The sequence below is a fragment of the Budorcas taxicolor genome, chromosome 25, assembly GCF_023091745.1.
Source record: "Budorcas taxicolor isolate Tak-1 chromosome 25, Takin1.1, whole genome shotgun sequence".
In the NCBI taxonomy this organism is placed as follows: domain Eukaryota; kingdom Metazoa; phylum Chordata; class Mammalia; order Artiodactyla; family Bovidae; genus Budorcas; species Budorcas taxicolor.
This window is the reverse complement of record NC_068934.1, coordinates 10,066,637-10,196,069: the sequence shown is the minus strand read 5'-3', so window position 1 is coordinate 10,196,069 and position 129,433 is coordinate 10,066,637. Positions and strand designations below refer to the sequence as shown.

General features: G+C 37.8%; 1 protein-coding gene across 10 annotated transcripts; it reads right to left on the bottom strand.

The window, feature by feature from the left end:
- Positions 1–24,431: 24,431 nt before the first annotated feature.
- On the bottom strand, positions 24,432–119,637 carry PICALM (phosphatidylinositol binding clathrin assembly protein). Of its 10 annotated transcripts, none has more exons than XM_052662315.1 (23): positions 119,438–119,637; positions 87,357–87,499; positions 84,032–84,107; positions 80,324–80,426; positions 73,811–73,904; positions 70,652–70,763; positions 69,036–69,142; positions 66,983–67,024; positions 62,764–62,849; positions 60,894–61,017; positions 60,483–60,619; positions 57,959–58,062; positions 52,725–52,874; positions 49,848–49,928; positions 46,925–47,032; positions 45,162–45,293; positions 45,036–45,066; positions 44,757–44,856; positions 41,579–41,602; positions 40,170–40,229; positions 38,567–38,671; positions 25,817–25,919; positions 24,436–24,574 (listed from the first exon to the last, which is right to left on the bottom strand). In XM_052662315.1, the coding sequence occupies exons 1-22, from the start codon at positions 119,565–119,567 to the stop codon at positions 25,827–25,829; spliced, it is 2,142 nt and encodes a 713-aa protein (XP_052518275.1). In that variant the 5' UTR covers positions 119,568–119,637; the 3' UTR covers positions 24,436–24,574; positions 25,817–25,826. The 10 variants fall into 10 exon arrangements, with proteins under 10 accessions (XP_052518268.1, XP_052518275.1, XP_052518276.1 ...); XM_052662316.1 differs by having other exon boundaries at positions 45,162–45,278; XM_052662317.1 differs by having other exon boundaries at positions 52,725–52,853.
- Positions 119,638–129,433: the final 9,796 nt, after the last annotated feature.

Below are 129,433 nucleotides of genomic sequence, written 5' to 3'. Positions count from 1 at the left end.
CTATGTATATTTTACCAAAATAAAAAACCAAAAGAGGCAGAAACAAATTCCAAGTTAAGCTTGAAGATCTTATCACACCTCTCTCAGTAACTAATAGACAAAAACAAAACAAAATAAAAAACACCCAAATCATGAAGGATTTAAAAATGTGAACAACTGTAGAATACACATATTTTTCAAATATACACAAAATATTTACAAAAATAGACTGTATCCTGAGCCATAAAAAGTGGCAACAAATATTCAAAAAGCTGAAATGCGTGAACAGTTCTCTGACCACAGCAGAAAATAACTAACACAACAACAATAACAAAAAACTATAATTTTCAAGTAAGCAAGATACTTCTGAAAAAGCTATAGGTGAAAGAAGAAATCACAAGGAAAAATACTTTTCATTATAGTGAAAAATATGACATCAAAACTTGTAACTCCAGGTAAATGTTGTTTAAAGGGAAATTTATAACCTTAGTTCAGTTCAGTCGCTCCGTCACGTCTGACTCTTTGCGACCCCATGGACTGCAGCTCACCAGGCTTCCCTGTCTATCACCAACTCCCGGAGCTTAAGTTTATATATTAAAAATAAGAAAGGCTGAAAGTTCAATCATCTGTTCCTTTTCAAAAATCTTAAAAAAGAAAGCAGCAAAAATAAGCCTAAAGAAAGTAGAAGAAAGGAAATAAAGGGCAGAAATTAATTATATAGAAAGTAGATGTATAAAAGAGAAAATCAATAAAGCCAAAAGGGTTAATTAAAAGTGATAACCACCAGTAAGACTAGCCAAAAAAGAGAGAAAATAAATGAAAAAAAAAAGAGACATCACTACAGGATTACAGACATTATTAAAAAGTCAAGAAGAAATTAAGGGGGAAAAAAAAAACTTTCCCAATAAATTTGACAATTTACATTAAATGGAAACATTTCTTGAAAAACAGGATGAAATAAAAATTCTGAGTAGGCCTTGATCTGTTTTAACAAATCAAATCTATATTTTAAATTTTTTCAAACCCAGCTGGCTTGCTTTACTGGTGAATTTTCCCAAACATTTCAGAAAGACATAATATCAAACTTACATAAAATCTTTCAGAGAACAGAGAAAAAAGAAACACTTCCAAAGTACTCTATGGGGTCACTATAATCCTAATATCAAAAGCTGGTAATATCATTTCAGGAAAAGAAAATGAAAGGCCAATATCTCTCATGAATATAGATGCAAAATCATTCAAAAAATATTAGTTTATTGAATCTAGCAATATATAACAATAAATAATATTTCATGAATAAAGAAAGCAAGGTTGACTTAATATTCAAAAATCAGAGTGGAAACATGAACAAGATCAATGTCAGTCCCTTGGTTGTGACATTGTACTAAATTTTGAAAAAAATGCTTATTTGGAGGGAAAATGGAGAAAAACCCTGTGTGATCTGTTTGTATTATTTTCTACAATTGCATGTGAATCTACAGTTGTCTCAAAACAAAAAAATTAAGGGTATAATGAACAGAACATAGGTGGTAGCTCATATGATCATCTTAGTAGGTACAGCATTTGCTAAAATTCAAACTGTGATAAAAATTTATAGCAATATGATAAAGCTCTTAGCAAACAAGGAGTGTCTTTTTAAATAAACACCTATAGCTAATATTGTACTTAATAGTGAAATATTAAACATTTTCCTACTGAGGTCAGGAATAAGACATATATATCCATCATCATGCTTGTATTCAACAGTGTTGACTAGAACACTAAAGTGTTCTAACCCATCCAATAAAAGGCAAGGAAAAGAAATTAAAACTACAGAGATTAGAAATAAAGAAGCAAATTATCTTACTTACAGATATCAAGTTTTGTATATAGATAATGCAAAGTATTTTACAAACTATTAGAATTTACAAGTGAGTTTAGCAAGGTCACAGCATACAAGGTCAGTAGAGATCTAATGTATTTCTTTATACTAGCAACAAACAATTGGCAACAATAAAATACAATAGCATCAAAACATCAAATATCAAGGAATTCTTGTAATGAAATATAAGCCAAATTTCTATACTGAAGACAAATGTTGTTGAGATAAAAGAGTTAAATGGAATAAATATATACATGATTATCATGAAGTGGAAGATTCAAAATAGTTAAGAAGCCTGTTCTTTCCAACTTGATCTGCAGACTCAGTGAATCCAGATCAAAATTAAAGCATTTTTTATAGAAGTTAACAAGTTGTTTCTGACATTATTATGGAAATTTATAACATGGCAAAAGACCTACATTAGCCAAGACGATCTTGAAGAAAAGCAACAAACTGTAGCACTTAACAGTACCAAATTGCAAGACCTCATATAACATTTCATTAGTTAAGACAGCACCCCAGGGGTCCAAGGATGAAGAATAAGTCCAGTGGAACTAGAAACAAGTCCACACATTTACAGTCACTTGATTTCTGCAAAGATACCACTACAATTCAGTTAGGGGGTGTGGTCTTTTTAGTATTAATAATAAATCATGCTGAGGCAACTGTATGGCAAAAAATAAACCTTAACTCTTAGCTCCTGCCGTAAGTAAAAATCAGCTCAAAGTGGACCAGAGACCTAAATATGGAAGGTAAAACAATAAAGTTTTTAGTAGAAAATAAAAGAATATCTTCATGTCCCCCTGTGCACATCCAATGGATCCACAAAACCTATGCTTGAAATGTTAAATGACATTGGTACCTGGGTATATGTGGATTTAGCAATGTTCCGCGGGGTCCCATCAAGCCTACTGCTCCCTAAATCAACCACCTTTCTGGGAAAAATAGAAGTCATAATAGAAAATAACTCATCATAAAAAGATTGATAAATTGCATTTTATTATACAATTTTTACCTATGGCCAATTCATGTTGATGTTTGATAGGAAACAACAAAATTCTGTAAAGCAATTATATTTCAATTAAAAATAAATATTAAAAAATATCTTTTTCATTAAATGGCACTGTTAAGAGTCAAAAGGCAAGCCACATACTGGGAGAATATATTTCCTATACATATATCTAACAAAAAAATCATATCCAAAATATATAAAGAACTTGTACAAATCAATAGAAAAAAAGACTTGAACAGACACTTCACAGAAGAGTATATATCTAAATAACTAAAAAGGAGATTAACACGATTAGTAATGAGGGAAAAGCAAATTAAAACCACAATATTACACACCCACTAGAATGGCGAAAATTTTACTAAATTTTACTAAAGTTGAAATGAGTAAATATTGATAAGGGTACAGATTTGAACTCCTCATAGTTATCGATGCTTCCCAGGTGGCTCAGTGGCAAAGAATCCGCCTGCCAGTGCAGGAGATGCAGAAGATGTGGGTTTGATCCCTGGGTCGGGAAGATCCCCTGGAGGAGGGCATGGCGACCCACTCCAGTATTCTTGCCTGAAGAATCCCACGGACAGAGGAGCCAGGTGGGCCACAGTCCACGGGGTGGCAAAGAGTCAGACACGACTGAGCACTGCGACCGCCCAGTTTGTGATAGGAGCATAAGCTGGCACGAACACCTTGGAAGAACACATATGTGTGTGTATATATACACATACATACACACACATACAAGCACACATACACACACATTACAATCCAGCAATTTCACTCTTACCGTAACATGGAACAGGAACAAGTGCTTATGCTCACCAGGAGACATGAATAAGAACGTTCCTAACAGCTTTACTGATAATTGCCAAAAACTTGAATCAACCCAAATGACTATCAGCAGTAGGAGATGTAAGTAAATTGTGCTATATTCACTCAGTTGAGTAAATGGCAGTGACAGAATAAACTTCCATATGCAGCTATTACTATAGAGATCGATCTTATAGACATAACATCGAAGTGAAAGAAGGCAGATAGCAAAGAGCATATCCAGGATGACTTCATTTACACAACATTCAAAAACAGGACCAGCACGCTAACCTTGATGACAGAAGAGAGGTTACTTCTGTGGTGAGGAATGATGAAAAGGTACATAAAGGAGTTTTCTGCTCATTTTAATGAATGGCAGTTAACATGGATGTGTTCACTTTGCAAACATTCATCATGCAAGACACTTAAGATTTGTGTGCTAGACTGATATGTTGTATAATTCAAAAAGATTTTTTTAAAAAGGGACCCCCTAAATAACCATATTCCAATCTATTTCATGAACTGACAGAGTGAATGGCAGCAAGGGTTTCCTGACAGGAAGACAGAATTCTGTTAGGACAGTCTTTGAAAGGTCAAGAGAAACAGAAATGTCCTTGAAAAAGTTAATAACAATATGGAGTGAACTTGCCAATTTTCTTTTTGCGAAAAAAAGGTAAACTTTTTATAGATAAGATTTATCTTTACATTTCTCGAGGAGGAAAAAAAAAAACAAACTGACTGACCTTCCCCTGGGACAAACCAAAGAGCTTCCGGTAACTAACAAACATAGCCTGTGTGACAGCTCACTGGTTTCAGGAGGTCAGCAGAAACTGACGTTGTTTTTCTCTCCCACTTGGAAAGTTCAGACCATGAGATTATTAAAACAAGCCAGGCATAACATGGTAGGATTCCAGCATTAATTTCTTAGCTGTGGCAACTTCTTCACAATGTGAATTTGAATCAGAAGAAAATATCAAATGACTAAAACTCCTGTTTGCTGCCAAGATGCCAGAGTAGAAAAGACATTCTTTGGAAAAAGAAAGGGAAGAATGTTATTTTATTCTGTTAATATCATTTTTGTGTATCTGTTTAGACTTTGCAGATAGTGGTATCTCTAAAACACATCTGGATCTTCCTAACAACCCAGATTCTTAACAGCTTAATGTGGTAGCTTTCTTAGATGACTACATTACAAAGCAAATCTCAATAAAGTTGTGAATTCCTATCACTCTTAACTATTCAACAAGACATTTATTAAATGAGCCCTGCATCCAGGCACTGTGTGTATAGGACATTAGTGAAAGAAAGTGAAATGTTAGTTGCGCAGTCATGTTTGACTCTTTGTGACCCCATGGACTGTAGCCTGCCAGGCTCCTCTGTCCTTGGAATTCTCCAGGCAGGAATACTGGAGTGGGTTGCCATTCCCTTCGCCAAGGGATCTTCCCAACTCAGGGATCAAACCTGTGTCTCCCTCATTGCAGGCAGATACTTTACCACTAAGCCACCAAGGAAATTCCTGCATAGGACATTAGGGAGGCAAAATAAAATTGCCCCTTTCCTCAAGTTATTCATCATCCAGTAAAAGTGTCTGACAGGCAAAGGAGCCTCTCTGGGTTGGTACAAACTGCTCTCACTCTTGAACTCTAACCGCAGAGAATGAAGAAAGGAAAGTGGAAGATGGCAGAACAGGATATTGTAGGTGGTTGGGTGCTTATGTTTAACTCAAAATATTCAATTTTTAACACCTACAGCAGTAGGTTTGGAAAAGAAACAAGATGAGTTTTGGAGAATTTTTTGTAGGTTTCAGTAAACAAGCATGTGAGTTTTCTAAGTTGCCTTTCAAGATTGGGGAAGTAGGGACTGGGTGGTGGCAGCTTTAGCAACAGGCTGAGAAGCTACTTCTTGTGGCCCAGGAATGAGATAAGTTTGAAGAAATTAAGGTGTGAAGAGACAGTGGAGTATGGAACCAGGCTGGCTGCCTTGAACCTTGAGTAGTCACCTTCACTTCTTTCAAGCCTGGTGTCCTCATCGTATTACATGGAACCTCATTCCTGTATTGCAGGATTGATTCAAGGACTACAGAGAGTGCCTGTACCCTGCACACAGTAAAAATGCAATGCATGGCAGTTGAAATGATAACTGACATTTAATAGCAGTCTCTGGGAGGAAGGCTCAAGACACCGGCCAGTTGCAGCATATCCGCCCAAGGTGCAGAGAGAGTGCCTGTGTCTGATCCATCACATGCTGGAATGCACCAACAAAGCTCTGATGACAGCTGGGCCCTGAATGCTTGTAGCAAGGGGCTCCCTCTGTCCTGAGGTTGTTACTAAACCAAATTTGGGTCTGCTCACCTGGGTGCAGTAAAGCCAATCTGCTAACACTGGGCTGTGATGAAGTGAAGTACAGGGCCAAACAAGGAAGATGGGCAGCCAACGCTCAAGAGACTCAAATTCTCTGATAGCTTTCAGCAAAGGTTTTAAAAGAGAGGGCGAGGGACAGGGTTGCAGGGTTTGTGACCAGCTTGTGTACATTCTTCTGATGGGTTGTTGGGATGGTGATTGGGAATCAACATTATTAACCTTCTGGTTCCAGCCTGTCTGGGTTCTACATGCTTGTGGTCAACATGCAGTTAACTTCTTCCATCTGGGAGGACTTTCAGTACTGGCCAAACAGCTCAAAAATGTGGCTCAGAATATTATCTATAGCCCTTGAGAGGAGCTAAAGTTCCATGACTTTGTTTAACGCCTGACCAGTTATTATTTTGTCTTGCTTGACTGTTTCCCTTTGTTTCTGTGCTTTCTCACTTCCCCGTGCTCGTTGGGACTCCGGGAGGGCCTAGGAGGCTAGTTTTTCTACAAACAAGATGTAGGTGGAAGACATAGGAAGGATCTGTCATGGGAAGGCCTCATAGGATCCTGCTCAATTACAGTCTCCCCTTTTCTTTGAAACTCCTCTGTCTTGAGGGAGAACAAGTGCAGAATGAGAAAAGGAATACACAATAGTTGTGGACAGAGCTGATAACTAGAAATTCAGCAGAGGAACTCAGTTTTAGCAGGGAACTGGTTTCAGGGTGTCTGGAGAGAGGGACTTAGAGGCTCCCTGATGTGAGGTTTCCAAGAAGTCATACCCTGGATCTGATGATTTAATCAGACTTGTAGGGATAAATAGTAAACCCAGTTCCAAAATTCTTCTGAGTATGGGGGAGGGAGGGCATTCCACATTGTGGGTCAGTGGTAACATTTTGGTTTCTGAGTCCTAGAGTTGGACACTGGAGCAATTCAGGGTCAGGGAGATCAGGGGATTTTTGTGGCAATAAAGGGCTGTTTGTTTAAGGCCTGCTTGATCCATGCTTGCTTTACTAGATCTCAACAACAACAGCTCTGTATTTTTCTTGGAATAAAACTGGCTTTTGCACTAGACACAAGGAACTGTGCCCTCGAGCAGTGGAGGCTTTCTAAACATTAGTGACTTTAACTCGATTAAGTATTTCCATTTCCTACTCCTGTGACTTTGCGAGGCTCAAGTTCCCAGAAAAGCTGCTTTTTGGACCATGACTCTCTAGGTTGGTTACGTTTTAGTTCATTCTGTTCTTACAATCTGCGTAAGGGCGAAAACCCGTCAAGAGGGCGAAAACCCGTCAAGATACTCTTCAAAAATTCTTCATATGGAAATGTTCTCAGATTTCCAGCCAGCAAATGAGTTTCAAAGGACTGCAGATTCAGATACCCTCAAAGATTCTTAGTAAAAGCTTTTGTCAGCATTTCCTTCCTCAAATCCTGTACTCAGCTCACTGACCTCTTGCCTTCTTGGGTTAGGGCCATATTTTTGTATAGTCTCAGCTACAAAAATATGCTAGGCCTTGCAACATTCCCTTCCTAAGAGGAATGGAAATGAACTCTGTTGGATTCCCCTCGGCATGACTAAGAGGCCAGCAAGGCACTTTTACCTTCAAGCCCTCAGATACCAAATCAGAGGCATGGCGGGCTCTGGCCTCACTTGAGCTTCTGGTTTCAAGTGTGCAATTAACTTCAGATCTCTGATATTCTTTGACTGTTCCATGTCATTTTGCATGGGTCATTTTCTCCTAGCCACTTAAAGTGTCCTCTGTGGCTTTTGTGCTATTTATATAACAATGTCAACGTGGGATACAGCTGGGCCTAAACTCTGGTGAGAAGGTACACATTTCAACATGCCTTGTAACATTGGCTGAGCACAAGCAGTTTAGATTTGCTTATTTTTCCTTTTATAAGCTTTTATTATTATTATTTTTGCATTTAACTCCTTTGAAATATTTAAATTCTAAAGCTAGAAGCTAAATTCTCTTGAAGATATCTCAGATCTCAAGTTACAACATGTGACACGGCAGGGTTTTATAGTCATTGAGCAGAAAAGGTTCAAGAAATTGGGAGTTCTTTTAATAGCTAATGTGTGACTATGATAGCTGCCGCTGGTTTTCCTTCAAATCTATTATCCCCATGCTTCTATAATAATACATTTAGCTGTTTGAGTTGAGAATATGGTCACTCCAATTAAAGTCTTATTTGAATCACTGTCAGTGTGAACTTTTTATTACATACAGCCAAACCTAATCCAAAAACAGACTGACATGAATATTCACCTCACTGAAGTCAATGTTTTTGATAGCAAAGTGTAGTCTCCTGGACACTAAACAAGGCTTCAAGGTATCTTTTCTTATAAAATTTTATAAATTTATTGTTATAAATAGTATAAATGTCACAAATTTTAAAAAGGGCTCAAACTACTTTAAGGCTTCCCTGGTGACTCAGTAGTAAAAAAAATCCACTTGCCAGTGCAGGAGATGCAGGCTTGATCTCTGGGTTAGGAAGATTCCCTGGAAGTCAGGAAGAGACAGATCAGGAAGAATCCTGGCATGGCAACCCACTCCAGTATTCTTGCCTGGAGAATCCCAAGGACGGAGGAGCCTGGCAGGCCACAGTCCACGGGATCACAAAGAGTCAGACATGAGTGAAGCAATTGAACACACATGCACACAGATTACTGTAGAAAGTATTCTGCTTTATCTGAGGGCATCTGAAACTGCCAACCTAAGCAAACTTAGATTTGTGGGGCTTGGGGTTTTCAAAACAGTGTGGCTACCCCAAACTAAAGTATTGCTGAAGCTGCCTCAGAAACATTCAGAAAACTAAGATCATGGCATCTGGGTCCCATCAGTTCAGTTCAGTTCAGTCGCTCAGTCGTGTCTGACTCTTTGCGACCCCATGAATTGCAGCACGCCAGGCCTCCTTGTCCATCACCAACTCCCAGAGTTCACCCAAACTCGCGTGCATCGAGTCGGTGATGCCATCCAGCCATCTCATCCTCTGTTGTCCCCTTCTCCTCTTGCCCTCAATCCCTCCCAGCATCAGGGTCTTTTCCAAGAAGTCAGTTCTTCACATGAGGTGGCTAAAGTATTGGAGTTTCAGCCTCAGCATCAGTCCTTCCAATGAAATCCCAGGACTGGTCTCCTTTAGGATGGACTGGTTGGATCTCCTTGCAGTCCAAGGGACTCTCAAGAGTCTTCTCCAACACCACAGTTCAAAAGCATCAATTCTTCGGCACTCAGCTTGCTTCACAGTCCAACTTTCACATCCATACATGACCACTGGAAAAACCATAGCTTTGACTAGACAGACCTTTGTTGGCAAAGTAATATTTTTGCTTTCTAATATCACTTCATGGCAAATAGATAGGGAAACAATGGAAACAGTGACAATTTATTTTGGGGGGCTCCAAAACCACTGCAGATGGTGACTGCAGTCATGAAATTAAAAGATGCTTACTCCTTGGAAGAAAAGCTATAACCAACCTAGACAGCATATTAAAAAACAGAGACATTACTTTGCCAACAAAGGTCCATCTAGTCATAGCTATGGTTTTTCCATGTATGGATGTGTGAGTTGAACTATAGAGAAAGCTGAGTGCTGAAGAATTGATGCTTTTGAACTGTGGTGTTAGAGAAGACTCCTGAGAGTCCCTTGGACTGCAAGGAGATACAACCAGTCCATCCTAAAGGAAATCAGTCCTGAGTATTCACTGGAAGTGCTGTAGCTGAAACTCCAATACCTTGGCCACCTGATGTGAAGAACTGACTTCTTGGAAAAGACCCTGATGCTGAGAAAGATTGAAGGCAGGAGGAGAAGGGGACGACAGAGGATGAGATGGTTGGATGGCATCACCGACTCAATCGGCATGAGTTTGAGTAAACTCTGGGAGTTGGTGATGGACAGGGAGGCCTGGCATGCTGCAGTCCATGGGGTTGCAAAGAGTTGGACATGACTGAGTGACTGAACTGAACTGAACTGAACTGAAGCTGCCTCAGCACCAAAGGCTCCTTGCTTGAGGTCATGAGGAGTAAGGGGGTCAGGGTTCTACTCCAGAAGCAGCTCATGAGACCTCCACCAGCACTGGGCTGATATCAACTACGAAAACAAAGCAGGGTAGATAGATACAAACACTGATAGTTTCAAAGTTCTTTGGTAACACTAACAACAGCAAACTCTTAAATGCATTTAAATGCACTTTGCTTATATTAATCTAGTTGATCCTTCACATAATCCTATGAGGAAAGGTCTTCAATCATTCTCACTTCAGACATAAACGAAGAGGCAGAGGGAAGTTTAGTGACTTTCCCAAATTTCCACAAGTAGGGTCAGAGTTGGGATTTGATAGGGGTTTTGTCTCCAGAATCTAGCCTCTAAATCAGTCAGAAGCTATTCAGCATCCCAGTAAGAACAGTACTTATGGACTAAACATTTATCACATGCCAGGCTACTTTTAAATGCTTCCATTTATTGATTCATTGCACCATTATACTACCTGGTGGCTCAGTGGTAAAGAATCCATCTGCCAGTGCAGGATTCAATTGGGTTCGACCCCTGGGTTGGGAAGATCCCCTGCAGAAGGAAATGGCAACCCACTCCAGTATTCTTGCCTGGAAAATCCCATGGACCAAGGAGCCTGGCAGGGTACAGTCCATAGTGTCACAAGAGTCAGACACGTCTTAGGAACTAAACACCACCACCACAGATGAAGAAACTGAGGCACAGGGAGAGTATATAACTTATCCAAAGTTGAAAAAGGTTGAAAGTGTCAGTCGCTCACTTATGTCCGACTCTGTGACCCCATGGACTGTAGCCCACCAGGCTCCTTTGTCGATGGAATTCTCTACTTGTGTAGACTGGGGGTTAAACCCACAGCAAGGCTGCAGAGTCCACAGCTACTGCTATGCCTCATTTTCTCATCAAGCAGCCGGTGCTTCCCTCAATGATGGAGATGCTTTCAGAAGGGAAAGATGCTTTTCGAAAAAGACATTTTCTGCAAAGTGTCCTCTGTATGAGCCTGTACTCCAGGCTCTCTCCATTTGCCTTTCTTCCACCTCCACTCCTGACCACTCAGTTCTTCCCTTTCTCCTGTTGATTTTGCAGCTTATCTCCTCTTTTTTTAAACTTCCTTAACTCCTACTCCAAGTAATTAATGCTATTAGCACATTCTTTTTCAACTTTCTTGACATATAATTGACAAATAAAATTATAAGGTAATTACAGTGTATAGTATGATGATTTGACATATTACACACTGTGAAATTATTCCTACCATAAAGTTAACATATCCATCACCTCACATTCTTACCTTTTGGGAGGGGAAGGGTGAGAACATTTAGGTTCTACTTCCTTAGTAAATTTCAATTATACAATACAATATCATCAACTCTAGTTACCAGGTTACTCATTAGATCCACAGACCTTATTCTTCTTATAACTAAAACTTTGTACCCTTTTATTAACCTCTCCCGATTTCCCCCACCCTTCAGCCCCTGCAAATCAATTTTCTACTTCTCTGTTCTTATTATTTTTATTTTTTTTTGATTCTACATATAAGGGATAGTATACAGTAATTTTCTTTTTCTAGCTTATTTCACTTAGCAGAATGACCTAACAGTCTCATCTATATTGTCACAAATGACAGGATTTCCTTCTTTTTAAAGACAGAGTAATATTTTATTGTGTGTATATATTTATCACAATTCTTTCCTTGGTCAGTTCATCTGTTGACAGACACTGAGGTGGTTTCCATACCTTGGCTATAGAGAAGAATACTGCAGTGAACTTGAGAAGTTAGCTGTCTCTTGAAGATAATGGTTCTGTTTCCTTTGAATACATACCCAGAAGTAGAATTGCTGGATCATGTTCTATTTTTAATCTCCTGAGGAACTTCCACACTGTTTCCCAGAGTGGCTGTGCTAGTTTACATTCCAGCCAACAATGCACAAGGGTTGTCTTCTCTACACATTCTCACCACTATTTGTCATCTTTTGTCTTGTTGATAATAGCCATCCTAAGAGGTGTGAGGTGATGTCATTGTGATTTTGAGTTTGGTTTCCCTGATGATTGGTGATGCTGAGCACATTTTCATGTACCTGTCAGCCATTTGTATTTCTTATTTGAAAAAAACAACTATTCAGGTCTTCTGCCCATTTTAAAATTGCCTTTTTTTTTTTGATGTTCAGTGCATGGATGCTTTATATATTTTGGATATTAACCATTATCTAGTTTTAGTGTCAGGATAATGATAGCCTCAGAAAAAACGAGTTTGGAAGTATTTTCTACTCTTTTATTTTTTGGAAGTTTGAGAAGTGTTGGTATTCATTCTTTAAATGTTTGGCAGAATTCACCAGTGAAGCCATCTCTTGCACAGGAATCTTATAAGTTGAGGTGCTAAATGTGGGATGCAAACCCTTCGCCCCTCAGAGAAAATTTTGACTGTATGGTACTGTGCTGGCCAGGATGGAGCTGGTGAAATTGTGTCTCAGCCTCACCTCTCTGTTTTGATGTGGGTATTTCCTCATTTACCTGATGTGTAAAGTTGTTCAGAGGGCTTCTATGGTATCTCAGCGGTAAAGAATCCGCCTGCTACTGCAGGGGACGTGGGAGATGCAGGTTCGACCCCTGGGTCAGGGAGATCCCCTGAAGGAGGGAATGGTAACCCCCTCTAGTATTCTTGCTTAGAAAATTCCATGGACAGAGGAGCCTGGTGGGCTATAGTCCATGGAATTGCAGAGCCAGACACGACTCAGCACACGAGGGTTGCTCAGCTGTATCTAGATTCCTATAGAGGTACTTGCCCCGTGTTGCTGTACATTCGCTGTGCCTGTAGAAGGAGGGCTGTTCAGAAGTCTCCTGTCACCGTTGTTAACTTCCAGGACATTCTCCTTCTGCTCTTTGTGTCCTATCTTTGGCCAGCTCTTCCAGCTATACTACACAGCACCTAAGTTTTGCTCATGCTTTAGAGACTATTACGATTGTCTCCTGACTAATGATTTTCCATTTCCTTCTTTTGTCTCTCAATACACAACCACAGTGATCTTTTTGTCAACAAAAAGTCTTAAAGAATCCTCTGCTCAACGTTTGCAGCAGCAGCATCCCAGCTCAGAATGAAGTCTAAACGTCAGGGTGACCTAGAAAGCCGTGGCCCGCTGCCACCTCCCTGACCTCAGCTTCCACCATGTTCCCTCTCACCCACTCTGCTCAAGCCTTCCTGGTATCGTCGATGCTGCTCAGAGAAGCCAAGCACCACCTCCTTTAGGATCTTCGCTCTTTTCCTTTGCCTGTGTACGTGGAGAAGGCAGCCAGTCTCCACATCTTACCATCTTGCTTCCTCACGTCATGTATCTTGGTTCAAACGTCATGTATCTTGGTTCAAACGTCATCTCATCCAAGGTCTTCCTTGATAGCTTATAGAAAAGTATTACCATACTCTGTGCTACCTGTGGTGCTGGAGAAGACTCCTGCACAGATCAAACCAGTCAATCCTAATGAAAATCAACCCTGAGTAATCACTGGAAGGACTGATACAAAAACTGAAGCTCCAATCCTTTGTCCACATGATGCGAAGAGCCAACTCACTGGAAAAGACTCTGAGGCAGGGAAAGATTGAGGGCAGAAGGAAAAGGGGGTGACAGAGGATGAGATGGTTGGATGGCATCACCAACTCAATGGACATGAGTCTGAGCAAGTCCCGGGAGATAGTGAAGGACGGAGGAGACTGGCGTGCTGCAGTCCATGGGGCTGCAAAGAGTTGGACACAACTTAGTGACTGAATGCCAACCATACTATGATCACATCAATTATCTCATCACCTTTTTTCCTATAGTACTCTCACATCATAAAATTTGTCCAGTGACTATTCTCATAGGAAAATACATTCCATAAAAGCAAAACTTTTTTCCCCTGCTGCATGCACACTGTTTATTTGATGACAGGCAGGAAGTGGTGGCAAGCAGGGGCTGGGCAGGTCAGCACTGCTCCCCGCAATCCTGCTTTGATGGCCACCCAAGCTGTTGGTATCTGGGTCAGAAATTCTTTCCCTCCTCTCCTGAATTAAATAAAGAGCATTCTTCTCCCCATGAGACCTGGGGAGACTTGTGTGTGGAGCTGGGTGCCCCATCACAGCCCACAAACCCCTGAGTTTCTCACACTTCAAACTACATGCTCATAGAAGGCACTCAAGTGTCAAGTGCATGAACAAAGTAAATCTACCTTCATCTTAAAAGAAGACTCTTCCTCGGCCTGTATGCCTTCTGTATATTGTCCGCAGCCTCTTTTAGTCGGTAACCAAGCTTCTTGGTACTTCTACATTTTCCCCATCTCCTCAGTTCCACGCATTCTGGCTTCTGTCCCTGCCAAAGCCTGGATGTAGCTAGGGTAACCTTTATATTCCTACCTGCTCAGTCCAATGGGCAGGGTTGAGCTTTTCACTTGAGTGGATCATTCTTGACTTCATCTATATCCTTGACATCTCTTCCCTGGTTACTCTCTCAGTTCAGTTCAGTTCAGTTGCTCAGTCGTGTCCGACTCTTTGCAACCCCATGAATTGCAGCACGCCAGGCCTCCCTGTCCATCACCGACTCCCGGAATTCACTCAGACTTGTGCCCATCGAGTCCGTGATGCCATCCAGCCATCTCATCCTCGGTCGTCCCCTTCTCCTCCTGCCCCCAATCCCTCCCAGCATCAGAGTCTTTTCCAATGAGTCAACTCTTCGCATGAGGTGGCCAAAGTACTGGAGTTTCAGCTTTAGCATCATTCCTTCCAAAGAACACCCAGGGCTGATCTCCTTGCAGTCCAAGGGACTCACAAGTCTTCTCCAACACCACAGCACAAAAGCATCAATTCTTTGGCACTCAGCCTTCTTCACAGTCCAACTCTCACATCCATACATGACTACTGGAAAAACCATAGCCTTGACTAGACGGACCTTATTGGGCAAAGTAATGTCTCTGCTTTTGAATATGCTATCTAGGTTGGTCATAACTTTTCTTCCAAGGAGTAAGCGTCTTTTAATTTCATGGCTGCAATCACCATCTGCAGTGATTTTGGAGCCCAAAAAAATAAAGTCTGACACTGTTTCTACTGTTTCTCCATCTATTTCCCATGGAGTGATGGGACCGGATGCCATGATCTTCGTTTTCTGAATGTTGAGCTTTAAGCCAACTTTTTCACTCTCCTCTTTTACTTTCATCAAGAGGCTTTTTAGTTCCTCTTCACTTTCTGCCATAAGGGCGGTGTCATCTGCATATCTGAGGTTATTGATTTCTCCTGGCAATCTTGATTCCAGCTTGTGTTTCTTCCAGTCCAGCGTTTCTCATGATGTACTCTGCATATAAGTTAAATAAGCAGGGTGACAATATACAGCTTTGACGTACTCCTTTTCCTATTTGGAACCAGCCTGTTGTTCCATGTCCAGTTCTAACTGTTGCTTCCTGGCCTGCCTACAGATGCACTGGTCATAGCAAACACCCTCTTCCAACAACACAAGAGAAGACTCTACACTTGGACATCCCCAGATGGTCAACACCAAAATCAGATTGACTACACACTCTGCAGCCAAAGATGGAGAAGCTCCATACAGTCAACAAAAACAAGACCAGGAGCTGACTGTGGCTCAGATCATGAGCTCCTTATTACCAAATTCAGACTTAAATTGAAGAAAGCAGGGAAAACCACTAGACCATTCAGGTATGACCTAAATCAAATCCCTTATGATTATACAGTGGAAGTGAGAAATAGATTTAAGGGCCTAGATCTGACAGACAGAGTGCCCGATGAACTATGGAATGAGGTTCGTGACACTGTGACAGGCATCAAGACTAACCCCATGGAAAAGAAATGCAAAAAAGCAAAATGGCTGTCTGGGGAAGCCTTACAAATAGCTGTGAAAAGAAGAGCAGTGAAAAGCCAAGGAGAAAAGGAAAGATAGAAACATCTGAATGCAGAGTGCCAAAGAATAGCAAGAAGAGATAAGAAAGCCTTCTTCAGCGATCAATGCAAAGAAATAGAGGAAAACAACAGAATGGGAAAGGCTAGAGATCTCTTCAAGAAAATTAGAGATACCAAGGGAACATTTCATGCAAAGATGGGCTTGATAAAGGACAGAAATGGTATGGACCTAACAGAAACAGAACATATTAAGAAGAGATGGCAAGAATACACAGAAGAACTGTACAAAAAGGATCTTCATGACCCAGATAATCACGATGGTGTGATCACTCATCTAGAACCAGACATCTTGGAATGTGAAGTCAAGTGGGCCTTAGAAAGCATCACTACGAACAAAGCTAGTGGAGGTGATGGAATTCCAGTGGAGCTATTTCAAATCCTGAAAGATGATGCTGTGAAAGTGCTGCACTCAATATGCCAGCAAGTTTGGAAAACTCAGCAGTGGACACAGGACTGGAAAAGGTGTTTTCATTCCAATCCCAAAGAAAGGCAATGCCAAAGAATGCTCAAACTACTGCACAATTGCACTCATCTCACACGCTAGTAAAGTAATGCTCAAAATTCTCCAAGCCAGGCTTCAGCAATACGTGAACCGTGAACTTCCAGATGTTCAAGCTGGTTTTAGAGAAGGCAGAGGAACCAGAAATCAAATTGCCAACATCCGCTGGATCATGGAAAGAGCAAGAGTTCCAGAAAAAACATCTATTTCTGCTTTATTGACTATGCCAAAGCCTTTGACTGTGTGGATCACAATAAACTGTGGAAAATTCTGAAAGAGATGGGAATACCAGACCACCTAACCTGCCTCGAGAAATCTGTATGCAGGCCAGGTTACTCTCTAGTTGACTGGTTTTTCCTGGTCTCCATGAACTCTTTACTAACCTCTAACGGAAATATTCTTCAGGACTTGTCACTGACTATTCTTACTTCACACAGTTGTTCCTTTGGTAATCTCGATCACTGTATTCATTTGCATAAAGTATGTTCCACTCTGGGTTAATTTCTTTAGATGTCGAGAAGAGGGCTAACAGGGCAAAGGATACAAATACTTTAATGGCTTTCTGAAAGGGCTGCCTAATTTAGAAAGCCCCTAAAAATGATCAGAGTTGCTAGTTTTTCCTCCCAGGAGTGACAGAATTTGAACAGTCAAAATAGGTTAACCATATAAACGCAAAGGGGCAGAAAGCTCAGGTTCTATTCAGTGGAAAATCCTGAGAGGAAACATCAAGAACGGAAGCGTTGAGAAAGGTGGAAACTGACGTAGACTTTGAAAGCTTGGTGAGTGGTGAACCACACAGGCAGACTGAAGGATTCCAGCGGTTAATGTGCGGGATTGACGGGGAGAGGCTGGAGCCAACCGGACAGATGAATCCAGCACGTACTGGGTAAACTCCACCCATCTCTGGAAGCTACACATGGAGGAGAAAATTGTCAAGCGTGGAAACTTTATGAAACATGTACACTAAGGCTTGCAATCAAGAGACTATGCCTGAGAAGCTACTTGTTAAGTGTGAAACTGAAAATGCCTTGTGGGCCCTCTAGTTGCCCCTAACATAGGACAAGTTTCGGGGGGGGGGGTCCCCACTTACCTTCTAAATTTCTCATGAAAGTAGAATCCATGCTGATGAACGGAAGCCCCTCTTCTCTACTGGGTGATGGGTAAGGAATCTTGTTCTCCTAAGCATATCAGACCAGTATTCCTCGTATCTTCAGTGGAGACACCTGCCCTCTGCCTTGTTTTCAGCAGTCCAACCCTCCCGAGGGTTGAAACCCTCTCTTACCTTTGGTCGGCGGGCCTCGGAATTGGCAGAGCTTAGTGGTGTACAGTGGCTTCTAATCTGGAGCAATAACAGTTAAGGTCTGAGTCTCTAACTGTCCACTGTCTGCTGATGTGAGCCACGAGACTCAGGTTGCTGTGTGTTGCAAGAACCATCTGGGGTGGTGGGGTGGCTTCAGGGAGGAACGCAGTTCACTAATCTGACCTCTTAGTCTGTGATATGGACAATTCCTATTTTTAAACTTTTGTGGTACACAACAGTTGAGCACTTCCCAGATGGCGCTAGTGGTAAAGAATCCACCTGCCAATGCAGGAGACTTCAGAGACAAGGGTTCAATCCCTGGATCGGGAAGATCCCTTGGAGAAGGGAATGGCAACCCACTCCAGTATTCTTGCCTGGAGAATGCAATGGAGAGTCTGGTGGGCTACAGTCCATGGGGTCGCAGAGTTGGACATGACTGAAGCGACTTAGCACACACCCAAAACTGAAGTCACCCCACTAAAACCCCACCCCCAAATGATTTACCCAGATAGATTTTCTGAAAGTCTAATTACTTGGTGGAGGGTAAGATCTCAAGTGTTGACAACTTATCACAAATTTAAAAAAAAAAAGGCTGTACTGGTTTCACTTCACTCACTTCAACTCTGTACTCTTGCCCATGGTGTTACATAGACGCAGTCTGACAGGCAGGCATCTGCTATGAACGGGTCCACTGTGGCAGTATATTGTAGTGTACGGCACAGTGGTTACGGCAGCCCTGGAGCCAGACCCTACAGGCCAGGGACTGTGCCCAACCCCTGAGGTGTTAATGATCACATAGCAACTTACCCCCACAGGCCTGTACGTATCTGTAAAACAGGTGTAACAAAGACTGCCCCCTTCATAGACTTGATTAGATGAACAATATATACACATACATTCAGAACAGCTTTACACTTGGAAAACTGCTGTTTTCACTTGAATTTTTCAGTTACTACTAAACAGTTTCAGTTTTTCATCGGTTATTAGCATTTTATCTTTGGTGAACTGTTTATCATACCCTTCCCTTCTTCTACTTGACTGAGGTAAGTCACCATACCTCCTTACATTTCTATTTTTTAACTCATTTGGAATTTATGTTGGTACTAGGTTGGAGGCAATTCCACCCTCCTTACCCAAATAGATACGTGCTAGTAAAACTGACTTATATACTCCTTTGAAATGCTCTCTCAATCATGTAAACACCTTGGTTATTAGGCGTATTATTTGTAAAAGAGAAACTCTTGTGTCTCCTTTACTCTCACACAATATGACACCAGGTGTACAGGTTTTCCACACCAGTTAAGACACTGGCCAGGGCTCCTATGATTCTCATACTAACTACAGTTAGCAGACACCACGGGTTACAGGCTCAGTCCCGCAAGACTGCCTCTCCCCACCTTAGCTCAGAGGCCAATTATAAGTCCGGGTAGTCACCTGTACTTCCGATGAGCTATAAATCAGGGCTTCTGTGACCCTCTTTGTGGTCCTGACAATTTGTTAGAACGGCTCACAAAATGCAAGGAAACACTTACATTTTACCAATTTATTATTTTAAAAGGATACGATAAAGGATACAGAAGAGACAGATGAGGATTCACATAGGGCAAAGTCTTCTGGATGAGTCCCAAGTGCAGGAGCTTGTGTTTCCTGGCTTGTATGCTAGCTTCCTGGCACATGGATGTGTGTGTTCACAACCTGGAAGCTCTAAACTCCTTCATATTAGCATTTCTATGGAAGCTTCATGACATGGACAAGATTGATCCTTCAGTCTCTAGCCCCTCCCCTCGCCTCCCCTGGAGGATGAGGTTGGGGCTGTAATTTCCAAACTTCTAAACGTGGCTTTGTCTTTCTGATGACTGGCTCCATCTTGAAGCCATTTGGGAATCTACCAAGAGTTGCCCCATTAGAACAGAAGGCACACCCATCACCCAGGAAATGCCAAGGGATTTATAAACTTTGAGTCAGGAACTAGGCCAAAGACCAACTATTAGAACAAAAGATGCTCTTAGCGCTCTCCTATCACCTGGGAAATAACAGAGGTCTTAGAAGCTCTGTGGCAGGAACCAGGGACAGAGAGTATTATTGCTGCACGTATTTTCTGTCATTTCACATTATCCTATTTTGTTTGGCTTGCTTTTAAGTCAACATGACACTAACCTGCATTACCGCTTTCAAACGAGCCCGCCATTCCTTGCTTTGCACTTTGAACCCACAGTGCTCTAAGTTCTGTCCATCGTGAATTCCAAGTTCTACATACAGTATAGCTGTCAGAAGACTGGCTCCTCCCAAGAGCTGCTATGAGCACCAGTGGTGTGGCCATTCCTCACCTGCCTCTGACAACCCTGTGGTTGGGCTCCGGGGAATCTCTCAGAGTCTTATCCCTCCTACTGCGGTGCTTCTGCCTCTGGGTACTTCAAGTCTGCCATCGATGAGTAATTACATGGGAGTAGAGCTTTTCAGTTCCTACCCTACGTCAAGACAAAACACATGTACACCCATGGCTGACTCATGTCGATGTATGGCAAAAACTACAATACTGTAAAGTAATTAGCCTCCAATTAAATAAATTTATATTAAAAAAATTAGCCTCCAATTAAAATAAATAATTTAAAATTTTAAAAAAATGATGAGAAAGGCAGATTTCACCATGCCTTTTAAGATGGCCACTAGGCTAGGTGACAGTGCCAGAGCAGCGAGCCTGACGCTTCCCTTTAAAGTGTTCTTGAAATGTCAGGAACACTAACTGCAAGCTCTGCACACAACACTGCAGACCCTGGAGTCCGTGTGTGTGAAGGAGAGGGGGCTGCTTCCTTCCCTTTGGGCATCTCTTCGCCTACAGTCCCAGCTGCGGCACAACAGCCTGGTGCTCACTCATGGGGAGTGTACAAGACAGCTGCCAAGTGCCCGTGACCACGGCAGGCAGACAGGCGCCAGACTGAAGGAGCTCAGACAGGGTGACGTTTAGCTCCCCAGTGACTCTCATGCAGAGATTTCTACTTCAAAACCAACTCTGAAACCAGCTTTTATAGTAAAGGAAAAGGTCTTCTGAATGAGAACTTATTAGAAAGTGAAGTTTCCATAAAACATTAATTTTGCTTTTTGCTCCTTCTAGCTGAATGCCTACAACCAGCCTAGCCTACTCTGCCACAAAACCATCACATCTGCCCCAAAAATAACCACAGAAAGACCTTAACTTTTGACAATGTGGGGAGTTCTGTCCAGCATAAAAATGACACCTGCCTGCTACATCAGTAACAAATGGGGCATTTTCTAAGTGCTTTTAGCAAAACTAGACCAAAATACTAGCTAGAGACTGAGAAAACATTTCTGATTAGTGACACACTAAACAGAATGCCACTGCTCAGTAAAAGCAGGAGTAAGCTTGAGGTCTTCCGAGAGAGACTGCATGTTAGATAACACAGCAGCCTTTCCACTCAGTATATTCAGACTGCAGAATTCTAGGCCTAGTCAGATCCATGCGAGGTAGCAAATGTGACAGAACAAAAGATCGAAGACAGATGCAAAGGACTCATGGAAGATGTGAAGTCATCTTTTCTCAAGGAAAGGATGATTCACCTGGATGGCTGCTGGGGGCCTCTCCACAGACTGTGAGCCAACCACTGCTGCACACAGGAAGCACCCTCACCTTGACAAGACATTCTGGTTTCCTCCACGCAGTGCTGGAGAACAGGCTGCTGCTAGGCCACTTCAGTCGTGTCCGACTCTGTGCGACCCCACAGATGGCAGCCTACCAGGCTCCCCCATCCCTGGGATTCTCTAGGTAAGAATACTGGAGTGGGCTGCCATTTCCTTCTCCATGACATCAGTAATCTGAATTCTTAAGAATTTGGAAACATGCTTATTAGTGACGGTAAGCAAGAGAAAGTGGGGGGAAAAAGTGAAAGTCATTCAGTCATGTCTGACTCTTTGCAACCCCATGAACTGTAGCCTGCCAGGCTCCTCTGTCCATGGAATTCTTCAAGCAAAAATACTGCACTGGGTAGCCAATCCCTTCTCCAGTGGATCGTCCCAACCCATGGATCGAACCCAGGTCTCCAGCACTGCAGGCTGATTCTTTACCATCTAAACAACAGAAGCGCCTTGCAATTATTTTAGTCCAAGGAGAAATTTATCCCATAAAGTCCTATATTCTAGGAGTAATGTTTTGTCAGCTTGTGGAGAAGTAAACAATCCCTGCTCCAACATAATGCCTCTCCCTAAATATGGACTCTCATAGTCACTTATTAAGAAAAATATATCTTAAGAAAATACAATGAACAGTAATAACGAGATGTTAAAAGCATAAAGTTTTGAAAATGATTTGGGATGGGCTAGCTTCCCTCTGCTAACAATCTCTGCAGCCACTACCAACCTGCTACCTAGACAGTAAGATGGTGTGGACATATACAGGTTTATAACCTGATTCAGTTTTGTGTTGTTTTTTTACATATTCAACAGCTGATTTACCTCACTTGTTACATTCTGATTATAAAGCTAACATGGTTGTGTGGTTTGTGTTTTTCCTTGTCAATAACGCCTAGACATCAGAGCAGGAGGTGGGAAATGTGCTCCATCTGAGAATAAACAGCGGTCATCAGGCTAGACCACAGAAGGAAAACAATTCCCTTCTCAGTTCATGCAAGGCCTGACTCCAAGGTCTATTAGCTAATCGACCTGGGCAAGACCCTAATTCCAATCTGTGAACTGGGTATAATGGAGATAATACCAACCCAATAAGCCCCAAAGTTGGAACCATAAGATGGAAATGTTTATGAAGCATTTCACAAGCTTGAATATAGTGAGGAAAAAAAAAAAACAAAAAACACCACAGTACAAAAGGAACAAGCCATAGACCTCAACTGTAACATCCACTCGAACACCAGGAGAGAGAAATCAAAATCCGTCATAATGGTAAGGAAGTTAACTTACAAAAGTACATTTTCCAGTTTGTATGAAAATGGTTTAATAACAGTGAAACTTTAAAAAGTGGTAATATTCACAAAGTGTATTGGTTAAAGACTTATTTTTCCAACCATGGCAAATAGTATGCAGACACATTTATCAATGCAAAGCTTTTGGTCCCTCTACCATGTACTATGAATCCTACTTACTATTCACTATGAAACACGATACAGTCAGAGGCTTTTTTGGCAGACATATCACATGCATCAATACATCAAATTCACAGCATTTTCTCCCTTAAACTTACCTGACTGAAGGCATCTGATCAAAATGCAAAAATGAACAATTTTAATAAATAGTTCAGTGTATCAATGTCTAGAAGGTAACAAAAGTACAAAGATAAAGCTTTTTGGAAATTAAAACAGAAATAAATTTTACAATTTATTAAATCATCAAATATAATCACTGGGGTATACTTTTATTAGCCAAAAAATAATAATACCAATGATAAAGAAAAACAGAAAAAAGAAAATGCGCCTCAGACCAGAATACCATAACAAAAGTTTTGTGGAAGCTGCATTTTATTTGAAAATCCACCCATTTTTGCTAACATACATTTTAATATTGTAAACAAAAATAGAATCTGCAGAGACAATGCAACAAATATGCTTAAACTCATGTACAGAATTGCTTTCCTACAACAAACTGTCCTTCTTAAGGCCCCTCTCAACCCAAATGTTAAGATGTATTTACACAAAGCACCGATCAACAGTGCACTTTAATTCTTCGTTAACTAAACTCTTGGCTAGACATTAATTTTAAAGATACTATTTCCCCTTATTTAAAAGGTACATGATCATAACATGGCATGAGCCAAATAAAAGGTTCAAGGATTTTGTCCCCTCCCCTCCCCCCGTAACACCTCCTAGAGTTTTACTGAAAAGAAGGAAAGTCTTGAAGTGAAAGCAATTCCTCACATTCATTTTGGAAAGGCCCTAATGTCAAATGGAAAATAATGACATGCCAAGCACAAAGCAGTAAAGTTCCTTCCCAATGCACTAATGCTGAATTTAAAATGTAGTGCTTTTCCTAGTTCAGTGAACTGTTCCCTTGCAAAATCCTAGGCACAGAATTGACTATAAGGATTAATGCATTTATAATGCTTCCCTAAATCCCACAGAGACTGAAAATTCTTAAGCGATTCAGACCTATGGACTTGCCTTAAAATATTTAGTGCTCTGTATGTCAGCTGAGAAGCATTCTGAATCAGATTCATTCTTATGGATAACAATCACACATACCGTGTACATCCATACTCATTTTCATAAGGAGGTTTGATACAATATTAATGTTATGTAAATTGATAATCATAAATAAATACAAATACTTAAGGAATGTCTACTGCAAACTGAATATATAATTTTTTTTAAAAAAGAAAAGTTAATTTTAGTTACTGTTTCTCTATCTGTGAGGACTGGAGAAAAGAAAGATACTGCATAATGAAGAATTATGATTTGATCCCCCCAAAAGAGTCCTGGTGCATTAGCGTAAAGGACACAGCTCTTCTCTCCAGGCAGCTTTTCCAAATACAAATTTCACACTTTCCAAATAAGGGCTTTTCTTGGTAGGTTACTGATTATGGGTATTAATAGGAGTTGAAAGAACTGAAGGGTTAGTCACCAAAAAGACAGCTCTTAGTCTGAAATCATGGCAATTCTTGGCTTTATAAACTGTATTGATACGTTCTCCTATAGACTAGTCCCAGTTTCCTTCATGGGCCTTTACTGGGTTACTGTAGCATTCTAATGGAAGAAGAGAGTTTAAGAGACAGCAGTTTGGATTTTGCTGGAAGTAAGTATTTGCCGCTTGAGCACTTGTCTTTTTGGAATAATTCCATTCTCTTCCATCTAGTTACATAAACTGTATCTGGAAAAAAAGAAAAAAAGTGTGCGTTAATTCACTGCATTAAGAGATACCTTCTCATAAGTGAAAATGCTTTGTGCCTTTTACCATTCAACTTGCCTGGAAGTGTTCATAGCATGCCTATCACAAACCCTGATTACAAAACAAAGTCAGTTGTTATCAGCTTATCATGAGCCAGAACTCAGTATTTGAAGCAAAATTACAGGGCCTTCCAAGTTTCTAACTACTAAAAACCAAGGGGTATGGAAAGAAAGAAGATGAATGAACAATTTTTCCATGACAAGTTCAGAAAATCTCTCCATGAACACAAATATTTCACATAAAAATCTCATTCAGGCAACAAGCAAAATTTGAAATTTTACTTCTAAATATTATACCAAAATTAGAGATAATTAAGGGAGCAGTATGATGTTTGCTAAATATTTCTTTACTAATATAAATCAAAATCTGAAAGATCTACTTTCTATTCACTCCGGTTCTTCACTCATAATATCCTTTAAACTGCTCATCAAAAGAAATTACTGGAATAGATATGCTAGTGAACTGTTGTCAGATCAGAAGAGTACAAACTCGCAAAGATCCACAAGGTATATCTACACTGGGGGCTCCAGCATCAAGAAGAAAAATGACACTGCTTTCCAGGAAAAGAGGTGGTATGGATTAAAAGCAGAATCTTTCTATCAAAAAGGGTATTACGTATTCACTTGCCCTTACCTTAGAAAAATAATAATAAGCTGGTTTGGGGGGAGGGGGGAAATATTACCATTTTAAAGTGAATAGGCATATATAAAAAAAATAACCCTTTAAAGAAATTGTTAAAAATGAATTCTTCACAATGAATCCTGGCCATTACATTAAAACTACAGATGCTCCTTATTAAGCTTGAATCCAATGTATAAAACTGCTGTTGTTCTCTATAAATCTTTTAGACTGAATACAAACACCCAGGTTTTAATGGGTGGTGTTTGATCTCATCCATCTGCAGTGAGCAGTGGATGCTTATATGTACACATGTGAGACGGTCTTTTGGTTTCACACCTTCGGACAATGTTAAAGACCTTTTCCAAAAGCAGTTTGTCCTCTTGCCCTATTTGGATCTATTATTCTTCACCGCAAGAACATAGGAGGAGGAAGAGGGGGAACCTAGAGTCCTTTAGAAACAAAAGAGAAGAGCCATTCGTGCTTAATGTTTGGTAATTTTTAGAAGTTATTTCAGTCCCCGTCTCCCCCAACAAGCAGCAATACCTAAAGTGATTTATAAGAAATCCTCCAAAGAGAGCTCTGCAAAAGGGTCCTTTCCTGAAGCTCTGTGAGGACTGTGACTGGAGGGGCTGGAGGCTGCCGACAGCTGGGGGAAAGAGACAGAGAGAGGGAAAGAAAAAAGGTCTCAGAACGACAGAACATGAAGGCAGAAAATGTAATGAAAGAGGAGGTGGTTTTTGTTTGTCATCTTTAATAAATATATAATGGCAGCCTGTGCAGAAAGCAGAATCATTAAAACAAAAGTTTCAGTCACATGTCAAGTTAAAGGGTATCCAATGGCATGTGCTTTTCAGAAAACAAATTCTTGTTTCTGAATTCCAAAGGAATAAAGTCTTTTACCCAAAAAGGTCGAAATGAGCTGACCCATGGTTAAGACTTTTATTATATGTGTGAGTGGGAGTGGGGAAGAAGGGAGCCACAGTACAATTGTGAGCTGCAGATGGCGGCTTCCGGGGTAGAGGCTGTCTGTCAAATGGTGTGGAAAATCTGACCTCTGTCCAGAGCCAACACATCTAGCTGCAATACTCTTTCCTTCCTTCCTCATCAGAGGTGCAAAGTCCTGTCCTCGCTGTTCACACTTTGGACAAGGAGTTGTCTCCTGCCTGTTTATATGGAAAAGCTGCAGCTGATGCTCTTATACTCCGGAGGGAGAAATGAGCTCAGAGGTTATCTACCATAGCTGAACTACCCACACACTGCCCTGAATACAGGGAATACTTAAGATCCTTGATTCAGCTTCCTGTTAGAATACATTTACTTGATTCTTGGAATTTGCTCTTATTGTTTAAACATACAGTAAGGCAAATAGACTGCTGCAATCAATAAAATATTTTTAGTATTTCCTCAAGTAAAGACAACTCCTGAAGTACCATCCGTATCTCCTTCATCAAGTCTACTTTAAACCAAATATGAAGCTATTCTTTTCTCTCTCTTTTTAATCGCTAAGTCATGTCCTACTCTTGTGACCCCATGGACTGTAGTCTGCCAGGCTCCTCTGTCCATGGGATTCTCCAGGCAAGAATATTTTGGAAGAAACTTTTAATTTTTTTCCTCCACCTGCATTAGATTGCAGAGGCACACAGCACAGGAATGTTCAACTGAGCATTAAATCAGAGCTAAACAGAAACAGTTTCAATTCATACCTCAACATTCGAATTCATGTAAAGGATTTCAAGGCTCAAAATCTGTCTTTGCTGGCTCAAAGTGATCCCATTTCTGCCTTTTTCTTTAAGCACTACAGAGCATGAATAGCCAGTGAATTTTCAACAAATGTATCACACCTCAAGCATATGAAATTTGTTGTTTTGGGTGCCAAGATTAATTTACAGGTTTAGAAATCATTCTCAGTTATATTAGTGAAAGAAAGTGAAGTTGCTCAGTCATGTCTGACTCTTTCAGATCCCATGGACTGCAGTCTACCAGGCTTCTCTGTCCAAGGGATTTTCCAGGCAAGAGTACTGGAGTGGGTTGCCATTTCCTTTTCCAGGGGATCTTCCTGACCCAGGGATCGAACCCAGGTCTCCTGCATTGCAGGCAGACGCTTTACCCTCTAAGCCACCAGGGAAGGCCAGTTATATTAGTGGTTGAGTCATTTTCTTAATCCAGATCTTGTTCTCAGAAATAAATGTTCAAAGACAATGGGAAGAGACAATGGAAAAGTTGATGGAATTTACACAAGCAGCTACGGACAGCAAGACAGGACAGTAGGTCTGGGTTTGGAGAGTCAAGTATCATCCAGGCAGAGAAGCTTAACTGGAAAGACGCTTCTCCTCCACCTTTCATACCAACTAGGATGACCACTCAGCAGCAAAATGATTTTAAGTAAAGTAATCACTGAGCTGGGAATTAAAGATTAACTGGGTTTTTCTCCAAAACACGTTTTCTTTTTCATCTGATGTTAAAACAGAAGTCCCTGCTTACTGCAGAACGCCAATCATCCAAAATCTACAGTCCTGTATGAGAGCCTCTCACTAAAACATCTTCTTGTATCGCATTTTCATAAGGGCAGCAGTCTGAGAGGAAAATGCACTCTGAAGAATATGGGAAAATGGAACACCAGAACTCTTTTCTTTTCCATATGTGAGCACACTGCTAGAGAAAAGTCCTAGAGGCTTAATAATAATGTTGAAGAGCATCAATTTTCCTTGGGGGAAAAACTGCTAGTTTCTAACACTTCTACTATTTGTTAAATTGGCAAAATAAACACATACATAAGTCTTCAATACCTACTTAAAAAACATGTAGCTACATTAAAACATGAGAAAATAAGACTCAGTAGCCCCACAGTTAAGTTGCATATCAGCAACAACCATCTCAAGCAGACGGAACCTCGGCCCAGACTGGACAGGCAGCCTGCACAGGGTGCCAAGGGCTGAGCCGCGCAGCAGTCCTTCACCGCCTGTCCCACCCTTCCAGCACCCATACCAAAGGACACGCACATCACGCACTGCTGAGATAGTCGTCAGTTCAGAGAGCAAGTAAGGCAACTGAAGGAAAGGAAATACGCTGCAAGAGCCCAGTCACTGCTCAAGGAAAGAAGGAAGAACAGAGTGCACCAAAGGGCAACAGGATCCTGGTAGCTGAGAACCAGCAGGATTTAAAGAGCCTGAGAAAGTCACCCAAAACTACAAGGGTTGGCTCTCCTTTACTTATCATTCTTGAGAGTATGTTAAAGAATATGTAGGGCTGCTACGTACTGGAGAGGGTTCAGGATGGGGAACACATGTACACCCGTGGCGGATTCATGTCAATGTATGGCAAAACCAATACAATACTGTAAAGTAATTAACCTCCAAAAAATAAATAAATTTTTTTAAAAAATTTAAAAAAAGAGAAAAATCCAGTGATCTTTGTTAACTGCAAAATCACTATTTTACAAGGTAGCAATAAGACAAATTGTAACTGACCACTTCAGTCATATTCTACTACAAATATGGCAACACACACACACACACACACACACACACACACACACATCCAAACAAAAGACTTTCACTTATTTATTTCAGTAACATTCTCTAGACCACACAGAGCTAAAAAAAAATTAGTACAGCCACCACTTTGTTCAAATTAAATTGACCTATCCCACAACTAAATATGCCATTTAAACAAATGGTCAGTCTCACTAGTCTAAAACAGACATACTTAAGTTTTTTCTCATTTTGTATGAAAATGAAATAGTGAGCAATGAAAGAAGAGCTGAATATAAATAAAAATACTAAAATGTACAGGTAATTGATGATGGCAACTCAGCTGACACTCCTTCACCCCCTTTCTCCACCTGAATCAACCTTTATAAAAATGCTGCAATTAAGTAAATTTTTTTTTTCCTTTTTGGCTGTAGTGTGTGTTTAGCATAGTAAAGACGACAGTACAGAAATCATAAGTTAAATTAAAAAAAAAGCAAATATTCCAATAAAGGAATTTTTAAAAATAGAGTTCTATCAATATACTAAAGACCATAAAATAAAAATGGTTACTATTCCTTCAGTTTACAACATTCAACACCAAAGAAAGAAAATTTCATGTTAGAACAAGAAAATAGCATCAGTCTCAGAAAGTAAGCCTAGTGCAACTGAAAGCTTATAGGAGAAGACTGGGCATTTTAGGACAAACTTCTTGAAATACATACTGGCTGTTTAAAATTCTTAGAGAAGGAACAACTCTGCCACATCTTTACATCTGAATTTGAATCCAAAAGCCTGGATATCAAATAGCAACACTGTAAAGATTCATTTTGTCTTTGTTCAAGAGGCAAGTTAGGAGAAAAATGGGTGTACTTCTTTTGCCAAGGATGAGAGCACAGTTTTATGGAAAGAGGGAGATAAACCTAATCCTGGCTCTTTCGTAAAGCGGGATTAAGAAAGACCCAATACCCAAACCTCCCTTAACAGCTGCCTTGAGGACTGAAATATACAAAAAGCACCCAGCTCGTTCAGTGGCATATATTAGTCTCTCAAATATTAGTTCAACCTTCCTTACCCTCTACAATCAAATGCTCATCTAATTTTATATAATAGGATCAGCTTGAATCTCATTGAATCTGCATTGCTCTTTTAAGAGTTTATTTTACCATCAACCAGTCACTTGTGCTTCCATATTACACTCACCTTCAGGCTCCTCAAATGTACAGAAACATTAAGAATAAGATATATATATTTTGTCTCTTGTTCAGCAACTAGCAGTGACTTACACACAGTAAACACATTCTATAACATGTTAAGTTAAAAATGCAAAACTTACATTTTAAAGTAACACTAAGTAAAATTTACATTCTATAACATGCTAAGTTAAAATGATTTTTGGTGATAAAACAAGCTCTGTATAAAAATGATCACCGAAGTGGGGTATTTAGAAGAAAATATTAGAACTTCCCTATTTTTACCCTCTTAAAACGTCTATTTCTCCATGTTTTTAATGTACATAACATTGCTATAAGAATAAAGAAGTACAAATACACTGAGGGTACATGCTTAAAGACTACTTTCCTGATACTGCTGTGTAATCAAAACATTTTAGAAACCTCAGCCCTACTTAATATGATTTCACCGAGACATTACCTACAAAACTAAGCCACAGAAAGATATGCTGAGTTTGTATGTTACTGAATCCAGATGAGTAAGACATAAACATACAGTATTGCACTGCAATATTTTATACTAAAGACAATGCTATTCTCAGCTGCCTCTGAGAAGTATGGCTACAAAGAGAAGACTTCTCTATTGCATAAGGTAAAGGACCTGTCCTGGAGGCTGAGTCAAATACCTTTGATAACTGTTTCCTGGGTTTATGTTCAACACAACCCCATCACGGGCTTCCGCCCATCAGTAACACCAAAAAGTAATGCCAACATTACTCCTGTTGCCTTCAAAGCACTACTCATCTTGTTTTTAGGGGCACAAAACAGTGACCTAAGAGGATTTCTCTTTAAATGTATGTTGTTTCTAAACCTCTTTACATAGGAGAAATGTTATTGCAAAACGGCATCTGAGACATCTTAAAATCATGGCAACATAAATTGACAAAAAAAGAAAACCAAACTGCAGAGGGAAATGGATCGCAAGACTTCTTAAACTCATGGAAGGAAATATTAACTGCTGAAGCTAAAAATAAACATTTCCATTATAAGAAGTGTTTCCAGGGTTAAGAGAAGTCTGTTTAAAGTTCAGTTTGATGGATGGAAATCCTAAAAGCTGGCTCTGCTTATGTGAATAAAATGCTCATGGCTCATTCTGTAAGACTTAAACTTCTTATCCCTTGAAAACCAAAGAAAATGAAAAGCTTAGGTTTATGTTAACTGGTACATAAGGAGATGAAATAGTAATTATACCTAAAATGCACCACTTATTTGCTATTTATTGAAAATATGGCACTTTTCTTCAGTCAAAAAAACTTTCAAACTGTGTTCCATATATGAGCTTGAGGCTATTACCTGATTTATCTACTACCTGATTTATGCTTTTACCTGATTTATCTACTAGGCTTCAATTTAAAATATCAAAGGAGAGAGCTCCTTAGACTTGGGCATCGTCACAAAAGGTTTGCTACCCCCACCAAAAAGGCGGGGAAGGGGGCTTATAAACTATACTAAATTGGACCAAATAAAAATTTTAATATAAAATCAAGTTTGGTAGTTTATGGTAACACTAGTTCCACAAATGCTAAAATACATAAGGTAAAATCATCATTTTATAGATAAAGAAACTGAGGCTCATCAAATTTCCAAGGGCAACTTTCTCTGAAACACCTGGTTAGTGCGGAGTCGAGCTGACGAATCTGTTGAACTATCCTCCCAAAAGGTATTAATATGTTGAAGTCCTGACCCCTATGAATGAATCTATGAGAGGGACTTATTTGGAAATAGGGTCTCTGCAGATATAATCAAGTAAGGATGGGGTCATTAGGTCCTATTAGGTCATAGGTCCTAATCCAATGACTGATTCTACGAGGGAAATGCCACGTGAAGACAGAGACACAAGGAGAGCGCCATATGCGAGAGGCAGAGGATGACTTGGGCTGCTAAAAGCTGCAAGGGGCAAGGAAGGGTCCTCTTCTAGAGAATTCGGGAGAAGCTTGACCTGCTGACACCCTATTACTGGACTGTAAGCCTCCAGGACGAGAGATGAAATTCCTGTTGTTTGAAGCCATCAACTTTGCGGTTCACTCTGTTATGGCAGCCCTAAGGCACCAACAACAGACTTGGAGCAGTCCCAGTTCCCAAAGCAGTCTGACTGCTTCCTCTCTAAAACTCGCTATCTCTATTAATCTCCACTCAGCTAGAATTTATGGCTATATTTAATATATAGAAAAAAGTTTAAGATTAGAAAGATGTTTCTAAAAAGGATTTCTCTAGTCTATGTCAGTCAATACACACTGTGCGCCTGCTATATTCACAGTGCTGTACAGTCACTGATGTTCATCAGGAAGACTTTGTAGAACCTCACAGTCACCCAGTATTTTATGAATATGTTTCAGTTTTGCTGAAAACAAGAATTAGATTTCCACCTTTTAGGGGAAAAAAATGTCCTCAGCAAAAATCCAGTGAAAAGGCCTGGTTCTACAGGTAGTCTTATTAACGATAATGGTCAGCAGATGGGACTCCTCCAATTTTTGTTTTGACTGATTCAGGTAGGCCCAGGGGACTACAGAAACAGTCTCACCAATGGTACTAAATCCCATTTCCAAAGTAAATCCCCACCATGGGATCTTCTACTAAGCAAGGATGAATGACCACAACACACTGCTAACGAGGCAAAAGTCTCCACAGAAATGCAGCTGGGCAGGTCAGCTGACAGAGAGGCACTGCCAACACCCAGAATTAACACACCAAGAAAGTTTAAAAAAAAACACAAACAAAAACGTAAAGCCTAAAAGCAAAGAGAGCTATTAGTTCTCACACACAAGAAAGTCATTAAAAAGGCCATTTTTTTTTTGGTTTGAGACTTAAATTATTCCAATAGCCAAAGCTAACAGTACTCCCATTTAGGTCGGTAAATGGCACTCACAACTAGCCACTGTGTCCTTTCAGACACTCAACTGATGTCATACTTTCTTAGATCTGGCAGATACAAACAAAAACACAGCAGCCATTTTACATCTTATCCATATCCTCTACTAAAAAAAACCCTCAAAGCCTCCCAATACCAATCAGGAAAACAATAAAACTTTTAATGTGCTTATTTTAAAAATTAGATCTGCAGATGTAACACTCTATGGTTTTCATATTGCTTTTTGGAAAACAGACTGATAAGGGGATCAGTATGAGATTCTCATTTAAAAAAGTGGTAAGAACATAAACACAACACACCCCTCACCAAATCTTCAACAGCTCAACTGTTTTATGAACATTCATTAAGAGATTGTTACTTCACATCACTAGTCACTAGTGAAGTCACTCAGTCGTGTCCAACTCTTTGCGACCCCATGGACTGTAGCCTACCAAGCTCCTCTGTCCATGGGATTTTCCAGGCAATAGTACTGGAGTGGGTTGCCATTTCCTTCTCCAGGGTATCTTCCTGACCCAGGGATTGAACCCGGGTCTCTGGCATTGTAGACAGATGCTTTACCGCCTGAGCCACCAGGGAATTTAAAAAAAAGAAGAAGAAAGCAAAACTGGGCTAACTGTCTTCATGCTTAGTAACATAATTGCTACATTACTGCAATATAGAATGACTTTACAAACTATTAACCGGTAATGTACATTTCAATTTATATACCAGGATGTACCAGTGTTTATATAAAGCACAAGCCCAGAGAGGGCAGTAAGAGTCCCCATTCTCCCCAAGTTAATAAACACACTAGTAACTGTTAACAGGAAATAAAATAGTGTGAGGAAGCATGGAAGAGAAGAAAAAAAAGCATTAGCCATACGGTTCTAGTATTCTCCATACAGTCAAACAAACAGAAATATGCACTCATGTAGAGCACTAAAAAAAAAAAAGCTACATTAGTCATGAAACAGAACATCTCTAAGCTGTGTGAAAATATTTTTAAAAATATAGAATTAGCACAAAATGTGAACAGAACAGAGTAAGTGTATAGGTCTACAGGAACATTAGAGTATGGTCGATAAGAGAGCAGGAGCTATAAGGTACATCTTTAGTAAGTAACGGCTCCCAAAAGAAATACTTCAAGAAATAGGAAGACTTCTGACAATAGTAGGAGAACTGGGATTTGATTAAAAGATTCTATTTTGATGGGATTTCGCTTGTATTTATAAACTATTATTTATTTTATACTGTATAAAGAGACATCTTTGCCTCAAAGAATTTTTATTGAAACAAAGAAAGCAAAGCAATGAGAGAACAACTAAAAGGTTTAAATTAAACATTAAGAAAAATTATTTTGTTTACTGCTACCACTGAACGGCCAAAGTTAATAAAAGAAACTAGCTTTGTTGTTGTTCAGTTGCTCAGTCACGTCCAACTCTTTGCAACCCCATAGACGGCAGCACGCCAGGCTTTCCTGTCCTTTACTATCTCCCGGGGCTTGCTCAAACTCACGTCCATTGAGTCAGTGATGCCATCCAACCACCTTGTCCTCTGCCGTCCCCTTTTCGTCCTGCCTTCTCTCTTTCCCAACATCAAGGTCTTTTCCAATGAGCTGGGCCTTCGCATCAGGTGGCCAAAGTATCGGAGTTTCAGCTTCAGCATCAGTCCTTCCAATGACTATTTAGGACTGATTTCCTTTAGGATGGACTGGTTTGATCTCCATGCAGTTCAGGGGACTCTCAAGAGTCTTCTCCAACAAAACAGTTCACAAGCATCAATCCTTTAGCACTCAGCTTTCTTTCCTTATGGTCTAGCTCTCACAACCATACATGACTATTGGAAAACCCATAGCTTTGACTAGATGAACCTTGTTGGCAAAGCAACGTCTCTACTTTTTTAATATGCTGTCTAGGTTGGTCATAGCTTTTCTTCCAAGGAGCAAGCGTCTTTTAATTTCATGGCTGCAGTCACCATCCACAGTGATTTTAGAGCCGAAGGAAAAAAAATCTGTCACTGTTTCCATTGTCTCCCCATCTATTTGCCCCAAAGTGATGGGACCAGAAGAAACTAGCTAAGAATTATTAAAAACTAAAGCTTGAGAAAATCTTTCCTACTCCAAAGATAGTTTAATTCTTAAATGATTAAAAATATTCAATCATGAAATTAAAGGCATTTTCATTCCTCAGGTTAGTCACCTAACATTTTAGCTTACAGTCTTTAGCGAAGAATTTAAACCAATTTTGCATACTGCTATAAATTACTACAATGTTTATAAGTAAGTAAAAAGATACATCAATGAGAAACAGAGTAAGTGACACAATGGAAAAGGTAAGTTTTCAACCAAATTCCCTTCTTTGACAAATAATGTTCAAAACCTGTTATGAGTCAGGCACCATTTTAGGAACCATGAACATAAAAGTTATACAAGCTTGCCTCTGTGAGGGTTACAGTCTAATATAGGCAACTCTCACTAGGTCAAATGGATGGATGGAGCAATGAATGGACAAATGGACGAACTGACAGATGCTAAGTAGTGACAAATTCTATAAAGAAGAATAATGCAGAATAGGTAAAAGAACTTCAAATCTCAGGAGAATGGAAAAGGGATGAGAGATAACTTAGAACGAGTAAAGAGCAAATCCACTTTATGACAGACAAAAGTTCTTCTAGAAAAGACAAACAGCAGAAGAACACTGGATAATCACCGAGAATTGTGAATGCATGCAGCTGGAAGGACACGAATGTTCTACTTACTCATTATTATTTCAAAGAGGGAAATTCTGTGAGGTAGTTCTTAAGACAAAAGAAAAGCTGAGGGTGTATCTTACATGTTCAGTTATATCAGATTCATCTCCTTAGACTTTTGAGTCTGGAGATAAGATGCTACAAATACTGCCTACAGAAGTTTACTCCAGTATCTACACATGGATTAAACTAGGAAGGCAAGAAAGGTTCCCATCTGGGTCAAGGATTATAGACTGCGAAAAGGGAGGGGCTAAGAAGAGCAGAGGAATGATTAGTGGGACACTGTCCTAAGATCTATGGAAAACAAAGAGGGGAAAGGAATCAAGAGCAACATTATAACATTTAAGATTCTGACTTTCAGCTGGTTCAAATAACTCTGTAAGAAGAAGTCCAAAGCCTCTTTGAACCACTTCACTGCCACCCAATCTTCTTTTCCTCGTCATCAATTTGCCTTCTTCATTTGCTTTTCTCAACCAGTAATATTTAAAATTACCTACTGACTTCAAATTTGATTTTTCAACTAGAAGCTTGTTTCCAAATGTTCTCATTCTCTTCTGGGAGAAAGTAATTAGAAAAGGGCAGTTCTATCACTATTTCATTTATATACTTGGAAATTCTTGCACTGTTTTTGGTGTTTTGGTGACAGTTAACATGGATTTCAAAAGGAAACAAGATATAAAACCTGTGTTAAGAACTGATGCCAGGGGGCTAGCAATTTTTTTTAAGGTAGATTCTCTTTTACTAAGATTTGTTTTAAACTATTAAAAACACACACCAAAAACCCTCATGGCACAATGTTTCAAGGTTAAAAATATCATCCAAAACTGTATAGGATGCTCTTGACAACTACAGTTATAGTTATATCTTAGATACATAAATATAGTTTATAATCTAACAGGAAACCCAGGAATTAGCAGAGTGGTTCACTATGGGCACAGGAAGACAGTAGTGGCGTAGTGGCCACATGGGCTGAGCAACAGCAGTAGAGAGTACCGTGGCACAAATGAGCACTGGACCAGGAAGGAGCTAAGTAGCATTTCACCATTTGTTTAGTTTAGTTGAAGAACCTTTCCAAATCTCAACTTTTTAAAAATAAAGAATGGTGACACTAGTGATAGGAGGCCCATCTACCTTAAACATTAGTTTGAGAATGAGGTAATGCATGTGAAAGTGTTTGCAAACTGTCAGGTAGCACCCAAGCTTAGTAACAGTATATTCTGTTTCTGAGATAGGAGCTTGCAAGACAAGACCCACACTAGGTGCAGGGTTTCAGCTATGCATCAGGGAAAATTAGGTGGTTAGTGGTTACCAGTATATTTACAGCCCCAAAATACAGTTGGTTTTTTTTTCCTCTAAATACATTTAAGTTCTTTATCACTTGGTCTTGTAACAGTAAAAACCCAAAGCAATTTTTAAAAATAAACTACATGTACCTGAAGTTAAAAATGTGGGTAACAAAGAAAAAACTAAAAAAAAAAAAAAGAAAAATAGGAAGACATATAAACTAAAGAAAGGATCTACATCAAAAGTTAAGGAAATTATCAACAGCTTAATGTTATCAAAATCAATACATTTCTTTAACAGTATTCAGCCAAATTCAGAACTGCTGCTGGTAAAAGATGGAAAAGAAAGAAAATATAAATACCCATAATCTAATTTATAAAAACAAATGCATAAGAAAGATAACTGCATCAATTACCTCATCTGCCAACTAACTTCATTATAAATACTTAACTGTTTGAGGAGCAGGAAGAAAAGGGCACTTTAACATGGACAAATGGGAACAAAAGAGGCATCTGGGGAAATACATGAAATTCAGAGAACACAGATTTTACCACTCAATCAGAATTAAATTCACTATCCACTTCCAGTCACTGGCACTGCCCAAGACATCAATTTATTAAATGAGTTCAATACTCAAAAAGGCTGAAAAATGAACGGTCTCTTCTGCTTCACTGGTCTATGAGATACATATAGACTAACTTAACTGGATCAATACAAACTAATTTTTGCAATGTTAACACTGCATACACTGGCAAGTGTAAAACTACCTGCATTCAAGTGGAGAAGGAATAATAAGTCCATCAACAAACATGCTCATGAATGCTTTCAAACAGCATTAAACATATAAAAGAACCAATCAGTTGGCACTGGAAGCCACGAAAGGGGGTGACTTTTACAATCACATGTCAGTACTTCCCAACTGTTAAACGATATAAGCAGGGTCACAGAGAGGGATAAGCCAACCTATCTCTTTACAAAGGTCTCATCCCACAGGATGTCATCAGAGAGGTGAACAACAAAGAAACTTCTCTCCTCTCCTAACCATAATGAGAGAAGCATTTTTCAAAAAAAAATCCAGATTTCCCTGATGCTAACAATAGTGAGATGAAAAAGAAAGTGAATATCCAGGTGAATTTTCATGAACTGAAGAAGGCCTTAGAAACATCTGGAGAGAAAAGTCCTTCCTGTGAAGAAATTAGGTCAGGGTGGCATTTCAAGCTTTTTTGCTCTTTTGTGGGGAGAGGGGTATCTGTTTTTAAATATGATCTTCAGCAGGAGAAAGCTATCTAATGAAAAAATAGCATTCGCAACTTTTGAAGACTTGTCAAGTTTCACAGATATCTCAATGGCAACACTTCACTGTGGCATTCAAGCCAAGAACTGAGTTCTGAGCTCAAGGTTTCTAAGGCCAACAGAGAAGAGCACACATCAGAACTGTTATCAGAAAGAAGGTTTCTTAACTGGCCCCACCAACTATAAGTTATCAAGACTTTTCCATCTTTACCTATTTGTAATCTGCTTATCCTTTCTTTCCAAATAGTCGACATACCTAAAAGCTCTAACATGAGAAAGATACACGAAGAAAGTATCATCCTCCATGAAGGGAAATAATGCTAACAACTTGTTTTTTTGAGCTGCATAAAAGGATTTTTTGGTATTATATTTCTTCCACATCAAGCACAGTATAAGTTACGTGCAGCATGTTAATTAGTACCTGTGCTCCTGATACAGGGCCAAAAGGGTTTGGTGGTCTCATGACAGGCTGGCTGTATATTAAGCTTGGTTGTGTCATTACAGGTACACTTCCCATTTGAGGAGGCTAAAAAGACGAAAAACAAAAATTCTCAAGTTAAAGGATGCTGACTCACATTTTCCTTATTATAAGTAAGTAAACAAGGATGATGATGATGTACTAGTACATCTGAATTAACTCAAAGGGTAAATGTCTATAAATGCAAATAAGACTGACAGCTAAAAATTTTAAGAGAATTTTTTTTGTATGGAAAATCTTTCATGTGCTTATTTTATAAAGTTTACCAAAAAACTCAACTTTTTCTATATGAATTACAAAATTCAAACTACAATAAACAGACAAAATAATTTAGACCAAAAAAAATTTCCAAATTTGTCATCTTTAGACATAGGGAAACTTAAAACTATAAAATGGCTAAGACATTTCAAAGTAAATTGCCTTTGTTCATCAAATCCAGTTCTTATACCATAATGCAAGTAAGCACAAGGGAAAATAGTTGATTCTTTGAAGAAGTTTACCTTCAACAGTTCTTTCATTTTATTTTACACATTTTTAGAGAAAACCAAGAAGAGGCTTAAATTACATACACAGATGTTAGTTCATTCTTAAATAATTAAAAATAAATCTCAAACAACCATCTTTTTAAAAATTACCATTCCACGATATAAAATTAACATAAGTGACAGAACAGAGCACACACAGACCATCATATTATTTTGGTTAAAATGCAATGTTCTAAAATCTCATCTTTCTGCAAGTTCTATTTAACTTTTTAAGATGACTCCTATTTTCAGCGATTCACTTTTTGAGTTTTCTGTGTAGACACCCTTTTTATGTAATGACTGCTAATCCAAAAGCTTTTATGACACTTTTTCATATGCAGGGAAAGAGCTCCTGTCACTAAGACGTCAATAAAGAAGCAGCACAAGCAGCCTCAGCAGCAATGCCGATGGGTGGGCACTGCCTCCCGGCAGCAAGCTTCCCAGAATGTGCAGGGGGCTGAAGCTACTACACCTTCATCTCTTATTTGAGTCTGTATATTAAGAAAGCTGGGAGAGTAAGAGCAGTTTATAATGTGGGTTGTGGGCAGCTTAAAAGTTTAAACACTGTTTCTGCACTATACCAATCATGTCATAGGAAAATTTCTCTGGCCTTCACTAAACTAAATTTACTCCCTACACAATGCAAGAAATATCAACTCCCCACATCCACTATCGTAGTATTAAGGTTATAAGACCTCACTGGTATTAATATAAGGTCAAAGCAACAGAGACTTGGAGTTAACATTAATGTTTAAATGAGTTCACAATGAAGTATAAATGACTAACAAAACTTATGAGAGGAAAAATAAGCCAAGTAATACAGTAAACATTAATAAATGATATTTGTTGTATAATAAATGTTCTAGAAATACTTATGAAACCTATGCTGTGGCACAAGGTTCTGTGCTAGTTACTAAGGGTATATGTGGCACTAACTCTTTTTTCAGTTAAATTTGGAAATAAATACATGTTAAATGCAGGTCAACCGATTTTCAAAAAGCTGTGTTGGGAAAAATACTTACGATTCCATATCCTATCATGCCTGTTGGTGTAGTAGCAGGATAGGCCATTACAGGGGGGGCCTGACATGGTGAGAGAAAAGACAAACAAGCAAGTGTAACTCACATATGTCAATGGAGTCCAGGTAATTAATAGCTAAAAAGAATTGCTAAGACAGCTGTGATTAAAGGTGATATTTGTGTCTGTTAATAACTGTGTCAAGCTCAATGACAAAAGGTGTCTTAAAATTAGCAGAAAAGCAGAATTATTAGAAAGAAAAAATACCATTTAAACTTAGATGCAACAGTAATCTAAGATTTCAATGTGCTTTTACAGCATTAAAAATATTCAGATTTTTAGAAATACTCAAATCCTGCAACATAACGTCTGTCTCTCCCATAAAGATGTCTGCCCAGAAAAAGCAGCACAGTGAATGTTCCTAGGTGCTTCACTTCTGCAGCAAAGATAAAGCTTAAAGATTTCAAATCAATGAACAATCTGATCTTCCAAAAGACTAGTTTCTAAGGACCTCATTCACTTCTTTCAAATAAGCCCAAAGATTTCAAACCACTACGGAGTATGACTCAAGTTTGTATGTAGAGTATACATATTAGTATTCCAATTTATTCTGTAAATTATTTAAAATATCTTCTGCAAAGCACAAATTCAGAAGAGTAATACATTTTCAAGTCTGTTTATGCTTAAATGTCTAAAAGAACGATCTACCATAAGATGTCTAAGGTCCTTCCTCTTCCCACTTCAATTCATGCTTTGAAATATACGACCTCAGCAAAAATCATTTTAGATATATTTGCTGTCTTAACAACATTCCCTATGTGTTATCTTTTAATAAAAACTTAAGATGAAGACAGGTGAAAGACCAATAACACTGCTAAAACATAAAAAATAGATTATATGGCAATTTGAACATACACATGGAGAAGTTAAATGAAGCGTAGCTAAAGTGACTAGTTAGAAGCTTAGTATCTGAGTGAGCGTGTAGAGCTTATTGGTCTCCCCCTACTTAAGACCCAAGAGCTGCAAGAGCAGCAGACAAACTGCCCAGGACAGCAGAAGCCTGTGAGAGTTCATGCACCTGTGGTTTCCAACATTACCACAATCACCATTTCCCTTCATTCAGAAGTCATCAAGTGCATAGTGGAAGCACAGATACAAACACAGACGCCCAGCCATCTGGCAGCAAATGGCAGAATATTAAGCAAGAAAAAAAATTTGTATTTCCCATGCTACCGTCATCAGAATCAATTCTACAACAAACCCATGAAATCAGTAGATGCTAGGAAGAATTTTTGGCACATTGAAAATTTGAATGTGAAAACAAGTAATAGCTGGAAGGTTATGAGATTCTGCTACAGCAGTGGTTAATAGCATGCCAATTTATTGCAAAAAAGGCTAGTTTTTGGTCACTTACGTATTGTGGAAAATGCATGCCATTCTGTTTTTCCCAGGGAGAACAATTACATAATGCAATAACACTGGATTAGAACAAGTACTTACACAACAGAAAATACACAGAGAGCATTTTAGTTCACATGTACATTCATTAACTACCTAGAATCCCTTGTATTTCCAGTATCTACTGGAAGAACATCTACACTAAAACACTATCAAGGTTGACAAGGGAAATTTAGTCTTTCGCATCATCCCCTTACTTACGTAAGAGTTTAATGATTTCAAGTGTCATTAAAATATAAAACCTATCGGTAGTACGAATAGTGTAAAGTTCAGTGCATACCATAAACAGGGATGCATTGTATAATGAATACCACAGAAAAAGAAGCAAGCAGTTAAAAGAGTTGGTAATGTAACATCATTATATATTTTAATAAAATATCAATAAATTTGTTTTAAATTTTTAAAAGTTTAAAAACCTTGACAGTGTTTAAAGATTAATAAAAAAGTTAGAAATGTAAAGAAATGTCATAAGCAGCAGTTTATCTAAGTAGTGAATCACATCACCAGCCCTAAATGTGAGTCATTAAAAAGAACCTCTATAAAATACATACATACAAATATTTTCACAACTCCTCAAGAGATGACGCACCTTACCATATACAACACAGCACCATAGATACGGTTTCTTATCAGCACATTCTAGATGGTTAGATGTCTATTACATTCTAATAGTCAATCTAAGGTCAAGTGTTATTTGCAAATTTCTACGATTTCATATAGATTAATACTAATTTAATACAAAATAAGAAACTAGTCATTGTATTTTTGTATCAGCATTCAGATTTATATCATGGTTCATATGTTATATCAATGTATGATTCACACCTAGAGGTGTGTTACAGTGGGAAAAACATTTGATTCAGAGTCAGAAGGGATGGATTTCAATTTAAATCTGCTTCTGAGCTGCTTTCCACTTGAGGGGAAAAAAAAAATCACTTTACCCCTACAGTTGGGACAACAGCTGCTCCCAAGAGTGCACTAATTATAGAGTCAGGATAGTGTGTGTGAGTATGTGTGTGTAAAATGTAAACTATTTAAAATGTAAGGTTTTATTACTGGTGATGGTAGTGACCACTACCAGGAAAAAAGTTGTTGTTTAGTCACTAAGTCATGTCCAACTCTTTAGAGCCCATCAGGTTTCTCTGTCCATGGGATTTCCCAGGCAAAAGTGGGTTGCCATTTCCTTCTCCAGGGGAATCTTCCTGACCCAGGGATCAAACCCATTATCTCCTGCATTGGCAGGTAGATTCTTACTGCTGAGCCATCAGGGAAGCCCAGAGAAAAAGTACTGATTTTAAAAGGTGGCTAAATTTTAGTATTATTTTCCACTAATGAAGACTGAGATTAATAAAACTCTCTAGATAATGTCATGGAAAACTTTAACAGCACACTATTTTTAGCTCAGCCCTATATTTAATTTTTACAATTAACCCAAGGAAAACAGCAAAACAGCACAATGCTCTGGAGGAGATTTAATAACAAAAGTGGCTATAACAAGGGTATGAGGGTCTCTAAGAACAGGAAGGACAGAACATGCAAAATGCTGCTTATTAGCCCAAGTTTGCAAGAAAGCATGTTTCAAATTTTTCTACAAAAAGAAATTGGTTTTCTCTGACCCAGGAAGACATATTGGATTGGTAAAACAGTAGCTAACCAAGGGTATGGTACAGCCACAAAACTACTCAGGGACAACCATACCTTATGGTAATTAAAACTATTAGAACTTCTTTAGTATTAGATGCTAACTCATTGGTCCTCCCTGGAAGCTCAGACAGTAAACAATCTGCCTGCAATGCAGGAGACCCAGGTTTGATCTTTGGGTTGCAAAGATCCCCTGGAGAAGGAAATGGCAACCCTCTCTAGGATTCTTGCCTGGAGAATCTCTTAGACATTAATTATCATACAATTAATTTTCATTATTCATAGATTCTATATTTGCAAATTTGCTACAAACTAAAATTTGTAATCCCCAAATCAATACTTGTGAAGCTTTTTTTCATAGACATGTGCAAAGCAGTGAAAAATCTGTACCAGATACATCCAGTTCTAATAAGAAGATAACCAGAGGATGGAGAACTAGGGAACAATGCGGAATACTTGAAGAAGCTCTGGCTCTGGGGCCAGTTGGCCAGGTCTAGAGTTTCAACTTAGGTACCAATTAGCGGGGTGGTCAACTTAACACCTCTGAAACTCCTTTTCTCTTTTGTAAAATAAAATATCATCTACTAGAATAAATTTATTTAGGATTTAAGATTATAATCTATGTGAGATGTGTGAGTGTGTATACATACACAGCTGAAACTAGCTTTGTTAATACTGTCATCTAATTTTTATAGCCGATTCTCCTTATTTGCTGCACTTAAGGTTCAAAAGACCCTGATGCTGGGAAAGACTGAAGAGAGGAGAAGAAGGGGACCGACAGAGGACGAGATGGTTGGATGGCATCACCGACTCAACGGACATGAGTCTGAGTAAACTCCAGGAGTTGGTGATGGACAGGGAGGCCTGGCGTGCTGCAGTCCGTGGGGTCGCAAAGAGTCGAACATGACTGAGTGACTGAACTGAACTGAACTGAAGGTTCTTAAAGTCACCAGAACACTGAATTAGTGAACACTGAGCCATTTTTAGGGGAAACACTGTGTGAAATTAGCAACTGATTCAGTGTTAGACAAATAAATAACAGATTTGAAACCAGCAATAGAGAATAATAATTAAGAGCACAGCCTCTGAGGTAACGCTGCCCGAGTTCTAAAAACCCACCCCATCTCTTTTATTTGGGCTTATTACTTAATAATCCTATGTTTCCATTTCCTTATCTGTGAAATAGGATAATAATAGTTACTACCATATAAGGTTAATTTGAGGATTACATAAAACAAAACCACATATTATGTCAGAATGATGCCTGGCACAAAATAACTCTTAAGTAAACGTTAGCTACAAAAATGTACCTGGCAAATAATGTCAACCCAGCTTCCTTTAGAAGCTGAATGAAAGAAATAAAAATTACTTTTATTTCTTAAATTTTGTAACGACCTTTGCACTTATGCTTTATCGCTGCTTTAAACACATTTTCATGGTACATATTCACCCAAATTATTCATGTTAGTATATCATGAGATTTTCCAACTCACCATTGTTGCAGCATTCCACGCAGTTGTTGGTGCAACCTTTGGTTGCCAGTTAGATCCTCCAGTTAGCTTCTTTTCACCTGGCTGACTCCAATTTACATCACTTTAAATAAACACAAGTAAGATATAAATGTCTGTAATTATGAAGTTTTTTTACTATAAATTTAGATTGAACAGAGCATTTAAGATGCAGATGACACTTATGCACATACTTTCTTGAGATAAAAGTCAAACCAACCTCTAGATGGCACATGGGGGAAAAAATGCAAATTTAACACTCACTTCTTAGTGGTTCCATTTCCAATGCCAAGATCTAGGACAGGAGAAAAAGAAAGCATTTAAAAACTAGACTCATTTTTATAAAACAACTTATTGTAAAGAAGATTCAAGAATTCAAAAAATACTTACTGCCCACAAGGTTGGCTAAGGATGAATCCAAGTCATCAGATACTAACTTGTTAGGTGGGAGTTTGGCAACGGGAAGACTCTGGTTCTGAGAGGCCACTGTTGGTTTGAGAAGTCCACCTAGTTCATCAAAGCCTTAAAGTTACAAACAGATGAAATAGGATTTTGTAAGGAACTTTACAGAGCTACAGCTTTCTAAAGGAGGTCTCTGCCTTTTCTTCTTGTTTGTTTAATGGAAAAATCCTCTAAGAAAATGGGCACTAATAAATGCCCTTAAGTGGAAAAAGGAGAAATCCACCATTTCAAAGTAAATCGATTGAGACGGCTGTATGTACTTTGGCAGAATTCATTTGTCTCACGTCATAACGAAATTACATTAAAGTTACAGAGAATGAAGAAAGAAGCATTCAAGTAAACTACTCTTATTCCAAAACTGGGATGAGAAGGAAGGAATTAATCCTCCCCCTCAGCTGACAAAGTCTTCTGAAGACTCACTCACACTTGAAGAAATATAGGTAAAAAATACATCTCTGAAAAAACATTTCTTTTAAGAAACCGTATTTCATAGACTTTTTAATACTCTTCAAAGTGAAGAATGGAAGGTATATGTAAAACAGTATATTAGAACCAAGTGAAAATAAACCACTAGCTTATCTCTTTTCTTCTGTCTAAAAACTGCCTAAATTAAACCTAAGAAATAGCTAAACTACACTCTAATTGCACAGAATCATGTAGTAAACTAGGACATTGCTGAAAAATAAAATTCCTTAAGGTTCTTTCCTGAAGGGTAAAAGGTAAAACAAATCCAATCAACCAAGCCACCAAATGACTCAATAGCATAACCTAGGAATACTAGAGAAGTTGAAAAAGAAAGTCACCAAAAAGGGGGGCTTATAAAATATGAACTGGTTTCTATATCCTTTATCCTTCCTCCCAGTAAGACAAACTCGAGAGGAAAAAGTTAAATACATCAAAAATCATTGTAAACCTACCAGTGCACAGAAAAACATGAATTCCTAGTCTGTACATACTCTTTATAAGCTTGCTTCTTACTTTTGTATAAACACCTATTAATAACTGTATATTATGAAATTAACAGTATCTCAATGTTTAAATGGTCTGAATTTAATTACTACACTTACCACTCTACGATTAAGAACATAATTTAGTGTCAATTTTATAGGATTTCAACTTTTACAAACTTCAAATTAACAAGATACTAAGTGGAAACCTAGCTCTATAGGTCTATAAAGCTGTCTTAAGACAAATGAACAAGCATACTACAAAATGATTTTTAAAAAAAGGAAAAAAAAAGGCCCTGCACCCATAGCTCTGATATTTAATTATTTCAGCCATTCACTACACAGACTATTTCAATACATCAAGGTACCACAGGTAATACTTTCCTAGTTTTCAAAAAAGCCAATTTTATTTCAGTAAAAGTAAAAGTTATAGTGAGTAAAAAACAGAGCATTCTACACATGGTCACTAGTAATTGAGAACTCTAATCTAAGGAAAATCTCTTTTTTCTCTCTCTTAACACCTCGGGGAGAAACAGAATCTTCCCAGATTCAAAACTGCCACTAAAAAAAGAATAAAGGCTAATAGTCGCTTGAAATTTTCTTCCAGTCATTGGGGGAGGAGGACCCACTTCTTTGGCTATCCTAACTCCATCTATTTACCCATGGTAAAGTATCATTATCTGTCCTTACACAGACTCTAAACTAGAACACTAGAGTAAAGGTAATAAAGTAATTTTTTCTTACCCCCAGAATCTACAGTAATGTTGGTAGATTTATTTCCAAACACAGATTCAAAGTCAACATTAAGGCCAGCTGAAGGATGCGGCTGTGCAACTGGAGAAGGAGTGAACCCTAAGAGAAACCAAAATGGAAGCAGCTCAATCTTTAATAACTCTACATTTATAGATATCTAACAATGATGAAAATAGAGTGGAAAAAGCCCTGAATTCCCACAACAAAACACAAAGCCAACCCTTCAAGCAAAATGTTTCCTAGACTACCACATCTCCTTGTAGTGATTACATTTTCCAAAACAAAATCACCTCACTGACTAAGGAAATAAAAAAGTAGTAAAGTTGAATTACTAGTTTGTTTCATTACAAGATAACATTTTTGCTTATTTTTTACCTTAAATTTTTATGCTAACGATCTTTAAAAAAACCAAACACATCTAAAATTCTAGGATCTTGTACGAAACCAAAATTTAAAGGATCATCTGGGAATAAGAATTTTGTGGTGTTAAAAAAAAATAACTTAGTATCCCGAAAAGTCTTTCTCCCTCTCCCTACTCACCTTCCATATTTCTCGCCTTCCTTCCTTCAATGGTTATCAAAAGCTATACAGTTTAAGTTCACTTGTGAAGGAAGAGGATTCTTAAAAGTTATAACCCACTAATCCTTATGAATCCCTTGTGTCCAGATGTTTTTTGAATATTAAAAAAAAAGGACTATTTTCAACCATCTTCTAAGTTGAACTTTACTTCCCAAAGTGGGGCTGCCACATATATAATCAAATATACTGATTTAACTATCTACACTGAAACACAAGAACATAAAGGGAAAATTTATTCTCTCCTGTCAATGTTATGCTGATGCTAGCGGCATTCAGGTAAGACATCCAATTTATACAGAAACCAGGTAATGCTGAGGTAAATTTAAGATTTTCAGTTGTGTGAAGTTTTGTTTTTGTAAAGTGAGGTTCTGAATTTCTATAGGCTAACTAGAAGAATTAAAACCATCTAGACCTATTAGGGCTGTCACATGACTTGAGGAGCTTTCAATCACTGAGTCTATATTCAAGTAGAGAACAGCCTAGCAAGGATCACAAAGAAAGAATTCTTTCTCTTGTGGAAGGCTGGAATAAATGGCTATAATAAATTCCTTCCTTGTGGAAGGAATTCTCTTCCATCTCTAAATTTTATAAACTCATAATGTTAAAAAGTTTTAAATATCTGGTATTAGAAGATTAATAACTATATTTGAGAGAAATTAAACTTCTGAGCCCTAAACATAGACCCTTTCTTCCTGTCCCATTTTTCTGCTAAAGGCAATTTCAATCTGTAAGAATCTCACACTGAACTCTTAATGTACATGACCAGGATTTAAGGAAGTATAATAATGCTGTACTAAAAGGCTGATCTTAAAGAAAAAGGTAAAAACTAGGACAAGATTTGGTGACAAGTTCAAGAAGGTCCTCAAAGTCAGAGAAGCCAGAAAGGACTTTTTATTAACAGTGACTCACACAAGCTGGTATACATCAATAATACTACTGATAAAGTAGCATTTTACATCTGAGTATCAATATTCTGTAGAGGCAAAGATTTTTAATTGTACAAGTTTGATCTTACCCCATAGTCATTTAGCCCTTAAAATACTCTTAACTCAGACACTGGCCATACAATGAGAATACAACATTATCAAAATATAATTACATATACTGATTTAACAGTTCTCTGAAGTATACAAACTGTTTAAGAAATATACCACAGGCTTGCAAGTTCTTCTCAAAGCTCCTTACAAAAGGAACAGATGTATCTACTCAAGAAAGACAAAAATCTATCATGCTTTATAATTACATCCCCATGCTACACCATTACAGTGTAAGAAGCTTACAGTGTTCTTTAAATCCTAGAAACAATGTCTGAGCTATGGTATCATTTAATAAGAAAACAAAGGGAACAATAATTTGTAACTAGGACAGTATATCAAATTTCTATTTTCCTCTGATATCCTGTCTCAAATTCTTTCCAGAATTTTGTTAATCTTCAGAGATGAGCCTATCCTTCATAATAATACAAAAACAACTTCATTACTTTCTGTAAAGAGAGGAGCCGTCTCCTGAGGTCCCGAAGGGCACCAATCTGTGAAGTTATGACGTTACTGCCTGGGTAGAACAGCATTTAACACTCCGAACTCCCAATGCAGGGGGCCAGGGTTTGATCCCTGGTCAGGGAACTAAATCCTACATGCTGCAATTAATTTTTTTAAAATGAAAATAAAATGCATTTCTTGTAAAAAATAAATAAATAAATAAATAAATAAAAGAGTTGAAAAGATACGAAGTAATCCAGAGCTAGTACCTCAAATTTTAACAGCTTTGACTAGTAGGGGAAAAAAGTAAAAGGGAAATTCTTAATAAATTATAATAGCTGATTAGACTGTCAACCTTTAATTTTTAAGAGTGACTTAAAGCAAAGTTATAAAATATCACCATTTCAAAAGAGAAGATTTAGGGATTCCCAGCAAAAGATGAATAGGCTCACCAAGTTAAGGTTAACTTGATGAAAACTGAATTTGCCTATCTCTTTCATTTCACAAAACCCAGTGAAAAGTCTGTCACTGGCCACTTCATAGATTAACACTTATTAATATTGCACTGTAGGAACAATTTCAAGAGGAAAATAATAAGCTGACTGAAAGGTACAAGATGAACAAGTGTTGGGGACAGAAAGGCATTCCAAACACCTCTGAGAAAAATTGGCTGGGTTGTTAAAGATTTTGGTGGTAGTTTGGTAATAAACAGGCCTCATACTTTTTTGAGAAAATAACTCTACTATTTATTAAACCAAGTGTTTTTGTTTCTTACCAACTCATTTTAAGGAAAACAACAAAATGAAATACCTCTTGCATAAACAAACTAATAAATTTTAGAGATTATTGTTACCTACCTCCAAATAAACCAGCTACAGTAGAAGGCTCATGGCACATAAAGGTAGTATTACGATAAGCTTGAGTGCCACAAAAAGTATCTGACAAGGCATATAAGGGAGGAAAAGAAAGGATAGGAAAAAGAGAGAAAAGTGAGAAAGTGAGGAGGAACAGCTAAGAGTGGAATGGAATAATTAAAAGCAAAAACAGGAACAAAACCAAAAGAGAAAACAGAGGAGTCCAAGCCCTTGGTGTTCTTTAATTTACAACTTACTAAAAATAACCACTTAAGGCTCCATTATGAGTACTATATTTAAAACATATATATAAATAATATTCACAACAAATTTTAAAAAATAACCAACATTTCATATCTTTAGATGAAAAAACATGAACCAGCTGGCTTGTTAGCCAATACTAACATGTCTTCTAATGTCTTCTTCTGCAGATGAGGAAGGAGGCCTCGGCAGTCACAAACATGGCATGGCTAGGACCACAACCCACTCGCCTGACTTACACATCCCAGTATCCTTAGGGCTGTAATGAGGGCAAGCCACAAACTACACTGAGAACTATATCAAGTCAAGGTCCTCCTCTGAAAGATCTGGAAGGTAGCTACATATCTAGCTCTCTGAGTTTTTCTGGTCATGCTTAACTCTATAGAGCAGGAGTTGGCAAACTATAGCCTGTGGCCTATTTTTATATGGCATGAGAGCTAAAAATGGTTTTTACATGTTGAAAGGGTTTAAAAAAAAAAAAAGAAAAGATGATGACTCAGAGATTTTATGCATCATATAGAAGCCTACAGTATTTATTACCTGGCTCTTTACACTAAGTTTCCTGATCACTATTCTAGAGCAGCATGATCCAACAGAGCTTTCTAGTAACAGAAATGCTTTATAAATCTGCACACTATGCAGATATGTGCATACGGTACATTATGGTGGCCACTGTGCCACTGAAGAGTGGAACTGTGGCTAGTACAAGTGAGAAAGAAAAATGTTACTTGTAATTTAACACTTAATTTTAATAAATCAAGCCTTAAAGGATGACATGTGGCTAGTGGCTAATTAGATGATGCAGTATAAGGAATGACACACCTTGGGTGGTCCTTTCATGCTCTTACTACTGAGTAAGAAACTACTGGATACACAACTCTACTTCTTAGGAACTTTCAACTTCCACTGAAAGACTTACTAAAAGGCCTCTTCTATGACAGGCATCAACAAACTATAGCTGCTTGTCTTTGTAAATAAAGTTTTACTGGAACACAGCCAAGCTCATGCGTTTGTGTCTTGTTTATAGCTGTTTCATGCCATGTCAAGGTTCAGTAGCTGTGAAAAAGACTGTGTGGCTCACAAGCCGAAAATATCTACAATCTAACAACCTTTTAAGAGAAAGTTTGCTGACCCCTACTCTAGATTATTGCCTAATTGGTTGATATCAGTGGGTTTTAATCTCCTCTTCTGCACTTTCAGAAAAAAAAAAAGTATTTAACAATAAGTTTTAGAAAGAAAGAGTATTTAACAAAACTCTGTAACAAAACAAAGATAAAGTGTTTAACAGTAAGTTAAGTCCCCTGTGTCTTCAGGGGACACAGATGTGACATCTTGAAGCCCATGCACTGCTCTGACTTAAAAGATGGAAACATAGAGCCCAAATCAAAGTCATATCTGCTTCATATTCTCAAACTAAGGGAACAGACTAAAAAAAACAGTCATATTTACTAAATACATACCATGCAGAGTCAGTAAATATGAAGAAAAGATACAACCTGTAAAAGACTATCAACAGAACACTCCGAAGATAAGTCTTGCTACCGCTTATTACCAAGCAAAAAGGTACCATCTGACATATTTCTAAGAGTAACAAAATGTATAATTTAGTTTCAACTGCTTTTAATCTAATTTTTAAATGTATTACAATATAATAAAGGAAATACAGCCACCAAATATTACACTTTAGAACGATTAGACTATGTAATTAGAGCACCTGCCTTGAAACATTCTCAAATCTCCAACTACTGCTTTCCAGTCACTTTCCCCTCTTCTCTCTCAGATATAGCTAACACAATATTCAGAATGTGGCCACCTGCTCTATCTAGGGTACACAGATGACTTTATGCATGATGCTTCAATCAAAGACTTACATTTGTGTCACCTTACGCTGGCTGTATCTCTGAACTGAATAAAAGCATGTTCATCATCTTTTAAGGGGTGTTAGCATCATTTTAGCAGGATTCAAAAACACTTATTTCAGTTTAGCATATATTTAAAAACGTATTCTTCCTAGTATAACTTTGGAATGAAATTTTGCTTTCTTCAAAAGATTTTTATATCACAATTAAAGCTATTCAGTCAAGTTGCTTTTCATTTCCTATTTTTCATTTACCTCCAGGCTAACAATGAAGTGAGACCCTTAAGATTAGACACAGGGTATGTACAGGTTTTAGACAATATAAAATTATACCATTATTTGAAATTAAAAAGGGGAAAAAAGATTCAGAAAGCTACTAAGGGTGATAATCACCCTCTCTCTCAAACAGAAAGGGAAAAATATAAGCACACATAAACATGTAAGTTCAAGCGACGTCGCTCTTCAACCAACTCTAGTAACCAACTCTGAACTAATGAGCAGGATGTAGCATGTGATGCTACAGTATGACAGAGAACAAAACCAAACTCAGTTTCAAAGGAAATTTTCCTTCCTGAAAACTTGCATCAAATAAAATCAGGGATACTAGTGTAAAAAAAAAACCTCACTACACTATTGCTAGTTTAAAGTTTGTTATTAAAATCCAAAGTAATTATTGCAGTGCTTTAAAAATAATGGATACGTTAAAAAATACTTAGGCAGTATAAACATTAATTGGAAAAAAAGGTTAAATGGTACTTTACCAACAAACATTTCATGAGTAGGTGTCCTAGTAGTAAAAGTGGATACATCTGAAGAGATAGGAAGGTGAACATCACCACTACTTTTTGTGAGGAAAGGATTTAAGCTTGGAATGGCATCATCAACAGCATCTACAGTAGCAGAGAAAGGATCTGTGCAGTCCAAGTGCATTACAGCAAAATGAAGAAAGGAAGTAAATTAATTAGTATTGTAATTAGTCAAAAGAGGCAAAGTGAAAAGTAGTAGCTATTATCATTATTAATCCAAATGCAAATGATCAAATCTAATCACCAAGATGGAAGAAATGCATTTAACATATTTTAAAATGAACCCTCAGGAAAAAAATACTTTTGTGTCCATAACAAGAGCAGCACACTAAGGATGGATCTGCTCTACAACACCAGAAAGACAACAGTCAGGTAGTTTAAAAAGAGAATAACAACAAAATGTTTCTACAGATGAGCCATCTCACCTGAACCGTGTTCCCCACCCAAGATGGGAGTGTATTGGCTCTGGCGGCATAGCTATGCATACTCAAATAACTCATATGAATATGGAGTAAGTAGTATTTCAAAAAGCCAAAAGGGGTTAGGAGTTTCTACCATGTCCATATAACTCTTGTACAGCTTCAGATGTAGGAAACAAAATAATAAAGATGAAGCAAATGTCCAGTGATGGGAGAAGAAATTCTGGAAAAATGAAGAGCAGAGGCAAAAGACTGCCATGCAGCAGACTGGGATTAGCGCTGAAGGCCTGGCTGGAAGTTCTAGAGCCTAAATGATTTGGCAGGGATAGCAAATGTACTATTCCCTAGTAGAATGTACCAAATACATGCTATCATCAAGCCCTACAATTGAAGGTGTTTTAGAATCATTATTTACTGTGTCTACTCCTCATTCAAGATAACTAACATTGTGATGACTGAAAGCCATTCATCATTCCTTAAGTATGGGGAGAAGCAAAAATAAACTCTCATAGTTTTCTAGCACAACTAAAAATGAAAGGTACTCCCGTAGTCCAACCAGTAGCCTATTTCTGTGTATTCTAGTCTGTGGTCCTAACTTAAGAATACAGTATTCAGCACTATTAATCTACTCTAAGGTTGTAAGGGAGAACAATAAGGAGGCAATGGCCAAAGAAACAGCTTCTGCATTTCAATACAGGCACATTTTATCCTTAAAGTCAATAAACTGAAAGTTAGTGTTCTGCAAATCCTGCAACTGTAACTTCAAAAAGAAAAACATCAAAATAAAATTGAGGTCACTGTATTAAGTCTTACAAACATATCAAAACTCACTGATACACTATTAACTCAAATGATCATGAACATCTTTCCCATCCCTCCAACTCCTCAATAAATGGAAAATGGGGGGAAAGAATCAGAAAAAAAATAATTCAGAAACAAAAAGTAGAAAAGAGTCAGAAATAAGATTCACTTTTTGTACTAAAATACAAATGCGATGATGACCACTCTAACTCCTTGTATAAGAAAGGAGCTGCATTAAGTTGAGTTGATCAGTTCGGTTGAAAGTATTACTACTACTCTGAAATATCTGATAGTGGCATAGAGCTTTTAAAGTACATTATACTTTGCTGGACAAGTAAGTAACACAAAAACTCTATCTAGTTATCCATGCAGAAGCAACCATGAGAGAAGTCGTTCAAAAAGTGTACACATTTCTACAACAGATTCATTAGGTTTTTGAGAAAAGACATGTTTGGAAAAAGTTACTCGTTATCCGCTACTCTGTTGACTGATACTTTTTACCTAAGCACTTAATAGCAATCATTTCCCATTATATGAAACATCCTATAGAGTATGCAGAAAAATGTAAGTGCATCTGTATATTTAGATCAATCAGACAATAAGAAAAACCAGCTTTTAATCTACCTTGACAAAACATTTCTACTATGGTATAGTGGATATCATCATTTAGATTTAATTATACCATAAAAATTAATTCAAATTCATTAAAGATAAAAAAATAGTAATAATATTCCAGTTATTCCAACTTAAACTTTATCAGCCTGGCAACTCTAAAATTCTGTATATTTTAATTAAATATTTTTTTCTATTATCATTATTCACTTGAAAGTTTATGTAGAAAAATAATCCAAAAAGTTAAAGATTAAAATAGTACCAGTCATTTTTTAAGTCTTGAGATAAACATCTGACATTTACATTTGCACACAGAAAATTGAGTGTTTTTCATGATGTATTTTTAATGAGTGTTTTCATAATGTGTGTTTTATGCCAGCTGAGAAAGAAATTAAACTTAAGAATGGGTCATTCTTTTTTGCCTGAAATAAACTTTGAAATCTTGCTTAAAATATACAACAGTGTACTAAGCTGAAAATAATGTGTATCTCTAGATTTGCTGTAACTCAAAGTTTTTAAGGTGGTAAAAACTGAAATCTCAGCTATTAGTATTCAATAGCAATTGTGTGTTCGACTCCAGACCATTTCTTGAAAAATCAAAGGCTCGTTAATAATGGAATGAAAGAAACAAGCGAGCTTGTATTCTCTTCAATGTTCATTTAAAGGTACAATCTTACTTACATACCTTTCATATAAATAGGCAAACCTTACTTCCTCTTAACTGTTTACCACTACCCTAGCTGTGAGTGGAAATGCACACCATCTCTGTGGTGCCTATGATAAGAACTAAATTAAATACCAAATCTGTTGCTGATATTCATTTTCAGCAAATGAGAGCAATAAAAACATTAAATAATATTTTAGAATTATAAAAAAAATCTCATCTTTGTTTTGTCACATGCTATAAAAGCATGATACGAAATGCTACATATTTCAAATGTTCAGGTAAATGGTTAACTTCAAAAAGTACCTTCTGGAATTTACTGTTATGATCAAAGCTTTATATAAAAGACTTATTATCTTAGTAACTTTAATTTTAAAAATAAAGGAAAATATCTTAACCTGAATGTCATGGTTATGAACAATACAATGATTAAGTATTAAGAGTTCTTGGCTTAAAATACTCTTCAGCTATCTCTTTATGCATAAGTCAAAACTTTGCAGTTATTGCCAACACAGAAGCCAAATGTAAGGCAAAGTTTCATTTTTCTTAAATTGAGGGGCATATAGTAAGATCACCATGCTTTCCTCATATATAACTGTAAGCTTTTGGAAAAACAGTAGTCAATTGCTACTGCCTCTGCTCCCAACTATACCTTATATTATAGTATAGTATAGTATAGTATAGTATAGTATAATATAGTATAGTAATACTCCCAACTATACCTTATAGTATAGTATAGTATAGTATAGTATAGTAATACTCCCAACTATACCTTATAGTATAGTATAGTATAGTAATACTTTTTTTTTTCAAAACAATTTTTACAGTGTCACATTTAGATAGCAAGCCTAATGTTAAAATATGGGGGAAATTTTGACGAAAACAGTACATAAACCAAAATAACCTAAAATAGAAAAGTACAACATAATTAAATGTACTCCAACATTCTATACACAAACTGCTATCAGATAATTCTTCTAACAGACTATAAAATAATTTTTACATACTGAAATTACTTAAAATTATTCTCCCACAGTAACAGTCTATCTGCTTTCATATGTGAGCTCAAGGATTCCAAACAGAAACTTTGATTTGCCATTGTTACAATTGTATATGGTATCCAGATAAAACTAACACCCAGTTCAGTTTCACTAAAATGTTATATTAGTTCTACTAAGTCTTCTGTAAAAGTTTTCATCTCTCCAGTAATACAACTTTTTAGCCTTCATTTCAGAAAACTATAGTTTGCTTCTTTAGAGGTAAGCAAATTAAAACCGCTTGAATGGTCCTGTTAATCCTATTAATAAGCAATTCACAATAAGCAGGAAATAAGCATGCAAATTTTGCCAGATTAAAAATCCTAAAATTGTAATTATCATTAGGCTATTAAGAAATTCGTTTCTCTTAACCCTAATATGCTGTCTACAGATCATTTAAATAATTCTGAAAAATTCACTGACTTTGAACTAGCTTACTACTTTTAGAAATTACTCCTAGATCTTAAGATTTAGCTCAATTAGTTTTTAAAATAAAGTGATAGCTCACAAAATTCGTCTAAAAACCTAGTATTTTAGTATTTTACTATTCCTTTTCCCTATCCTGTCTTGAACCAGAAATAATCTGCCCCCTAAAAGGAAAACATCTACTGACTCAAAAAGCATTTACAAAGTACCTGCTATATACCAAGAAATGTTCAATCCATCAGGGATACATCTCTCAACAAAATATTTTAGAGCTCCTATTCATAGTTTATGTTCCATTATATAAAACTGGGTCTTAAGAAATAACTATTTAAAAAAAACCCCAAAAGTTATTAACTCATATTATTAAAATAAAGGAAAAAAGTCTAATATATCATAAAACTCCACCAGAACAATGAATCCCTGCTCTGAGAGGTAAGCCACTCAAGTTAGATTTTACATGTGAGCCAGCACGAAGTTTAAGGTAGTTTGCCATTCTCTAACAGTTTTCTTGACAATGTCCTTTCTCAGAATATCTTCCCCTCTCATAAAATTTTTTGACTGTTTGTAAAATAATATTTATATAAACACAAACAGAAGTACCAAAACCAAAGGAAATGATTTGAAAACATACTAAATGTCTAACTTAAAAACTGACATGGCTCGCTCTTCAAAAATGCTGGGTCATGAACATAATATGTTCACCTTAAGGTCGAAGACTACTCAAGGGCAGCAAACTTTCCTGTTGGTACTAGGGGAAAATTCTTTGAATACCAAAATCTGAATTAAATGAACATTTTAAATATAAGTAGCAAAAGTTTGTCATGATAAGATAGTGCACTGCCTGATTTACTACTTCCTGAACTTAATTAGAACTTCAATAGATGAGTTTTCCCCTCTGCAAGTAAATTTTTTTTTTCTATACCAAAAGTAAAATACCCATTATGTATTTCTGGGTAACAGAACAGAAACTCAACATTGAAAGAATAATTTCACACTTAAACATATTTGGTCCTTCTTCATCTGCATTAAATCTTATTTCATAATTTAACTGAACATATATTCCAAAATTGTATTTATTAATAAATGAAAATGTCTTCAAGGGGCAAAACAACTTCACTGTCATATTAATATATTTCAAGTTTTCATGTGTCAAGTGAAAGCAAGTAAATCCCACAAAATGGGGAAGGGAGATGCCTATACAACATACGAAGTAGATTCATTAATGCTTACCTCCCCACGTACTTGCTACCTGAGAAGCAGTTGACATTGAAAGTACAGATGGGTGAAAAGTTGGCTGCTGCAAATCAAGCAGATCATTTGGTAGCTTTGATGTGCTAGAAAGATATTTTGAAAATACGATTTATTTATTAGACTTTGCTGTATTAGTCACTCCTCTCACCCATTCCAGTAAATAAAAACATTTTTTTTAAATGAGAAAAAAGTCCCAATAATATAAATCTCAAAAAGAAGAACAGTTTTAGCAAGAAAGAGTTGCATGTCCCTTGTATAACAGCATATTTCAAAGGAGACCTAGAAAATGATTCAAGTTCCATATCTTAAGTTTAGAGAGGATTCAAGTAATAATAGCCATTTTGAAAAGAATCAAGGTCTTGCTCAGGAAAAAATTAGTCTCTTTATTGAAAAGAACCTAGTACCTAAACAACATAATTCCAAATTGTGAAATACATGACAAATTAGTTTTTTAAGAAATGTGTTTTTTAATATTTAAAACTCCAATTACATTTTTAATACCAAAACTCCAACAAAATAAAATACCTATTAATATTACCTCTATTGCTTCAAGTATCAAGCATATCAGTAATACAGGGAAAAAATTAAACATGCATGTATGATATAAACTTGTAACAGAGCCATCCCCTTACACAATACAACTTACATATTATGTATCTTACCATGAGACTTTTACATGATTAAGAAACAAATAAGATTCCAGTTGCTAAGAACTGAGGCATTATTTGTACCTCAGCATAGTTTAACTTACACTTATTCATAGTTTAACTTACACTTATTCAAAAATAAAAAGTTTTGAAGATGTATATTTTAGATGTAAAATATAGTGTTATAAGTAAATAAAAATACAAATGTATTTAGTGCTTTGGGGAAAAATATAGACTATGCAGTAAGTGTTACATAATAGGCTGTAAGATTTGTCCTTAATTACTACTAAAAAGGTGAAAATGTTTAATGTATTAAGTGAAATAAAAATATTAGATCTTTATCAATTGATTTGTTTTATCCTCAAATATTTAACATTCTTTTCTATTTACCCGCATCCTCTTACCCTGCTTAGACAGGCTTCTTTCTAAGATCCCTAAGACAAAAACTTAACACTTAATGGGTCTGATGTTATTGGGGATTAAGGAGAGTATTATACAAAAATCAAAACAAACAAAAAGACAAAACTGAAAGAAAGAAAAACACGTAACTAAATATAACATCTACTAAGACTTTTGGGAGCAGGCAGCAGTTAAGTTACACTGAACTCTGTCAGGAGTAGGTAAGTTGAAGGGAAGATCGTTTAAGGATAAGTTAATAAACAGCAACAACAAAATCAAAGAAAAACAAGCAAGCCATCACTCTCCATGTGGCATTTACCATGCAATAAGCACCGTGTCCATGGTATTAAACCAGTCAATCCTAACTAAAGAAAATCAACCCTTAATATTCATTGAAAGGACTGATGCTGAAACTCCCAATACTTTGTCCACCTGATGCGAAGAGCCTGATGTTGGGAAAGACTGGAGGCAGGAAGAGAAGAGGACAACAAAGGATGAGATGGTTGGATGGCATCGCTGACTCAATGGACGTGAGTCTGAACAAATTTCAGGTGGTAGCAAAGGAAAGGGAAGCCTGGTATACTACAGTACATGTGGTTGCAAAGAGTCGGACATGACTCAGCAAATGAACGAGCAGTACCATGTTAAACCCTATATTAGTGATCCTACAACCCTGACAGATATGAAAATTCTTGGTCCTTATCCTACAGCTACTGAACCAGAAACTCTAGAGGTGGGGCTCATAAATCTGTGATTCTGATGGTGGCTAAGACTGAGAACCATAATCTGTACATTATCTTGTCTGGAAACTGAGATTTAAAAAATAAAACAAACCAGGATTCTTATACTCTAAACCACTTTAAGGTAAAACACAGGAGGGATTTTTAAGAAGCCAGTTATTCTAATTTGCCTGGAATTAAAATATTTCTGTTGTTAAGTAGCTTAAACTAGGCAACAGGATTACTGAAGTTGGGTTGATACGGTTCAATTACCACAGAAATCTGGCAACTAACTCTTACTGTGTTTCAAGTTACCTAAGGGGCTAGAAGTGAAAAACTTTATAAGTATCTAATGAAAGGATATTCTGAAACTACACATCATACGTACATATCCAAGAGTTATACACAAGGTCTTGAACCATTAGAAACTTCACAAATGTGTATAACTAATAGTTAACTTTTATATTTTTACAATGGAACATTTGCCCAGAGAAAAACCACCACCCTCTAGCTGGTATAAATTTATCATTTAGCCATCTTCCATTTTTTAAATATTCAAAATATAAACTCTAATCACTTTGTATTTAGCTATTATTCACTACCACTGTTTATTACTACCTTCTTTGTGTGAATTCATGATTATGAAAATCTGGTTATCAAATTAAATCTGAAAAGCTCTGCACAATTGATATATCTTTATACCTAGGCATTCAAAGGTAAGCACAGCATTCCACCTACCTGTTAGAAGAACTGGGGGTAGAAAATATGTCAATGGCTGGTGCAGTCATTACACTCCCTGCTGAGGTGGACACAGGAGAGGCTGCAGTTGTTAAAGAGGTATGAGGTTTCTTTGCAAGTTCTTTCAGGCGCTGCTCCTGTTGAGAAAGGGCACTACCATAAGGAACCTAGAAACCAGACTGATTTGTAAGGCCTTTGAAAGAAAGTGTTTTCTAATTTTGTTTTGATAGCAGAAGGGTATTCTCTGTATTGTCAATTGTTCAATGTCAGGATGAAAAATTAAGACTACTAAATTTCATCTTGTTTGTACAAATATTTATTAAATACTGTTAGTCTGTAAGGAAGTCCCAACTACTTTATGAGCACTTATACTTGCTTTTCCAAATAATTTAAGAGAACGCATACACCTACCTTTAAAGCTTTTAAACGAGCCTGTTCTTCCTCTAATGCTGCCTGCTTTTCCCTTTCATCCACTTTGGTAAGAGACAGGCCAGTGCTTGCCAGGGAGGAGACTGCATTGGAAAGTGTTGTTGCCCTAGGATAATCAGGCAAAAGTAATTAATTCAGTTTTTGGCCAAACGTTTCACATTACATCCTGGTTACAAAATGGTTTAGCAGGGTAGCCATGGATAGATACTATAATTATGAACTAAACCTATGGAGTCAACATCAGTACTTCAGAAGAAATATTCTAGCCACTCATCTAGAGTATGATTAAGAAATTAGCTGATTTACACATACATTCATTTATTATTAATATTTTAAACTAAATGTTAGACTTTGGAAAGGATTCACAATAAAGGTGAAGGACACTGCCTCTTCCAAGCCCAAGGGAGGGATCCAATGCAACTGGAAAAAAGTTCACATACTTCAGGGAAAACCCTGACGGGTAAAACATATTGAATTTCTCATTAAGAAGTGACCTGCTAATTTACAACCTGGGTTTTGGCAGTACTACTATAGAACACGAAAATACAAGAACCAGCAATAAATAATGCGTATGTAGATATGATGTCATTCCCAGAGGGCCCATAGGTTCTCCCAATGGAAGACTAACGTCATCCCAGTCACCAGTCCATCTGGCACCTCCTTTCTATCTGCTACCCTTTCGCCAAGCTGGAATTTTCTTTTCAAACATACTGTATTTGCACATGCGTATGTAATTCCTCATTCCTCACTGGTGGATTCACAGCAAGCCATCTCCTTTCCCTTAGAACAAAAACTTACCAAGATCATAAACCCCAACTTTTACTTTCCGTATGTTGATTCTAGGCAAAATAAACATGTTTGGTAAAGAATTCTAACCTGAAACTACTCCTCAGGGACTGCTATTAATTTTCCTTTATCACACACCAAGCACCATTAACTTCTACTCTAAGTAAACAAGTAGAAAAACTATTCAAGTTTATAAACTATTCAAGTTTATAAATTCAAGTTTATCAATTTTATAAATGAGCCAATATAAAGATAAAACTCTGACGACAAAGGAAGAGTAATACTGTTCTAAAGAAATTTGAAAATATTAGAGATTAAAAAAAAATATAAGGTAAATCAGTATACCTGAAGCTACTTGGCTATGTTTTGCGTTACTTGCTCAAATAATTGGGCCTTACATTTCTAAAAACCTATTAGAAAAATCACATCAAAAAGAAGGAAAGTTCTAATCATAATTTATACAAAAGTTTTTCTTCTACTAACCAACACAATAACAACATTACAAGGTCAATAAGAGATGATCTATATTATTTTTGATTTGCTAGGTTCATTGGTCTTAGTCTTGGAAATCAGCTAAAAGTCTAACAGAATGATGAAAATATGTCACCAATCACCCCCAAGAACTGGCATTAAAGAAAAGATGTGAAATCTTATGTTGGACATCCTAGTTCTGAGTCCCTGAATTACTACTGCATATTTCACAGGGCTATTTGTGAGGGTGAATCAAATTTGTAAAAAGGAGCCTTATAATTATAATACACCATATGAACCCATGCATTTCATCTTTAAGAGAAATACTAACATTATGAACACCATTCTAAACCACACAGTTACTGTCATCATCTTAACAAATGCTAACATTTACTGAAAATTAGAAACTGCCACAAAAACTTACATGTATTAATCTTTAAGAGCAACTCTCTGAGGTTGATACTATTAATAAATGACTTATAAATGGTGAAATCAAGATAAAGAGAAATTAAATAACTTGGAACTTCAGCTAGACTCATCTACTACTTTCTCAGAAACAGCACTACCTCTCTTTGCCCCACAAAGAATAATGTACCTGCTTGCAGCTGTAGAATCTTTGATTTTCTTTCCTTCCAAGGAAGCTAAATGTTGTTCCAAAGCATCAAGAAGACTACTGGGGGCCTAAAATTGTACAAATATTAAGACTTTCATGATAATCACACCATTACTCAAAATAAATCAAGAATCATCTAATACAATAAAGAAAAATAAATAGGTATATTCCCCATGAACGAATTAACAATGGCATTTTAGCTATTAAGAATGACACTATTATTTTTATTACATAAGCATCATCTGGTAAGAGTATTAACAAAGCTATAAAAACTAAGTCTATGTGAACATAAAACAATAAGAGGATCCTGCAATTTTTTAATATTTAACTTATTTAAATTTTGAATAAAAACAATCCTAAAAGCTGGACAAATTGCTGAGTGAGCTCCTGCTGCTGCTAAGTTGCTTAAGTCGTGCCCAACTCTGTGCGACCCCACAGACAGCAGCCCACCAGGCTCCCCCGTCCCTGGGATTCTCCAGGCAAGAACACTGGAGTGGGTCGCCATTTCCTTCTCCAATGCAGGAAAGTGAAAAGTGAAGTCGCTCAGCCGTGTCCGACTCTTAGCAACCCCATGGACTGCAGCCTACCAGGCTACTCTGTCCAAGGGATTTTCCAGGCAAGAGTACTGCAGTGGGTTGCCACTGCCTTCTCCAAGTGAGCTCCTAGTACTTAATAAATACTGAGTAACTGAAAGTGTCCAAACACCATTTTGAAACTGACAAATGAAACTGAAAATTAACATCAAGGAAACAAAAAATCATAATGAGATCCAACTTCTGACTCACTAGATGGTTACACAGACTAGCAACATCAAATGTTGAGGATACAGAGCAAATATAACTCTCATACAATGCTGGTGGGAATACGCCTACCTTGAAAAAAGACATGGATTTTTTTTTTTAAGAAAGCTAAATATACACCTACCTTAATTACTCAATTCCATTTCTAACTGTTTATTTAAGAGAGAAGCATATCTCCACAAGAAAAGACTTGTTGTAAGCACCTTTATTTGGTGGTTTAGTAGCTAAGTTGTGTCTGACTTTTGTGACCCAATGGACTATAGCCCGCCAGGCTCCTCTGTCCATGGGATTTCCCAGGCAAGAATACCGGAGTGCGCTGCCATTTTCCTTCTCCAGGGGACCTTCCCAATTCAGGAAACAAACCCAAGTTTCTTGTATCTCCTGCACTGCAGGCGGATTCTTTACTGCTCAGACACCAGGGAAGCCCCAGCTTTATTTACAACAGTTAAAAAACTGTACATAATCCAAAAATTTCCAAATTTTCTAATTTAGAAAAGAGACAAAACTATGGTCAATTCACATGATGGAATACTATTCGGCAATTAAAAAGAATTAATTAATGGTATATCTAACATATAGACAGCTCTCAAAACATTATGATGAGCAAAAGAAGCCAGACAAAAATAGTCACATGATCCTATTTATGTTAAATTCAAAAACTGATAAAAATTACTCGATTAGAATTCAAAATAGTGATTTGTGTGGAGCGGACTAGGGGTGACTGGAGGCGGACAGAGGCTGATGGAAACAATTTACATCTTAAATGGTGTATTGATTATACGAGTGCTTACAGTTATCAACCCTCATTCAAACAGATATTTACCTCAATTTTTTTTTTAAAGACTAGCTTGAAACCCTCAGTCTATGTGTCAAATCTCAACTGAATATGAACAGTTAATTACTTATTTTCAAAAGGAAACCTTTTCAGTGAGCTGAAAAGGAACTGTTCACTACTTTTAAAATACATCAGTGGCAAATACTCTTTAGGATTTGATATAAAGTTTCTGAATTACAGGTATCCAAAAGCAGTCGGAAGAGACAGTACTAGCTAATTTCTCTGTCAACTATGACCTGAACAACTTCATCCTGTATTTTCTCTCTATATCAAGGCCGTAGCACAAGACAGACATGGTAGGAAACAAGAACTTTTGTGCTGATCTGAGGATACACGTGCAATCCCTCAACCCCGACAAATCAGCAGGCCAACGACCATCTAGGCTACGCCAGAGACGATGAGGAGAGTGTTACTAACAGCGATTAACACTTTAAAAGCTCCTGTAACACAACGGGCACTGTGTGAGCTACCCTGTATGCCATCACCGAATCTGTGAGAGAGACAGGACTACCATATCCACTGTACAAGTAAACAACCTGAGACAGAACATGAACTTGGCCCAGATCACGTATCTGATACATAGCAGGAACCAACACAGTGTGTAAGCTGTGTCCCGCCTGAAAGCCCAGATACTAACTACTATGCTGAAGAATCTTAAATTAAAACTGAGGTCATTTAAACTATGTATTTTTTTCTGAAACATTTAAGTTGTGCTTACAAATACTTAAACTTCCTAGGTATGATAATTCATAACTATATCTTAAATCCCTTTTAAATATATCTATTTTTTCAAAGTCAAATCCACATTACAAAAAATGAAGGAAATGTGATGCTTCACATCCTAAAAAGAACAATTTATAACAAACAAAAAAAGAGTAAATAATCTCAAATTTCCACTTGTGTATAACTACCATCTTTCCTAAAGTACAATACCATGAATACTAAAGTACAGACACATATGATAGTATGGCCTGAGGCTGATCTTTTTACTTTTAAATTTATTTAAACTTTTCATTTATATTGGCATATAGCCCATTAACAATGCTGTGACAGTTTCAGGTGGACAGCAAAGGGACTCAGCCATATTATATATATATGTATCCATTCTCCCCCAAACTCCCTTCCCATGTGAAACTGTCAAATCAGTTTATACTGTTCAAACAATGACTCTTATCACACTTAGCCTATAGCAATAATGTGCTCAATCTTAATCAGGCCAATTATTTCAGTGGGCATATACAAAAATTTTTATTTGCATACAATTCACAACCAGATCTAGTATATACCCTTAGCCTGGAGATCAAAGAGATAAACCAGAACAAGTGAGTACAGAGAAAAACAGTAAGAACCATTAATAACCAAAGTATTTAAAAGAATCCCAGAATGACTTAAAATAAGGTAAAAGAGATAACTACTGAGGAGAGAGTTGATATAAAAGGATAGTTTATGCCAGGTCCTTTCATTGTTAATACTCAGTAAACAAACACCAGAAAAGGCCAGAAAAAACTGCAGGTTTAACATTTCCTTCCTAAAATTTTTTTAAGATAATGATAATAAAAAATAATATTATAGTAGCTAACACTGAGTGCTTAATGCGCTAAATGTTTTTAGGTGTCAACTCTTAATCCTCCCAACTGAGGTGGGTGGGTATTGTAATATCTACATTTTAGAAATAATGAAACTGGAGCACAGAGAGTAACTTCCCCAGATCACAGGGCCAGCTGGTGCCACAGCCAGGACTCAAACTTCAGAGCAATGTTTTGAGGTTTATACTGATGCTTTTGAACTGCAGTGTTGGAGAAGACTCTTGAGAGTCCCTTGGACTGCAAGGAGATCCAACCAGTCCACCCTAAAGGAGATCAGCCCTGGGTGTTCTTCGGAAGGACTGATGCTGAAGCTGAAACTCCAATACTCTGGCCACCTGATGCAAAGAGTTGACTCATTGGAAAAGACTCTGATGCTGGGAGGGATTGGAGGCAGGAGGAGAAGGGGACGACAGAGGATGAGATGGCTGGATGACATCACCGACTCGATGGACATGAGTTTGGGTGAACTCTGGGAGTTGGTGATGGACAAGGAGGCCTGGCGTGCTGTGATTCATGGGGTCGCAGAGACAGACACAACTGAGAAGACTGAACTGAACTGAATGTATCTACCTGAGTCAAAGAGCCAAAGAGGAAGGTTTAAAACCAGAAAAACAAATCCTGTGTAAGATAATTCTCTACCAACAGTACAGTGAAGATTTTGTTTTTAAAACACCATTCTCTAAGTTCAGTTCTTTCTGAAGGGGGGGGGGGGGGGCAGAGGGGGTGGTAATGATGATGAGAAACAGAGACTAAAAGGGAATAAACTAAAAGAACAGCAGAGCACCGGCTGGCTCCACCAAGAAATGAGTAGCCTTCTATATGGTTATGATGTTAGAACAATCATCAGCAATACATCAAAACACTGAAAATCAAGAAAAATACACTGATCTTGACAGCAAGAGCTGCATATTATTCATCTTTGTACCCTTCAGACCTAGTAGAACACAGCAGACCGAGACTGACATTACAACAATACTTACCTGTGAAAGATCTGGTATATCACCTCTGTCAATTCCAACTTGCTGTAAGAAGAAGCAGCATCGTATTTAATAGACAAAATTACAATAAAGAGTTTTATAAGTAAAATTTACAAAATAACATCTGTGACTAGTAGTATGAGCAATATTTTAGGAAGAATTCTTTAATCCCCACAGATATCATTCAATACCTCCAAAGACTTAGATATTATCTGATGGCTCTATAAGTTCTAACAGGAGGGGAAGGAGAGTTAGAAATTCAACCAGGCTACTAAGTTACCGTCTCCACATCCTCAAAACACCTAAAGAAGCTACCTTGTCACAATCTGAAAAATTCATCACTTCTGTGACAAAAACACTACACCAAGAATTAGAAAGGCTGACCATGAACAAGCCTGTTGGAGCATAATAAGAAGTTAAGGAACAAACCTAACAACAATGACTCACTCTTTCACCATAAAGTACACTTTCCCTGGCAGTCACCACAGGTTTCAAACCTACGTTCACTCAAGCAGGCCAGGTTTTATACAAATACCAAGTGATATTTAACCAGGATATAACTGTCCCCACAAAGCAATCCCAACATGCTTTCATGATACTCAGGTACTAGGCAAATTCCAGCAAAGAAGATAAAAACCATTCTTATTTATTTCAACACCCTAATTTAAAAATTCTTTTCCCTCCAGTGACTATATGATTATTCATGCTATATGACTATTTCATTTTCTAATCATTCCCCCTTCCTTTTCTCAACCTTTTAAGGGCCAATTCCAGAATGCTATCAGTAGAAAATTTGATAAAATAATTCATACTAAGATCTTCAAAACTAATCACTGAATGATATATTTGTCATCTTCAAACACATTTGAAAAGGTTACTTGAGTCTTCACTCCAAGAACTTAGGTCTCATAATGAAACTGTGAGCCCAAAGACCACTTCATCAAAGAATATTCTTAAGGTAGAAGAGTATTCCTACGGAGTGGATGGTCCAGCAGGGTAAGACCAGCAGATCTGGAGGCGAATAAGGGCTTAAAACTTAAGTCAGTATATACAACTTATCAAATGCAAAGAACAAAAGAAGCCAAAGGGAAAGGTCAACAAAGTAAATGTATTTAAAGAATTTACTAGAATCATCATAAATACTGCTTCTTTCTGGTTTTAGCATATGACTGATCCTAAAGATATTGAGAAATACTTTAAATCCAAATAAATTCCAGTATACTTCATAAAATAGTCTAACACTACAAAGCTATTTTCTTCAAAGGTCTCACCATCTTTTTATATCTTACTCCACCTGCTACAGAATAAAACATCACTACGATAATAGAGGCAGAATCACCAACTTGCTAGTTTCAGATGAACTATTTTGATACTACTGATCAGTAATATATCCATCTTTTAGAATTACCCTAACAAAGCGCCTCTGGTAATAACAGGTAGGTGGGAGAGAGGGAAAACAAAGACTCTCTAAGTGCTGCCTTCGTGGGAGCAAGGTGATGTCTACACGCATTACCACCACTACCTTCTGTGACTCTCAGAAACTCATTTTTCAAAGAGTTACAAAATTAATGATCCCATAACCTACATTCATAGCTTTCATAAACAATGACAAACAACAGAGGCATTAAGTTCACTTCTGAAAGGAAGAAAACATCCTGAACCATATGGCTCTGGTTGCAAGTCTTACTGAAGGAAGGAGACCTGCACTAACATAGAATACTCTTTACCATATTTAATAGAATAAATCTTCTATGATATACAGCCAATTCCACACATGAAAATCACTGCCATCTACCTGATTTTACAGAGAAAGAATTTAAAAATTAGACTACTTTTTAGTATTCAATACTAGATTAAATACACAGGGTAATATTCAACGTTATATCGTATTCATACTACAGCACAGAATGCGATATAGTATAGTGTTATAATTGAATATATACCTTACTATATTTAAGACATTTCTTTCACTTGGGTAAAGACTGATTTCTTTGAAATGTACACTTAAAGACAAAGAAACCAAGTTCAGAGATACAGTCATTTAAACACAGTTTACCTCTGCAACTTTGAGAAACTCTGAGATTCTAGTCATCCTAGTCAGGAACTTCTTATAGATGTCAAGACCTTCTTTGCACTGGTTCTTTTTCATATCAAAATATTTTTCTGCCAAAAACAGATATAAACATACTTTTATTCACATCAAAATATAACACTCAAAAGAGAAAAAGATTTAAAACAGCCCAAGTTATACTGATGTCTCAGAAAACACACTCACCAAGTGTTAAATTAGCTTAGGTATTCAAAGCAAGTTAAAATAGACATGCTGCTATATTAAAAATTAAGAAATTACAATTTTACTCCTATTACCAGTTTTTCCTACAATATTTCTTCCCTAACAATTCCCTAAGTATAATCTGCATGTTAATATAGATCACATTTGACTCCATTTAAAACAGTGCTAAATGTCTATTTCCAAATATTCTAAATAATACTAAGAAAGATGGCAACTTTTCTAAGTCCAGATGTCACTTGGAAAACTAATTTAATTTACATAAATAGCAACAAAGAGCTTAATGTATACCAAGGTGGGAGACTATACTTTCTAAAACTTTATAAAAAACTTCCCATTTTTCACTTGTGGAAAAAAAGAGAAGTTTCCCTATCTCCATGGATTAAAGCATCCCTAAATGAGTTTGTATTATCCCTGCCTATGAAAATCAAATTTAAATAAATTCTTTTAAAAAAATTACTGCAAAGGGAGAACAAATATATTGGAGTAAATATATCTGACATCTTGACACTTGATACTTTGACACTCTTTGCAGACTGTTACTTTTCTACTCCATTCAAACTCCACTGAAAAAACATTAGCATCTCTAGGCAAAACTGCTGCTGCTGCTGCTGCTGCTGCTAAGTCGCTTCAGTCGTGTCCGACTCTGTGCAACCCCATAGACGGCAGCCCACTAGGCTCCCCTGTCCCTGGGATTCTCCAGGCAAGAACACTGGAGTGGGTTGCCATTTCCTTCTCCAATGCATGAAAGTGAAAAGTGAAAGTGAAGTCGCTCAGTCATGTCCAACCCTCAGCGACCCCATGGACTGCAGCCTACCAGGCTCCTCCATCCATGGGATTTTCCAGTCAAGAGTACTGGAGTGGGGTGCCATTGCCTTCTCCGCTAGGCAAAACTAACTGAATGCCATATATACCTAATACACAACAAAGCACCACACACTCCTAAAATGCCTCAAATGTAAAAAACATCCTTTAAAAAAGTATTTATTTTAAAATAATTATCAATCTAAAAATTAAGTTCAGAAAAAAGTATCAATTTTACAATTAAAAGTTCATTTTGGAATAAACTGAGGAAATTATTTTCCTGAGACAGAAAATTCCACCTTAATTTTAAAGAAAATTTTCTATTTCTAAAAATAAAACTGATAGAAAAAAATACAGATATATCTAAAAAGTGCATAGTTCATCTGGCTGAACATTCTAATTGTACAATTATTTAATCACTTAGCATTGTACTCGGGTATAAAATTCTTTTCTCCAAATTGTTCAATGAATAACTATATCTCAATGAATTTTAAGGCAACTTTAAGTAATAAGACAATATTATTTATCAATGACACAAGATAAGAGATAAAATGTTATTAAACGATAGAAATATTTACCCAACAGGTTAATAATTCCTTCATTGTATGCTGCAAACAGTCTAATGGCATCTTTGAACAGGAGCATGAAGGCAGCATTTATTACCCCATTTGTAAGTTCGTTGCTATTAACCTGGAAAACAAAATAGAAAGATTAGCTAATGTTCTGTTCTAAAATGACAATGACTTACTTCACAGTAAAAGACAATGAATTCAAATACTTAGGTGTAGGATAAAAAAAGACATTTATCTCTAGCAATCAGAGTCACAGCCATACAGTGCAAAAATATTGATCGAAGAGTTCAGATTTACTTAAAAGCCACAACACAAACCCTGTAACATTGACTTTAGTTCAGAAATAAGTCAGTGAGAACAAAAGTACCCTTTAACTCTTGAAATTTTTAGGCTACATCTCAAAAGTATTTTAAGTTCATTTCAACATTAAATACTTCTAATTACAAAATAAACCCCATTTCTAAGTTCACTTTCAGTCATGAAGAATTTACTGAATGTTTCTAAATTTAAAAAAATATTTATTAAATGGCTACTATAATCACCAAAGAAGTGAGTTAAGCTAGGTAGAAAATATTTTTTAAAAAAAGAAATAATTCTCCCAATATTACAAACAAACTCACCTTCAAAATGGTTATAATATTTCTACCTCATATGGTTACAGGAGAATTAACTGACATACTCATGTAAAGAGTTTGATGCAGTATTTTACACATAAATGATCAATATTTATTTTTTCTTAAACTTTTTATTTTGTATTGGGGTATAGCTGATTAACAATGTTGTGCTTGTTTCAAATGAAAAGAGAAGGGACTCACCCATATATATACATGTATCAATTGATCAATATTATTATTATTAGTGACTCATGTTTTAATAAAAAAAAAGCAGTTGTCTACCAAGATAGATGAGAAATACCTTTAGCTTAACGAGAAAATAATCAAAAGGATAAAACAAGTTAATCTTAAGTTCCTTTTTAGATAACTGTGGTGGTGGTGGTGGTTCAGTTGCTAAGTTGTGTTTGGCTCCTACGACCCCACGGAGCCTGTCAGGCTCCTCAGTCCATAGGATTTCCCAGGCAAAAATACTAGACTGGGTTGCTATCTAGATAACTAAGTACATGATAATTAACTTGTTAGGTACAGAAAAATGTAAGCTGAATGGCAAGCAACAAACTGGTAAATATTTTCAGAATATCTGACAAGATCAATCTGCATTATAGAAAGAATTCTACAAAACAATTCACAAAATAAAAAATACATATAGCTAATAATGTGAAAAGAAGTTCAACTTCACCAACAGGCAAATTAAAAGAATCAAATTAAATTACCTGAGTACCAGACTAGTAGGTATCAAGACAGTCAAAACCAAGGTATTATTCTACACCAAAAAGAACAAAGAAAAACAGGTGCCTGTTGACTAGTGGCTGGCTCAACCCTTTTGGAGTATAATTTGGCAATATTTCTTAAAAACTTATATGTTTATGGCCTTTGACCATCTAATTCTTTGTCTAGGGCAATAATTCCATATAAATAGGCTTATAAATGTATAGATACACTATTATCTAATGCACACATGGAGTATCTAGTATCCCTCCCTTCTGTTTTTTTTTTTTTTCCCATTTTCTGAATTAAAAAACCAAATGCCCTAAACATTTATCAACAAGTAAAGTGTTAGTCGCTCATCTGTGTCCAACTCTTTGCAACCCCATGGACTGTAGCCCGCCACACTCCTCTGTCCATGGGATTTTCAAGGCAAGAATACTGGAGTGGATTGCCATTTCCTTCTCCAGCGGATTTTCCCAGCCCAGGGATTGAAGGCAGGTCTCCTGCATTGCAGGCAGGTTCTTTACCATCTGAGCCATCTGGGAAGCAATAAATTATTACATACAACAAAGTATAACAGACATTGAAAAGAACATGCCATTTTTTAAAGATACCCACAATAAATTAAGTGGAAAAAAGAAATCATGGTTGGACGTTTTCTCTATAAAAATCAAAATAAAGTTCAGCAGTTACATTAATCCCCTGTCTTCTGGACTAGGAGCCAGCAAACTAGGGGCATGACTCAGTATTTCAGACTGTGCAGGCCATATGATCTGTCACAACTACTTGGCCCCATTATTACACCAAAAAAAGCAGCCACGTAACCAATGAGCCTGTTCTAAAAACAGTATTGTGGACACTGAAATATAAATTTCATATACTTTTCACCTGTTAAAAAGTTCTTTTATTACTAGCAACCATTCAAAAATGTAAAAATATTCCCTTTTTAAATTATTTGCAACCATTTAAAAATGTTCTCAGTTCACAAGCCACATAAAAAAACAGTAGCTTCAGAACCTGCTCTAGTCTCTAAAGTACCTATGGGATGCATTTAGTCAATGTTTGTTGAACACTATGTGCCACACAGTACTGACAACAGGGACACAGCAGGGAAAAGCAAAGCTGGTCCCTGGCTTCTGGAAGTGAAAGATGACCAAGTGACAGCACAGCATTAAAGGAAAATCAATTTCAGCATAAAACTGTCACAGCTTTGATCACTAACTTACATGTACAAAGTCTAAAAGAAAGTATCTTTAAGTTAGATACACCAAAAGAGACGACTTGAAAATGCTAACACCCAACATACTACAAACAAATAACAAAGCTGGAAACTCGGTTCAAGTAGCAGTCATTAAAACAAAAATCCCAGGGAACAGAGTCCTTGGGCAATAGATACATAGTACACTGTTACAAGTATATTTGAACTTCCCTTTATTTCTTAATAACTGTCATGCTTTGAGTTCTGCAAAGCAGACAAAAAGTGAAATCTTAAGACAGCTAGTCATAAGGAAAATTTTTGTACATTTTTAACATCTAAAAACCATTATCAAAAAAAGCAGATTTTCACATTAATCTCTTCACCTCTCCATCACTTTCTTCAGCTTGTATATCCTATAATATAGCAAGGATTCTGGAAGCACCACCAAAGAATCAGAGTAAATCTTAAGCAATTATTCAAACAGAAAGTAATCTGATTTGGGGCCACATTTATAGAAAATCCTTAGCCAAATAGGATAATTGTGTGAAAAAATTAGTCTATGACAACTTGAGATTAAAAAATCTAATAAAAATAATGCAATTTTTAAAATATCAAATTACAAAAGCTTTTATGTAATCAACTTACATTAAAATCAAGAAGGGCATCCATTTGATTCTGAATAATTGGTACAGTTTTTAGGAGTTTTTCTGTGTTCATGGTTCTCATAACTCCATCAGCCCTGTTTAAAGAAAAGAACAATTGAGTTTGTTATTAAATCTATGTTTCAAACTCCCATCTGGTTCTCTATTTAAACAGAGAACAAGCTGTTACCAAACATCACATGTTTTTATGTCATTATTGAACCTGAAACCTCAAGTAATCGTAAAGAAAAACAAAACCAGAAAATACCATATGCCCAATATCAAGGTGGTCATTTCAAACTAAAAAGATGTAAAACATGAGACATAAAAATAAAAGCTTACAATATATAACCAGGTTTATACTATACTTTTCACATGAGGAAATCATCTGATGCTCACGCTGCTCGTTCGTCTAAAGGGCATTTCCCTCAAATCGCTAAACAGGACACGATGGAGTCTGCAGTTGAATACAAGTCTTGGTAAGTACCATTTTATTTAAAGTAGTTTATTTGTGACCCAAATCAAACTTATTTTAGGGATTCCTTGGCAGTCCAGTAGGTAAGAATCCTCCTTGTAATGCAGGGAACGCTGATTGGTACCCTGGTCTGGGAAGATCCCACATGCCACTGGGCAACTAAGCCCCTGTGCCAAAACTGCTGAGCTTGCACTCTGGAGCCTGCGCGCTGCAACTACTGAGCCCAAGTGCAACAACTGCTAAAGCCTCGGGCCCTAGCGCCAGTGCTCCTCAGCAAGAGAGATCACCGAAACGAGAAGCCCGTGCCCCACAACGCAGAGCAGCCTCTGCTCTCCACAACTAGAGAAACCTGTGCACAGCAACAAAGGCCCAGCATTGCCATAAACAAAACATGAAGCTATCTACTCAAATATACACAATTTAAAAACACTTTATTACAATATAAAGGACAGTTTTACCAAGTCATTCTAATCAGGCCATTAAAATAAGTGATGCTTAAGAGAAACTGTTTTTAATAAAATATTCTGTTAAATATTTCCAAAAACATTTCTTTAAATATTTCTTTAGATATTTCTAAAGAAAGATAAACATCAGCAGTACCAAATAAATTAGGATTTTACAAAACTGACACCAAAAACACTAGATAAGAGGTAATAGAGTTAACACACACAACTAACACCAATATGTTTATTATAGACCAGGCTTCTGTCTTACGGGCTTGGTGTATGTTTTTCAAATTCTCAGAAAAATCCTGCAGGTGGTCTTGTCCCATCTTATAGACAATGAAATTTTAGGTTCACTGAGGTTATGAGAGTATCTACGGTCAGAAAATGAAGTGATTTTAGGGTCAGTGTGTAAACCCAAGTGTATAAGACTCTAAAGCAAAGCTTTTCATAAACTTCTGGTAGAGGAATAAGGCCCCTTCAAAAAAATGTACAGATGTACCCTAACTTACAAATGATCCATACTTAGAAATAGCTGTTCTACCCTAAGCTATCCCTTAAAACACAACTCCAGATACCAGAAAAACAATTAAGCTATGAAAAGCAAAAAAAGTTCTTCAAGAGTTTAAAGAACAAACACTGGCCTGCCTTATGTAGGCAGCTGTTGACCAGTTTTACTCCAACAACCCTCCCAAATAAGACGTGTTAATTCACACATACCCATATCCTCACTGACTGGTACCAGCTTCAGGAGTTCAGGATGAGGACCTCACCCCCTCTTTGCAGCCCTTTCTTTATCCCCACACATATCAAACTCTTGTTTTCTCAGTCACTGCTGGTCCCTTTAGTTCTCCCTCCCTCTCCTTGCTAAGTGAATTTTTTGACCTTCTGGTCACTTCCCCTGTATCACAAAAGACTTCAACCCTGGCTCAGTTTTTCTCAGTTAATTTCAACATCTTACACGCACAATCAATCCAACATCTTGATCTCAGTCCCTTAACCACATCCCCTATTCTCACAGTCATATCTTGACCTTACTGCCTGCCAAGAAACCACATTATCCCTAGCCCCCACTACCACACCCTTACCCTCAATGTAAGAAAAAGCCAAGATTCAGACACCTCATCCTGACAATCACCTTTTAACTTTCTAGCTACCTTGGTCAAGTGTCCCATGACAAAAACTATTTGACTTCATCATGAACTTCAGTGTTATCAACCTTACCACTACCCATATTGATCTCTTCTAGTTTTTCCTTCTTTCATCTAGCTCATAATTCCAAAGATAAGTATTATCTATCATGCCCTTGCAAATACCCTTACCTCTCTTCCACCTATCTTTCCCTTGCAGTCACCTGGCAAATCCACAATTTTCATTCATTATTCAACTTACTCCGTCTTTACCTCTATGTTGCCTCTCCAGTGGATACTAGCCCAACATTACTTGACTAGACTTTTCAGCAGCATTCAAACTTCTTCTTCCTTCTTGAAACTCCACTCTCTTCGCATTCCTGATGCCGTCACTCCTCGTGTTCTTTCTACCGCATCACTACTTTTTCAGCCTCTTCCCTTGTCTCCTCATCCTCTACTCAGTCTCTAACGTAAATGCTGTGCATCTCAAGATGTTTCTGGGCCCTCCCCTCTCACTCTACACTTATTCCCTAGGATACTGTCATTCCCCAGGCAGAAATTACCAAACTGCCACTTACACGGCCAGACCAGAACTCTCAAAGGTCCTAGTTAGTACTGTCAAATTGCCTACTTGATATCTTAACTTATAAAAATCAAAGACATCTAAAAACTAGTATTTCCAAAATTAATTTCTTAATTTTTAACCACTACCCTATGTTGCTTCCAAAAACCTTCCCAGGAAAAGGTGCCATCTCCCCAATGGTTTAGGCTAGAAACAATGGGAACATTTTTTATTCTTCTCTCTCTCACTAGCCTCCACATCATTTCTTCCCACAGAACTTTAAAGTTCTCAATTAAGAAAAATCCGAACTTATCACATGCTACGTCAGCAACTGACTTCAAAAAACTCAATTCACAAACCCAAATGCTAAAATATGATTCAAACCAAATGCATGACAATTCATAGTCCATGCAGAACACAAGTATTTATTACTTCTGTAATCAAGTGTAATTAAATTCAGATACCTGCTTCCCAAATATAAGAGCAATAAATTAAAGGCTGATCATCCATACTCTTACTCACAGACAATACCTGGATTATTCTTTATTTTGCTAGTTACTAACAATGTCTTACCACTTCAAATTGTACCAATTTAGAATTCAAGATAATTCTACACGGCAAGTTAACACTATCAAAAAATGGAACGCTAAACAAAAAGAAAATGAAGGGACCAATGTTTAACACAACCAACTAAAAAAGATGTATCACAGGCAATTTACTGGATCCATTTTTCATAGAACTATTTAATGTACTATTTAGAAACTCATCTAATCATCCTTTCAAAAACTATTAAGCATCTACTATGTTTAGACACTGTGGAAAGTCCTGAAAATAAGAATGTGAGACTGTACTATCTTCATGGATGAGACAGTGTCATAAAAAATCTAACAGAAAAAAAGGCTTCCTCAAAAAAATATTTGAGTGAAATCTTGAAGAATGACCAAGAATTTGCCAGAATAACAAAAAAGGGGCTAAAGTGTATTTAAGTGAAGAGTCATTTAACCAAGTGCATGCATGCTAAGTCACTTCAGGAGTGTCCAACTCTGGGAACCCTATGGGTTATGGCACACCAGGCTCCTCTGTTCATGGGGTACCCCAGTCAAGGATACTGGAGTGGACTGCCATGTCCTTCTCCAGGGGATCTTCCTGAGCCAGGGACTGAACCCACATCTCTCATGTCTCTTGCATTGGCAGGTGGGTTCTTATCACTAGTGCCACTTGGGAAGCCCATTTAACCATACAGGGTAATGATTCATTTTGATTTTTGAATATCCCATATTTCTATTAAAGATTGTAGTTAATCTCCTTCTCACTTTTTAAATATCAAGATATAGTCTAAATGAATTTAAGATTTAAATAAAAATACTGAATCCATAAAAATATCCAGTGAAAAGAGTTAATTGATCACTTTGGGGTAGAAAACCCCACTCGAGTTTGCTTAAAAGACAGTAGCCATAAAAATAAAGATAATAATTTTTATCACATAGATTTTTAAAAAAGTTTTAATAAATGCTAAAAAGGGGGGGCAGTATTTATAACCTGTGACAATTTATTTTCTCAATAAATCCAAAAGCTTGTCAGTTTGTCATGTGCTAATAAGCATTATATACAATAACTCATTTAATTCTCACAAAAATCCTACTAGATAAATGCTATTAACATCATCATTCTACAGATGAAACAATATTTACAGAACTTCGCAGTGGCACAGGGGACATGGGTTCAATCCCTGGTCCTGGAAGACCCCACATGCTATGGAGCAACGATGCCCGTGCGCCACAACTACTGAGCCCACGTGCTGAACTAATGCAGCCCATGCACCCCAGGGCCTGAGAGCCCCAACCACTGAGTACACGTGCTCAGCCACCGAAGCCCACACTCCTAGAGCTGTGCTCCACAACAAGAGACGCCCCTGCAATGAGAGGCTGCGCACTGCAACAAAGGGTAGCCCCACTCACTGCAAGGAGAGAATGCCACGCACAGCAACAAAGACCCAGTGCAACCAAAAATAAAAATAAATAAATGTTTTAAAAATTCACAGATGAAATAACTTGAAGCTTAAGTCAATGCTCTCCAACTGTGCCACACCATACTGCTATGGTACAAATGGGCTATACGTATGCTGACACATTAATCCCAAACCCTTCAGTCTCATGTAGTCCTTTCCATGTAACACACTGTCCTGTAAAAATAGCATTAGTTTGTGCGGCATGATGTGGAAAAAGTTAGCCGATTGATGGATATGTAATAAAAGATATTTTTTCTTAGGAAATAGGCACTGAAATGTTAAGAGCTATGAACTATAAAAAGGTATGAGGTATATATAATCCATTCTCAAATGGATCAAACAAAAAAGTAAAAAACACACAGACACAAAGAATAATTAAATGTTAAAAACTCATGAATCTGAGTGAAGTGAACAGGAGTTATCTGTATTGTTCCCGCAGCATTTCAGAAAGTGAATTATTTCAAATAAAATTATTTAGTTAGCAAGCTGGCTGAAGTATCTTACTAAAATCCCTCATCTAACTTGAGTGAAGCTAGAAATCCAACCTAAATTTATCTGACTAAACTGCCAGTAAGCTTTTAAGACAGAATTTTTAAAGTCCAATGGAGAAATGGGCAAAAGATATTAAAAAGCAATTAACAAAGCAAGAGTGGTATTTTCAGAGAGAAAGAGGCTTAATATCACCATTTAAAAGTCAGTCAATCAACTAACAAAATAAATATCTAATGAGATACATTTTCATTATGATGGAAGAATACAGCGAAAGAGGTATTTATAACTGTATTTAACTCAATAATTTGGTACCACTTTTATACAGGGTAATTTGGTGTTTTCTATTAAAATGGTACATGTATATATATATTATTTGACTTGTCAATTCTAAGAATTCATTCTACAGGAAACTTCACTTACAAATGCAACCATAGGGACCTCCACGATGATTCAGTGGTTAAGACTCCGTGCTTCAACTGTAGGGTGCACGGGTTCAACCCTGGTTGGGGAACTAAGATCCCACATGTCAAGTAGTGTGATCAAAAATAAATTTAAAAAAAAAGAAAAAAGAATGCAAGCATATGTAAAAGAATATTCAATGTATTTCTTTTATAAGATTAAAAAAAACAAAATAAACCAAAGGTACATCTAGAACATAATTCTAAAGCCAGGTTCTATGTGCACAGATATTGAAAATATCTAAAATACCTATTAGGGGAGGGAAGCAGTCTTCAAACAGTGTGATCCAAATATGGGATTTTCTGTGTGTCTTCATACACCTACTTTTATTTCTATTTTCACACAGAAAACACATTAGATACACCCAAATATTAACAGTTTCAGTCAGATTTCTATGTTGCCTGAATTTTTAAAAAATAGTTTATTACTTTTATATACCTAAAAACATTCAGAACAGACAAATCCATAGAGATATAAAGTAGATTTGTGACTGCCAAGGTCCAGAGGAAAAGGAAACACATGTTTTGGAATTAGACAGCAGTGATGTTGCACAACTTTGTAAATATACTAAAAACCACTTATTGTACACTTTAAAAGGGTGAATTTTATGTTGTATGAATTGTCTCAATAAAGCTGCTGGAAAATTTAATAAGAACTTCAAAAATCCTAGTGCAAAAGTATCTGATATACTTCTTAAAAAAACATGAAGTTCATCTTTTAAGACTGGCTTGAAATTCTGTAATTCACAATAAATAATGCCTATTGTTGTTTAGTCGCTCAGCCGTGTCTGACTCTTTGCGACCCCATGGACTGTGGTACGCCAGGCTTCCCTGTCCTTCACCATCTCCTGGAGTTTGCTCAAATAATGCCTGCAGTTAACATTTTAAAATATTCAAATTCATTAGATGTCAAAAAGAAAAAGAATGAAAGAAAGAAAGCTTAACTCACCCTCGTTTCACTTTTGTGAAATCAAATGCAACTTGTCTGTATGAAACTGCTTTTTCATTTAGATACCTACTATACCTCCTAATAAATGTAGACATGTCATATCCTGTAAGGAAAAAACACAAAAGGATTTCATAAAATATTAAAAACCCAATTAGCTTAGAAAACCAACTCATTTTATCCATTGGCCACAATGTCTTGATATTACACCTTCAATTTAGTGATATGAATTAAGTGACATTAACATCTATAATAGTTTACATTTTTAAAGTCAGGTATGTCATATGTGGCTTAGAAAAATCTTCCCCCTTAGAATTTCACTAAAATAATAATTCTGCTTTATTCTGACCAACATTCCTTTTATTTACTGGGAATTGAAAAACTTGCTTTCTTAAACTACTTGATAACCCCATGATTCAAATTTAACATCCTGCAGAACCAAAATCCCTCTCCTCAAAATCATTAATCAATTTAATATTTTTCATACTTTTCCATTTTTAGTTGCATATGATTTAGAACAACTTATTGGTGCCAACCTTATAAGTAGCAGAGACAATTACTGCATTGTACAATGAAATAAGTGGCAATATGCAAATTTAAGGCCTAAAAAAATAATAATTCTATGACAGTTTTCAATGAAACTTTCTAAGTGAATAGCTAAATCATTCTAAGTTTTTGCTTCAACACAATCATGAGATTTGAAGACTTCAGCACCATAAAATCTAATCAATATTATTAAAAACAAACAAACAAACAAACTTGTATTTTAGCTATTGCCTGGCTCAAAGAAGTGTACAAATTTTTGTTCTTTCCCTTGTGGCTCAGTTGGTAAAGAACCTGCCTGCAATGCCAGAGACCTGGATTCGATCCCTGGGTTGGGAAGATCTCCTGCAGAAGGGAAAGGCTACTCACTCCAGTATTCTGGCCCGGTGAATCCCATGGACTGTATAGTTCATGGGGTCGCAAAGAGTCAGACACGACTGAGCGACTTTCATTTTCACTGTAAAAGCAGATCCACTCTACTTTAGTTCATCTTCATCTAACAAATTTAATTTTAATTGATGGTCTCTGCTACTTTAAAAAAATATAACACCAAAACAAGTGCACACACACACACAAAGTACAGTGACTGGATTTAACATAATCACCAATTCATTTATTCAGCAAATATTTCTTAGTAGCTACTACCTTGCTACTGGAGAAAAACCAGTGAACAGAAAGAAATCACTGCCCTCAGATATTCTCGTAGCTATTAGTGTACTGTATAAGGTGTTACATACTCACATTTTTCAGCTCTTCAGTTAATACTGTTCCCTCTAATACACTCTATTAGATCCTCACTAAGGGGAGAAACATCTCTCATCCTTCAAGGCTCGGTCTCTAAAACTTTCCCTGAACTCTTTGTGTTCCCATATTCTTACTTCAAGTACAGCTATTAGAAGTACACAGTTATCTCACGCACTATAAGTTTAATTATAATATATACAACTAGTATAACAGCCAGTATATACTGAATAAAATATACCAGACTCCACCCAACAAAATACATCAGCAATCAAAATTACAAAAACATCACTGAAATATAACTTTTATCATTTCAGTCTAACCTTTATAATATCTTTGAATATAAGCTTTAAATAAAAGGCCTAAAAACTGTTCTCTACATGAAAGGAATGAAAGCCTTAAAACCTTGTCACCAGAAGTGCTTAATTTCCATCTAAAGAAAGTAGAAAATCAGTAGTTAATGAGACACAAAAAACCCACTTGGAACATATGCATATATTCTGCTCTAGAGTAGTGATTTGCATATTGTTTTCCAGACTCTTACAGTTCAAATGAACTAAATAAGGCTGAAAGCAGAAATAAAAAGATGAGGTAGTTTTATCCATGTTCCAGAAAACAAAACAGCTCCAGTTTCACCTGTTATATATACAGATAGCTTCTATTAAAGATTTTACTTGAAAAAGGGATTCCATGGCTTCATTTTTTTCCCTCTTAACTATTTAAGGCATGATATCTCTCATTAAAGTAAAATCAACCTTGTAACAGCTGGTTCTACGTACAGATTATTGATCTTCCAGAATCTCTGAAAGATTGAGTATTCAATTCTAATTAGTACTTTCAACTGCCAAAAGTAAAGAAGTAGTGAACAGTTCATAAACATATACACAGCTAATCACTAAATTCTACTGATTTTCATCTCCACAGAAGCCACAATTCAGGTCCTCATTAACTCTCTACTAGATGATCAAAACAATGACCAGAGCAATCTCAAGGTCCTCAAGATGTTACTCACTCAGATACAACAAGCTAGAGTGGTTTTTTTTAAATAATACACATTCCTTCTCTCCTCCTCCCTCAACTCAAAAAACTTCGATGGTTTCTCGCTGCATCATAAAATCCCAAACATATCAAAATCCTTTGTGCATGATTTTGGCCCCAAACAGCTTCCCAAGAGTTATCTGCCATTACATATTCTCCAACATCTCATCTTACATTCTATTCACATTCACTTGCCCTATAAAGAAACACCCATGCTCTTTACCATCCACATACATCTGTCTACCTTTGCTTAAGTCAACTCACGTCCTCATCCATCTTTCAAAGCACAGCACAAATATTACCTTTTCTAAAGATATTTCCCAGCTGAAACTTACTGCTGAGTACTCCTTTAGTATGGTCTCAGTATGTCCTTTATGAGGCTCTTCCTAGAGTTATTCTATAATGCTAACAGTCTAGCTCTGGCTAAGTGTAAGAGATCCCGTTAAGACAGTACGTACATGGAGGGCTACAGTACTAGATTACAGCAATTTCAAGTTACTGAATTAAAGTAAAATAAATAAAATATCTGGTAAGTATTAATAAGTAATTCATCTGAGAAACATATTATACTTACCTTTGCTACTAAAATGTATGATATTCTCAACATTTCTTAGAATAAAGTATAAAATAATAACAACAATGAAAGCAGATACAGTAAGAGTTACATTCTACATTTACAGATATGTAAAGTTACATTCTAACTTTACATTTTTAAAGCTAGGTATGTCATATGTGGCTTAGAAAAATTTTCCCCTTAGAAGTTCACTAAATAATTCTGTTTTACTCGACCAACATTCCTTTTATTTACTGGGAATTTAAAAACTTGTCTTCTTATACTACTTGATAACCCCAAACTCAAATGTAACATCCTATGGAACCAAAATGCCACTCCTCAAATCATGAATCAATTTAATATTTTTCATACTTATCAATCTTCAGTTGTGTATGATTCAGAACTAGAATAGAATATACGTAGAGTTTCTTATGTGCCAGGCATCATTCTAGACACCTTACACGCATAACTAGGTTACACCTCATGATAATCCTACAAGTGGGTGCTTATCATTACTCCTGATTTTACAGATGCAGAGAGGTAAAGCAACTTGCTCAAGTTTATGCAGTTGGTGTTAGAGATGGGATTCGATCCAGGCAGTCCACTTTCAGAACCCATGCTCTTAAACTGCTACTTTATACTGCTTCTCAAAGAGCTCTGGGTGGCAAGAAGTCAATCCATCTTCTTATGAAAAGATAACTTTTTTCTTCTCTACAACCTTCACTAAAACATGAGGCTCCTCCACGGCATATGTTCAAAAGAACAGAGTTCAACTTTACAGTAATCCTCAAATGGGGTCACTCTTGATTTTTCTGTAATGAATAAGGTGTCTTTACCTTGCAATCCACTTTTATCCAAAAAATTGCTTAAGTTAAACAACGTGTTTCTTGAAGCCAAATACTGAATGAAACGCTGGGGGGGAAAAAGACAACAAATAATTATGTCAAACAGTACTGCCATCTAAGAAACTTTAACTTGAAAATTAGGGAGAAAGTGGTGGTTAACACATTAATCTTATCTAGTTTAAATTTATCACCTTCAGTCCTCCCAAAAACATAAAACATATTTTTCACTAGCATGCAGGAATTGATTAAAGTCTAATGCCACAGCTATGGTATTTAAGTTAAAAGGAAACAGGCACTTTTAACTAGAAGCACTTTACTATAGCATATTATGGCTACAGCTAATCATACTCAGATGGTGCCTTTATTTTAAAACAGGTATCTAGTGATCCAAATTTTTATTATTTCTTTTTAAAAACAGGATATTAGTAATCATATTGGAGTATAACAGAACAGACATCCTCTTACCCACAGTGCAGATTAACAATCATCACTTTAGATCCCCTTACAGAATCCAATTACACACTACTAAAGACACACGCCTTCAATACCATTCCCTTCTCTTCCTCCCTCTGCAAAGGCAATCACTTTTCTGAAGTAGGTTTTTACCATGAATGTTTTTTAAACTTTTACTACATATATAAGGATCTAAAAACAGTGCATAATTTTGGTTTCTATTTTAAATTTACAGAAATTCTATACTGTACTCATTCTTTTCCAATGTGGTTTTAATAACTTCTTCCCAAGAATTACCCATTTACTGTATGTACATCTAGTTCACTCATTTTCAACAATGCCTGAGTATTTCAGCCAACTACTGCACCCATTACATATCCCTTTCTACACGAATATTTAAGTTCTCTCCAGTTTTACGATTATTAACGATGTTTCACTGACGTCTTTGTACTGGTCTCCACCTGCAGGCATGCAAAGGTTTCTCATGATACATACTTAGGGTTGAACTGTTGGCTCAGCAGGTGTATAAAAATTCACCTTCTCAAAATACTGTCAAGCCCCTCTCCAAAATGCTTACCAGAGAACACTACCTTAATTTCCTTTCACACACAACCTCTAAAACAGCTCAAGAAACTCTTTTCAACAAATTTTAAAAGGATTACTTTTGTAAATGTATGCAGAGGATTACTATCAATTTTATGTACATGATCACTTCTCTGACTCAACAGTGTTCATCAGAGATCACCACAAACTAACAAACCACGATTTTGAAAAACAATTTGAAAATCAAAGACTCCTGTTTCATCACTTATCCTAAAACAACTTGTTTCAAAATGCATTCGAATATCCTAAGACAACAACAACAAAAAAATCCTAAGACGATGTAACACTCTATGATTTTCATAAGTTTTGATGATTCTTTTTTGTGAGGGGCTGTCTTGTGCACTTGTAAGATGTTCAGCATGCCAGCAGCCTCTACCTACTACATGCCAGGAGCATCCCCTCCAGTTATGCCAATGTGCCTTGAGGGTGAAAATCACTTGCCTGCCTTGCCCTGTTTCAGAACAACTGTTCTAGAGAATCTCCATCCCCACAGCACAGTGAAACTCGATGCATACTCTCACAGACCAGTAACGCCTGCCAATGCAAAAACTTGAGGATTGTACAGACTAGCACACGAAAAAGAGCAGAGGGCCAAATTTCTCTCAGCTACTGAAGGGGAACAGTTTATCTGAAAACCACTACTGAAATGCTACCTTTCTCAGTCAGTCAGTTGTAAGCAATGACAGTCAACTTTCTATTTCTTTGCCTTCTAAAAAGGTTTTGCTTCTGGTATTATCACCGTTGGGGTTTCCCAGGTGGCTCAGTGATAAAGAACTCACCTGCCAACGCAGGAGACCCAAGAGATGTGGGTTCAATCCCTGGGTCAGAAAGATCTTTGGAGCAGGAAATGGCAACCTACTCTAATATTCTTTCCTGGAAAATTCCATGGATAGAGGAGACTGGCAAGGCTACAAGTCCATGGGGTCACAAAGTTGCACAAGACTGAGCACTGGGCAAATTATTACCTTATTCACCTCTGAAGGTCACCACTGAATGTGTCTCTTTAACTAGCATTGCAGTTGGTTGTATTTGTGGCTTTTTCTTCCTAAAGAATAAACTACATAGTTTATTCTTTAAGGTAAAAAATATATATAAGCCTGAAATTCTTCTGAATAGATGATCATGATCTTGGGTAAACACATTCCTAATAAAAATAGAAACTATTATTCTAGTTAAGATGAAAATGTTTTAGGTTACACTGAAGCTAGCATATTCAAATTTTTCTACTGAATCTGTATACTGCTCAATGATTAGAAAGCAACTGAGTAACATGTCCTAAAAATGGGTCACATGTGTTAGCCAAGTAATCATACTTTAGGTAGCACTCCTGAAAATAATTTTTAAAACTTAAAAACTGCAAATATAATCAAAAAAGTCCCTCCTCATCTCAGTGGGAACTATCTCCTAGCAATCAGTGATCTGCATTTTTCTAAGGCACATACCAAGGCCCTAGATTTATCTAATTCCATTCAAACTTTCTTTAAACACAGTTTTAAATATTCCTTTTGACACAATTTTACAAGTAAGCATACTAGGCTGAGAAAATCAAGAACTCAAAAATTAGCTACTGGGCTATCATGGAAAACAAGAAGATTCTCTCCAGACATTAAATTGCAAAGGTTTACCCACTCCAGTGTTGCTGCCTGGAGAATCCCAGGGACAGCGGAGCCTGGTGGGCTGCCATCTATGGGGTCGCAGAGTCGGACACGACTGAAGCGACTTAGCAGCAGCAGCAGCAGCAGCATGCATCTTATTCATTACCCTTTCCGGGTAACAAAGACTTTAGACACAACTCTGCTGAAGAAGGTATTCTTCTATCAGTCCCTCTCAGCAAAATGCCATCTTAGTCCTTAATATCACAGCCTTGAACTAGGCAAAGGGCTTCTACAGCCAACTATATGAAATCAGACAGAAATCTGACTGGGCTGTAATGAAAAACTAATTGAATAGAGACAAACATATAACCTATACAAAAAGGCCTGCAAAAACCAGAGCTGCTTATAGAACCCATCTCTGGGCATTAATCTTTGCTTCTCGATCCCATTACTGAAAGTCCCCTGTGCTCTGACCCACTTTCTGCTTTCTGACTTAAAAGGAAGAAAAAAAAGTGTAGGGGCTACAATTCTATTTCTGCATAAGCACCTTGCCCTTTTGACCTATATTATTCAGTTGCTATAGGCATTTCTGAGGTGTCAGTGGGAGAAGCAACCTGAACCAGTCAACACCCCCAGGACACTTGTTAACCAAAAATACTGCTTACCTCATTTCCATACACCATCAAATGATGAGTTGTAATGAGAGATTTGAAGACCACCACCCAACTACTGTTAGTAGTTCTTTCAAATAAACTGTCTGCTAACTGCGGGATGTTCACATTCATCTCATTCGTGCACTGAATTAAGTCTGCAATTAAAAAAAAAAAAGATTAATTTACTCTGCTTTACTTTTAACGGTAGGTCTGCATACTAATAGAGTACAGGTTTAACAAGAGTGGAACAAAAATGGATAGTTTGGAAAAGTTGTTAAAAAATCCTCTCGAGAACAACTGAGACAGAACTTCTACCTGAGAAGTAAACAGGGCATTGATTAACATCACATAATTAATCAATAATACCAGAAAGTAAATCAAACTTCCTTCACCCTGAAGTACATTTTATTTATCTCAAAAGGAACTGTTTCAAGGCCCTGAGTAACTCTCAGTTCTCTTACTTCTCATAAAAATTTAGAATTACAATACTAATAATATTCATCCCGACACTTAAGTCACATATAGAAACAGATGCAAGCTGAAGGTCGAACACCTTTGTTAAAATCCTCCCTAGAATGCTGTGCTTGTACTAATAGAGCAGATATGTGGTCTGTGAGTGGACAGGACTCTCAGTTTGTTTATATAAAACAATTCTAATTCTTTTCTCCCTTCAGTTCTGAGTTAGCTCAGTTTTCACTTGATAGCAACTAGCTAATATTGACAAAACTGAAAATGGGCTAATAGTTTCTCAGTGCAATGAATTTCCAAAGAACTGATTCAGGAACTCTACTCAATTATTACTCTGAAAACAAGTAAAACAATGTAAGTTCTAATTTTATATTTTAAAATATAAATAACTAGAAAACATTACCATAAAATAGTCTAATCTTAGTTAATTAGTCTAAAGTTAATATACCTCTCAGAATTTCACCTCATATCTGCTTCACAGATATTACTGGCAAATTCAATGAAGAAAATACAAAATATGATCCAATTTAGACATGTAATGAAGATGATCAAGAAATGAGTTGTTTTAAAAGTATCCATGAAACAAAATGTATAACTACCTCAGTTGTAAGTACCATTAAAGGGGAAACAGGAAAATAGTGACTCCACTTTTCACCTTTAGTACTTAATGATTCAATATGAACTCAAGTGATCTAACTTGGCTGTGATTGCTAAAAAGAACCAATGCAACTATGACCATTTATCTGCTTATAATCTTTCAAAAATGTTTGTTTAATAGGGCCAATTTCTGTACAAAGTAACATTTGATAAGCAAATGCATTTTAGATAAGCAGTTACCCTGAAGAACAAAGCACAAAACAGTCAAAGAGAATGCCCACGGAACACAAGGCTTTCACAATTGAGACTACTTGCAACAAAAATTAAATAGTTCATTTACTTGGCTCAGCTTCTGATATTTTACTTCTGCTATTTTAAATTTGATCTCTGCCTTTCTGAATAGTACTTTATATCTGCCCTAAGGCACTGAATATATTGTACTTGCCTTATTCCAAAGATAATCTTTCTCAAAATATAATTTACTGGGAGCAAGGCCTATCTATGTTCTGCTCATTTTGAACCCTTTAAAACGTCAAGCACAGTGATCAAGTTTTGATTTTAATTATATGAAGTTATATTCCTAACTTCCTGTTTTCCCATGTTTACATATCTGTATTTTTCTTTATCCTTCCAGAAACTATCTTTGTAAGTTATTCATTTCTTTTAACAGTTATTTCTCACAATGATGTCAATAATCATTTTACTCCTCAGAATCATACTTTCCAAAACTGAACCTGTCACAAAATTTGTTGTCACAATACTTGCCCAAGGGCACTTCTACATGTGTGTACGTGTTCGCACACCCACGTGTTTGTGAACACTCCCTAGAGCCCATCAAGAACCAAGTCTCTTAAACGTCTAGATATCCCACCTTCTCCTCTCCACCCCGCTATCACTGACAAAGCCAGAGTGAAGATTCTGTTTCCCTAACTAGAAATCAACCAGTCCTGGGAGTATTTAGAACCAAGTTAGGGGGAGGAATTATCATGCCCTCTGAAGGGCTTTACTGGCATATGAGGACAAAGATGAGGGAGACTGTCACGCAATGCACAACGGACACTCCGCAATTAAAAGCTGCCCCGCCCTGCTCAGTGGGAAAGACTCCGCCTGCAGGAGACAAGGGTTCAACTCCTATCAGGAAAACCCCCAACACAGGGCCACAAGGCTCTGTGCGCCACACCTACTGGGCCTGTGCTCTAGAGCCCAGAGCGCAACCACCACGCCTAGAGCCCGCGCTCCACACCAAGAGAAGCCGCCGCGGTGAGAAGCTCATGCGCCTCAACCAGAGAGCAGCCCCACGTCAACAGAGACCTAGCACCGCCAAAAATAAACAAACATTAAAAAAAGAAAAAAAGCCGCTCCACCCAAAACCGTCCCCCTTAAGGAAATGCTGGACTAACTGGCCTCTTCACTTCTAATGAGATCTCATTTGAGGTCTCACCCACCCCACATGCCCATATAAAAACTGGCCACGACACTGACTAACCTCAATGATCTCCCAACTACACACAGGATTAGCATACATTCCATCTTTGTCAATATCCTCCTTGTTGAACCTTAACTTCCAAGACGGGCTTCCCTGGTGGCTGAGATGGTAAAGAGTCTGCCTGCAATGTAGGTGGCCTGGGTTTAATCCTTGGGTCCTGCAGAACCCCTGGAGAGGGGAACGGCTACCCACTCCATTATTCTTGCCTGGAGAATCCAATGGACAGAGGAGTCTGGAGGGCTATAGTCCATAAGGTCACAAAGAGTCGGACACAACTGACTCTCTCTCACACACACACATACACACACTGCTGCTTCACACCCAAATTCTTCCATTCTTGCTCATTCCTCAAAACGAATAATGTATTTTCCTTTGTGAAATTCTCCTCTCCACAGACTAAGGTACCCACCACACAGACACTAAAGTTGGTACACAATTCTACACTTTTATTATTTACTTCCCCATCACTCTCATCTAGAATCAGAGACTTTAAAAGGAATCTGCAAATACTTTTGTTGGTAATTTTCCATATTCTTAATCAGGGAGATAAGTAAATCACTGGATTAGTCAGAGACAGCCTGATTCTAAATGAAGCCAGAAGTGTAGGTTTCAGCTTCAATGAGCATGTTACACATTAGACTATGCATACTGTATCTACGGTATACTGCCTTTGTGATCGCTCTCCTCATCACTTTGCTTCAGTTACACTAAGGCCTCCTTTGCAACGCCTCCCACGAGCCAAGCACTCTTAACCTCAGGTGTTCAGTATTTTGTTCCTTCTGCCTAGAATATTCTTCTCCCAGATATCCACACTTCTCTCACTCCCTAAGTTTATTCCTATAGATCTTTGCTCAAATGTCACCTATTAGATGAACATCTCTAAATATTTATAAAAAGTAACAAAGCCTTAAGGCAATCCTCTACTTCCAAACCCTCACTACACCCTCTTATTCTGCTTTATTTCTCTACAAAGCACTTATCACCTAACTCATTTTAACTTGTTTAACGTCTTTCTCTCCCAATTAAAGTTTAAGTTCCATGTAGGGAGGGCTCTATTATGTTCTCTGCTGGATTTCCTAAGAATAGTGCAACGCATACAATGGTCACCCACACTTTTTGAATAAATAACATTTACTTGAGTATGCACTTGAGTAGCCCTAAAAGACCATTCAAAACGTATTTTTACACAAATTACACCAACGATCTACAAGTCTTTGCACAACCTGCAATCCTCAAAGGTTAAAAGGTCTGTACCTGAGCCCATCACATGTGAAAATTCTCAACTTCAAAGTTAAAGGAGATCCAACAATTAACGGTTTATTGTAATGTTATGAAAACTATATTTCATAGCATTTAGAAATGACCACATAAAAATGGAAGGAAAATTCCAGAAGCTAAAATGTAACACTTCATATATAACAAGAAAAATGGGGTAAGAGTTCATGCATAAATTCAGAGTAGACCAAATGCAAAAACCAAAGATATACAAACGCTTCTGGGAGAAAATATACTGCACGGTTACACAAACTCTGCAGAACACACTTGCCCGTAGTACTTTAACTCAACCAGTCATTTTCTCCAGGGGTAATTTTTCCTCTGAACAATGTTTCTACTATAGTAGTAACTTGAAAATGCTTCTAAGCTTAAGCCCCAACAACTCAGGAAGGAAAATGCTTTCCACACCTCTAATCAACCAAAAGCCAATTGTTTCAAACAAATATCAAGCATATCATGGAAACCTTGATAGCTGCTGCGTTTCTCATTCTCAAATCAGATTTCATTTCTTAAAAAGCACAAACCTGAAAGTAAACTTCCTTTACCATCAAAAGGCTTCTAAAGTAGAAACTCATATTTTCATTTAGCTGTTTACCTTGAGAATATAAAAAATGTAAAACCTTCTTTAATATTACATTAATAACAAATCCTAAACTCTACACTCAAAAAAAATAACTATATGGCATATAGGTTCTCTGCTTTAAGTATAGGTGAGAATTCATGAGGATTTCTAGTATTTAAGGGTAGAGGAAAACAGGCCTACTATGGAAATGAAGAGCATTTTTCCACACAGAGACAGCAGAAGGAACCAATCTAAACTTTTAAAACAAAATGCTCACTTTTATTATTTAATATGCCTCTCCAACAAACAAGGTCTGGGGTAGATAAAATAAATGTTTACTGCATTAACACAGGTAAGGTACTGACCCATAGGTAAGGTCACAGGAGCTCACTAAATACCAGACTTAGTAACAGAATTAAATTTTTTGTAAAAGATAAGGATGCTTGGAAACATATACAAAGCAAATACCCAACTAGCCAATTTAATGCAGGTTCTAAATTTCTAGCTAATTTAAAGATAATAAGAAAAGCAGTGAAATGCAAATATATATATATTTTTGTATTCATTAGGAAATGTTCTGCAAAGTACAAAAATTAAGAAATAGCCAGTTACCAGATAGCCACAGATCTGTACTGACTTGTCGAAGGGTAGATTTCCACAAGTCAGGCAACCCAGTCAGTGACATGCACCATTAGCAGAATGTAAAAGCCTCAAGTTCTCATCTAAACAGGCACTCACTAGGCTATATCAAAACTACACTGATACCCAAAGTAGATTTTCTAATAAAAGAGCTTGCCTAAAGCTAGTCTTTAAAAAAAGGACAATGCATCACAATCATTCAGCCACATATTACTGTCTCTTTCAAAAGGGTCATTTCGAAAGACAGTCCTTTTGCAACTGCCTTCAGAAATTATTTTAGTAGCATAAGACTGATCTCTTCAATCATCTAGAAAACTGGAGACACACTCAATTTGGAAGGCAAATTAAGTGGTTCATCAAATGTTGCTTCGGTGATCAGATCTTTGAAACTTTTCCTGGGTAGGAGTACAAATAAAAACAATATTCACCAAGAAACAGCAATGAGAGAAAAAAGAAAAGCTTCTGAACTTTTGCTGTAAGGTATCAGCACAGTTTTTTTTCACTTAGGAAAAGTCTGAAAGTATTCAGAAAACATGCAAGTTGAAATCAGACCTCAGCCAAAAGATGTCTGGGAAACAGAATGAACCATCTCACATCGTTCAATTTTTTGTGTAAAGGGTCACAAAATATGGTCCAAATTAAGATGTAGCTGTTACAATTTTCTTTAAAGTTTCTGGGATCCTCTGTGAGAAATGTGTTAGACTTTCACATAATTCCATCAGAATTAATTCAAAAATACAACCTTTACAGACTGATTTATACCCTAAGAAACAAATCTAACCAATATTTTAACTGGATTTAAAATTAAAACTAGGGAAAGACTCACATAATATAGAATACTCAGTACAAGTAATAAGGATTGCTGCTGCTGCTGTTAAGTTGCTTCAGTCATGTCCGACTCTGTGCAACCCCATTGACAGAAGCCCACCAGGCTCCCCCGTCCCTCGGATTCTCCAGGCAAGAACAATGGAGTGGGTTGCCATCTCCTTCTCCAATGCATGCAAGTGAAAAGTGAAAGTGAAGTCGCTCAGGACTCTCTGCGACCCCACGGACTGCAGCCTACCCAGCTCCTCCGTCCATGGGATTTTCTAGGCACGAGTACTGGAATGAGGTGCCATTGCCTTCTCTGAATAAGCACTGAGTTAACTTGAAAGAGGAGAGAAAGAAGCATTCAAAGCACTAAAAAGAAATGACAATGATATCCAAAAAGTTTTGATAAGAGTACTACGAAGCTAAGGTATCTCAGTCACAATGTGAGTGGACACGTTCAATAAGGGAGGAATAGCTCATTAAATGACAGCAGTCTGGTAGTGAAATATTATGAGGCCAACAAATACACAGAAAAGAAAAAAAGCTGAGTGGGGAAAATGCTCACAGTATACTATACCAAAACCATGTTAAAGAATAATGCAGAGTAACAGTAAGATCTCAGATATACTCTACTTTCTGATGTATAGCATATTTGCCCAAATACGGGATGATGAAAAAAGAACTGAATACTTTCATTAATTACTCAGCAATTTAGTTACATGTAGAACAGCTAGTTAAAATCAGTATGTAAAGGAACTATATCACTATTACTTCTATAATTTCACAAATTTCAGTAAGGACTTCTCACATCACACAGCAAACATGTACTGTAACTAATTCCAGACCCTTTAGAGCATATCATGATCACTGGCAAAAGACAGCATTGATTTCTTCCTTAATTTCCTCAAGGATGAGGAAGAGGTGGTATAAGCACAAAAGCTGCAAGTATAACAGCTGGGAATCTGGTAGCCCCTGTTGCAGAGGTAGCCCAATACTTTGAATACAAGTTCAGTCTTACACCATTGTAGGTGAGTCTTCAGGAAACTCCAGAACCAACAAAGAAAGTAAGGCAAACTCCCATCTTACTAAAACAAAAAAAAACAACTTGCAGCTGCAGGGAAAAATCAACCTGCTGGCACAACTAGGTATGCTATTTCTGTCAGTGTGTTTTCTGCAAAAATGAATGGAGTAAGGATTCACACTGGTGAAAACTAAGATTCATTCTGGTGAAAACTAAAATGTAAAGATAACTTGATAGCTTGATAATTATGTATCTGTACATCACTGACTCAGTGGACATGGGTTTGGGTAACCTCCGGGAGTTGGTGATGGATAGGGAGGCCTGGTGTGCTGTGGTTCATGAGGTCGCAAAGAGTCGCACGACTGAGCAACTGAACAGAACTGACAGCTGTATTAAGAGCATGACAGTATAGTTATATTTAATCCGGTTATTGAGTAGTAAGTTTTTCTTTCAACTGTTTTTTTTTTAAATCACATAAGAGGTTTTGCCCCCCCTTAAAAACTATTCAACAGAAAAGCTGCCATAAATCCTCACAAATTCTCGCATCATCTAGCTCTCAATTTTAAACAAAATATTTGAAGAAGATAACCTGAAAACACCTTCATGAGTGCAATTTCAGGTGCTTATAGAGACCACCAAAAGAAATCAACTTTTTTAGCAAGAGGAATAAAAAACGTAACAAGATTTAGGAAGCGTTGAGCATCTTTCAGTTCAGTTCAGTTCAGTCGCTCAGCCGTGTCCGACTCTTTGCGACCCCATGAATTGCAGCACGCCAGGCCTCCCTGTCCATCACCAACTCCCGGAGTTCACTCAGACTCACGTCCATCGAGTCCGTGATGCCATCCAGCCATCTCATCCTCTGCCCCCTTCTCCTCCTGCCCCCAATTCCTCCCAGCATCAGGGTCTTTTCCAATGAGTCAACTCTTTGCATGAGGTGGCCAAAGTACTGGAGTTTCAGCTTTAGCATCATTCCTTCTAAAGAAATCCCAGGGCTGATCTCCTTTAGAATGGACTGGTTGGATCTCCTTGCAGTCCAAGGGACTCTCAAGAGTCTTCTCTAACACCACAGTTCAAAAGCATCAATTCTTCAGCGCTCAGCTTTCTTCACAGTCCAACTCTCACATCCACACATGACCACTGGAAAAAACCATAGCCTTGACTAAATGGACCTTTGTTGGCAAAGTAATGTCTCTGTTTTTGAATACGCTATCTAGGCGGGTCATAACTTTCCTTCCAAGGAGTGAGCATCTTTTAATTTCATGGCTGCAGTCACCATCTGCAGTGATTTTGGAGCCCCCCAAAAAATAAAGTCCGACACTGTTTCCCCATCTATTTCCTATGAAGTGATGGGACCAGATGCCATCTTACTTTTCTGAATGTTGAGCTTTAAGCCAACTTTTTCACTCTCCTCTTTCACTTTCATCAAGAGGCTTTTGAGTTCCTCTTCACTTTCTGCCATAAGGGTGGTGTCATCTGCATATCTGAGGTTATTGATATTTCTCCCGGCAACCTTGATTCCAGCTTGTGTTTCTTCCAGTCCAGCGTTTCTCATGATGTACTCTGCATAGAAGTTAAATAAGCAGGGTGACAATATACAGCCTTGACGCACTCCTTTTCCTATTTGGAACCAGTCTGTTGCTCCATGTCCAGTTCTGACTGTTGCTTCCTGACCTGCATATAGGTTTCTCAAGAGGCAGGTTAAGTGGTCTGGTATTCCCATCTCTTTCAGAATTTTCCACAGTTTATTGTGATCCACACAGTCAAAGGCTTTGGCATAGTTAATAAAGCAGAAATAGATGTTTTTCTGGAACTCTCTTGCTTTTTCGATGATTCAGCGGATGTTGGCAATTTGATCTTTGGTTCCCCTGCCTTTTCTAAAACCAGCTTGAACATCTGGAATTTCACAGTTCACGTATCGCTGAAGCCTGGCTTGGAGAATTTTGAGCATTACTTTACTAGCATCTTTAGAACACTTTAAAAGATAAGAACAGAAGAAAATTCAAGTCATGAAAGCATTATATAGAAAAACATAACACTCAGAATTCAAAACTACTATCTTCTTTTTCAAATGAAATAGTCGTTTTACCCCTATGAAAATGCTTCAGCCTACTATGTAAAGCATTTGTAACATGAAGTCTGAAAACCATGGTGTTGTGGTGTACTCTGCATTCCTACCACTAGATGGCAGACTGTACAGAGAAACAACAGGACTCTGGTAAGAACAGACACTTGGGGCTTTCCAGGTGGCACAATCGTCGTCAATAACCCACTTGCCAATGCAGGAGATGCAAGAGATATGTATGGGTTTGATCCCTGGGTCGGGAAGATCCCCTGAGGGAGGAAATCGGCAACCCAGTCCAGTATCCTTGTCTGGAAAACTCCATGGACAAAGGAGCCTGGTGGGCTACGACACAGACCGGGTCGCGAAGAGCTGAACACAAGTGGGTGAGCGAGCACGCACACACACATACACACACACACACACACACACAAGAATAGTCATGGGTCCAAGCTTAGCTATAAACAAACACCTTAATTTTTAGACTGTTTAGGATTTCAGGCGGTTTCCAAACCTAGATAACTTTAGTCCCAACTCAGATTCCAAATAAGATCTCAGAGGTGAGAATCGCATCTTGGTAAGCACTATCTCAGAGGTACTATTACCATGTCTAATTTTCCACACAATGTAAAATAACAATAAGAAGTTACTTAATAGAATAAAAACATATCACTTAATATAAGAATAAAAATTTTTATTTAAGTTGAATAGGAAAACAAAACAAAAGCATTACAGTGTTCCAACATAAAAAAAATTACACGTCCATTCCCTTCCTTGAAGATCAGAAACTTCCTTGAAGTTTCAGAATTACAATACCACCTATAGAAAAGAAAACAATGTGTTATTAAGTATGTACGAAGCAATTTACGAGTAAATGCCAAAATTACGAACTTTTTCTTTACTACATTCTAACAACTTGGTAACAGTTCATCAATCCAGTTAAGCAGACATACCACGACTCTCAAAACCATCACACACTGGATCAGAAACACACAAAACCTGATTTCCTAAGCAAAATAAAAGGTCAGCTAACAACATATTACAAGTTCTGTACTTACCTCTACCAATGCTGTAAATCAGAACAGTCCAGGGGTGCAGAAAATATGGAAAGAATTCTTTCATTCCACCGAGACCAGGTAAAAGGAACCAAAGCTTAAGAGACTCTGTGAATGCACATTAGAGCTCACTAAAGGAGAAAACAAATTACATGGAGAAGTTCAAATAACTGGGACTAAGTCTGGAGCAAAGCACGTTACAAGCAGGGGGTGAGCAAGCGTCCTCGTTTTCCTGGAGCAGTCCTGGTTGACACCTGCTGTCCCAGTGTTCCATTCAGACCGCATATACTTTCACTCTCAACACTGCCCCAGTTTTGAATATAAATTATATGTCACCCTAGTTATAAGTGACCTAATAAAAGTCTACATGCAGCTAAGGAATTAACACACTATTATCATCTACTCCCAGTGTATTTGCATTTTTCTTTCTCTGAGGGCTAAATTCTGGTTCTTCCCTAGCCTTCCTCCACAAACATGCTTCCACTCTATTTTGTCCTCTCATCCCCAACAAAAACCTCTACATAAATGATTCTCAGATTTCTTCTCTGGGAAACTGTAAATACCAGAAATTTTCACCTCTATGTCCAAAAATATCTTACGTTTAAAAAACAGAAACATAATCTCAACTGTTATAAGACTGTCCCACCATTTTTAAGTGATCAAGATTCATTCTTAGATTTGTTAAATTCAGTAATCTTTTTTTGCTTTTACTGTTCACATGTGTGGCATGCTATTTTGTACATGTGCTGATATGATGGGATAAATACTTGTAGATTTATAGGTGAAACAAAAGTCCGTTTCTCCACTCTAAGATCCAGAGAGGAGGAGGGACAAGGAGGCAACAAGTCTCCACAGCTAGATTAATGTTACTCGGTAACAGCCCAGCCCACGTCTAGAAAGCAGGAATCCAAAAGAATTTTAATGGCTTCTCTTAAGAATTTAAATCTGTCTAGACAGAGAGAATAATAAATTGTAGTTAGCCTCTGTGCCAGAATCTACCTCATCCAGAAAACACAAGTTTCATGTCTCCAATGCAATTAGAACAACAGAATCTTTATATTCCATCTTCCCACAACTTTGCAAACCTCAGTATGAACAGAAATCCCACTTCTTCTATAATACTCATTGCATGGGGTCGCAAAGAGTTGGACACGGCTGGGCAACTGAACAGCCACAACACTTATTGCATACTATACCAAATATTTAAGAAATACACAATAGTGGACAAAGTTTCTGCCACTATATACTAGTGAGAGAAACAATCAATAAACGAACAAAAGCACGTCAAATGGAGAAAAGTGCAAAAGATTTCTTAGCCCTTAAAAAGAATGGGCCAAGTGTTAGGGGGAGGCGGTTATTTATACATGATAATCAGGAGCCTTGGATAAAGACCACTGAAAATGACAGTAACAATGACAGTGTGTCCCAGGGGCTTGGAGGCCTACAGAACTGACTGCCATGTTCAGTTACCATCATCCACGTGATACCGAAGCACGGAGGCGTTCCATCACCTGTCTGCTCCACCCTTGCCAAACCTAAGTCTTCATGAACAGCAACCTTGTGGATCCTGCAAAAGCCTCTAGCATTACCCAGATAGCTCAGTTAAGAGATAGTGGGAATCTCATTTATTCACACACTTCAAAATTAAAGCAGAGCAGTATGCTCCCCTTCAGTGAGTCAAAGCGGCACCAGTCATCTACTACAGTTCATGAAGCAGGCACCCTTCTTAGAATAAAAGCCACTTCTGAAAAATCTTTTTTCTAACTGATATAAACAGTAATGACAGATACAACCCAAAATAGTAACCACCAAATAACAGCCCATCTACATGCCTTTAAGTTTTGAAATACTGCCCTATAAGTGAAAAATGTTTGGAAATAATACATTATTAATAAATCACCCTAAACTAAGGCCAAAGTAGTTTTCCTAGTGATTACTAGGAGCATTTCAGCCAAAAGATCTCCATTTTCACACATTTCATAACCATACAGCTGTTTTTATAAAATTCACTATAAACCCATGTTTGCCCATTTCGCAGCATAAAAAAAAAAAGAATCTGAAAAGTTCATGACAAATGAATTTCATACAAAGCATAATATATTCTGAGATTAAAATCTACTTTATAAAACTGCTAAAATTGAAGATATTATTTTTTCAAGTTAAAAATCCCATGTAAACTATGCTTCAGTAATACTAAAGAATAAAAAAACCCCACCAGTTTAAATATGTTTGTTGATCTGAAAACACTTTTCAGAACTATGCAAGAGAATAGGGAAGTTATTCGAAAATAAAGTTATCTGAATCACTCTATGTTTAAAAATCATTAACCTAAGTATATTAAAGCAAAAATCAGTGTTTTGAAGATTAGTTCTATTAAAAATTGACATAATCATAACTTATTCTGCACACTGAACAGTTAATCGTGGATTTATTTCCCCGAAATATAGACTTTAAGTATTTCTCAATATAAGACATTTTGATAAACTGATCTCTACTACTACAGAATTTGGAAACAATGAATTTAACACATCTATTGTACATAGCAATTACAGTGGGTTTTTATTCAGTTCTGCTTTTATGTACCAACTTCAATAACACTAATAATAAAAGAGTTAAGAATAAAAAGTTTGTTCTTTCATGCAAGTATCTATATTTAGGTACAGATAATATCACAAATAGTTTTCAATACTCACATTCTGTCTCTGAATGGGTATCTGAGGAACTCCTCAAATTTGCAAGAACATATCTTTCACATGATTTGTTAAGATGATATAAATCTTAAAATGGTCCAGACAAGCAGCAGGAAAATTTAACCCCCTTTCTCCCTTCATTTCACAATGCCAACCCTGCACCAATTTCTCTTTTGCTATAGTGACAAGGGTTCCCCAAATAGCCTTCTACCCAACTAAAACGGTACTACTGTGAAGACTGCTACTTTTAGAGCATAATCCTTGCCTAAATTTGACAAATACCGGAGAACATTAGCTTTGTCTTTCACTGCTATACTGGCTACCTTCCAGAAGGATTGATTGGCAGGTGGGGAGAAGGGGGTGTCCGGTTTTTGGTTCTTTTTATTCCTTTGAAGTTTGTTTCTCCCTATTAAGAGTCCTTCTCTGATGCACACTTATTTGACAGTCTGTCCTAAGATATCTTATCCTATTTGTTTCCAATCTGCTTTGAACAGTAATGATGAAGATGCTAATTCCACCAATCACTAAAATTCTGCTCTAGACTGTCCCTCCAACACTTCCATGCTTGGTCAAATCCATTTCCATGTGCTAGGACTATACTATAACAGGATGAAGTGACATCAGAATAACTAGAGGCTCTAGAACCAAACCTAGATTCATTATTCTACACCTTTATAACTTCAAGGCATGTTAATTACTCACCCAGTTTCAAGTTCTCTATTTTAAAAATAGGGATGCTGCTGCTGCTAAGTTGCTTCAGTCATGTCTGACTCTGTGCGACGCCATAGACGGCAGCCCACCAGGCTCCCCCGTCCCTGGGATTCTCCAGGCAAGAACACTGGAGTGGGTTGCCATCTCCTTCTCCAATGTATGAAAGTGAAAAGTCAAAGTGAAGTCACTCAGTCGCGTCCTACTTTTCGCGACCCCATGGACTGCAGCCCACCATGATCCTCCATCCATGGGATTTTTCAGGCAAGAGTACTGGAGTGGGATGCCATTGCCTTCTCCGAAAAATAGGGATAGCAGTCATTAATTTTCACAAGAATATACTGTAATACAATATATTCAGAGTACTTTACAACTTTAAAGCACCATGAAATATCAGATATCACTTATTTTATTTAGTATCATATTTTATTAGTCAACTTTAGTAGACTATTCTTCCATCACTTTTCCAATATAGTACTATGAAACCACCTCAAACACAAAAGGTGTCTTACAAAACCTTCAGAAAATTTATAAAGCCCAACCTCTTCACACTGAGAAATGTTAACCAGATACTTGCACTCAATCTTAAGAGTGACAAAATCTTTACGTGTGGGGATTTCTTCATATTGGGTTTACCAAGTTCTTTCACATTCTCAGTCTTTTAATCCTGTATGACTGGAGCCTTTGACAAGGCAAAGAGCTTCCCCTGGTGGCTCAGACAGTAAAGAATCTGCCTGCAATGCAGGAGACCTAGGTTCAATCCTTGGGTCTGGAATATCCGGAGAAAGGAATGGCTACTCACTCCAGTATTCTTGCCTGGAGAATTCCATGGACAGAGGAGCCTGGTATGCTACAGTCCACAGGGTGGCAGAGTCCAACATGACAGAACAACTAACACTTTGACAAGGGATGCTGTTCTCTCCACTGAAGAGATTTCAATACCTTAAAGTTAACACAAGCCTACCTTAAGTTAACACAAACCAGTAGCTGATTATTTAAAACAGTAATCTTTCCACTAGAGGACAGATGAAGACATATATGTATTTTCTCTGCATTCTCTTTCTGTTCATTCTACATGGTTCAAGTCTTGTCATCACCTACTCTAATTATTCTAAAATTCACACATTTCTCTTTAGCCCTCACAAACCAAATTTCCAGTACAGACAGTAACCAATTCTTATCTGGTATGTATATTCTGCGCACTGGCATCTTCATTTTCATTCTGACTGCAATAAACTGAAGTTGACAGGGTATACCGAAGGAATCATAATATTCAACCCAAGTTCACAAGAAACAGGTTTCAAGATTTTTGGTATTCCCATCTCAAAATGCCTTAAATACTACAAGCCTTAATTTATATGCAAGGTTAAAAAACCAAGAAGGTTTCGGCCCCAGAAATGTAATCATTACTAATTCTAAGTAATAGGAGAGCAGGTAAAGTATGTTTGTTTATAAAGGGCCTCAAAAGCTACACCACCTTCTTGGTTGGTCACTGGCTAAGTTAGGAAAACCTAACTGATGAGGAAAATGAAAGAAAAAGCATTTTTAGGTTAAGTCTATAAGCACAAAGATAAGAAGCAGCTTAAGCTTCCCTTAAAAACGTTTCCACCTCCTCATAGGAAGAAGCGGTTTTCTTTCTGCAATCAGTCAAGGAGTGGCTCAGCCTCCTGAGCTGCTTTATAAATACCTTTCTAACTTAGCTGCCAGTTGCAACTCTATAATTAATTTCTTTTTCTATAACTAACTTTTAAGTCAGTACTTATCCTTCTTGTTTACTGCCACTCAGCTATGTTTATGCAGTGTTTCTGGGATGTGCTACTGAAGTCACCTGAAAATAATGCCTTTGTCCACTCTAGGTCACCAATTCGAAGCAACCTTTTGCAAGAATATGAAAAACAAAAATAAAGGAGGGTTTATCCTATACTAAGTCTAAAATCTCATACTAAACTAACACCTAACACTAATTCCAAACCTGCTAACTAGTATACAACTATATAGTTCTGTGAAGAAAAGTTATAAAAGTTAATGTTGAGAAAAGAAAAATAAAAAAAGAAATATTGCCTGTTAAACCTTAACTTCTCAGTGATTATTAAAAAGCTGGCTTTGCTTCTAAAAACAAATGTACAAATGGGAATAAGGATAATGTGATTGTATCTCCCAGATTTGAAAACAGAAGACAATGTTTTTCATCTAAAGAACAAGCCAGATCTTCAAAAGATCAAATGCAGCTATCCTATAACCCTCTTGGATATTCAGTTCTTAAAAACAAATTCATGTAGAGCAATTCATTCAATTTTGTATTTATCTTCACAGTGGCCTTATAAGTCAAAACTAGACCAACTTCTCAGTATCTCACCTGAAACAAAGCTAGAAGCTACAATTAGTGAGATGTTTTGTTTTCTACTCTCCTGATAAAAATGGTACACACTTCCAAAATCTTGCCCCTCCCTTTTCAAAACTGCTATGTGAAGACAGGCCAGCTGCACTTAAAAAGGTTGTTGTTCAGTCACCCAGTCATATCCAACTCTTTGCGACCCCATGGACCGCAGCACAATAAATATCACAAGTTTCCTAATATAATTTAGATTGTATACAACTAAGGATTATTCTAAATGATACCAATAAGTTGCTTAAAGTCACAAAAGGTAAAAATATTGCCAAAAATAAAGACAGCTCATGCTGTATTTGAAAAGTTAGCTCAAGACCAACTATACATACATGTACCTGCAAATAAAAGCAAACTTTGTGGGGTTTTTTGGCTGATCCCTGACCAGGGATTGAACCTGGGTCCTCAGCAATTAGAGTGCAGAGTCCTAACCTCACAGCCAGGAAACTCCCCGACCTCCTCTTAGCGGTGATCCCAAGTACACAGATGGTTGCACATCGAAAAAGAGGAAGCAGCTACGGTCACAAAAGTGGACGCAGCGTTGGCCTATCCCAAGTTCCAGGAGGCAGCCTCCATCCACAATGTACATTCACCGCACACACACACACACTTCAAAGACAGTCTCTCCATCAAACAAAGAATCTTTGAAACAAAAACAATGCTTAGATTTCTATAGTTCTATGAAATCAAAATAAGGGATAACAATAAGGTTTAAGGCATTAATTCACAAATTCATCACTTAACCGAATAATTTTAAATTACTCTGCAAATGAACACATGGTGATAGATTAGTGATGCATCATTATAAACCATCAACTGATCTCCCATTATACCCAACAGCAGCAAGATGAACAGCCAGTGTAGACCATTTAGTCTATAGTTAAGGGACCACACCATTACCCCTTTCCAGATATCAAGTACATAATCCTAGCATGAACACTATGAACTTATCAAGTGAACCAACTCACTAAAGACCAAGATCATATCTGAATATCTGCAATAAAGATGAATTCTGTCCGACAACTTCACATTTAAAACATAAAAAAACTGATGACTAGATAGTTCATTCACCAGCCCAGCATAGTAAGTTCATTATCTTCATCAAAGATTTATTAAATATTTACTAAGGACTATTCAGAGAAGGCAATGGCAACCCACTTGTGTTCTTGCCTGGAGAATCCCGGGGACGGCAGAGCCTGGTGGGCTGCCATCTCTGGGGTCGCACAGAGTCGGACACGACTGAAGCGACTTAGCAGCAGCAGCAGCAAGCTATTATTATAGACCAGGCAAATAGTCTGGGTATTGGGGATACCAAGATGAACAAAGCAAAAATTCCTGTTTTCAGAAAAAATAAACAGGCACAAAATGCTATGAAAATTTAAAATAAAAAGAAGACGAAAACCAGAAAAAAGAAAAATGCCTCTGCAGATGGACAGAAGGGCAATTTGATTACAATTGCTACTTGCACCCAAAGGGAACAAACAGGAAAGGATGAAACATCTTGTGGTCAACCTGACTGAAAATTCCGAAAAGCAGGCATTTGAAACACGGGTGGGAAGGCTTATAGGAAGTCTTTTATTAGCAAGTATTTTAACATTTTACAAAAGTCACATATTTTTAATAAAAGAAAATTCACATTTTTCTTGGCCATTTTCACCTAAAACAAAGTCACAGAAAACAAAGCTATGCCCCCACTCCCAATGACAGTAAAATATGCAAGTTAAAATTGTTTTTTCAAATAAAGATAATATATATCAGTAGGTGAGATACTGTAATGGAGAATGAAGCAAAGCTCATAGCAAAACTCCTTAATCATAGTCCCCAAAGCACCAAGCCAAGAACAAAAAAGCTAAAGGGGCCCAAATACAGCATCACAGAGTAGCAGAGCAGGGAGGTAATTTAGAAATCAGTAATTTCATGAGAAAGGTATTTTCCTAAGGTCATATGGAGCTGGGGCCAAGACAACACATTCCAGTTCAGGGCTTGTTCCTTTTAAAAGTTTAAGAAGTTGCTGTTTCCAAATATAATCTTACATATTTACAGAAATTATATTTCTCAAGGAAAGGCTTTCTCCTTAACTATTGCTCATTCCCTATAACTTCTCTGTGAGCTACAGATTCCCCAGATTGCCTCACTTCCACCCGAGGCTCTTCACTGCCATTTAAGTGTTAATTTTATTCTCTATTTCCTTCCATTACAGTAATGTTTCTCATGATGTATCTGTACAGTAGAGCTAATAAGACTACCTACTCAACAGGCTTTTTTTAAGTCAACTGTGTTAATGCATGTCAACTGCTTAAGAAAGAATTCTTTAAATCTGAGCTATTATTTCCATCATGCAGGCTGTATCCTAAAAAATAAATGATCTGATCAGATTTTGTGTAATAATGAAGACTGAAAAGGTTCCAGTTTATTGACTGTTAAGCGTCAATAAAATATCTTCAGATCAAAATTAGGAATGTATTACTACTGGTTAGAAGATTTCTTCAATAATTCATTCCTGAGCAATCTATAGACTCAGAAATCCTCCAAACCTTAGATACCACCACTGTGATGCCATTTTTAATAATCAAGCTAACATGAAATGCTAAAGGCAGTAAAATCTCATTCTCAGCTTATAGATCAGCAAAACTTGCCTTCCCTATTTTAACACTGGCAGTAGAAAATATAGTACAGCTTTGAAAATCAGCTTTAACTAGGGTCCAACTTTACCTACAGTAGCCAAAAGTGAAAGAAACAGTGAAGTCGCTCAGTCATGTCCGACTCTTTGCGACCCCGTGGACTGTAACCGCCAGGCTCCTCTGTCCATGGGATTCTCCAGGCAAGAATATTGGAGTGGGTTGCCATGCCCTCCTCCAGAGGATCTTCCCCACCCAGGGGATCGAACCCGGGTCTCCTGCATTGCAGGCAGGCGCTTTATCCTCTGAGCCACCAAGGAAGCCAGGAAATGAGATATATCTAAAAGTCACAGGATTAAAATCCATATTCCCTCCACAATCTCATCCCAGACAGTTGTTCCAACTCTACTTCCCCTCAGGCCTGACCTGTCCTTCCTCTGGCCTCAAAGCACCCCACTTATCATCTACAGGTAAGGTAGATTCCTTTGTTTGCCATCTAGATTCCTTTGTTTCCCAAACACAGTTCCAGCTTTGCTACCTACAAAGTTTGCTCGTGCTCTTTGCTCCACCTGAAATGCCTACCCCTCCTAATTACCATTTAAGGTCCATTCTCCTCCTTTATCAAAAGCAGTTATCTCTCTCCCCTCTAATTTTCAATGACATCCATTCTGAGCTTATCTTACACTGCTGCCCCATAATATAACTATCTGTATATGTCATCTTCCTTACAAGACTGAGGACATGATCAAACAAATAATTTCACTTTTAGATTTCTCAATAATCTCAACACAGTAGCTTGTTTATACTAGTAGACAACATGTAATTGCTAATGAGTATATTATTTTCCATTAGACTAATAAAGTCTTGTTTGGTAGAAATTGAGCTTTAAAAAGCTAAAGAAACTAATAATTAATGTATCCTATGTAACAAATTGCTATCGATTGTTAAATCACATAAATCAAACATGCCCCCAAGAATCTTAGCAAACTTTTCCTATTCACACTGACTGTCGTCGGATGATAAGATAGTCTGTGTTTAAGTTCATTCACAAAGTTGAAACAAAAAAACTTCCACCTGCAGACAGGCCCACAAAAGTCATTCAATCAGTGTACCTGATTCTATTCATTCAGTGACCCAAACGACCACATGTAACATTTAGTACTTCTGCAGTTCTGTAACACTGGCATGGAAAACTAGGAGAGCAGCTAACAGGTGGAAAGGGAGTCTAAAATGAAGATCTGGGCAGAAGAGACCACAGTTTACCAAGGTAACTCCTGTCTATTTCAAGACAACCTCATCGCCCCCCATTCTCATTAACAGTTTACATTCCACCATATGGCACTCACTACTTACAGTCTTCACCAAACACACCAAAATGCTCTTTCTTGCCTTTGTGTCACTGCATGTGCTAATCTATTCAGAAGGAATTTCTCTGTCTGGCAAATCTCTGTTCATCCTTAAAATTTCTGTTACCTCCTCTATGAAGCTGTCACTAACTCCTTCAAAATGAATTACTCCACCCCATATTCTGATACTTTATGTAAATAATATTGCACATTTATCTCAATGTATTAGTTATTCATTTACACATTTTCACCATTAGCTCTCAGGTTCCTTTTAGGGTATATGACCAGTGTCATTCATTTTTCCAATATTTCCTAGACTTCAATCACTTTTCCTTAGCACTCCACTTAATGCTTCTTTCTAACCAGGGTTTTTGCTGGCACTGTGCAACTCAACAGAACTCAATCTCAGAACTTTCACCCCACAGTCTTGCTCATAGAACAAGTAAAAGATCGTAATATAATTTACTAGATAATTTTACTAAAATAATATGAAATTAAAAAGAAAAATGTGTTCTTATAATTCTTTTTCCATTCAAGGCCTTCTCCAAGAAACATAACGTCAAACAAAATGCTCAGTTCTTGAGTCTGTGGGTACACAAATGAATTAAGATTTATCTACATTACACTTTCCAAAAAATTAATTTGGATTTCAAGAAGTCAATCAAGGTCAACATCCAGTTCATTCATTATATAGCCTATTAAAGTCATATATTTCATTCCTAACTATCTTCCTTTGCGCTTTACATGTTCTGCCAATGTCTTATAACAAAACACAGAAGCAGGCAGCAAGTAAAGCACTTACAGCATTCTGCAGTCAAGTGAACTACTGCAGATAACACAAAGTCTGACGTCAAAGACTGCCAGGAATACACTTACAGCAATCATACATTAGCAAATAAAATTCATAAAAGGGAAAAAACATCTGAAGTCAAATATACCAATATTAAGTAGGTCCTGGAATAAATAATATTTTAAGTGTGTCAAACTACCCTAATTTTATATAATCTAACTCCAGAAGTCTACTTCTGAAAATCCGTAATTCCTCAGGTTTTCAGACCATAAAGAATAAAAAGTAGCTTCATTATGGGAACAGAAAAAAGGTTAAACAAACAACTACTACTCATAGTGAAGACATTACTCCTACAACAATCTTCCTCTTCCTTCATGGAAAAAAACCTAAAACACTGTTTGGTAACACATTAAAAATCCCTCAAGAAAATGTTATCCCTCCTTCGTTCTTTAAGCATCTTTTCATTACAAACTTGCTATATGCTCTATTTAGCACAGTAAAGTAGACACGCAGTTATAAACACTTATAATTATAGAAGCTATACAGTTACATCACATGAAAAGTGTCATGGGGAAGTGTAAGATATTATGGAATCATACACACCATTCTGTGTTGACAAAAATACCTGCTTACTGATCCTCACGCAACTATGTGTTATCTCTTCACACATTTAAACTACCCTGAGAACGTTAAAAAAACAAAACAAAACAAAACAAGTTTGTTGGATTAGATTAAGCGGTCTACCCAATTAAAAATGTTTGACTTGAATTTTCCACAGTCAATGAATTATACCAGTACTGGAGAATGACATTAAGGAAAATTTTTTGTCCCTCATTAGTCTCTACTTCTTTGTCACAGAGAAGAAGCAGAGTTGTACCCCACGTCAACCTCAAAAGAAGGGGAAAACTCAAATATCCCCCATTTTCCTTACTATCACCTTGCCACCACACACCATATATGAAAATTAACTCAAAACTGATCAAACCTAAAAGAGCTAAAAAACATAAAACTCTCAGGAGTAGTTAAGGCCTAAATCTGCATAACCTTGGACTAGCCAATGGTTTCTTAAGATAAAATAGCAAAAGCACAAATAACAGAAAATACAAAAAACTGAACTTCAAAACTAAAAAGGTTTGCACATCATTTATAAAAATACTATAAATCACTATGCTGCGTATCTGAAACTAATAAAATATTGTAAATCAACTACACTTCAATTTTTAAAAGGGCAGGATGTAGAGGGGTTACTATCAAAAAAGTAGAAAGGTAAAATGCAAGATGGGAAAAAACAGTCATATAAGTCACATAAGAACTCTTCTAGGCTTCCAAATAGTCAAATTTCAAATGGGCAAAGGATCTGAATAGACATATTTTCAAAAACATACAAATGGACAGTAAGCTCAACATCATTAAAAAGATGTTTAACATCACTAGTCATTTGGAAAATGTCAAGCAAAATCATTAACAGCTTCCCTAATAGCTCAGTTGGTAAAGAATCTGCCTTCCATGCAGGAGACCCGGGTCCGATTCCTGGGTCGGGAAGATCCGCTGGAGAAGGGATAGATCACCCACTCCAGTATTCTCGGGCTTCCCTTGTGACTCAGCTGGTAAAGAATCTGCCTCCAATGCAGGAAACCTGGGTTCAATCCCTGGGTTGGGAAGATCCCCTGGAGAAGGGAAAGGCTACCCACTCCAGTATTCTGGCCTGGAGAATTCCAAGGACTGTACAGTCCATGGGATCGCAGAGTCGGACATGACTGAGCAACTTTCACTTCACGCAAAACCATTATACACACACACACACGTATGTATTTAACTAGGATGACTGCAATGAAAAAAATTTAATTAAATTTTAAATACCCTGAAAATAATAAGTATTAGAAAGTATACAGAGAAACTGAAACCTTTATACATTGCTCTTGGGAATATAAAATGGTACAACTGCTGTGGAAAACAACCCGGTAAACCCTCAAAAAGTTAAACACTTAACTACCAGAAATTCTTCTCTTTGGTACATACCCAAGAGAACTGAAAACACATGTTAACACAAACATTTTTATATAGATGTTCATAGCAATACTATCCTTGGTGGATTTAAAGGGGTAAACAACCCAAAAGTCCATCAATGGACGAAAGAACAAAATGTGGTCTATCCATAAAGGGAATATTATTAGGGGTTATAGAAAGAATGAAATATTGTTACATGCTTCAACATCCACAAACCTGGAAAGTTTTATGCTAAGTGAAAGAAACCAGACATGAAAGGCCAAGAATTGTATGATTCTGCTTATATGAAATGTCCAGATTAGGAAAATCCATAGATGGAAAGCAGATTACTGGTTGCCAGCAAAAGAGAGTGGCCAGATTGGGGAGTTGACTGTGAACAGATAGCTATTTTCTTTTTGGGGTGGTGGAAAATGTTCTGGAATTAGACAGTGGTAAAGGTCACACACAACACTGTGAATATATTTGATGCCTTGTGAACTACATCTCAATTTATAACTTGCATACAAGAGACGTCCCTGGCAGTCTAGTGGTTAAGACTCCCAACTTCCACTACACAGGGAGCAGGTTCAACCGCTGGTTGGAAAACAAAATACCACATGCCGTGAAGTGCAGCACTCCCTAAAAATTTTGCATAAAAGAATCACTTTGCCTCACAATCCCCCCATTCACAATAGCTCTGTATGACTTAAATGACAAAATCTCAAATTGTTCAATACCGTGCATGGAATCAAATTCCTATAAATAATTGTTTCAAATATAACAAAAAGGTCTGCAAACCCTTTCCAGAGTGAATATCACTGTAATTACTTTTGGTATATACATGAACTAAAGTAAGATTTTTGCATACTAGATGTATTTAAAATGTTACTTCTGTATTTCTCAAGCTTCCACAAGACAACGAACTCTATTCAGTTCAGTTCAGCTCAGCTCAGTCATGTCCGACTCTTTGCGACCCCGTGAATAACAGCACGTCAGGCCTCCCTGTCCATCACCAACTCCCGGAGTTTACCCGAACTCATGTCCATCGAGTCAGTGATGCCATCCAGCCATCTCATTCTCTGTCATCACCTTCTCCTCCTGCCTCCAATCCCTCCCAGCATCAGTCTTTTCCAATGAGGCAACTCTTCGCATGAGGTGGCCAAAGTATTGGAGTTTCAGCCTCAGCATCAGTCCTTCCAATGAACACCCAGGACTGATCGCCTTTAGGATGGACTGGTTGGATCTCCTTGTAGACCAAGGGACTCTCAAAAGTCTTCCCCAACACCACAGTTCAAAAGCATCAATTCTTCGGCGCTCAGCTTTCTTCACAGTCCAACTCTATTACCACCACATAAAAATCTTAATACACACACACACCATGACGCTTTTTCTTAGAGCTTATAAATCACATGAGGAGACCTATAAAAACCTATAATTAGCAGAGAAATGTATTGGGTAGGCTGAACTTGCTGGATGAACCAATACATTAAAATGGGGCTTCCCATTAAAATGGTGGCTCAGTGGTAAAGAATTCTCCTACCAATGCAGGAGATTCAGGTTCAATCCCTGGGTTGGAAAGATGCATTGGAGAAGGGAATGGCAGCCCACTCTAGTATTATTGCCTGGAAAATCCCACAGACAGAGGAACCTGGCGGGCTACAGTCCATGGGGTTACGAAAGAGCGGCATAGGACTGAAAGACTAAACCACCACCATACGTCAAAATACAGCAACTAAGTAGACCCTATGAAGTCACTTGTAAAGTACACCTGCTCTCTTTAAGTGAGGATAGAAGTTTGGAAAGCACATCTAAGTTTCTTCAACCACTACTTGGAAAAAATTTCCCTTGAGTAAATCAGGGCCCCTAGCAAGCTTTCAAGTACCAAGTTTATGACTATAAATACCAGCACCATTTCAGAAATCACTCCGGGAATTCCAAGCATGCAGAGAAGACTTTGAGCAATTCGTACCAGGCCCTGCAATCAGCTGATTGATGATCTAGATTTAGTGGTCTTACTATCACAGCCATCACTATTATCACTCCAACCTCCATTCTAAAACAGTCTTCTCTTTTGCATTCTGACATCACCTACCAAGCGTGTACTGCAACCTTTCCCAAACTAAAGTGAAGCTCTTATACAGTTATATACAGGAAGCAGCCTCCACATAGATTATAATGTGATCAGCACCTCCTGGAGCTGTACAAGGAAGCAACTCTGATACATATTTCAAATGTAATTCTTAAAATTAATTTCTTCTTCTAAGACCACATCCTCAAGAGCATGCATTTTAAAATAGCTTTTAAACTGAGTAGCTGTAACCACGAAATTTTTTCCTTTGCTATAACACCACTTTGGGAAAATCACAAATATTGAAACAAAACCAAACCTCAATTCCTCATGGGTCCCATGAAATACAGCAATTTGATATGTTTTTTATCAATGCTACTGAACGACTTTATATGTAATTTTGTAACCAAGTGATTATCATTCACTGGAACTAAGATAATGCCCATAAAAACATTATTAAAATATCTACTGGGATAGATCTCGATGCTATGTCCATAAGTTGTTCATTCAATAGCCTGAGCTGTGACAGGAGATTACATGCATTCAGCGTGCATTCAGTATTTAATGAGTACCCAAAGCACCACTGATTAGGTAGTGTGAGAAGAGATATACAACAGTACAAAAAAGTTTCTATTCACAATTAAAACACACACGAACCCAAAATATACAGAGAATCAGAATAACCAGGGGCAGTTGTTCAGTAGTGTCCTTATGAAAGAGGTGATTTTAAACATGAACTTTATGTTTAAAGAAGGTTAAAGAGGAAGGATGGATCTGTTTTGACACAGAGGGCAAAGATATTTTGTGTCCAGGGAATGGTATCTGCAAAGGATGGCTAACAGTTTGGGAGTCAAGAACTTACTTTGGCACAACTGGTACCCAACCTGCTTAGCTGAAAAAGAAACAGCTTAGCTATATTTACAACAAAAAACAACAAAACCAGAAGGTGAGGAAAAAGAGGGTCCAGAGTGTCACCTAAAGATGGACTTTATCAAGGCCTTTTAGGAGAAATTACATTATTACTGTTAGAACCTCTTTGCCCCAGTGCAGTCTCCTTTCAAAGTCACACATCACATTCTTCCCACTCTACTCAACAGTATGACATAATCAAAGGATTATGTCACATCTCTTGCTCAGTCTTACAATGACTGGGTCACTGTTATCCATCAAATCAAATGCAAAATTACTCTGAGAATTGCAAGGACCACTTAAATCTAGTTTCTCAGTTTCCTTTCCTCCCATCTTAACAGACACTCTTCCTTCCAGTTGCTTTTTTTTTTCCAGTCTCAGAGCATTTATTATCTTAAAAATCAAGGACTCCAAAGAGCTTTTATGTGATTTTTCTCTGATATTTACTGTGAGGGTTAGAAATTAAAACTCAGAAATTTTAAAAGATTAATTCATTTTAAAATAATAAAACTCATCATGTTAATATTTTTTATAAAATATAACTATTTTCCAAAACTAAAATTTAGAACAGTGGCATTGTTTCGTATTTTTTCCAAAACTCTTTACTATCTGGCTTAATAAAAAACAGATTCTTCTATCTGTTACTACATTCAACTTGTTGCAATATCACATAGCCTCTGGAACACTCCACTGTACAATAGTGGAAGAATGAAAATGGGAAAGCTAAACAATGTCTCAGCATATGAATACAGTTTTGACCTCACAAATATGCTGAAAGGTCTTGGGGACTCCCAGGAGGCAGAGGACCACACTTCAAAAAACACTGCAAGGGACTTCCCTGGCAGTCCAGTGGTTAAGACTCTGTGATTCCACATTAGGGGACGTGGGTTTGATCCCTGGTTGGGAAACTTAAGATCCCACATGCATGGCCAGGAAAAAGAAAAACACTGCCTTGAGTAAATAAATATGGCTTATTCATTTCCTGGAATAGAAAAGCATTACATAAAAAGTCACACCAAGGTGAAACCCAGACCTGATGCCAGACCACCTGAGTTCAAATCCCAGTTTTATGCAACCTTGGGCAAATTACTAAACTCAATGCCTTAGTTCCCTCTTCAGCAAAATGGTAATAATTATAAAAATCTCTCTTACAAAGTTGTTGAAAGGAATAAACAAGTTAATAAACACAAAGTGTTCAATAATGTGAGTGCCCAGCACAAAGTAAGCACAAATAAACATTTGTTAAATAAATATAAACACAATCCAGGCATAAGCACAAAGCACATGCCTAGCTATGAGTACTGCTACTACATTCTGAAGTAACTTCAAAAATCCTTGGTATTCTTATAATCTGGCAAACTACAATTCTGAAAGTAATTTTTAACACAAAGGTTTAGGGTCATCAAAATACCCTTTTCAAGGAATATCATTAGTAAATTCTCAGTGCCCACAAACAATTCTCCATGAAAATAACTATATATACATATATATACAATGAATATACAAAATTCTAAAAGGTCAAATCCAAAACTTCAATTCTCTAGAGAAATATATAAAGCCATTTAATAGGGAACATACTGAGAACACAAAGTAACGGAAATGCCACTTCAGCCACCAAAAGAACAGGAAGAGCAAGTAGTAAGCCGTTACTTTGAAAATCTAACCCTACTTCTCCTTGCTAGGGCTGTAACCTCTGGCCAAGAAATCTTCAAGTTTATTTTTCTTACTTCTTTGATTTTAAGGAAAAAATCAGGGAACTAGGCACTTTGAAACTGAAAAAAAAAAAAAACAGAACAAAAGAGATTTCCATATATTATGACGGTGAACATTAAGTATTCTAAATGATAATCAGAGTCAAAATAAACTATTTTATTTAAATTAAAGCAATTCTGACTATTTCAAATAAATTATATTAAACAATTAATGTATTTTTAAAACATCTAAGGAATTCTCTGCCTATCCAGCGGTTAGGACTCCACGCTTCCACTGTAGGAGGTACAGGTTCAATCCATGGTTGAGAAACTAAGATCTCACAAGCCTTCAGCACAGCCAAAAACTAAAGGATTAAGTAGAAGAGCTTTCAAAAGCTAAAAAAATAAAACATATAATTAAATACAAGTACTCTACAAATCAAAGGAGAGGAAATCAAATGAGTCAAAATTAAATTCTAAGACATCTTAAAAATTATTCAGATATACAAAATATACAAACATAAAAAGCACTGGTACATGAATAAAAATTAGATGACTAAAATCTAAACATTATTTCTTAAAATAACAAGTCCACCAGTGATGCCTAATTATTTTACAAAGATATTTTATAATTAATTTGCTAATTACACATAAGGCAGGTATTGAAATGGCTAGAGGTCAGATTCTTTTCTGGGTTTCTCTTTTAAAATACATACTATCCAGAAATATAACTAAATATATCAAGGAGGAAAAAACTTATATTTGTAGAGTTCTACTGTACGCCTCCTGCATTTGACAGAAGTAGTCAAATCTTACTATTACCACTTTGATGACTCAATCACCATTTTTTGTTATTTCAGAACTATTACAGGAGTAAGGGACAGAATAAGTCAAATAAGGAAAATGAAAATATAAACCACAATTCTTATGGTAATTCTTATGGGAAAGAACAGTAAGCCCAAACATAACTACAAAATAACTGTCCATTTGGAAAGCCTCAGCTTCCTTATTTCTTCTAAACAAGAGCCATCAAGGGCAGATCTTCCACTTACTACCTTCTTCACATGTACTTTCTTGCAGATCAGATTCCAGTTACCAGACATCTTCTTGATAATACAGAAACTAAGTACCCACTGAATATAATTAAGACATTAAAACTCAATAATTCGCTTTAAAAGACCATTATTTCAGCTGCATGTCAATATTTTATATGTATTTTCAATGTTATAAAAACTACTAACCCAAATACAAATTACACCTTCTATAAATTCAAAGTATTCACAAATTCTTACTGTAAAAACATGCACAAATTTCACAATTAAAATTAGGATGAATCTAAATCCAGTACACAAGACACAAATACCCACACTGTATCTACCTTAGAGATATGCTTACAATGAATACTTAATAAGAACGTGATTTTGATTTTGCTGTGCAGAATGGAAGGCAGGTGGCTAGGATGAAATGCCTCTTGAAATTAACCAGGAAAAACATGGATATAAAAGTGAAGACATTAGATCTGTTAACATAGTATTTCATTTCAGTGAAACATGTCATAAAATAAATGCCCAAGGAAAGAAAACTAGTATAAAAAAAGAAAAGTTTTCTTGTCAAAAGCAGAGGGACGGCTGTGAAATTAGTTAAGAATGTTTTTAAGAAATTATAAATTATAAAACTGTTCTGTGTACTTCAATCATCAATGTTTTCAGCATTCTACATCCATCTCATTAAATGGAGTTAGAGACAACCTTCTATGCATATGACTTGCCTATCCCATAGCTATGAGAGAGGATTAAATTAGATAATGGTTAATAAGCGCCTGGCAAACAGAAGTCCTTCAGGTACAAGGGCTGCTATACTCCTACCCTGATTATGGACACTAGAGGCCTAGAATTAAATGCAAATCATGTTTATTTTTAAAAATGTGTTTCAGAGGTTTGACAACTCTTTTCCCACTGTGGACACTAGTTAACATTATTATCTATTGACCCCTATAAGCAAAGCAAAAGCTCTTTCTTAAATATATATACAATGCAGTATGAATTAAGCCATAATTCATGGATTACAATAATCATTTCCTAATATGGACAAACCTTGGCAAGGTGCACAGAAACCACCTCCACACTCAAAACGCTTAGAGGAAAAAAAAAAAAGTCCTAAGCATATTTTTATTAACTACTAACATTTAAAAAATGAAACCACTTTCATTAGGCTCAACTAATTAAGCAACAGTTTCTCAGGATATTAAAAGGTGCAACAACAGAACTAAGCCTTCACTAGAAAAATTTCTGAAAGAGGAAAAATTATATCTGCAGTAAAGCCCTAAAAGTCCATGGTGTCATATGGCTGAGTCCCTTCACTGTTCACCTGAAACTACCATAATTTTAAATTATATATGTTAATCGGCTATACTCCAATACGAAATAAAAGGTTTAAAGTTTTGGGGGAAAAAATGTCCATGATGTCAAAACCCAAAACTATTTGTGAAAGCCTTTTGAATTTTCTCTAACTATGTTAAAGTGTGTAAGGCAAGAGGGTGTTTAGAAAAGCCACTCATTGGTCAGACTTTAGTTAAGTGTATTTTATTAATGGAATTGGTTATATAGGTGTTTTAAGCAATATAGGGAAGACAATATTAGTGTATTTTTAAAACTTCATTTGAAAGAAATAAGAGTAGTGGCACCTTATCTACACAGATTAAAAAAAAATCAAACATTATCAGCAATATTCAAGTTCTAAACAAGTAGGAATGTATAAACACAGCGGTGGTAAAGAAAAAGAACTACAAACGTGCAATTACCCATACCAAACATAATCCCAGTTCAATTCTGCAGTAGCTTCCATTATAAGAGAAAAGGCTAACATTTAACATTCATAAAACCACAAGCAAGTCTCACTCTCCTAAACTTACCTAGCCTGTTTTCTGACCTTTTCCACAATGTGTTAGAACTGCAACATTTTAAATAAGACAAAAATCTTTAAAAGGACTTTTAAAACCGCTATCTATTCTTGTTATAATTTATCATTTTGAAGTGAGAGAAGAGGGTAACAGTTCACAAAGTCACAAGTAGCTTCTTTAACACTGAAAACAAGAAACAGAAACCAACCTCACAAAAGAATTATTAGGGCAACCACAGATTGAAGAGAAGTAAAGAGTAAAAATGTCTATTCCAAATATCAGATAATCAAAAAAGCACTTACGGCTTCATAATGCATTTTAAAGAATTTTCCGTTTATGAAAGTGTCACCATTCAAATAACATTCTGAATTCCTTAAAACAGTCTAGGATTGACGGTTTAACAAGCAACCTGCAAGAACCGCACATCAGAAAGAACCACCGAGCAGTAATAATGTTTTTTTAAACTTTTCCACAAGGAAGGAACAAGTCACAATGAACAATGGGTTTGTCTGTAGCAATAACTTGTTCTAACAGTACTTCACGAGCAAAGCGTCTTGGAAGAATTCACATTTTGTGCATTTTTTTTTATAAAAGCGCAAACCTTAGGGCCAAAGTCCAAGCGAGAAATCAAAACAGGACTCCAGTCAGTGAATTCTCTTTCAGGACATGCTCACTCTTGCTTCAAACAGTAAAGCAAAGTAACTTTCATGGAGGATAAAAGTCAGTCAGGCTTCTGTGTCCAATAGCCATTTAAAAAAAAAGGAACTTATTTCTTAACTATGCCTTTTCGCCCATGTTTCCCTTAAAGTTTCAGGTCAAAGCTCCACCGTATCAAAGATTTGAGTAATCCACTGATCTTTGTACCCTGAGGTAAAGGAGTGGAATAAAAAAGGATATTACAGGTGGCTTCCAGGTTTGGAAGAAGTTGGGAGGAGTTATCTGGAGTAACTGTATTTGTCAGTGAATGGTGTAATATTATGCCGTGTAAGAAAAGCTAGTCTCCCAAAAGACAACCAGCATAAAATAGAACGGAGTCCAAACTCAAGCATCACCAAATAGTTTTCACCAGTATTTAAAAGACGTATGTTATTTGAGGGTTTGATACTAATCCACTTTGAATTCCAATAGTCTACGCTTCACTAAAGCGTCTAAACTGAAACCGCCAGGTTTAACAGCTCTACTAGAACTGACACCAAAATCAGCAAACATTTTTCCGTATCCCCATCAGACAAAAAAAAAAAAAAAAAAAAAGGAGGTGGGGGTGCGCCTGACATTCACAACTTATTCCAGTCCGAAGCAAGAAAACACAATGGCTAAACCAGGGGTGATTAAAAATCCCGCATTTCCCATAAAGCTGTTCCCACATCAAGGAAATCCCTTTACTTTCACGATCTTAAAAGGAAAATAGTCCAGGGGAAAGGGGAAAAAAAAAAGTCGGGGACTGAGTTATAATATTTACAATGAGACGAGGGGAACTTAAATAAAGCTACGGAGGCGAAGAAAGGTAACCGAGAGGAGGAGGAAAGGTGGATGAGAAAGCGGGGGGGAGGGAAGGGACGGGAGAGGCTGGCGGAGCAGAGAGCGGGGACTGTCCCTTCGGGGGGAGGCAGCCCTCGGGGGCTGCGGAGAAACGGGGGGGTCCGGGCGCTCACGGAAACCCCGAGGAGGCTGCTGCGGGAAACAATGGGGCGCTGAGGCCGGGAGCCGGCGGCGGGGAGACGCCGGGAAGCGGGCGGCTGGGTGCGGAGAGAGGACAGAGGACAGCGGGCTGCGCCAGGACCGGAGGCGGCCGGGGGGCGAGGGGCGAGGTGGGGGGCGACCGGGCGGCTGCGGCGGGGGCCCCGGGGACCCGGGCGGCGACGGGCTTGTCAGGGACGGTCCAGACCGGGAACGGAAGCCGTGAAGGCAGGTGTGGAGGCGAGAGACACAGAGAACACGGCTCCGGGAGGGGAACCCAGGACCCGCCGGGCCCCGAGGAGACCGCAGCTGAGGGAAGAGGCAGCGTGAGACGCGCGGGGGCCGTCACTCACAGTCTAGGTGCTTCTTCTTGGGCCCCATGATCTCGTGGGTCGTGGCCTTGCATACTGTCTTGGACACGGCGGAGCCGGTGACACTGTGCTGGGCGGCGGTGATCCGGTCCGTCAGGCTCTGGCCGGACATCTCTGCGGCTCCTCCGCCAGCCCTCCCGCTCGGCAGCCGGCGGGGAACTGGCACCCCCAAGCGCCGGAGGGCCCCCCGCCGCCCCCCGCCCCCGCCGCACCCCCTTAACCCCGCACCGGCCCCCCTCCTCCTCCGCCTGCCGGCCCGGGGCGGGGCTCAGGGCCGCGCGCCGCCACCCGGACCGGAAAGAGCCGGCTCCGGCCCGCCGCGGGGTCAGGCGCGGCGTCGGCTACTCCGCCGGCGCCCGCCTCAGTTTCAGCTCAGCCCTCCCCTGGTCAGCTGGAGCCCGGCAGGGCGAGAGGCACAGGCGGCTGCAGGAAAATGGCGGCGCCAGGCTCCTCCTCGGAGCTTTCCGGGCTGCCCCGGGTCACGTGACGCGGGCGCCGCCCCTCCTCCTCCTCCGCCTCGTCCTCCTCCTCCTCCCGCCCCCTTTCTCCCTTCTCCGTCCTCTTCGGCACCCGCCCTCCCTCGCTCGGCGAGGGCAGAGCGGGGCGGCGCCCGCGCGTTACGTGGTGGAACCCGCCCGGCGGGCGCAACAGGAGGCCCGCCCGCGGGGGAGGGGGGAGGGGGGAGGGGGGAGTGCGCGGCCCGCCGCGTCACGTGACTCTCCCTGCCAACAGGTCGCCCGAGGCCGGGCTCGCGGGGGGGGTCACAGTGAGGGGGCGGGGCCACTGTGGGGGCGGGGTCACAGAGAGGGGCGGACTCACGGAGAGGGGGCGGGGCTTGCGGCTGCGCCCCTCACCCGCCTCCGGGGTGTCCCAGCGTTTGGTCGGAAGCGACGGTGTGACGAAGAGGAGCTGCGGCCGCCTCCTCAGCCCCTCCCTGAGGAAGCGGGTGTCGGAGCTCCCGGGGCTTTTTTTCGTTGTAGAATCAAGAACGGGGTGTTCAATGATGCCCCCCGCCGCCCCTCCGAAGCCATCCTCCTGGCTTTAAGGGCAAGGCTTCCGTCGACCCATTCTCAGGCCTCTCCCTCCAGTGGGCATTGAAACTCTCCCTGCTTCCTGACCCAGGAGGGTTGGGTTTTTTGTTTTTGTTTTTTTTCTTTTCCCCACCCTTTTTCTTGAGAGGCTTGGAAATAGCACCTGTTTTTGTTGTTTCTCTGAAAACGCGACGCGTTGATGCCAGTCTATATTTGAATACTAATAGACCAGGGTTCTCTAGGGGCGTCAAATACGACAGGAAACACATAGCTTCACTGGAATTTCAAAAGGGAAGTAGTAGGGTGATGTCACCAGAGATTAGCTTGACCCTACAAGGGCTGACTGCTGTGGTGATTAAAGGTCCAGACCATAGAAGGAAGTGAGAGGGTGGTAAATGGAGACGTCCCATTCAGAGAACCCAGACATCACCACCTGGCATCTGCCCCTGGTTTAGTCTTTGTTCTCTTTGGCCTCTTTTCTCTTGCAAAAACCAGATTTTCAGGGAAAGAAGACACTGAAACCGTCCTGTGGGCATTTAGAAAAGTTACTATATCCTGTGAATCTGTTACAGGAGATCCAGATCTCTTAAAGTGTTAAAATGTTATTAGGGCCCCACTTGCAACACTAAGTTTAAGGATAAATTTTTAAACCTCTGTGAACGTTAATTTACCATGTAGACCTTTGTAGTCTTGCTAGTTTCATATGAAATGCTAACATACTCAGAGTCTGTGTACACCATCTGCCAGCCAAGTCCGGAATACTGTGCTTCAGTCTGGTGACTCTCAGAAGATGCAAAGCTAATAGATAGTTAACATTTTGTGTGTCATCATGAATTTTGTGGTCTCTTCTCATTCCCTTTCCCCTCTTTTTTATTTCACGATGGCTGGTGAAATTCTGCAGCACTGTGCTTTTGCCAAGAACATAAAGTGCTTAAACCAGCAGGCTTCATCTTTCTCAAGCCAGCCCAAATTTCTCAAAACTGTAATGACTTCCTTCAGTACATCTGCAACCCGCCTGTCGTTCGGTGCCCAGTTTGCTGCCCTGGGTCCACTGGGCTGTGGAGTTACCCAATTTTCAAGACATCCTTGCAATTCTTCTCTGGGTTCTGTTTAATAAGTTACTGGGTGGTCTCTGTGCTGGTACACCCACAGTGAGATCAACAGGAGCTAAATCAGTAGATAAATATTTCATCTTTAGGGAATATCTAAAAGTTATTCCTAAACACACAGAAGGCAACATGTATGTTTTACATGCTATGAATGACATTCTAGCAAAGTATTTCACCGTTACTTCTACCAAAGAGATTCTTACAAAGCACCTTTATTCAAATAACTGTGGACATGTTCCCTTTACTAATAAACTAGCTTCTATTAGAAATATCACCGTACTCTTTTCCAAGGGTATATTTTAGAAGTTTCCAAATATGTGAATAATTAGTGATCATTGGAGAGATGTATAATTGTGGACTAAACTATATGAAGTGATGTAGATGGTGGAGAAGTGCTCTAAGAATAGGAATTATTGACCTACTCTTTCTTATATGCTTTTCTGTATGTTCCACTTTCCTTGTTCTAGCCAAGAAATAGCTTTTCCTGAAGTTCCACGGATGCCTCAAGCCCACTATGGCCAGAGCTGAATTTCTCTTGCTGTTGCCCATTTTACATCCTGAATCCATAGTGATCTCCTGTATTCCTTGTTTCCGTTAATGGCCTCACCACCTGCCCTGAAGTCCAAACCAGAAAACTGTGATTCATTCTCAGCTCTCTTCTCTCTTATCAAAGAGATCCAACCAGACCATTCTACAGGAGATCAGCCCTGGGTGTTCTTTGGAAGGAATGATGCTAAAGCTGAAACTCCAGTACTTTGGCCACCTCATGCAAAGAGTTGACTCATTGGAAAAGACCCTGATGCTGGGAGGGATTGAGGGCAGGAAAAGGGGGCGACAGAGGATGAGATGGCTGGATGGCATCACCGACTCGATGGACATGAGAACTGAACTTAACTGAAGCCTGTACTACTTCCATTCCCTCTAACTCATCTTCTGTCTCCTCAGTCAGTTCAATTCAGTTCAGTCGCTCAGTCATGTCTGACTCTTTGCGACCCCATGAATCCCAGCACGCCAGGCCTCCCTGTCCATCACCATCTCCCGAGTTCACTCAGACTCATGTCCATTGAGTCGGTGATGCCATCCAGCCATCTCATCCTGTCATCCCCTTCTTCTCCTGCCCACAATCCCTCTCAGCATCAGAGTCTTTTCCAGTGAGTCAACTCTTCACATGAGGTGGCCAAAGTATTAGAGTTTCAGCTTTAGCATCATTCCTTCCAAAGAAATCCCAGGGCTGATCTCCTTCAGAATGGACTGATTGGATCTCCTTGCAGTCCAAGGGACTCGCAAGAGACTTCTCCAATACCACAGTTCAAAAGCATCAGTTCTTCGGTGCTCAGGCTTCTTCACAGTCCAACTCTCACTTTTGTCTCCTACACCACTTCTATTGCCTTAGTTCCAGGCTATGATCTCTTTCCCATGTAGGCTGTTCTAGCTGATTTCTCTTTCTCAAACCTCAACTCTCCAATCCAGATCATTCTGAACCTAAAATCTAATTATCTTTTATTTGCATGAAAACCCTTCTCTATAATCCTTGTTGCTGTTGCTGCTGCTGCTAAGTCGCTTCAGACGTGTCCGACTCTGTGCGACCCCATAGATGGCAGCCCACCAGGCTCCCCTGTGCCTGGGATTCTCCAGGCAAGAACACTGGAATGGGTTGCCATTTCCTTCTCCAGTGAATGAAAGTGAAAAGTGAAAGTGAAGTTGCTCAGTCGTGTCCAACTCTTAGCTACTCTAGAGGATAAAAATTCAGGACTCTCAGCCTGCCATACAGGCCCTTCATGCTCAGTAGCCCCTACCTAACTGGTGCTCATTGAGCCTCATGTCTTCCCGGGCCTCCACATGCACTCCAGCCGGTATCACACTACTAGTCATACTTGGATATGCCACCCAGTCAGCAGTTTCCTTTTGTTGCTTGTGTAGTATTCTGTACATCCTTCTGCTATCAAATTATTTTAATTTTTATTGCACTAGCCACTGAGCAACTGAGCACTGATTGTACTAGCATGGGGTGCTGGCAGAGATAATCTTCTTGGTAGCATTGTGGCTGATGCATAGTAGGTTTGTTTTTAGGTTTGTCTTAGTCACTCAGTCATGTCTCACTCTTGTTGCACAACACCATGAACTGTATGTAGCTCACCTGGCTCCTCTGTTCACGGGATTTTCTAGGCAAGAATACTAGTGTGAATTGCCATTTCCTACTCCAGGGGATCTTCCTAACCCAGGGGGATCGAACCCACATTTCTGGTGTCTCCTGCATTGGCAGCCCAATTCTTTACCACTGAGCCAACTGCAAAGCCCAACATGTAGTGAAAGTGAAAGTGAAGTCACTCAGTCGTGTCCGACTCTTCGTGATCCCATGGACTGTAGCCTACCAGGCTCCTCTGTCCATGGGATTTTCCAGGCAATAGTACTGAAGTGGATTGCCATTTCCTTCTCCAGGGGATCTCCCCACCCCAGGGATTGAACCCAGGTCTCCCACATTGTAGACAGACGCTTTACCATCTGAGCCACCAGGGAAGTCCTTAGACATAGTCAAATGCTGGTTGAATGAATGAATGAAAACATTCTGAAGTCGCCGATTGGGAAACACCACTCCAAACCTCTCATTTAATAAAACCTGCCCATTTTTTCACATTAAGAGCATAATTGTCAGGTTATGGACAGTAATTATGTATTATGGGCGGCAGGTAAACATAGTTATGTCCATCCTATCATTATCCATATGGAGCATCGTCCATATTTCAGTACTGTATTAATTCATTCACTCTTTCAAAAAATATGTATTGAACAGCTGTTGTGTGTAAGGCACTGTTCTGGGTGCTGAACACTGTTCTAACAGAGAGCCCATTAATTCTTTGGGAACTAATAACTCTCAACTTTGATCATCAACTTGAAAGTCTTTGTGCTTTCATTATAAATGAACAGAACCCAAAACAGAAGAAAGGAAGAATTTGAATAGGACATGATATTTCCTAAGCTAAGCTAAGTCACTTCAGTCGTGTCCGACTCTGTGCAACCCCATAGACAGCAGCCCACCAGGCTCCCCCGTCCCTGGGATTCTCCAGGCAAGAACACTGGAGTGGGTTGCCATTTCCTTCTCCATGAAAATATTCCATAAATGAATGTCAGTAACTCTTACATTCCACAAATTTTTCTAAGAACCTGTGAGAGTATAATACCTGGCAATCCTCTCTAAAACAGAAATTCACCTATCTGCTATATTACTGCTGATGATCTGAAATGTACATGATCTCTAAAAAATAACAGTACTGAATAAAACTGAAAGGATCATCCAAGTTCCTACATAATACCAAAGTATTTATCCAGGATTACTGAATAAATCATAGCAATTTGGTATCCTTTTCAGAAAAAATCTCAGATCTTACAAGCATGTGGCATTGATATTTCCTAAGGTTCCCTAAATTGTAAAGTATATTGTAGAGAGGTATAAGGGACAGAGGAGGGAGAAACAGTTTTTTGAATGCTTTTTGTGTGCTAGGAACACTACATGAATTTTTTCATTTCACTGTCGTTTCTATAACTCTGGGTTTCCCTGGTGACTCAGTGGTAAAGAATCTGCCTGCCAATTCAGGATACTCAAGTTCAATCCCTGGTCCAGGAAGATCCCCAAAAGAAGGAAATGGCTCCCCACTCCACTATTCTTGCCTGGAAAACCCAATGGACAGAGAAGCCTGGCAGGCTACCCAGTCCATGGGGTCGCAAAGAGTTGGACACAACTGAGCAAATAAACAACAACAACAACTATAACTCTAAAAAGTTTTGTGCCACTTAATACAAGGAGTGAAAAAGTTTAAATGTTTGTACAATTTTACTCTATTGCTTAAAAAGAATCTTAGAAGTCTCAGAATTCCACAAATACTCAAGTGGTAGAAGCAAGATTTAAAAACTCATTGTCTTATATATGCACTACTATGTATAAAATAGAATACTAATGAGAGCCTAATGTATAGCACAGGGAATTCTGCTCAGTGCTCTGTGATGACCTAAATGGGAAGGAAATCTAAAAAAGATTGGATCTATGTATCCGTATAGCTGATTGACTTTGCTGGATAGTAGAAACTCACACAACATTGTAAAGCAACTATATTCCAACAACAAACCTCATTGTCTTTCCGTTACTTTATCTAGATCTATACACGAAGACTTAAGTTACTACCATATAGATTAAGTTCATTCAACAAATACTTGCTGGCCTACTCTGTGCTAGGCATTGCTAGATGCTAAGATATAATAATGTATGAGGCAAACGTGGTCTCCATTCTCAGGATTCTTACACTGTTTTAGATAACAACAGAGGAGAAAAATAAGTGGGGAGAAGAAAATACGCTGTACCTAAAGAATCTTTATGAGGTCTGTAACTTTTAAAGTAAGAAAGTGAAGGAGAAAAAGAATATGGAAGAGAGGATTAACCAGAATTTTTACCTTTATTATTTTAGCTAAGCCCATGCCCCAATTCAAAGAATCTACCAGTTCCCTGTTCCCACTCTTCTTAGACATTAATGGTAAACTAAATTATAATCTTTTGACATTCTGTTAGCTAAGCTGACATGAACACCTTGGCAACCTCTTCACCTCTCGCCTTTTTATGTTTATGCTTCCTGATGCTGCTGAATCAGTTAAAGATTATAATCTTATATAACCTTACACAAAAGTAAGTACTTTTCTTTGAATGTGGCTGAGTTCTCTGGTTAGAACCTCCAAACAAGGACTTCACTTCCAACCTGACTTCCTTATTCAGGCTCTCAGCCTACATCCTTGTGATAATAACAATTACATGCTACTGTGTTGATTCCTTAGCCTGTGCTAAACACATTGCATTTTTTTTCTCAGTGAAACCCTGAAACAACCTCATGATGGAAAGTAGCAGAGACGCCTTTGAATTCCCCCAAAGTCTGTTTCCTTTTCTCCTGCGCACACATACTAAGATTCCCAGCCTCCTTTGTAATTAGTTGGGGTCATGTGACTAGCCTGATACACAGTGGATTGTGGACAGAAACAATGAAAGCCATATATGGTTCGGCCCACAAAACCTCTAAAACTTCCTGCAAGTGCATCATATTCTCTTTATTTACTTACCAGCAGAATGAAGATTTCAAAGAATCTAGAGGACGTCAAAATGGAAAAATAGAAGCCTGGGGCCCCGAGTTAGTCTTTAGAGGAATCCTGCCCCAGAGAACTGCATGAGCAGGAACACCTGTGTTGGATTTTACTTGCTTTATTAAATTACGCCTCTAAAATTTTGATGCTGTGTTTTATAGTAGTCCCTTAGATAGCAAGGAGATCAAACCAGTCAGTCTTAAGGGAGATCATCCCTGAATATTCACTGAAAGGACTGATGCTAAAGCTAAAGCTAAACATCAGTGTTCTGGTCGTCTGATGCGAACAGATGACTCATTGGAAAAATCCCTGATGCTGGGAAAGATTGAGGGCAGAAGGAGAAAGGGCATCAGAGGATGAGATGGTTGGATGGCATCACTGATGCAGTGTGAACATGAACTTGGGCAAAATCCAGGAGAGGTGAGGGACAGGGAAGCCTGGTGTGCTGCAGTCCATGAGATCGCAAAGAGTCGGACACAACTGAACAACAACAACAACAACAAAATTACAGTAGTAATTAACTACCCTACCAAATACTCTTCTTTTCTCTCCATTTTACTGATAAAGAGATTGATGATTGGGGAAAGTTAAGCACCCTTGTGGTCCAGCTGGTGAAGAATCTGCCTGCAATGTAGGAGACCTGGGTTCAATCCCTGAATTGGGAAGATCCCCTGGAGAAGAGAAAGACTACCCACTCCAGTATTCTGGCCTGGAGAATTCCATGAACTGTATAGTCCAAGGGGTTGCTAAGAGTCAGACAGGACTGAGCACCTTCACTTTCTCACTTATATTAGGTGGGAGAGCAAGGGTTAAATATCAGGTCTGTCTTACTTTAGAGCCTGACGTCTCACTGCTTGAGCTTCTCATGATACTATTTTATGTACTCCTAAAGTTTTATTAAAATTTTAGTACACACTGCTTCACATAGCAAGCAGAAAAGACAGTAATAAGGGTGACCATCAGGTTCCTCTACATATCTGAGGGTCTTTTACTATGTCTTTAACTCTCTCCTGCCACATTCTCCTTTCTTCCAGGTATGTTAATTATATAATCTCAATATGAATTACAGTGTATTGGGACCTTTCATACCTCTTGAAAATGACATATGGACTAGCTATTAAATATAATCCTTCTGTTAAAAGCAAAGACTAACCAAACCTTTACCCTGAATCATCATCGAAAACTCTAATCGTGAAGCAGAATAAAAATAAGATACTTGAGCTGTTAAGGTACCTGGGGTCCATTCTTCTCTGTAATCTGAAGAGGCTGAATAAAGTAAAAATGCAACACTGATCATGTTGCATGCTGTAGATGCAAAAATAGATCAGAGTTTCAATGTTAATAATAAAATTAGTATATTAAATTTTGACTAGTAAGTATCAATAAAATTAAGGAGATTTATTCATTCATTTGAGGCAATGGTAGAAATATCAGATTTGGAGTCACACACACTTAAGTTCAAAACTTGGGCAAGTTACTCAGCTTCCTCACATATAAAACAGGAATCATAGCAGATATCTTACAGATTTCTTGTCAGAATTAAAATAATGTACAGTTGTAGCCTTTTTTAGATTCGACATATAAGCGATATCATATTTGTCTTTCTCTATTTGACTTACTTCACTCAGGATGACAATCTCTAAGTCCATCCATGTTGCCATAAATGGCATTATTTCATCCTTTTTTATGGCAGAGTAATATTCCATTGCATGTATGTACAAATGAACTTATCTACAAAACAGAGTTATACATGTAGAAAACAAATTTGTGGTTACCAGTGGGTAAGGGATAGGGAGGGATGAATTGGAAGATTGGAATTGACGTGTACACACTACTATATATAAAACACATAACTATTAAGGACATGCTGTGTAGCACAGGGAACTCTACTCAATACTGTATAACAGCCTATACAGGAAAAGAATCTTTAAAAACAGTGGATATGTGTTTATGTATAAGAGATGCACTTTGCTGTACACCTGAAACTAACACAACATTGTAAATAAACTATACACCAATAAAGATTTTAAAAATTAAATGAAATAATGTACATTAAAAACTAGTACAATGCTTGACACACAGTTGTTACTCAGAGAATAAACTCTTTCAATAAACATTTACTCAGAATTTGCTGTGGGCAAAGCCCTCTACTAGAGTCTCAGCATACAGACATAGATTAGACTAAATGTTAGTGTAATGTACAATTGACCCTTTGAACAACATGGATTTCAACTTCACAAGGCCACTTATACCTAGATTTTTTTCAATCAATACACCTACAGCACTACACAATCTTTGGTGGGATGAATCTACAGTGCAAAGGTTTGACTGGAAAGTTACACTTGGATTTTCAGCTTGGCAGTGGGGTGGAAGGCGGAGGGTAACTCTTGCCTTCTTCAAGAGTCAACTAACTGTATTAAGTAGTATGATAGAAGTATGCCTACAGTACTATAAGAACAAAGAAAGATGACACCTAGTTCTTCCTGGTGGGATCAATAAAGGTTTATCAGAGTCAGTGACATGTAAACAGTCTTGAAGGTGATTAGAAATTGTGAGGGAATAAATGAAAAGTTATTCCAGGCAGAGGAATACCACAAATGCAAAAGAACGAGCCATTTGGGGATTACAAATTGTTATATATGGCTGAAATATTAAGTTTTTATGTGAGGCTTTTATTTATTCATTCAATCAGCAAGTAGTTACTAAGCACATATATATGC

Bases quoted from the DNA above. Each gene is read 5' to 3' on its own strand.
- PICALM (XM_052662315.1), bottom strand. From the start codon at position 119,567: ATGTCCGGCCAGAGCCTGACGGACCGGATCACCGCCGCCCAGCACAGT. The intron at 73,905-80,323 runs GTGAGTTAAGCT...TTCTTTAAACAG, and splicing joins TTCACAAAAGTGAAACGAGG to GGCTGATGGAGTTATGAGAA. The intron at 62,850-66,982 runs GTAAGTATTGTT...GTACAATTTTAG, and splicing joins ATATACCAGATCTTTCACAG to GCCCCCAGTAGTCTTCTTGA.